The sequence below is a fragment of the Arachis ipaensis genome, chromosome B4 (assembly GCF_059453495.1).
Source record: "Arachis ipaensis isolate K30076 ecotype BB chromosome B4, ASM5945349v1, whole genome shotgun sequence".
Classification (NCBI taxonomy): domain Eukaryota; kingdom Viridiplantae; phylum Streptophyta; class Magnoliopsida; order Fabales; family Fabaceae; genus Arachis; species Arachis ipaensis.
In genome coordinates this window covers 101001255-101145433 of record NC_142439.1, presented here as the reverse complement: position 1 = coordinate 101145433, position 144179 = coordinate 101001255, and the positions used below count along the sequence as shown (strand labels likewise).

The window sequence follows — 144179 nt, the reverse complement described above, 5'->3', positions numbered from 1 at the left end:
ATTTTGACGCGGTCGAGTTCGTAGATCAGCAGAACGGTCCTTACGGTGTGCTCCCTATGGATGATGTATCGCTCCTTCACCATTTTGACTTTATAACTCGGAGTAGTGTTAAGATGGAGCACATGGGGGCTGCCTTGTACCGAACTGCCCAAAATCTTCCTCTTCATGCCACCAAAGCCTTCATGGAGGAGGCTAAACAGGAGTTTGATCGGATGAAAGGATTGAAGGAGGGGTTCGAAGCGAAAGTGTCTAAACTGGAGAAAGAGCTGGAGGGCGAGAAGGCTAGCTCCCTTGCCTTGGTGGCTTCTGTGAGGTTGGCCGAGGACACGGCATTGAGGCATAAAGACATCTATGTTACATCCTATCGGGAGGTAATGCGTCTGAGGGAGGAGTTGGAGTCTGCCCGAACTGATTACTCCGAGCTCCAAGGTCACCTTGTCGGCAGCGTGAATGCTGCTTATGAGAACCTGAAGGAGCATGTTCAAATTCTGGCTCCCGAGGTCGATCTGTCTCTCTTCAGCCTGGAAAATATTGTGAGGGATGGTAAGATTGTCCCTGATGACTCGGATGATGATGATGTTGAACGTCCCCTTGTGCCTGCCGCTAAAGTGTCAACTTCTTCAGTTCCTTCAGCGGAGGTCGGTCATCCCGTATCCGATCCGGACTGTCAAATCCTAAATCGAGATGATGGGACCGTGGATGCTGTGCCCATTCAGACTCGCCCTCCTTCTCCCCATGCTGATGCTACCGGGAAGGCTTCTGATGTTTGACTGGACTTTTTTATCTTGATTATGTAGATAGCCCAGCTTGTGGGCTTTTAAACTCTTTATTTTGTAAATTTTATTTTGCTGACCGTTGACACTTGTTTAGTTGCTTGTTTAACAACCTTAGGCTGAAAAACAAAAATAGCTTCCAAGTTCTTGGGGCTGATTTGGGTAGCCCTTTTGATTTTATTTTTATCACAACTTCGCACTTTTAGTATTATGTTGATCTTTTATCTCATCGAGTCGCTTTTTCTAGGCTTTTGGTAGTGTTGGAGCCTTGTTGTTCGATCTCTTTGAGTTGATTTTGTGCTTATGGCTTTGATTCCTTTGAGGCAACAAACAGAATCCTGTTTTATTTGGACCTCTTGTGAGGTCTCTGCTAAGTATTACTTTTTGTAGCCTTCGCACTTTATGTGGGTCGACTTTGTCATGTCGGACCCTCCCAAGTTACTTTTGTAATCCTCTTTCTTGGACTTTGTTCAGGTCTCTTTCTAGGATTACGTTTATAACTTTTATGTCTTGGGCCGACTTCGTCATGTTGGATTAAGTTATTTCATAATCCTCTTTTTTGGACTTTGGTCAAGTCTCTTTCAGGGATTACTTCTGTAACTTTATGTTTTGGGCTGACTTCGTCATGTCGGATCAAGTTATTTTTGTAATCCTCTTTCTTGGACCTTGTTCAGGTCTCTTTCAGGGATTACTTCTATAACTTTATGTTTTGGGCCGATCTCGTCATGTCGGGACCTTCTAAGTTATTTTTGTAATCGTCTTTCTTGGACCTTGTTCTGGTCTCTTTCAGGGATTACTTCTATAACTTTATGCTTTGGGCCGACTTTGTCATGTCGAGCCCTTCTAAGTTAAAGTAATCCTCTTTTATAGGGTTGGCCAGACCTCTTTCTAGGGTTTACTTATAACTTGGTTTGACTTGGTCCGACTTCTTAACGTCGGCCAGTCTTTTAAGTTATTATTTAGCAATCCATCAGGACCTCGTCAGGTCCTTTCTCCGGATCACTTTCGATAACTTCTTGCATTATTCCGGATCTTTGCTGATTTGTAGAAGGTGGATTAAATCCTCGTTTAGTCGACCTTTAGATGAATTTGGTTTTCATCTTTGTTGGTCTTTATCGTGATCGTGCAGTGAATTTGTTTTTCACTTTCTGCAAATCTGTCGCTTTATAATCGGACGATGAATGTTTCAGATTAATGCCTCTTGAAAACTTTGTAGAGGGTCTAATATATTTTATTTAAAAGAAAATGAAAATATGTACATATAGAGTTTTTATCCTTTTGAGTTGGATAATTTTTGGATCTCAACTTGATGCCTCATTAAAAAACCTTTTCAGGAAAAAGAGTGCCTCCTATGATGAGATCTTTTACCTTCTCTAGCTATAGTATCTTCTTAGGTTGCAGGCGTCTCACGACCTAGGAAGTTCTGGCCCGTCGAGTTCGGATAGTCTGTAGTAGCCCTTCCCAAGTACTTCTATGACTCGATAGGGTCCTTTCCAGTTTGCTGCCAGCTTTCCTTCTCTGGGTCGAGTTGTTCCAAAATCATTTCAGATTAGGATGAGATCATTCTCAGTGAAACCTCTTGGCACTACCTTTTGATTATATCTGGAAGCCATTATACGTTTTAGTGCTTCTTCCCTAATCCGAGCTCTTTCTTGGATTTCAGGAAGTAGGTCGAGCTCTTCCCTTTGAAGTTGGGAGTTGGCTTCTTCATTGTAATGGACCACTCTAGGCGATCCTTCCTCGATCTCTACTGGGATCATTGCCCCTGTTCCATATGCTAATCGGAAGGGTGATTCCTTTGTGGTGGAATGTGGCATTGTTCGATATGCCCATAGGACTTGTGGAAGTTCTTCAGCCCAAGCTCCCTTTGCATCTTGTAATCTCCATTTTAGCCAAGCCAATATGACTTTGTTAGCAGCTTCGGCCTATCCATTGGCTTGGGGATGTTCGACGGAGGTGAACTGGTGCTTTATGTTCAAGTCAGCTACTAATTTTTTGAGGCCTGCATCTGTGAATTAGGTGCCATTGTCTGTGGTGATAGAGTATGGAACTCCGAACCTTGTGACAATGTTCCTATATAGAAACTTTCGACTTCTTTGAGCAGTAGCGTTGGCTAGGGGTTCTGCCTCGATCCACTTTGTGAAGTAGTCTACCCCTACTATGAGAAATTTAACTTGTCCCGATCCCTGGGGAAAGGGTCCAAGAAGATCGAGTCCCCATTTCGCAAATGGCCAAGGTGAGGTTACGCTGATGAGATCTTCTGGCGGGGCGATGTAAAAGTTGGCATGTTTCTGGCATGGTGGACATGTCTTTATTAATTCTGTAGCTTCCTTTTGTAGAGTTGGCCAATAAAATCCCGCCCGGAGTGCTTTTTTGGTGAGAGCTTGTGCTCCGAGATGATTGCCATAAATGCCACTGTGTACTCCCTCTAAAACTTCCCTTGTGTTGGAGGTCGGCACACATTTTAATAACGGTATTGAAATATCTCTTTTGTATAGGGTGTTGTTTATAATAGTGTAGTATTGTGCCTCCCGTTTTAACCTCTTTGCCTCCTTTTCATCTGTAGGGAGTGTTTCTGTTTTGAGGTAGTTAATTATGGGGGTCATCCATCCTTGATCCTGACCTGTTATGGCTAGGACTTTTTCTCCTTCCGATATTGACGGGCTCTGTAGTATTTCTTGGATGAGACTTCTATTGTTGCCCCATGGTTTGGTGCTGGCTAATTTTGAGAGTGCATCAGCTCGGGCATTTTGTTCGTGGGGTATGTGGCGGATCTTATATTCCCTGAGTTGTCCGAGCTGTTCCCTGGTTTTATCCAAATATTTTTTCATGGTGGGATCTTTGGCTTGGTAGTTCCCTGTTATTTGTGAGGTGAATACTTGTGAGTCACTGAAGATGGTGAGTTTTTGGGCTCCCACTTCCTTAGCCAGCTTCAAACCAGCTAGTAGTGCTTCATACTCCGCCTGGTTGTTTGAGGCAGGGAACCCGAATTCGAGGGAAAGCTCGATTTGAGTTCCTTGGTTGCTTTCGATTATCACACCTGCGCCGCTTCCAGTTTTATTTGAGGAACCGTCCACGTAAATATTCCATTCTATGGGGGTCTCCGGGGCATCCGTAAATTCTGCAATGAAGTCGGCTAAGTATTGTGATTTAATAGCTGTTCGAGCTTTGTATTGAAGGTCGAATTTGGACAACTCGACTGCCCATTGTAGGATTCTGCCTGCTAGATCTGTTTTCTGCAATATCCCTTTTATGGGCTGGTTGGTCCGAACCTTAATGGTGTGAGTTTGGAAGTACGGGCGGAGACGTCGAGATGTTAGTATGAGCGCGTAGGCAAATTTTTCTATTTTTTGGTAGTTCAACTCGGATCCCTGTAGCGCTTTACTAATAAAGTATACAGGTTGTTGCCCTTTGTCGTCTTCTCAAACCAATGCTGAGGCTATTGCCCGACTTCCTACCGCGAGGTATAATACGAGTGGCTCTTCTCCTCGTGGTCGAGTTAGGATGAGTGGTTGTCCCAGGAAACTTTTGAAGTCCTGAAAGGCTTGCTCGCACTCTGTTATCCATTTGAACTTTTTTCCTTTTTTCAGAGTGGCATAGAAGGGGAGAGATCTTATTGCTGATCCCGCTAGGAATCTGGACAAGGCCGCCAACCTCCCGTTGAGTTGTTATACCTCTTTGACACAAGTTGGGCTCTTCATGTTGAGTATAGCCTGGCATTTATCTGGATTTGCCTCGATTCCTCTTTGTGTGAGCATAAAACCCAAGAACTTGCCAGCTTCTACTGCAAAGGTGCATTTTGCAGGATTGAGTCGCATGCCATGCTTCCTTATAGTGTCGAACACTTGGACCAAGTCGGACAATAATGTCTCTTCACTTTGTGTCTTTATCAACATGTCGTCCACATAGACTTCCATGATTTTTCTGATATGGTCTGAAAAGACTTTGTTCATTAGCCTTTGATAAGTTGCCCCGCGTTTTTAAGACCAAAAGGCATTACGATGTAGCAATAGTTTGCTTTTGGTGTTAGAAACGAGGATTTTTCCTGATCAGGTGGATACATTGGAATTTGATTGTATCCAGAATATGCATCCATAAACGAGAGGTATTTATATCCGGATGAGGCATCCACCAGTGCATCGATACTCGGGAGTGGATAAGGATCTTTTGGGCAGGCCTTGTTGAGATCGGTGTAGTCGGTGCACATTCGCCACTTCCCATTAGATTTTTTCACCAAGACGACGTTGGCTAGCCATAGTGGGTACTTGACTTCTCTTATGAATCCCGCCTCCAGTAGCGCTTGTACCTGTTCTTCCACAGCTTGAGATCGTTCTGGCCCAAGTTTTCTTCGTCTCTGCTGTATCGGCCGAGATCCTGGATAGACCGCCAACTTGTGGCACATTAGTTTGGGGTCTATGCCTGCCATGTCTCCAGCTTTCCATGCGAAGAGATCGACATTATCTTGTAAGAACTGTATTAGTGATTCTTTTACGTCTCTGTTTAGGATCCTTCCGATATTAGTTGTTTTGTCCGAGGTGTTTCCGATCTGAACTTTCTCTACTTCACCTTGGGGCTGTGGACGGAGTTCTTCTCGTCTCTGAACTCCGCCGAGCTCAATTGTGTGGAATTCTTCTCCTCTGCCTCTAAGGTTTAGACTTTCGTTATAACAGCGGCGTACCATCTTTTGATCTGCCATTATTGTAGCTATCCCTTCTGCAGTTGGAAATTTCATGCATAGATGTGGAGTTGAGACTGTTAGGCTGAGTTGATTTAAGGTTGTCCGTCCTATTAAGGCATTGTAGGCTGAACTCACATCGACCACGATGTAGTCTATTTTGAGTGTTCTAGATTGGTTTCCTTTTCTGAAGGTTGTATGTAGTGGCACGTATCCCAATGGTTGTACCGGGGTATCTCCCAGTCCGAACAGGCTGTTCGGGTATGCTTTAAGCTCTTTTTCTTCTAAGCTGAGCTTATCGAAGGTGGTTTTGAATAAGATGTCGGCAGAGCTCCCCTGGTCTATTAATATGCAGTGGAGATTGGCGTTTGCCAGTATGATGGTGATGACCATGGGATCGTCGTGTCCTGAGATGATACCGGATGCATCTTCCTTGGTGAACGTAATTGCAGGGATGTCGGGCGCTTCCTCCTTTCCTTCGACATGATATACTTCTTTAAGATATCTTTTGCGTGATGATTTGGAGATTTCTCCTCCTGCAAATCCTCCGTGTATCATATGAACATGTCTTTCTGTCGTACGAGGTGATCGTTCGGTTCGCCCGGCCTCTTCGTCCCTCCTTCTTTTTTTTTGCTCGTCGTCTCGGGTGGCCAAATACCGATCTAGTTTTCCTTCTCTTACTAACTTTTCTATGACGTTTTTTAAGTCAAAGCATTCGTTGATGGAGTGCCCACGGACTCGATGGTATTTACAATATTCATTCCAGTTTCCTCCTCCTTTTTTGCCTTTGAGTGCTGGGGCTGGGGTATTTTCTCTGTGTGGCAGACTTCTTTGTAGACATCCACCAGGGACACCCTAAGAGGAGTGTAGTTATGGTATTTTTTAATTTTTTTTCCCCTTGTCGATCTTCCTTCTTTTTGAACTCTTTGTCTTTGTCTCGGTAGGTGAATCCGGATTTTGAGGTTTCTCCTAGTCGAGAATTTTCTTCCATGTTGATGTATTTCTCTGCTCGTTCCTGCACTTTGTCCAGATATGTGGGGTACTTCTTTGATATGGATTGGCTAAAAGGTCCTTCTCGCAGACCATTGATGAGGCCCATGATGGCGGCCTCTGTTGGTAAGCTTTGTATGTCTAGGCATGTTTTGTTGAATCTTTCCATGTAGTTGCGAAGACTTTCCCGATCCCCTTGCTTGATTCCTAGTAGGCTGGGGGCGTACTTAGCCTTGTCTTTTTGGATGGAGAATCGGGCCAGGAACTTTTTGGCTAGGTCATTAAAGCTTGAGATGGACTTCGGAGGTAGGTTGTCGAACCATCTGATTGCTGTCTTTGTGAGAGTTGTTGGAAAAGCTTTGCAACGAACTGCATATGAGGCGTCTGTAAGATACATTCTACTTCTGAAATCGCTGAGGTGATGGTTGGGATCCGTAGTGCCATCGTACAAAGTCATATCCAGAAGTTTGAAGACCTTAGGAATTTTGGTCTTAATGATTTCCCTAGTGAATGGATCTTGATCTTTGCGTGAGTTGTCCTCAGGGGTGGTCTGAGTGGCTCTTGCTTTGAGATCGGCTTCGAGTTTCAGAAGTTTATCTTCTAATTCTCGAGGTCGTCTTACCTCTCTTTGTAGATCCTTCCCGACTTCTCGTTGATGATGGGTTTCCTTTTCGAGTTGCTTTAATCGATCTTGAAGTGCCTCTATCACTCCCGGATTTGATGAGTTTTTGTCCTGTTAGATTCTGGAGCGTCTTTTAGTGTAGTGTCCGCATTTTTGTGCGGTGTTTTATCCTCTAGATCTGAATCGTGGTCGTTGTCATGATCGTCTGCCATGGTGGTGGGATGACTTCCAGGTTCCCCGGCAACGGCGCCAATGTTCCGAGGGTTACCTGAAACTGTAGGTCGATCTCGGACGAGATCTTCTGTACTGGTCGGAGATGACGTGTCCGGTTGTAAGTGGAGGCCGGAGCTGTCGTGTCTAACTTGTTGAGCTTGGCTGCACTGCTGATCCTTCGTCACCGGAGGGTGGGGGGTACCTGCAAGAGACTCCGATGGTTAAGTTAGCATGGGTATTAAACACGTTTTTTAGTAGAATCAGAGTATGAGTTATACCTGGGTGCTCCAGTGTATTTATAATGGTGAGATGTGACCTTTTTAGATAAGATAAGTTAGTTATCTTATCTTAACTTATCTTTGAGTTGACGTCAGCTTATTTTTTAAGGGAACCGCCCTTATCTCTATAGGCTTGGACTGCCTTTGGATTTGGGTCGTGTTCCTCTATTTGGGCCCCTTACTGGGCTTTCCCGTCGATTCGACCGACCTCTTTAAGAAGAGATCGGATAGTCTGACCTGAAGAGATCGATTGCTTTATTATTGAACATCCCGGATCGGGTAGCTCGACCCAGGATATGAACAACCCCCATATGACCCTAACACTTATCAACCTAACCAACCACCATATGAACCACGTGAGCCATACATAGAGCCACCCCACTTCCAACCCAATTACTCCCAAAAACCACCACCTCCATATACCCCATGTCCATATCTACCAGTTCAAGAGCCTTATAATCCTACTTATGATATCCAAGCGGAACAAGAATCAAAGGATCGTCTCAAGGAAATAGTGGATCGGTTTCATGCAGCCCTTCAGCAATTGAACCAAATGGTAAGCCGAATAGCACCCGAAGCTCCCATGGCTAAAGAATCTCAACTTGAGAACAAGGAATTGAAGTGTATTGTGCAACAAATGGAAAAGATGGAGAGTGTTGAACCATCACCACCTTCCATGGAAGAGCACCCATATCCATCAAGCCAAGAACAACATGATCCCAATGATGCTACTGACCCGGAGCAGGAGAAAAAGAATCGTCTTAGGAACGAAATGGATCTCATACTTCACAAGAAGATAGAGGAGGCCCTAAAGGTGAAGGTAGTAGAGACCCTTGAAGTTGAAGGAGTGGTTGAAGAATTAGTGAAGGAAGACATCAAGGAGGAGTCTGATTTTGTCTTAGAGCAAGAGGAGGCCCAAAATGTGGAGGTAGGAGAGACCCTTGAAGATGAAGGAGTAGTTGAAGGGAGTTGTCATGGAAAGGAAATCATCAAGGAGGAGTACGATTTTATACTAAAACAACTAGACAAAGCAGCAATTCTTGAAGAGGAAGAAGTGGTTGCAGACTTAGGAGATGCTGAACCTCCATGGGAAAGTCCAGTCATAGAGCTTCGTTCCAAGGTGTTTGATGTTGATGTTGAGGAGGGTGTGCAACCTCCAAGGCATATCATGGCTGAAGACTTTGAAGAGGTTTATCAAGAGATGGAGATTAAAGAAGAAGGAGCACAACCTCCCATGCCCTTGGTAAGCAATGAAGAAGAAATTGAATTAGAAGAAAGCTACCAAGAGGAAGCGGTTGAAGTTGAAGAGGCTTGCAAAGAGGTGGAAGTTGTCAAGGAAGAACTTAAGGGAATGGAGCTGGAAATCACCTTGCCAAAGTTGTTGGAGACCTCTCCCCCAAAGCCATCACCATCCATTCCTTCATTCAAGTGGGTAAATCTTTTATCCCACTTAAATATGCTTTGCTTGAGACGGATGGACAACTTAGAACTCTTTGTGGCTATAAGAGCAAGCGGGAGATGGTTAGTAATAGGAATTGTCATGCAAGGTTCAATATGGTTGTATGCTCCAAATTGAAGTACAAAGGTTGGTATAATTCTCAATTGAATGGGTCTAGGAAGTTGTTTGGATGTCTCCGTGAGAATTCAAATTGCTTGCCACCCAATTGGAAAAATGATGATCAACAAGAAGACGGGTGCAAAAGCAAGGTTTGGGACCCTGGAATTCATTCTAGCAACCAACACTCTTGGGGCCTTGTCACCTGCTTTAACTTTCTTGAAGGCTTTATGCAACTAGTGTGGGATCCCGGAGGCTATTGAAAATACAAACATTGGTGGGGATTCTTGGATGAGTTCAAGCGCAAGCCTTTATGACAAGGAACTCACCAAATGTCCAAATTAAGGATAATAACTAAAAGTGCTAGGTGGGAGACAACCCACCATGGTATGATCTTTCATTTTTGTTCTTAGTTTTATTCTATTTTATTTTTATTAGTGTTCATTCATAATTTCTGTATATTCATTTGCATGCTGTATTTTGCATTCTGCATTTAAAAAAATAAAAAAAATAAAAAAGAGGGGGATCGACGCGCAAGTGTCCACGATGCGCGCGCGTCGTATGTGTATGCGCCAATGAACAGAGAGTTGCGCGAGAGACGCGCGGGAGGGGTGCGTAGCACACAAGCCATGCCACGCGTACGCATACGACACGGGTACGCATCCCCTGTAGAAAGTTCAACCCACGCATAAGCGTCAGTGACGGGTACGCGTGGGCATAAAAATCGGCATAAAAGCGTGCTGAACAGAGAGTTGTGATACTCTGGGGTTGGCACTGTGCTAGAGGCACAACATCACCCACACGTATGCGTCCCTGACACGTGCACGCCCTTTCGCTTTTAGACCACCCACGCGTACGCGTGGGCGACACGTACACGTCACATGGTTAATGCAGTTTTCACGCGCACGCTTGCCCTGCGCTTGTGCGTCGCGTCCCGTTTTTAATTTCCTTCTCTTTTCTTCTATCTTCTCTCCTTCTTTCTTTCTCCTTTCTCCCTTTCTTCTTCATTTTTTTAACCTTCTATCTTTACTACATTTGCATATTTTTCTTCATTGCATTTTACTTTTGTGCGTATTTTTATTTTCTTTTCTACGTTCATTATTTTTCCATTGGTGTTCAATGTCCTTTTTCAATTGTTGCATCTTTGCTGGTATTATTTCGATGCTTAGTGACTTGTTTTACACTATTGGGCGATATTCTTTATCTGTCACTGCCAATGCTAATCTTTTATGATACCTGTATTCCTTTTGCATTGACATGAACTTACACTATCTTTCATTACCCACACTCTCTCCCCCATTGCTGCAATTTTTGCACTATTGTTATGCCATTTACTTCTACTGTTTTCTCACTTGCATGTTGTAACTACCATGTAATTGAGACCCTCATTATTTGGAATTAACTCACCCATACTTTATTTGTTTTCTTATCTTTATTTCTGGGTTACTTTTCTTCCTTTTCATCTTCTTTCAGGATGGCCACCAAAGAAAGGAAAGGAAGAACTTCTATATGGGGCGACAGACAAGTCCATCTGCACATTCTTTGGAAAAGCATCAGTTATAACCGCCCGTCCACTTGCACATCTCAGCATGCACCGAGGATGGTGCAATCTTTAAGTGTGGGGAGGTCGATACCGATCTCCATGGGTTAGTTATTTTCTTCTCAACACCAATATTTTACTTTATTTGTTAGTTCATTGTTGCATTTGCATGTTTAATTGCATTTTTGATTGATTTTATGCATTTAGTTACTACTTGGTTGAAGTAATATTTTTTTAAGACCTTTTTTATGGTATTTCACTAATTTAAATTTAAAATTTGTGTTAAACTTGTTTGAAGATTGTAATTTGGAACATGAATTGTAGCTAAGAACACACAACCTGTGAGAATTGAGCTTAATTACATGGTTACATTATTTAACCATAATATTTTATTCTTGTGTGTTTTCTTCTCTATGATTGCAATCTTTGCTTTATTTCATTCTATATGTCCATTGTTTAGTGTATTTACATGCTTGCATATGATTGAGGCCATTATTTGCTATTACCTCACTTATCCCAAATAGCCTACCCTTTCAATCACCTTTGTTAGCCACATTGAGCCTTTTAATCCCCATTTATTCTATATTTTACCACATCACTAGCCTTAAGCGGAAAAACAATTAAAATTACCTTATTTAAATCTTTGGTTAGCTTAAGATAGAGATTGTGTATCAATTAAGTGTGGAGAACCGTGGAAACTTGGGTTGATAGGAAAGTGTTGAATTTTATTGAAAAACATATTGGAAATTTGGGTACCTACTCATGTGAGACCAGAAAATATTTAATTAAGAACTTATGTGCATTGATAAAGTTATGTTTGCTTTCATGTTTAAAATGCAAAAAAAAAAAAAAAAAACAAAAATATTCAAATAAATAAGTAAATAAATAAATAAGGGGACAAAATTACCCCAATGTTAAGTTAATAAAAAATCAATGCATATGTGATACAAACTAAAAGAAAAGTTGATACATGAGTATGATATGCAAAAATAGGAATTGTGGGTAGCTAGGCATGATTTTAGAAGTATATAGAGTGTGTGTGTATTTAGGTGAGAGCTTAGGTTAGTCAAAGATTCATATTATAGCTCACTTGGCCATACATATATCCTCACCCTTACCTTAGCCCCATTACAACCCTGAAAAGACCTCATGATGTTTGCATTGGTACATTAAATATTTGTTGATTGGTTAGATGAAGAACAAAGTTTTAGAAAGCATGCCTAGAGAAGAGTAGAGTGAATTAACCTTAGACACTTGAGAGATTTGAGTGCATATACACTACCAGTGAGGGTTCAATGCTTGATTCTATGTTCCCTGCTTTCATGAGCTATCTTCTTACAAGTCTACTTGTCTTTATTGTATGATTTGAATTAGTGGAATCTGATTTATGTTTGTCTTGGAAAATTTGTTTACTTTTAACCGAGTAGGAAAAAGCATTATGGATTTAGTTGCATTCATATAGATAGGTTGTATTTCATAAGTTTTACCATTCCTCTTCACTCTCTTATAGCTTCTCTTGAGCTTAGCATGAGGACATGCTAATGTTTAAGTGTGGGAAGATTGATAAACCACTATTTTATGGTTTATCTTGTGCTCAATTGAGTTTTTTTTATCAAGTCTTTGCACACTTATTCATACTAATTGCATGGTTTTACATTTTCCTTCCTAATTTTGTGCTATGGTTGAAAACATGCTTCTTTGGCCTTAGATTTGCTATGTTTAATCCTCTCTTATTACCATTCGATGCCTTGATATGTGTGTCAAGTGATTTTAGGGTTTACAGAGCAGGAATGGCTTGGAAGATGGAAAGGAAGCATGCAAAAGTGGAAGGAATACAAGAAATTGAAGGAATTACTAAGCTGTTAAGCCTGACCTCTTCGCACTTAACTGATCATAACTTGAGCTACAAAGGTCCAAATGAAGCGGTTCCAGTTGTGTTGGAAAGCTAACATCCGAGGATTTGAAATTATATATAATTTGTCATAGTTACCTTGAAGATAAGTGATGTGCACGCGTGCATCACGCGTACGCGTCGCACCTGCGAAAATCAGCGTTTTTGAATTCGTCCCCATAGATTTTTGGGTTGTTTCTGACCCAGTTTTTGGCCCAAAAAATACAGATTAGAGGCTATAAAGTGGGGGAATCCATTCATTCATGGAGACAACTTTCATATTGATAATTTTAGGTTTTAGATGTAGTTCTTAGAGAGAGAGGCTCTCCCCTCTCTCTAGGTTTTAGGATTTAGAATTTCTCTTAGTTTTAGGTTTGATTCTTCTCAATTCCAGGTTCAATATTCCTTTAATTTAGTTTCTCTTCTACTTTCATTTATTCTAGCATTCTAGTTTATATATTTCCCTTATTGATTACTTTATGTTTCTATTTGGTTTATGAATTCTCATGTTTAATTTGATTTTCTATTTAATGCAATTTGAGGTAGTTCAGATTTATGATTGCTTTCTTCAATTTATATTGATGCTTCCAATTTAATTTAGATTTCTCTCCTCTTGGCTTTGGTTGAGTAATTGGTGACACTTGAGTTATCAAACTCCTTGTTGATTGATAATTGGAATTTGCTGGTTGATTTGGATCCCTCTAAAGCTAGTCTTTCCTTAGGAGTTGACTGGGACTTGAGGAATCAAATTAATTAGGATAGGATTTCTAGTTCTCATACCTTGCTAAGAGCTTTATTAGTTGTTACTTTAATTTTTGCAATTTACTTTTCCTGTTCATTATTCAAAAACCCCAAAAAGATAATCTTTCATAACCAATAATAAATCACACCTCCCTGCAATTCCTTGAGAGACGACCCGAGGTTTGAATATTTCAGTTATCAATTTTATTAGGGGTTTGTTACTTGTGACAACCAAATTTTTGTACGAAAGGATTCTTTGTTGGTTTAGAAACTATACTTTCAACGAGAATTTATTTGTGAATTTTTTTACTGATAGAAAATCCGTTCATCAGACGCCAATGCATATGATTTAAACATTCAATACATGAGTATGTACCCAATTCCTAATATTTTTAATAAAAACTATAAAAACACACTTTTACCTCTACCAGTGTTCCCAAGCTTTCCTCCCGCTTAAATGACACATACCCTCACTCGCCTAAGCTAATCAAGGATCCAAATCAGAGGATATTGATGACAAGTCATCTTATGCTAGCTTTTCAAGCATTTTCACTTGTTTCATTAGGTTTTATGCACCTTCTTGCATTATAAGTAAATGATTTGGAGTGGAATTACATGGTTTTATTGAATCAATCAACTACCCTTTAATTGGCACAACATCATGAGGTTTAAGCTAAAATTAATTGAATTACGAATGAACCTTAAGTCTTGTAAATTTGGTGATACTTTGATTGGTTGTTTTGATTACTTGTAGGTGAAGAAAGAAAAATATAAGAAAAGCTTGCCCAAAGGAAACAAGAAGCGTAGCCAAAGGAGAAGAAAAAGCGTGGCATCATTGAGAAAGAAGGAAAGCTATGTTGGGAGAGTGAACCGAGCTTCACAAGGAATAAAAGGAGGAAGGAAGGCACAAAGCTCAGTTCACTTAGTTAACTGAACATCAAAGAAAGCAAGGCAAGGACATAAAGCTCAGTTCACTAAGTGAGCTTTATCGGGCTTCTTCAAAAATAAATTCAAGGCACAATTCCAAGGAATGAAGTCACCAAGTCTCGAACTCATGACCCAAGGGAATGAAGGAACACTCCTTGCAAAGAAAACAAGAAAAATTGGCCAAAAAGCCTTCCCCAAGGTTCGAACACGGAACCTCATGCTACCTAGCTTGCAAGGGAAATTAGCCAAAAAGCATTCACCAAGACTTGAACCTTGCACCTGAGGGATGACAAAAAGGCGCTACTCCAAGGAGGCAAGAGCGCTCAGTTGCTTTACTTAACTGAGCGCTACATTATATTGTTAGGCATAAGGAAAATTTGCTCTAGAAATTGCATTCACTGCGAATCGAAGTGGGAGCCTCTCACTTGCAAGAAAGGAGCGCTACTCCTTGAAATAAAAATGGGTACAACATTTCACTCAACAAGGCTCGAACCTGGAGCTTCCTTGTACAAGCACTCCTTACTCTCCACTCTTCCAAGGAAATCAGCATTAAATTGCTTCCACCAATGATCGAACTTGGAAGCATGAAGCCCAAAGCAAGGCACTACAAAGGGAAAGCTCAGTTTGTTTTCCCAACTGAGCGCTATCTTCTCCCACTCTCCACACTTTGGCGGAAAAAGAAGCGCACCAAGGGAGCTAAGACATGCACGCTTGATGCACCAAGGCAAGACATAGAACTCAGTTCAAATTTCCAACTGAGCTCTATTGAAAAGCAACTTGAACAAGGCTGGGCGCACACCAAATTGGGCAACACAAAGCAACATTGGGCGCTCAGTTTGGTTTTCCAACTGAGCCATCCCCTGGGAGGTACATCTTGGGCCAAAAATCCATTAAAAATCCAAATTAATTCATTTCTTCATCAAATTTTAGAGCCCACCCAAATTCATAGATCTAGATTAGGAAGTGTATAAATAAGTGTTAGTTTGATTTAGAAAGGACTTTTTGCTTCTTTGAGATTTTTCATTTTTTTATTTTGAGCTTTTTACTTTGAATTTGGATCTTGGGTGGAGAATTGAAGAAATTCTGTTTCAATCTCACCTTGAGATCTCTTGTTTAATCTTTCTGCATAATTTTAAGAAACTTTTATTTTCATTTCAAATTCTGTTTACTGCTTCTTCTCTTCTACTACTTCTGCAACTTACTCTTCTATTTCTTTTGCAACTGTTCTTGATTGGATCAAGGAAGGATTTGAGATCTAGACTTGTTTTCTAGTCTCTTCCACTCCTGAGATCTTCAATTTCTCTTTTAATTTCTGCAATTGAGCTGCATTTATTTTCTGTTTTTAATTCTTCAATCATTTTTTCACTTTGCTGTTTAAGATCCACTTTACTTCAATTCACCTTTTACTTTTCTGTTTATTACAATTTACTTCTGCTTGTTTAAATTCTACAATCCCAGTTCCCAATTCCTTTTATAATTCAAGCAATTTACATTTGTTGCACTTTAAGATTCAGTTATTTACATTTCTTACAATCTAAGTTTCTGCAATTTAAGTTACTTGTTCTTTAAGATTCAGCACTTTTACTTCCTGCTCTCTTTAATTTACTGTAATTCTTCCCTCTCCCTTTACATTTCAAGCAATTTAGCTTCTATCAATTACAAACAACTCAAACCAATACTTGTTTCACTTGACTAAATCAACCACTAAACTAAAATTGCTCAATCCTTCAATCCCTGTGGGATCGACTTCACTCATGTGAGTTATTATTACTTGATACGACCCGGTACACTTGCCGGTTAGTTTTGGATGTTGGAATTCGTTTCACAAAATATCCCATCAAGTTTTTGGTGCCGTTGCCGGGGATTGATTAGATTGACAATGATTAAGTAAGGTAGTGGTCTAGATTAAGCATTTTTTTTCTTTTTACTAAGCATACTAACTGTTTGAATTTTTGCTTAAGCTAACACTAACTTCACTCTAGCAATAGAGTGTTTAATTCTGGTTTCTGGTTCTGTGTTTATGTCAGGAGGAAGAAACAATGAATCCACACCTTTTGATCTTGAAACACTTTGGAGGTTGAAAGGAGAACCAAGAAATGGAGGAAAATCCAACAAATCCACCAGTGGGAATGGCCAACAACAATGGTCAGCCCCAGAGGAGAGTCTTGGCTTCTTACACATTTGCTAATCCTAGACATTGCGGGAGTAGCGTCCTTACCCCAAATGTCAATGCAAACAACTTCGAATTGAAACGTCAACTCATCACCTTGGTGCAGAACAACTGTTCTTATGGAGGAGGCCCCATGGAAGATCCAAACCAGCACCTTTCCACTTTCCTGAGGATATGTGACACCGTGAAGACCAATGATGTGCATCCCGACAGTTACAAATTGTTGTTGTTTCCATTTTCCCTTAGGGACAAAGCTACTCAATGGTTGGAGTCATTTCCAAGAGAAAGCATCAACAATTGGGAGGATCTAGTGAGCAAGTTCTTAGCCAAGTTTTATCCTCCTCAAAGGATCATCAGGCTCAAAACAGAGGTCCAAACATTTACTCAGATAGATGGAGAGTCATTGTATGAAGCATGGGAGAGATACAAAGCTTTACTCAGGAAGTGTCCACCAGAGATGTTCAATGAATGGGATAAACTCCAAAATTTCTATGAAGGAATGACAATGAAAGCTCAAGAGGCACTTGACTATTCAGCCGGAGGCTCAATGCAACTCATGAAGACAGCTGAAGAAGCTCAGAACCTCATAGACATGGTAGCAAATAATCAATATTTTTTTACTCATCAAAGGCAATGCTCACCAGCTCTCAAGAGAGGTGTATTGGAGCTGGAAGGTGTGGATACCATCTTCAAAGTGATGCATCAACAAATTCAGCAACAATTTGAGCAGATAGCTAAGAAAATTGATGGACTGCAAATCGCTGCAGTAAATACACAAAGCCAATCTCAAACCTCACATGGGTGGAATCAATCTGAAGAAAGTTTTGGGACATTCAATTATGAGCAACCAAGCCCTGAGCAGGTGCAACACATGAACAACACTTCAAGTTCATTCCAACACAACTTCCATGGTGATGCACACAAGACACCCTGGAGGACTCATTCTAATTTAAGGTGGGGTGAGCATCAGAATCAAGGACAAAGGGACTTCAACTCTGGCAGCCTCAGCAACACAAACAACCAAAGCCATTCATCCAATAATACTAACCAATTCAAAAACCCACAGAACACATACCACCAACCCCATAACAACTCACAAAACCACCAGAATAACTTTTCAACATCCACATTCTACCCACAAAATATCCCCGAAGATAATTCAAACAACCTTCAGCAACAACCATCTCAGTTTACACAACCACAACCAAATCCAGACTCCCAAAGAATCTCTAGTCTAGAGATAATGATGGAGAAACTCATGAATAATCAAGAGATGGCAAGGAAAGATCAAGCCATAACAAATAAAAACCAAGAAGCTTCAATCAGAAATCTTGAGAGGCATATGCAATAAATGGCTAAGCAAATCTCAGAAATGGGTGAGAAGAGAGAAATTACCTTCCCCAATGTCACTGAAAGAGACAAAGGAAAAGTTACTAAGTGGGAGGAGTGCAAAGCAATCATAGTGGGAAGTGAGAAGACTGGGGAGAAGGAAGCCATCAATCAGGAAGAACACAACAGAGAAGTTCCACAAGAAGAGACAGAAGGGAGAAGTGAAGAGGATCAAAAAACCAGCACAAATCTTAAAGGGAGACAAGAACATCCTTGAGCCACAGCTACAAGAGAATAAGGAAGGGGTGAAGCCATATGTCCCCAAACTTCCATACCCTCAGAGGTTCAAAAAGGAAAATGAGGATAAGCAATACTCAAAGTTCCTGGACATATTCAAGACACTCAGCATCAATGTTCCTTTCTTAGAAGCCCTTGAACAGATGCCATTGTATGCCAAATTTATGAAAGAAGTGCTAACAAAGAAGAAATCCCTGAAGGAAGGACAGATTGTTGAAATGACAAAGGAATGTAGTGCTATCCTCCAAAGAGAGTTGCCAGAGAAGAAAGATGATCCTGGGCGTTTTTACATACCTTGCACCATAGAAAACATAACAATTGAGAAGTCATTCTGTGACCTGGGTGCAAGCATAAACTTGATGCCTTTGTCTCTAATGAGGAAACTTCAAATTTCTGAGCTGAAGTCCACACAAATAGTTCTCCAAATGGCTGACAAATCCATTAAGCAAGCACTGGGAGTTGTGGAGAATGTGTTAGTAAAAGTGGGAAAATTCTTTTTCCCTGCTGACTTTGTTATCTCAGATATAGAAGAGGACCCTAACACTCCCATCATCCTGGGGAGGCCTTTCCTAGCTACGGGTAGAGCATTGATAGATGTTGAAAAAGGGAAATTGTTGCTGAGAGTGCATGATGAGCACCTAGCATTCCATGTTTTTAAAACTTTACATGAGCCCATTCAAGAAGAATATTTTATGAAGGATAAGGCCAGAGATCAAAATTTGAAGGAGGCAGTCAATGAGTTAACACCAAGACTTCTAAATCCATGCTTGAAGGTAGTAGAGATGGTGCAACAAACCAAAGAAATCAAGGAGGAACTAGATCCAAAACCCCCAGATGAGAACCTCAACACCCCAGATAAAGAACCACCAAAGCATGAATTATCTTCTGAAAAAGAAAAAAAGAAGAGGCCAAAAGGGTGGAGAAACAAGAAAATCCCCACTGAAGGCTTCTCACCAGGGGATAAAGTGATGATAAACACCCAACCAATGAAGGTGTGTCCATAATTATCAGAATACTATACTGTGAACCGGATCCTTTCACTTGAACACCTAGAGATCATCGAAGAGGAAACTGGAAGGAAGTTCACAGTAAGAGGAGAAAAGCTAAGGCACTATGATTTTTAGCCTCCATGATCAAAGAACAAGATGTCAAGCTAGTGACATTAAAAGAGCGCTTGTTGGGAGGCAACCCAACCAAAGATAGTTTTCTTTTCCCAACTATTTCAATAAACAAGGTTGAGTATGTTTACCTGTATTGCAAGGAGCTAAGTTTGGTGTTGCACACCAAAACAATCTAAGGGAGAATGAAAGATGCTAAGTTTGGTGTCCCACCAAAAATTTCATTGAAGAACACATTTTCACCTTCTGCATAAAAGGTTGCTAGCTCCAAGCAATCAGATAAACCATGGAACCATTGTATATATTTTTTTTAGATATAGTTTTTTGACCTTCAGCAAAGACAAAAGGGTTTCACATATGGTTAATTTGATGTATAAGAAACTTTGGCAAGGAACTAAGTTTGGTGTTCACACACCAAAGTAAGTTCAAAAGCCCACAAATAAATCATGTTAGCTAACTATTTGCTTAAGGGCTTGAGAAACAAGCAACTTGTGAGGATTATGCAGGAAAACATTCAATCTGTAGAGGGAGCCTGCATCATTGTCCAAAGGAAATGCAACAAGGAGAAATAATGATGACAGGAGGAAAAGCTGAGGGACATTCCCCACAGGTTGTATTGACACTTAATCCTTGTTGCTTTGAAGTATTTCAATTTTGAAATTTCTGTATGTCTTGCTGAAGTGTTTAATTAAATGCAAGTGGAGATGTTTGCTGAAAATGCTAGCCTGCATATTATTTTTGTCATCCGTCATTAGCTTGAATTTTGTTTTGTTCCTTTCTGCATAAATAGAAGAAAAATGTTTGATTTAGAAAAGTGATTGTCCAATGTTGTAGAAATTAGAATGACATTCGGTGGAGGTACTTGTTTGATTTAATGGTTAGCTCAAATAACAAAAGCTGCATAAATAATAACATGTTCTTTGAAGTATGAACTAGCTTGCTGCTATAAAGTCTACTATTAATGAAACTCCCTTGAAAATGAAGCAAAACAAAAAGAAAAAGAAAAAGAAAAGCCAAGAATTGGCAAAGAAACAAATAATAAGGCTAGACACCAATAGCTTGGACCCTAGGACATATGCCTGTGGTGTTTTTGTACTAGGATATGCTTGGACAAGTAGGTTCTGAGGAGTATTTTAAAACTTGGCCACTTAAGTCAACTGATTTGGGATTGCCAACCAAAAGTCCACTATCAAGAGCAACCTAGCTACAAAACATTTAGTGATCTAAAGAGATGTTGAGCATCAATGCTCCTAGGAAGAAATTGTGAGCCATGTGTCTGTGGTGAAGAAATGTTGAGCAAAATTAAGCCAAAAGGTTGCTGCAACATTTGCCACCATGCCTTCAATGAGTAATAAGCTCTCTAAGAAAAATAAGAAAGGAAAATCTAGCAAAGGATCAAGCAAAAGTAAAGTATTGTAGCAGTAACCTTAGTAAACCTTTGAAGAAACATTTCTTATATAGCAACAAGTAATAATGAGCTACCATTGATCTGCATAAAACCCCATGAACCAAGTTCAATTATCTGCTAAATAAGGACATGCATACTTCTCTGTTTCATTTCATTTTCTCTTATGTTTAGTGCTTGCTTGGGGACAAGCAAGGTTTAAGTTTGGTGTTGTGATGACAAGTCATCTTATGCTAGCTTTTCAAGTATTTTTCACTTGTTTCATTAGGTTTTATGCACCTTCTTGCATTATAAGTAAGTGATTTGGAGTGAAATTGCATGGTTTTGTTGAATCAATCAACCACCCTTTAATTGGCACAAAATCATGAGGTTTAAGCTAAAATTAATTGAATTATGAATGAACCTTAAGCCTTGTAAATTTGGTGATACTTTGATTGGTTGTTTTGATTACTTGTAGGTGAAGAAAGAAAAAAATAAGAAAAGCGTGCCCAAAGGAAACAAGAAGCGTAGCCAAAGGAGAAGAAAAAGCGTGGCATCATTGAGAAAGAAGGAAAGCTAAGTTGGGAGAGTGAACCGAGCTTCACAAGGAATAAAAGGAGGAAGCAAGGCACAAAGCTCAGTTCACTTAGTTAACTGAGCATCAAAGAAAGCAAGGCAAGGACATAAAGCTCAGTTCACTAAGTGAGTTTTATCGGGCTTCTTCAAAAATAAATTCAAGCCACAATTCCAAGGAATGAAGTCACCAAGTCTCGAACTCATGACCCACGGGAATGAAGGAACGCTCCTTGCAAAGAAAACAAGTCACCAAGTCTCGAACTCATGACCCACGGGAATGAAGGAACGCTCCTCGCAAAGAAAACAAGAAAAATTGGCCAAAAAGCCTTCCCCAAGGTTCGAACACGGAACCTCACACTACCTAGCTTGCAAGGAAAATTAGCCAAAAAGCATTCACTAGGACTTGAACTTGCACTTGAGGGATGACAAGAAGGCTTTACTCCAAGGAGGCAAGGGCGCTCAGTTGCTTTACTTAACTGAGCGCTGTATTATATTGTTAGGCATAAGGAAAATTTGCTCCACAAATTGCATTCACTGGGAATCGAAGTGGGAGCCTCTCACTTGCAAAGAAGGAGCGCTACTCCTTGAAATAAAAATGGGTACAACATTTCACTCAACAAGGCTCGAACCTGGAGCTTCCTTGTACAAGCACTCCTTACTCTCCACTCTTCCAAGGAAGTCAGCATTAAATTGCTTCTACCAAGGATCGAACTTGGAAGCATGAAGTCCAAAGCAAGGCACTACAAAGGGAAAGCTCAGTTTGTTTTCCCAACTGAGCGCTATCTTCTCCCACTCTCTACACTTTGGCGCAACAACAAGCGTACCAAGGAGATGTCATGCGCGCAATTGACACGGCCAGGGAGCTAAGACACGCACGCTTGATGCACCAAGGCAAGACATAGAGCTCAGTTCAAATTTCCAACTGAGCTCTATTGAAAAGCAACTTGAACAAGGCTGGGCGCACACCAAATTGGGCAACATAAAGCAACATTGGGCGCTCAGTTTGGTTTTCCAACTGAGCCATCCCCTGGGAGGTGCATCTTGGGCCAAAAATCCATTAAAAATCCAAATTAATTCATTTTTTCACCAAATTTCAGAGCCCACCCAAATTCTTAGATCTAGATTAGGAAGTGTATAAATAAGTGTTAGTTTGATTTAGAAAGGACTTTTTGCTTCTTTGAGACTTTTCATTTTTTTTATTTTGAGCTTTTTACTTTGAATTTGGATCTTGGGTGGAGAATTGAAGAAATTCTGTTTCAATCTCACCTTGAGATCTCTTGTTTAATCTTTCTGCATAATTCTAAGAAACTTTGACTTACATTTGAAATTCTGTTTACTGCTTCTTCTCTTCTACTACTTCTGCAACTTACTATTGTATTTCTTTTGCAACTGTTCTTGATTGGATCAAGGAAGGATTTGAGATCTATACTTGTTTTCTAGTCTCTTCCACTCCTGAGATCTTTAATTTCTCTTTTAATTTCTGCAATTGAGCTCCATTTATTTTCTGTTTTTAATTCTTCAATTATATTTTCACTTTGCTGTTTAAGATCCACTTTACTTCAATTCACCTTTTACTCTTCTGTTTGTTGCAATTTACTTCTGCTTGTTTAAATTATGCAATCCCAATTCCCAATTCCTTTTATAATTCAAGAAATTTACATTTCTTGCACTTTAAGATTCAGTTATTTACATTTCTTGCATTCTAAGTTTCTGCAATTTAAGTTACTTGTTCTTTAAGATTCAGCACTTTTACTTCCTGCTCTCTTTAATTTACTGCAATTCTTCCCTCTCCCTTTACATTTCAAGCAATTTAGCTTCTGTCAATTACAAATAACTCAAACCAGTACTTGATTCTCTTGACTAAATCAACCACTAAACTAAAATTGCTCAATCCTTCAATCCCTGTGGGATCGACCTCACTCATGTGAGTTATTATTACTTGATACGACCCGGTACACTTGCCGGTTAGTTTTGGATGTTGGAATTCGTTTCACAAAATATCCATCAAATATTTATTGTTTTTCACTTAGGGGTATTGATGTGCTAATTTAAAGAACAAAGAGGGTTTAACATAGGCTCAAAATTGGCAAACAATGGTAGATAAAAGTGTTAAGGATATTTGGGTAAGTGAGCTATTGAAATAACGGCCTCAATAGTACACAAAATAATGGACATATAGAATCAAATAAATCAAGTATTGCAACCATAGAAAGAGAACAATGCACACAATAATGGAAATAAGTGGTTTTATGATGTAACCACATAATTGGGCTCAAAACTCACATGCTTGTGTGTTCTTAGCTCAAAAACCTTTTCCAAAATTAATTCATTCAAGCAAGTTTAGCAAAAAAAATGTTTCAAATTGGTAGGGTGCCCTAAAAATAGTTTCTCGGAAAAGAAATCATCACCCTAACCAAGTAGTCCTAACAGGAAAAAGATATAATGCAAAAAATGTTCAAATGCAAAAACTAGCCATGCAATGCAAATGATCCTAATTGAAAAAAGAAAATTAAGATTTGGGTGTTGAAAAGAAGGGTTGTTACCTACAGAAGTCGGTAAACGACCTCTCCACACTTAGAAATTTGCACGGTCCTCCGTGCTAACAGTGATGAACAACGTGGGTCTGGGGTTGTTACTCATAATGGCCATAGGATGGTGAGACAAGGATGTCTCCTTGTTCACCTCTTGATTACTTCCTTGCCATGATCAAAGGTGGACTCCGGAATGTCGGTTTCCACTGTAGGTGGATTGGTGAACCTGCGGGAACTTCCTTTTTGGCCTCATCAATGTAGTTAGAGCTCTTCAACCGCTTAGCAAGTGGTTTGGCATTCAAGAAAGTTTGCGCCTTGACGGTTGTTCTTTGAGTTGCTCTCTTGTAGATGGTTTTTTGGAGGTCTTTTCCTTTCCTTTTTAGTGGTCATCCTAAAAAGGAAGGAAAAAGAAAAACATTAAGCTCAGAGAGACAACAACTAGAATTAATACAATGCAAGTGAAGGTTACTACCACAAAGGAGTAAAGTGTCCTAAAGATATGACAGCTGCAACATGTAAGCAAGACAACAATATAATCATGGATACATATCACTAGCATGTGATGCAAGAGTGAGAGAGGCATGCGAGTATGAAGCATGAGAAGAATAAACTCAAGCATCAATAACAACAATGATAAGCACATGCAAGAAAGGTGGGGGTCATGGGAAAACCTTTCACTCAACTAACTCCAAGACAAAAAAGTCTAGAAATGGAAGAATGTGGGGTTAGAGAGCATTGAACCACTCATTCTTACATGATGCAACAAGCATCACAAATGATAAACAATGAGCAATTGATGATGAAAAATCATAGAAATGACGCTCAATGCTCATGTAGTGCAAGTGTTGTGAAAAGGAGGCACCAAGTGGAATGAAAAAGGTCAACAGTGGATAAGAATGTCATTGGCTCTTTTTCACAAACACTTCGTGTGTGAAAATTGTAAATAACAAGCAACATTGATGAGTTCAAGGGAAATATACCCCAAAATAAAATGTCATCCACCATAGCACAAACAAACTAAGAGATATAAAATAATCCACCAATTCAAAAGTAAATGAGATTCAACACCCATACAAGAAAATAACAGGGAAGAAAAGAAACAAGAGTGAACAAACAAACAAATAGACAACAAAGTTAAAATGCAACAAAAATAAAGAGAGTAAAGTAATTAAATGCAATAGAAAAGAAAAATTTTAAAAAGAAACAAAAGAACAAGAAGAGAAATACAACCTTGAAAGGAGGATAAAGTGAGGTTGAGTATAAGTGAGAAAAGAGGAGAGAAAGAGAGAAGAGAAAAGAGATAAAAGTGGAGAGAGAAATGTGGAAACACCAGAGGCGGTGGTCACCAGTGGCTGAAGTCACCGGTGGTAGTGGGGTGAGAAGAGGTAATAAGGAGAAAGAAGAAGAATGGAAGAAAGAAAAGAAGAAAGAAGAAAAATGGAGAGAATAGGGCAGCGTGCCCTGCTAGCTGCGTCAGGCATGCGACGCGTGCGCCTCATCCACGCATATGCGTGGAAGAGCGAAAAGACAAGTGACGCGTAAGTGTCGTCCACGCTTACGCGTGGAAGAGGGAAAAGACGAGTGACGTGTAAGTGTCGTCCATGCCTACGCGTGGATAGCAGAAATGGAAAGGGACGCGTCCGCGTCAGCTGACGCACACGCATGGCGTGAGATTGTGCTCGTCGCACAAGGGCAGCACAAAACTTGCACAACTCTCCGGTTTTTGTACCAGGATTTGCAACATTAGCAAACGACGCGTACGCGTCGCCCACGCTCACGCGTGGGTGTGCAAAAATGACCATTGACGCGTACGCGTCGTCCACGCCTACGCGTGGGACCTTTTTTTTTTAAGCAACATGAGGGAGATAATTATAGTACAATCTTGGTATTCATTCAAGCTAGGCACTTCAAAAACACTTAGAATTTTAGGCAATACCCAAAATCAAACATTTTTCTTCAAAATTGCCAATTTAACCAATACCAAGATCAATGAAATCCTCATGAAGACTCTAACAAGGACAATAAAATCAAACAAAATCAAGCTCAATTAAACAACTCAACAAAATGAAACAATCACAAAATCAAACAAAGACTCTAAAACTACATGCAAGAAACTATATACAAGGAAGATCATACCATGGTGGGGTGTCTCGCACTTAGCACTTTTCTTTAACATCCTTAAGTTGGACGGTCATGAGCTTGAGACATCTTTTTGGAACATCCTCAAGGGCATCCATCTTGTCCTTCTTGTTTGCCTTGGTAAGAGTGTCCTTCAAGGGGAGATGCTTCCACTTGTCAATTGAACCATGCTTGGGTGCCTTGTTTCCTTGAGGATACGGAAGTCGTGGATCCTTCCCCTTTTCCTTGCTAACTCCTCTTATGCCCACATCTCTATTGAAGCTTATCTCATCATCACTCCCAAAGGGTTCTTCAATTACATCATCTTCAACAATGTCACAACCAAAAATTGGGTGGATCTCTAGAGGTTGCCTAATGGTTTCCTCCAATTTGAATTTCACCACCTTCCCTTTGGCTTCAAATGAGTAATCCCCAGAAAATGCATCTAATTTAAACTGGGATGTCTTTAAGAATGGCCTCCCAATTAAGATGGAGGATGGCCTATCCGAATCAATGGGAGGTGTCTCTAGGATATGGAAATCCACCAGAAAGATTAAGTCCTGAATTCTCACGAATACATTCTCAGCAATACCCACAACTGAAATTATACTCTTGTCCGCAAGCACAAACCAAGCTCCGGATCGCCTCAACAGTGCAAGGTTCAACTTCTCATAAATTGAGAGTGGCATAATGCTCACACACAACCCTAGGTCGCACATGAAATCCTTAAGTTGAATCTCACCAATCATACAAGATACCAAGCAAGGACCGGGATCAATATGCTTTTCAGGAAAATCATCCATCATAGAAGAAACAGAATTGCCTAATAGATTCATCCCTAGTCCACCAATCTTCTCTTTATGAGTACGCACATCCTTAACGAACTTAGCATATTTCGGAACTTGATGTATGGCATCAAAGAGTGGAATAGTTACCTCCACATTCTTGAAGATTTGCACTATGTTGGGATCAAGCTCCTCATACTTCTTGGCCTTCTTGGCTAACGTAGGAAAAGGTATAGGAATTTGTTCCTCTAAGTTTCTCTTCCGCTTTGGTTCCTTGGCCCTCAATTGCTCTTCTTCTTCCTTTTCAACTTCTTCCTCCTTTTCATCTTCATCTATCTCCATTGTTTCACCAACTTCTACATTAGGAACATCCTCCGCCAACTTGATGGGCTTGGGTTCAACTTCCTTAAGCGTTGTACCAATCCTCAAGGTGATTGCATTGATGCTACCTTTTGGGTTTGGGAGAGGTTGGGAAGGAAAGTTGGATGAGCTAGAGGCTTGGTTGGTGTTGGTATTGTTGGTAGGAGGTAGGGTCAACCTTGAGAGAATCTCGGCTATGGAAGACATTTGTGCACTCATAGTGCTAACTTGTGCATTGAGAGTCCTATTGTTCTCTTCATATTTCTCCATCATAGCCCTAAGTCTCTCTTGCTCTTGGTAGAGTGCACGGTTAGAGTCATCACCTTGGTTGGTGGGAGAAGAAGAGGATTGACTGGTTTGTTGTCTTTGGTTAGGCGTTTGGTATCTATGGTTGTTGTTGTGGTTTTGTTGTGAGTGTTGGTATGGTTGGTTATGGTAGTTTTAGTTGGCATTGTTGTGATATTGGGAAGAAGATTGGTTATTGTTGTGGTAATGAGAAGATGAGTTGCCTTGGTTCCATCTTTGGTTGTGGTTGTTCCCTTGAGCATTGTCCCTCCACCCTTGATTAGAGCTATTACCATTGGGGATAATTGCTTTGACCTTGAGATTGATAGGGTGGACGGTTGTTGTAGTTCACGTTGGCTACCGCAAGAGTGTAATCCTCTTGAACTTGATGTGCGGTACTAGAGCATAAACCACATACTCTAGGAGGTCCTTCAAGTTGGAGGATTTTAGGTGGGGCTTGGATGGCTTGGATTGATTGAAATACCTTTTGTTCTTTGCGAATCTCCATGAGGAGAGTGGTCATGTCTCCAAGCACTTTACTCAAAGCAGATTCGGAAAGAGGTGCTTCTACCACACTCTTGGGAGGATTGTTCCTCACTCTCACATGTTGGGTAGCCTCGGTGACATCATTGATGAAACTCCATGCTTCCACCGCCGTCTTGTTCTTAGAATAGGAACCACCACTAGAGGCGGTGAGCAATCTCTTATCTGCCGCACAAAGACCTCCAGTAAAATAGCTAATGAGCAAGTGAGTGTCTAACCCATGATGTGAACAAGATTCCAACAACCTCTTAAATCAAGTCCAATATTCAGAGAGTGTCTCTTGGTCTTTTTGCATTATACCATAAATTTCCTTCCAGATGTAGTCGGTCTTCTCCAGCGAAAAGAACTTATCTAAGAACTCTCTTCTCAATAGTTCCCATTCAGTCACCACTTCATCCGGTTGGGAGTAGAACCACTCTTTTGCCGACCCTTCAAGAGAGAAGGCGAAAGCAAAAACCATGATAGCAATCTCATCGGCACCATGCCTTCGAGCCACAGAACAAACTACTTGAAAGTCTCTCAAGTGCCTAATGGGTCTTGGCCTGGTAGCCTATGGTACTTAGGAAGCAAGTTAATCAGACTATTCTTCAACTCAAAATTCGGATCAAGATTCGGATATCTTGCTTGCAACGGTTGAAGAATGAGATCCGGTGCTCCTTGTTCGTGAAAGGTAATCCTACGTGGCTCCGCCATGTGGTTTTTACCTGTAGGATGCAAATATGTATCAGTAATGCCAACAGAGGAATAGGAAGTTATGGACTCTATGTAATAAAGAGAAAGTCATGGCAAGGATTATTACTTAGAGACATTCATGGCAAGGATTGAGAATCTAGGCTTTCTATCCTAGTCATTAATCATAATACAACACTTAATAAGAGTTTATCCTATTTGGTCAACCCCAACAATGGAAGAAGGTATAATGTTATCTTCACACGAGAGAAAGTCAAATAAGACTAGTTAATCTCAATCCAAAAATCCTAATCAACTTGCTAGTTGAATTAGCAAGAGATTAGAGTCAATGGAAATAATATTAACTAACAACTCTAGATCACCAACACAAGTTGGGTATTAATGACTCAAGATTGCCTAATTTCTCTTTCCAAGCCAAGAATACTCAAAAAGCTACTCTAACATCCAACCAGGCATTTTGTCAAACACTTGAAAGGCATAAAAGGAAAGTATCATAAATTGCAAGAAATAATAAAATCTACCACTACCCAATGCAAGAAAAGTAAGATTAACAACTCCATTAAACAATAAAAGAACATAAAACGTGAATTGCATTAAATGGGAATCCAAATCCAACAATAGTGCATGAACATAAAAATGACATAAAAGGAAAATTAACAAGAAAACTAAGAAGAACAAAGATGTAAGAGTAAGAAATTATAAAGAAACCAAGATGGAGACAAGAAATTAAACCTAGATCTAAGATGCAATTAACCTAAAACCCTAATTCTAGAGAGAAGAGGGAGCTTCTCTCTCTAGAAAACTAACCTACATAATCCTAAGCTAATATAATTCCTCCCCCTTTGATCCATCCTGAATTCTGCATGAAATAGCCACAGAAATGAGTTGGATTTGGGCCTGGAAAGCTCAAAAATTGCCCCCAGCGAATTCACTTTAAGTGAATCACATGCTGCTCGTCACGCATGCGCGTGGACGACGCATGCGCGTCGCTGGAAAATTTCCTCCTCACACGTATGCGTGGGTGATGATGGGTTGAAAATGAATTCCAACACCTAACTCACCGGCAAGTGTACCGGGTTGCATCAAGTAGTAATTACTCACAAGGGTGAGGTCGATCCCACAGGGATTGATGGATTGAGCAGTTTTAGTTAGATGGTTGATTTAGTTAAGCAAACAGTTGATGATTTGAATGAATTGTAGTGTGCCTTAAATTTCTTTGAGGAAGACCCACAAAAAGTTAACTTAGTTAACTGAGCGTTATTAATTTTGCTTACATCCGTGGGTGCTCAGTTAACTCTCTTCACGTAGCGCCGTAGGCCTTGCTCCCTTGGCCTTGGTGTTTTGGTGCATCCCTCTAGCGCTCAGTTAGGTGATTGAACTGAGCGCCCTTGCCTTCTTTGTGTGTGACGCTTTTGTGCCCTGGGTCACGCTTTCCAAAGCGTGGCCTAAGGTCTAAAACGTGCTTTAACTTTAAAAGCGTGCCGAAAATTCCTTTTTTTCGCCATTTCTTCACCTACAAATAATCAAAACAACCAATCAAAGCATCACTAAGTTCACAAGGTTTATATATCATTCAAAAACTAACTAATTCTAGCTTAAACCTCATGATTTAGTGTCAAATAAAGGATGGTTGATTGATTCAACAAAACCATGCAAATCCACTCCAAATTACTTACTTCTAATGCAAGAAAGTGCATAAAATCTAATGAAACAAGTGAAAAATGCTTGAAAAGCTAGCATAAGATGACTTGTCATCATAACACCAAACTTAAACCTTGCTTGTCCCCAAGCAAGCACTAAACATAAGAGAAAATGAAATGATACAGAGAAGTATGCATGTCCTTATTTAGCAGATAATTGAACTTCGTTCATGGGGTTTTATGCAGACAATGGTAGTTCATTTATTACTTGCTGATAGATAAGAAATGTTTCCTTAAAGGTTCATTAGAGTTGCTGCTATAATGCCTTGCTTTTGCTTGATCCCTTGCTAGCTTTTTCTTTCTTTCTTTTGCTTTAGCAAGCTTATTTCTTAATGGAGGCTTGATGGCAAATGTTGCAGCAGCCTTTTGGCTCAATTTTGCTCAATATTTCTTCACCACTGACACATGGCTCACAATTTCTTTCTAGGGACATTGATGTCCAGCATCTCTTTGGATTACTAAATGTTTTGTAATAGGTTGCTCTTAATAGTGGACTTTCAGTTGGCAATCCCAGATCAGTTGATCTAAGTGGCCAAGTTTCAAAATACTCCCTAGAACCTACTTGTCCAAGCATATCCTAGTTCAAAAACACCACAGGCATATATCCTAGGGTCCATGCTATTGGTGTCTAGCCTTATTGTTTGTTTCTTTGCCACTTCTTGGCTTTTATTTTTCTTTTTCTTTCTTATTTGGCTTCATTCTCAAGGGAATATTCATTGATACAAGGCTTTGTAGCAGCAACTTAATTCACACTTCAAAGAACATGTTATTATGCAGCTTTTATTATTTGAGCTAACCATTAAATCAAACAACTACCACCACTGAACTCTCATTCTAATTTTTACAACATTGGTCAATCACTTTCTTGTTTGAAATATTTCTCTTTTATTTTTGCAGAAGAGAAACAAAACAAAATTCAAGTTAATGAGAAATGACAAACATAATGCAATTCACTTGTAAGAAAACTACTCAGAACATAAAAGCGTGAAACATAAAGCATTTGGAGGCATCTTATGTTTCAGACATGCATCTTCCTTATTTAATTTTAAAAAGAAAACATGAAAGAAACTCCACCACCTTCTAATTGTTGTGTTCCGTGCTCTTACTTGATTCTCCCTTCTTCTTCCTCTTCTTGGTGTAATCTTGAGGCTCTTCAACAGGGCACCTTCTATCCCAAACAGGGTCTATTAGACCTGAGAGTCCAGCCTCCTCCAATCCTTGCTTCATGCGTGCTATATTCTTCTTCACTTTGGCTTTCTGACGGTCTACTAGCTCTGGCATTGCTCAAATGTCTTGATCTGTGGTTCCAATGCTGGCATGCTGTGGACCAAGTAATCCAACTTCGTTTGGGTGTCTATATCATACTCCATTCTATTATAGTGCCTGTTCTCTCCAATGGTATGATATATGTTCTTTCACTGATATAAATTGTGAGTGTACTCCCCACACTTGGCTTGACTCAGAGACAATCTATCATATGATTTTTGAAAGTTTGTTGATTGTTCTTTCTGCCCTTCTAGAACTCTAGCTTGAAATTTCCTTTGTTGTTCCAGCATCTGGAGTTGGAAATTGTCTTGCTTGTCCATCATTTGTTGCTGCCACTGTTGTTGTTGCTCTCGACCTTTCAGATACTACTCCTGTTGTTGCAAGTATAGCTCTTGTTGCCTTAAATACTGCTCTTGTGCTCTCATGTTTTGTTGAGATATTTCTTCAAGAGCTCTTTGTAATTGGCTCATGTCTATAGTACCAGGAGCTTGCTCTTCCACCACTTGTGGTCTTCTTCTTTGGGGTCTTCCTTCCTCTTGATCGTCATCTGCAGTCGTACCTTCCATTAGTCGCCTAGTGATCCCCCTGCTTCCTTTTACTTTCTCTGTATTTTCATCTTCAAATAACACTCCAGCCCTTTTACACAGCCTCAGAATAGTGCTTGGGTGACCAAGCCTACCCGATTTGCTTGTATCTTTAGCAATCTCCTGAATACTGTCTGCTATGAGTTGTGAGAGGTTGATTTCTCCTCCATGTAAGATGCAGTACGTTAAGAGGGCTCGCTTGATTATGACTTCTGAGGTGTTTGCAGTAGGGAGGATTGATCTCCTCACTATCTCATACCACCCTTTGGCTTCAGGTGTGAGATCTAATATTTTCAAGTGGCTTGGAGCTCCCTCTGAGTCCCTCTCTCAGTCTCTGCCTTCAAGACATAACCCCTGCAATAATTCATCAAGGTCATTCTCACCCTACAATCTTTCCTCATAGCTAAGCTCTTCAAAGGTTATGGTTCTCAACTGTAGGACTGATGATTGGACTTTTCTATGGTTTAGAATTTCACTAATGAATTCTCGTTGCAAGTATAGTTTCTAAACCAACATTAATCCTTTCATACAAAAGATTATTTGTCACAAGTAACAAACCCCCAAATTTATAAACTGAAGTATTGAACCTCGGGTCGTTCTCCCTAGGAATTGCAACAAAGTGTCTTGTTATTGGTTATGAGATATTTTGGGGTTTTTTTGGTAAGAGACATGAAATGTAAATGGCTATGAAAATAACTAACAACTAAAAAGGTCTTGGCAAGGTTTGGTGGTCAAGGATCTCTATCCTTATCACTAACCACAACATGAGAATTGGCAAGGATCAATCCTACTAAGTCAACCCCTAACTAATAGTAGAGGAAAGTCAAGTGAGCTATATCAATCCAAGTCCATAAGTTCTAGTTCTCCACCAAATAAATTAGTGAGATCTAGAGTTAATAGCTCCCAATCGTCAATCACTTGGACATTAGTAACTCAAGAGTTCCTAAGTTACCTTCCCAAGTCAAGAGCACTAAAATCTACTCTAAAATCTAAACAAGCATTTCATCAAATACTTGGAAGGCACAAAAGAAAAGCATGGTAAATTGCAAGAATTAAAGGAATCTACAACTACAAAAGTAAGAGATTAACAATAGAAAGGCAAAATAATAGAAAGGTAAACTCATAACTAAAAGAAGCATTTTAACAAACACATAGAAGGAAATAAAAGTAAACAACATGAATTGCAAGAATTGAAGAGATATCTAACTAGAATAGCAAGAGATCAACAATAGAAAAGGAAGACAATTATGAAACAACAAAGAACTTACAAATTGCATTGAAGAAGAAATGTAGATCTACAAAAGAAAGTTCATAAACTACAACTAACAATACAAAGGAATTACAAGAGAAGAAGAATTCTACAACTACAAGAGAACAATTAGGGAAGAAAAAGGAAAATTCGAAGAGGAGAAGAAGTAGATCTAGATCTAAGACTAATTCTAGAGAGAAGTGAGAGATTCTCTCTCTCTAGAAACTAACTCTAACTACTTCTAAAACTTAAACTATGACTAACGATCAAAAGTATGTTAATTCCCCTTCAATCCTTGGCTTAAATAGCATCAGAAATGAGTTGGATTGGGCCCACAAGGCTTTAGAATTCGGTGGCCATGAATTTGCATTTATTGAATCATATGCAAATCGGCACGTACGCGTACGATGCGCTTGCGCACCCCTATCCGCGATGAAACTATGGTAAATCTTATATCATTTTGAAGCTCCGGATGTTAGCTTTCCAACGCAACTAAAATCGTATCAATTGAACCTATGTAGCTAAAGTTATGTTCGATTGAGTGTGAAGAGGTCGGCTTGTCAGCTTTTGCCATTCCTTCACTTCTTCATGAATTCTCCATTTTTACATGCTTTTCCTTCATTTCCTTAATCCAATCTTTGCCTCCTAAATCTGAAATCACTTAACAAAGATATCAAGGCATCTAATGGAATCAAGGCAAATTAAATTTAGCTATTTTAAGACCTAGAAAGCATATTTTCACGCTTAAGCACAAGTTAGGAGACAATCATGAAAGCATGCTATTTCATTGGATAAATGTGGGTAAAAGGTCATATAATTCCCTAAAGTCAATACAAGATAAACCCTAAAAATGGGGTTTATTAACCTCCCCACACTTAAACCAAGCATGTCCTCATGCTTAAACCAAGAGAGAAACAAAGGGTATCAACATTTATTCAATGGAGTCTAACTAAATGCAATCTACCTATATGCAACTATCTACATGAATGCAATTGCTTGGTCAAAATAAATCAATTCCCAAGAAGCATATATGCACAAGGGCTAAGGACTATCAAGTCTAGTCTACAATTGAATTGAGTTATTAAATATTTTTACAAACTTGCATGAAAAGAGATTACCATAGGTGAAAACATGTAATTGAGCATCAAACCCTCACCGGATGTGTTTGCACTCTATTCGCTCAAGTGTTTAGGGTTGATTCTCTCAATTATCCTCTATTCATGCTTTCTAAGATTTGTTTTTCATCTAACAATCAACATATATTTCATCCATGCATACAAGTATCATGAGGTCTTTTCTTTAGGTTGTAATGGGGCTAGGGTCAAGGTAGGATGCATATTTGGTCAAGTGAGCTTGAAAATTGAATCTTTGATAAGCTTAGACTTCCCACCTAACCTATGACATCCTATACAACTTCAAAACTAACCTAACTACCCATTTTTCTCACTCTTTTTTTCAACATACTCATGCATTTCCTTTTCTTGATCACAACACATATGCATTGATTCTTATTGACTTTACTTTGGGGCATTTTTGTCCCCTTTTTTTATTCCTTTCTTTCCCTTTTTTTCTTTTTTTTTTCTATTTTTTTATTTTTCTATTTTCTTTTGTTTTTCTCTTTTTTTTTTCCTCTCAAACTATATACAAGAACATCACTGCACAAGGTCTATACATTTAATCAATACATGAGTATGCACCCAATTTCCAAATATAGAAATACAAAACAAAAACTACCCTTTTATTCACCAAATATCCCAAAATTTCCCACACTTGAATGATACTCACACTCACTAGCCTAAGCTAACCAAAGATCCAAATTAAGGACATTTATTATTTTTCTCTTTAAGGCTTGTAATGTGCTAAAATAAGAACAAGTGGGTTAATCGTAGGCTCAAATTGGCTAACAATGGAAGATAAAAGGTAAGGCTATTTGGGTAAGTGAGCTAGATGAAATGATGGCCTCAATCATATAAATGCATGAATACGCAAAATAATGGACATAAAGAATCAAACAAATCAAAGATCACAATCATAGAAAGAGAATCATGCACACAAGAAGGAAAAATAAGTGGTTATAAGATGTAACCACACCATTAGGATCAAGTCTCACTTGCTTGTGTTCTTAGCTCAAAAATCATGTTCCACAATATATATATGATTCAAGCAAGTTTTATGAAAAGTTTTCACTCAAATCAATTGAGGTGCCCTAAAACAGTTTCTTGGAAAAGAAATCATCACCTTAACCAAGTAGTCCTAACATAAAAAGGGAAGTGGTAAAATATGTAAAATTCTAACTAACATGCAACCTATCATGCAATGCAACAACTAGTTAACATTGGTTTTGAAAAAGAAATTGTTACCCACGGAGATCGGTCGGACGACCTCCCCACACTTGAAGATTGCACCGTCCTCGGTGCATGCAAAGAAGAGCAATGTGGATGGGTTGCTACAATTGATGATTTTTGTCAAAAGATTGTGCGAATGACTTGTTTGTTGCCCCATTTAAAGCTATTCATTTCTCCCTTCTTGGTGGCCAACCTAAAAGGGGAGGAAAAAAGAACGACAATTAGGCCTACAACATAGATATCAAAATAAGTAGAACGTAGGCCGGGGCTAATGCCAAATAAGAGTAAGGTTCTCACTATATGTTAGCTACGCATGTAAGTGAGAAAGCAATATAAGCTAATGGCATATTAAATAATACTTGATGCAAGAGTAAAATCGAAGAATGAAGAACATATGGAGCATCAAGTTCAAATAAGAAGAAGTGGGTCATGAAAGACAATAGGAGGTCATATCAATGCACAAAGACATAAGAGTCATACAAGATGAAGCATTGATTTAAAGGTTTCATCACCCAACAATATCAAACAAGTCAACAGGAACCGAAATAATGCAAGAGATTCTCAACAATTGAATAGGAAAATTCAACACCGTTATTAAAATAAGAAACTCGAAAAAAATAAAGTAAAAACTGGCTATAAAAACAAAATGAAAATATAAAGAATAAAAGTATACGAATAAAATGGACAAAAGAAAATGGAAGATGAGAGAAAAAAAAAACTTTTTTTTCGGCGCGGACGCGTCATGCACGCTTACGTGCCGATGTGCATTTTGGCCTAAGGGCGCGTACGCGTACAGTGTGCGTCCGCGCGAGGTGAGTTGGGCTAAAGGCTCAAAGCCAGCCCAGAACTAGCACAAGTCTCGGGTCCTTGGCCTGGAAATGGTTTTGGCGAACCGGCGCGCACGCGGCATGTGCGCGGGCGCGCACATATACGAAATAAGGGCATCGACGTGGAAGCGCGCAGTGCGCGCACGAGTACACGCAGTTGTTCGATTGGCCCAGCTTTTGTGCGAGATTGGCCCAACTCTCTGGAAGGAGTATGGGCCTGTATATACGTATGGACGCGCACGCGCACAGCGTGCGTACGCGTCCTTGATACTTTCTTTTTTTTTCAGAAATACTATAAACAGCTAAAAATTCTCCTAACACTACCTACAGCTCAAAACTAGCCAAAAATACAAAATGACAAAAATCTTTTTGGCTTTTTAGGAATCTTCAAATACAAGCAAAAGAGGCTTGCTCCACAAGCAACCTATAAGCAATTTATTGAAACAAGAATATGGAAAGAAAACTATCTATAATGATAACTCAAATCACTTATTAATAAAAAATGTAAGAGGGTGAAAAGAGTTTACCATGGTGGGGTGTCTCCCACCTAGCACTTTTGTTTATTGTCCTTAAGTTGGACTTATGGGGAGCTCCTCTCAAGGTGGCTTGTGCTTGAAGCTATCCTTGAACATCCACCAATGTTTGAGTCTCCAATAAGCTCCATTCTTCAATTTTAATATCTTCAAACCTTGATGGAGTTCTTCACAAACCATGAGCTCCCAATTTGATTTTCCTTGTGAGATCCGGGATCCCATACTTTGTTTTGACACCCGTCCTTGAGTTGGTCATCATTATTCCATCCGGGTGGCATGGCCTTGGAATTCTCAAAGAAGCTTCCAAACAACTTCCTAGACCCATGCAACTTGGTTCCACACCAACCATTGCTCTTAAATTTTGAGCTTGCAACCATTATGAACTTAAAGTGATATTTCCAACCACTACACGACTCTCTTCTACTTTTAACTCCGCAAAGAGCTCTTAGTTGACCATCATTTTCAATCAAACCATATTTAAGTGAGAAAGTAAAGCTTCGGGATAAGAATTTTACCCACTTGAATGTTGTGTAGGATGGTTACTCAGGAAGGGGTGGTCCCAATCATCTTGCAAGCTCCACTCCCTTGTGCTCTTCCTTGACTATCCCCACCTCTTCGCAAGCTTCTTCAATTTCAACCTTTTCCCTTTTATCACTTGGCTTGGTGTTGTCTTCAAGAACTTCAATTTCTTGCCCAATAGGAGGTGATTCAATTTTGGATAGGAATTCATTGATGAATGAATCCATCTCTTGATCAACCTCTTCATATTCTTCAATTTTGATATACACCAGGCCAACTTTTTCCTCTTGGTGGCTCTCTTCCGATTTACTCTCTTTCGTATTGCTCACCAAGGGTATGGGAGGTTGTGCACATTCTTCTGTAGTTTCAACTTCATGTCCAATGGGAGAGGATTCAATTGTAGATATGAATTCATCCATGATTGAATCCGTCTCTTGATAAACCTCTTTCAAGTCTCCAACTATAATATGCCTTGGAGGTTGCACACCCTCCTCAACATCAATATCCAGCTTCTTGGAAGAGTGCTTCATGACGCTACATTCCCATGGACTTTCAACATCTCCTAAATCTTCAACCACCTCTTCCTTTTCTTCGATAACCCTAGGTTTCTCCAATTGCTCCAACACAAAGTGGCATCCCTCATTTTCCACCAAAATTTTCAATCTCTCCTTCATGCTATGCTCTTCAATTGATTCTTCACATGTGGCTATGGAAGCACCTTGAGTGTTCAAGCATTGGTAGGCTAAATTATGCACTACCTTGGTCAAGTTAGTCATAAACTCTAAGGTGTTCCTTTGCATATCTGCTTGTCCTTGAAGTAGCAAAGTGAGAGAATCATCTATTGGGGCTTGAGGTGGATAAGAGGGTTCATCATTTTGGAGAGAGGGTTCATAGTAGGAAGATGGTTCTTCTTGGTAAGGATATGGAGATGGTGTGCATTGAGGTGGTTCTTGGTAATAGTCATGATGGAATTGTGGTGGTTCTAAAAGTTCTTGCTCATAATGGTCATAAGAATATGGTATGGGTGAGTGGTTATATGGTGAATATGGGTCATAGGGAGGTGCTTGGTATGGAAAGGCTTGTGAGTATGGTGGAGGTTCATGTTGAGGATAAGAGTCATAGGCATATGATGGTGGTAAGTGATTGTCATAAAAAAAGTCACCATAGCCATTGAATTGACATGTATTAGAAAGGTGATTATACCTATAAGTATCCAGAGGTTGTTGCCAATAGGAGTGATCAATTCCTTGAGGCTCCTCCCATCCTTGTTGGTTCCATCCTTGATGCATGTTATCCTTAAAGTCCACATTTCCTATAACACAATTAGAACCAAACTCATAGCCAAAGTGAGAATTCATGATAGCAAAGACAAAATGAAAACAAAATCAAATAAGAAGAAAGGAAATTAAATCCTAAAACTAGCAAGAACTAACAAAAAGGCAAAAGACAAACATATTTACAATATCCACATATATACAATAACCAATAACACAACGCCATCGCAAATTCCCCGGCAACGGCGCCATTTTGATGATTGAACTTTTGTGTGGTTTAGAATTTCACTAATGAATTCTCGTTGCAAGTATAGTTTCTAAACCAACATTAATCCTTTCATACAAAAGATTGTTTATCACAAGAAACAAACCCCTAAATTTATAAACCGAAGTATTGAACCTCGGGTCGTTCTCCCTAGGAATTACAACAAAGTGTCTTGGTATTGGTTATGATATATTTTGGGGTTTTTGTTGTAAGAGACATCAAATGTAAATGTCAATGAAAATAACTAACAACTAAAAAGGTCTTGGCAAGGTTTGGTGGTCAAGGATCTCTATCCTTATCACTAACCACAACATGAGAATTGGAAAGGATCAATCCCACTAAGTCAACCCCTAACTAATAGTAGAGGAAAGTCAAGTGAGCTATATCAATCCAAGTTCATAAGTACTAGTTCTCCACCAAATCAATTAGTGAGATCTAGAGTTAATGGCTCCCAATCGTCAATCACTTGAACATTAGTAACTCAAGAGTTCCTAAGTTACCTTCCCAAGCCAAGAGCACTAAAATCTACTCTAAAATCCAACCAAGCATTTCATCAAACACTTGGAAGGCACAAAAGAAAAGCATGGTAAATTGCAAGAATTAAAGGAATCTACAACTACAAAAGTAAAAGATTAACAATAGAAAGGCAAAATAATAGAAAGGTAAACTCATAACTAAAAGAAGCATTTTAACAAACACATAGAAGGCAATAAAAGTAAACAATATGAATTGCAAGAATTGAAGAGAGATCTAACTAGAATAGCAAGAGATCAACAATAGAAAAGGAAGACAATTATGAAACAACAAAGAACTTACCAATTGCATTGAAAAAGAAATGTAGATCTACAAAAGAAAGTTCATAAACTACAACTAAAAATACAAAGGAATTACAAGAGAAGAAAAATTCTACAACTACAAGAGAATAATTAGGGAAGAAAAAGGAAAATTCGAAGAGGAGAAGAAGTAGATCTAGATCTAAGACTAATTCTAGAGAGAAGTGAGAGCTTCTCTCTCTCTAGAAACTAACTTTAACTACTTCTAAAACTTAAACTATGACTAATGATCAAAAGTATGTTAATTCCCCTTCAATCCTTGGCTTAAATAGCATCAGAAATGAGTTGGATTTGGCCCACAAGGTTTTAAAATTCGCTGGCCACGAATTTGCATTTAATGAATCACATGCAAATTGGCGTGGTCGTGTACTGTGCACGTGCGCACCCTTATCCGTGATGCAACTATGACAAATCTTATATCATTTCGAAGCCCCGGATGTTAGCTTTCCAATGCAACTAAAACCGCATCAATTGGACCTCTGTAGCTCAAGTTATAGTCGATTGAGTGTGAATAGGTCGGCTTGATAGCTTTTGCGATTCCTTCACTTCTTCATGAGTTCTCCATTTTTACATGCTTTTCCTTCATTCCCTTGATCTTTGCCTCCTAAATCTGAAATCACTTAACAAATATATCAAGGCATCTAATGGAATTAAGGCAAATTAAATTTAGCTATTTTAAGACCTAGAAAGCATGTTTTCACTCTTAAGCACAAATTAGGAGACAATCATGAAAGCATGCTATTTCATTGGATAAATGTGGGTAAAAGGTCATAAAATTCCCTAAAGTCTTTACAAGATAAACCCTACAAATGGGGTTTATCAAGGACCCTGATAACTGATGATGGACTAAAATCGACCTCAACACCTCTGACATAACTCTTATAAGGTGGGCTGTCCTTGCTCTCTTTCACAGCATTTGCGTAAAATTCCCTTATCATGACTGTACTAATGTCAGTGAGAGAATAACATAGAATTTCCCACCTCCTTTCCTTAGTAATTTGCCTCATGATGGGGTACTCCACCTCCCTCAGTCCGAAGCCCATCTCAGAAATGACATGTTTTGATTTCATGAGCCTATGATACCTTGCTTCATGAAACTGAGATTTAAATTTCTTTGTATCATAGCTTGGGGGTTCGGTCACTAATGGTTCCTTACCTTTCCTTCTTCTAGAGCTTGAAGAGACCATGAATTGGGAGAGAGAAGAAAGGAAAGGTGGGCTGTGTCTAGGCTACGATTTAGCTTTGGAGGGAATGGGGGGTGGAAAAAAAAGCGTTACTGTTGAGTAAGGAAGGATTGAATTGTGCTTTTGGATAGGTGAAGGGTGAAACAAAGGCTTATGAGTGAGGAAATCTTGTATAAATGTGTAGGCTATGAATTGTCACAAACTATTTATAGACAAGGCATCAAGTCTTTGGCAAAACTACAAGTGAGGAGAGAGTTCGGCAAAACAAGGATAAAGGGTGTAGATTGAGTGAAGCATTGTAAGCAGATTATAGTATGGATGGCTTGCATGCATAGTTGAAGGTTGACAAGAATTGCTCTCCCATTGGATGCATGTGGTTCAGCCTCCAAGGGTTCAAAGCATGCAGATTTTTTTTCAAGGGAGCACGCTTTTCTAAGCACATGTGACCCTCTTTTCACCTTGTGACAACCGTGTGTGCTTCCTTTTGTCCTTTTCTCAATCTCACTTGTACCTATATAATCAAACCAAGACAATAGTAAGCTTAGGAATTGAATATGGTGGTGTAGTGATGAATAACAAATAAAGATAATTCCACATGTTCCTTGTTTAAATGACCAATCATGCTCCTTAGATTTTGAACAAAGATTTGGTGGACACCAAACTTGTTCTCTGCTAAGGGGTCCATGTAAAATGTAAATAATATCCATCATAATTGGTACATTCATTATAAGAAACATTTTATTTTCTACCTTAAATTCCTAAAATGAAATAATGTATGGTTCATCTATTCATAATTTTGATCCTCTAAGTAAAAATGGTTTCTATGAGATTAAATGCATATGCAGACACCAAACTTAATGTTTGGCTATAGATTTCATCAAAACGAATAAGCATATAGTCTAAGAAGGCTTGAAAAACTATTTTGGAGTGCCTTCAGGCACACCAAACTTAGAATTCTAGCATATGCTTCAATACAATGCATGCAATTATTATGTGTACTCATGAGAATTCAAATTCATGCTAGAAAGACCATTGATTATTGAAATTAAAATCAAAGCAATAATATTAAATCATGAGTTGTCTCCCATGGAGTGCTCTTTTATTGTCACTAGCTTGACATTGGACCCTCATTAGGGTGGTTGATGACTGTAGTGTCTCAGCTTGTCTCCCCTTATTGTGAGCTTCCTTCTAGTGCCTTGATGTTCAATCTCTGCATGCTCCAGTGAGAGTACTCTGTTGATAATGTAGTAGTCATCAGCTTGTTGATTTGTCCCTAACTGTTGGTAAATTAGCTGCACTTTATCTCCCTTTGAAAATCCTTCAGTTGGGATCTTTTTATTTTTCCACCCTCTTGGACCCTTTTTCTTGATTTTCTTCCCCTTTTTGGTGATTCTTTTCCTTTGACAGTGAGCTGTGTTTTAAAATCTGTCTTCTTAGTAGCTAACACTTCACCTCCTTCTTACTTTCTCTCATCATTTTTTAGAGTCTCATTCTCCTTTTGTTCTGCTTTGCTGCTTGTCTCTTACTCTGGAAGGGAACTAATGAGTGTCTTGTTGGTTTCTTCCTTCCACTGCAAGTCTTCTTTGTCAGCCTCCATGCATGTTTCCTTCTCCTCATTATGCTGTGCTTCTGGAAAGACATCCAGGGTAATGCTTTCATCATGTACCTTTAGAGTCAACTCTCTTTGTTCAACATCTATAATGGCTCTGGCTGTGGCTAGGAATGGTCTTCCCAAGATAATAGATTCACTCCCTTCTTCTCCTAGATCCAGGATCACAAAGTCTGCAGGGAATATGAACTTATCCACCTTGACCAAAAGGTTTTTAATTACTCCTTTGGGAAACACCAATGATTTGTCCACGAGCTCTAGTGACTTCTGTGTGGGCTTTACCTCCTTAATGCATAGCTTTCTCATCATAGAATAAGGGATTAGATTGATGCTGGACCCTAAGTCACACAGTGCCTTTTTTATGGTTATATTGCCAATAGTGCAAGGTAAGAAGAAGCTCCCAGGATCTTTGAGTTTTGGTGGGAGACCTCTTTGAATTACAGCACTGCACTCTTGTGTGAGCATAATGGTCTCCTTCTTATGCCAGCTTCTTTTTTTGTTAATGAGCTCCTTCAAGAATTTAGCATATAGAGGCATCTGCTCTAATCCTTCAGCCAAGGGGATATTGATCTCCAACTTTTTGAAGACTTCAAGGAATTTGGGGAAGTGTTGATCTTTGATCTCCTTGTTGAACCTTTGAGGGTATGGCAAAGGAGGTGTATAAGCTTTCACTCCTTGCCTTTGTTCTTGAGATGGTTCCTCCATTACTTGCTTCCCTTTTCTTGGATCTTGTGGCTGGTCATCCTTTTCTTTAAGCTTCTCTTGAGCTTGCTTGCTTAGTACAGCTTCTTCCTTATTGCTGGCTTCCTCTTTCTCAGCTGGCTTCTTGTTGGCTTCAGTGTTACTCACCAACGTTTTTCCACTCCTTAGTTGGATGGCTTTGCATTTCTCTTTAGGATTTGGAATGGTGTCACTTGGGAGTGAGCTTGTTAGCCTTTCAATCACAGCTTGCTTGGACAATTGCCCCATCTACCTCTCTAGATTTCTTATTGAGGCTTCTTGATTCTTGCTTGTCATCTCTTGGTGATTCAGCATCTTTTCTATCAATATCTCCAAGTTGAAGATCCGTTGAGTGTCTTGTGATGCTTGTGGCTGGTTGTGAGATGTTGAAGGTAGATGATAGGTGTTTTGGTTAGTGGTTTGGTTATTGGGTGGATCGTAGCTAGAATTTGGGTAGTTATTTTGCGGTTTTTTGTATGGATTGGGGTTAGTGTTTGCTGGTTGTGGTTCTGGTTGTTTCTTGAGATGTTTTGGTTTGAATTTCTTTGCCATGGTTGCTGATTTTGATTGTGGTTATCTCCCCATCTGAGATTAGGATGGTTCTTCCAGGATGGATTGTAGGTGTCACCATAAACTTCATTTTGGCCTGAGCCTTGGTTGTGCACATATTGAATTTGTTCCTGCTACTGATCTTCTTGATTTTCTTCATTTTGCCCCCATGTGGGTGATGGTTGGCTTGTATTAACTGCTGCAACTTGGAGGCTATCAATCTTTTTAGCCATCTGTTCAAATTATTGTTGGATTTGCTGCTGCATTATCTTGTTTTGAGCTAGGATGGTGTCTACTCCTTCCAATTTTAGCACTCCTTTCCTTTGTGATAGTTGGCATTGTCTTTGATGAGCAAAGAAATATTGATTGTTTGCCACCATATCAATGAGGTTTTGAACTTCCTCTGCTGTCTTTATAAGTTGCAAAGAACCTCCTGCTGAATGATCTAGTGCTTCTTGAGCCTTAAGAGTTAACCCTTCATAGAAGTTCTGAAGGATGTCCCATTCATTGAGCATTTCACAGGGACATTTCCTAATCAGGGCCTTGTATCTCTCCCATGCCTCATAGAGAGATTCTGCATCTATTTGTGTGAAGGTTTGGACCTCTGTCTTGAGCCTGATGATCCTTTGAGGTGGGTAGAACTTGGCCAAGAATTTATTAACTAGATCCTCCCAGCTAGTGATGCTTCCTTGTGGGAAGGCTTCAAGCCATTGAGCAGCCTTATCCCTCAATGAAAATGGAAACAGCAACAGTGTGTATATGTCTGGATGCACACCATTGGACTTCACTGTGTCACAAATCCTCAGAAAGGTGGATAAGTGTTGGTTTGGATCCTCCAAAGGGCTTCCTCCATATGAGCAATTGTTTTATACCAGTGTGATGAGTTGGGGCTTGAATTCAAAGTTATTTGCATTGACATTTGGGGTAAGGATGCTACTCCCATAATGGCTTGGATTAGCAAATGTATAGGAAGCCAATACTCTCCTCTGGGGCTGGCCATTGTTGTTGGCCACTTCCACTGTTGGATTTGTTGAATATTCCTCCATTTCTTAGAACTCTTCCTCTGAATCGTTTTCTCCAACAATGCCTTTCCCTCTTGCTTCTCTTCTTAGCCTTTGAAGAGTTCTTTCGTCAGTTTTACAGAAGGTAGGGATCTCTCACCTTGCCTCTGTCATACAAAACAACAAGAAATACACACAAAACCAGAAAACAATTCACTCTACTGATAGAGCAAAGTTAGTGTTGGCTTAAGCACACATTCAAACAGTTAATGTGCTTGTTGAAAACAAAGAAAGTAAACAAAAAATAAAGAAAAAGTGTTTAATCTAGACCACCACCTTACTTAATCATTGTCAATCTAGATCAATCCCCGGCAACGACGCCAAAAACATGATGGGTTAAAAACAGATTCCAACACCTAACTCACCGGCATGTGTACCGGGTCGCATCAAGTAGTAATTACTCACAAGAGTGAGGTCGATCCCATAGGGATTGATGGATTGAGCAATTTTAGTTAGATGGTTGATTTAGTTAAGCAAACCATTGATGATTTGAGTGAATTGTAACGAACAAAAGCTAAATTGCATGAAACTAAAAGGGAGAGGGAGAATTGACAATAAATTAAAAAGCAGAAGAAGTAAAATAGCTGAATCTTAAAGTGCAAGTAATGTAAATGACTGAAACTTAAATTACAAGAAATGTAAATAGCTGAAGCTTAGAGTGCAAGAAATGTAAATTGCTTGAATAATAAAGGGGTGTAGGATGCTGAGATTCAGAATTTAACAATAGAAATTAAAGAAGATGAAGTAAGTGCAGTAAATCTAAACAAAATTGGAAAATTGTAATGAAGAACAAAACAGAAAGTAAATTCAGCTCAATTGTAAAAGCTAGGAAAGAAATTCAAGATCTTAGGGATCAATGAGACTAGAAAACAAGTCTAGATTTCAATTCCTTCCTTGATCCAATAGAGAGCAGTTTGCAGAAGAAAAGAAGATGAAAACAGTAAAGAAAACTCAGATTTAATTCTTGGAACAATTGAGAAGAGAGGTAAAAGATGATTCTCAAACTTAGAATCAATGAAGCTCTTCAATCTCAATTCAAATTCCAAAACAAAAAGCAAAAGTAGCAGAAGAAATGAAAATGAAAACAGAAAGCTAAATCCAATTCCCAAATCTTAAAATTATGCAGAAGAAAACAAAGATGAATTGTAGATCAATGATTGAAACAGAATTCCTTCAATCTCAACCCAAAATTCCAAAACTGAAAGCAAGAAATGTAGAATTAAGAACTAAGAAGAAGAGAACTCAGCTCTCAATCCCAATTCAAAGCTAAAATGTAAAAGTGAGCTCAAAATAAAACTAAAAATAAAAGAAAATTCAAAAGTGAAAAGTCCGGGTTCTCTCTAACTCAAACTAAGTCCTATTTATACACTTTCTATTTTTGATCTTCAGAATTTGGAGTGGGCTTTTCATTTGGTGAAAAATTGGATCCAAATTGGGTTTTAATTGAAATTTAGTCTAGGGCCACCTCCCAGGGGAAGCGTTCAGTTGTGTTACTTAACTGAGCACCCAAACCTTGTTTCCTTGGCCTTCCAATTTGTTGCGTGCCAAGCTCCCTTGGACAGCCCTCATAGCGCTCAGTTCAAACACTTCACGTAGCGCTCTATTGTGTGCAATGTGGCTCCACTTTCGAGCCCTTGGTGAAGCAATTCGGCGCCAACAATTCATGAGGAGTGGCGCTCAGTTAAGTGAAGGAACTGAGCGCCCTTGGTGTGCTTGGAAGAGCTCCCTCTTCGAGCCTTGAGGGATGCAATTCGGCCAATTTTGTTGCACAAGGTAGCGCTCAGTGAAGTAAATTAACTGAGCGCCCCTTTTGCTTGTAAGGTGAGGTTCCAAGTTCGAACCTTGGCTTGCTTCCTTGTGGTCAATTCATTGCCAATTGCCTTGCATTCTAGCGCTCCTCTTATGCCTCATGTGTAAGGTTCGATCCTTGGCTCCACCTTCCCTTGCTTGTAGCGCTTTTTTTATTCCCTCAAGTGCTTGGTTCGAAACTTGGTGGCTTCCTTTGGTGTAGCGTGCCTTGAATTTCATTGAGGAAGACCCACGAAAAAGTTTACTTAGTTAACGGAGCGCTATTGATTTTGCTTGCTTCCTTGGGCGCTCAGTTAACTCTCTTCACGTATCGCCATAGGCCTTACTCCCTTGGCCTTGGTGTTTTGGTGCATCCCTCTAGCGCTCAGTTAGATGATTGAACTGAGCGCCCTTGCCTTCTTTGTGTGTGACGCTTTTGTGCCCTGGGTCACGCTTTCCAAAGCGTAGCCTAAGGTCCAAAACGTGCTTTAACTTTAAAAGCGTGCCAAAAATTCCTTTTTTCGCCATTTCTTCACCTACAAGTAATCAAAACAACCAATCAAAGCATCACCAAGTTCACAAGGTTTATATATCATTCAAAAACCAACTAATTCTAGCTTAAACCTCATGATTTAGTGTCAAATAAAGGATGGTTGATTGATTCAACAAAACCATGCAAATCCACTCCAAATTACTTACTTCTAATGCAAGAAAGTCCATAAAACCTAATGAAACAAGTGAAAAATGCTTGAAAAGCTAGCATAAGATGATTTGTCATCAGGTGACGCGTACGAGTGGTGATTTAGAATTTATAACCACAAACTAACCGGCAAGTGCACCGGGTCGTGCCAAGTAATACCTCAGGTGAGTGAGGGTTGATCCCACGAGGATTGATGGACTAAGCAATGATGGTTTATTAATTCACTTAGTTAGACAAGCAGAAAATAGTGTTTGAGAGTTCAAAAGCATTAAATAGTAAGTTCAGAATATCAGAAGACAGGCAAGTAAATAAGTTGGGAAAACAATATTGAGAAGGCAGTTAAGGCTTCAGAGTTATCTATTTTCCGGATTGACTTTTCTTATTAATTTATTTTAATCATGCAAGATTTAATTCATGGAAATCTATATGTGACTAGACCCTAATTTCTTAGACCTTTCTAGTATCCTCTAACTCTCATCAACCGCCAATTCCTTGGTCAATTAATTCCAATTAGGGGGTGAAGTTTAATTCTAGTTATTATGCCACAAAAATTCTAATTATCCAAATATAAGAGGATTATATGTCACGTATCCCGTTAAGTCCAAATAATTAGAATTTAGGAGAAATTGTTTTCAAGTTGTTGTTCAAGTAAAGAGCTTTTCCAAGTTATATATGAACTCAATTAGAAAGAGGGTCATACTTCCATTCCACCCAAATTCATAAGATAAAGAACGAAAACAATTCTTAAATTATAAATCAGTACATGAATTAAAATAGAAAAACCATAGAATCAATCCATACAAATAGACAGAGCTCCTAACCTTAATAGTGGATGTTTAGTTGCTCATGGAAAAGAGTGCAAACTAGGATTCTCGTAAACTGTAAATTGGGCTGAGGTGGAATAATCCCCCGAAGAGAAGTTTCTTTTCTTTTTTATATCTAATCCTAATAAATTTAAAATCTATTTTCTAAAACTAGTATAATATCTTTTTCTATTTATAAAAATTAAAGTTTAAATCAAAATTAATTATAGCAATCAGCATTTTCTGCGTTTTCTGCACGTGGCGCATGTCACGCGTACGCGTCAGTCACGCGTACGCGTCGATGGTCATCTTCGCATTTGTTTCATTCGACTTTGAATTAGAGACATTAAAAAAAAAGATAAATAAACGTCGACTATAACCCCTAGCCTTCCAAGCTAATGATGCGGGTTCGATTCCCGCTACGAAAAAGACTTGCATATTTTTTTTCTAATTTATTAGAAAAATTTTCTCTTAAGTGCGATGATTTACTTCACGGGCGAGGTCTCTGGTTCAAGTCCAGGATGGCCCAGCTGCTCCACTCTTTGTTGTTACTATGGGGTCTTGGAGCACAAGGAGATTTTACCTGTTAGTGTCAATTACGTGGTCTGTGGACTTTTGTTGCTCTCCACGGCGCTTGTTCTATTAGAGCATAAGATTCTAACAAATCCTTATTTTATTTATTTTTGGTGGTATTGGATTGGCTCAATTTTGAAATAAAGAAACAAAGATTTCACGGGCGAATGAGTCGAAGCAATAACAAGAATATTTCTAGTGGAACATCTTTCACAATCCCTGGAGAGATAGTTCACTAATTCTTTACTAATCTTATTTTTCAGTTATTTAACCCCCTTATCTTACCAAGTTCCATATTATCCAGATTAGTTTGATTCACACGGGATTCCACGTGCCCCATGCTACTCGGGTCAGAGCTGATGAGCGGATAATTTATACGCTTTTTGGCATTGTATTTAGTATGTTTTTAGTAGGATCTAGTTACTTTTAGGGATGTTTTTATTAGTTTTTATGTTAAATTCACATTTCTGGACTTTACTATGAGTTTGTGTATTTTTCAGTGATTTCAGGTATTTTCTGGCTAAAATTGAGGGACTTGAGCAAAAATCAGATTCAGAGGTTGAAGAAGGACTGCTGATGCTGTTGGATTTTGACCTCCCTGCACTCAAAGTGGATTTTCTAGAGCTACAGAACTCCAAATTGCACGCTCTCAACGGCATTGGAAAGTAGACATCCAGGGCTTTCCAGCAATATATAATAGTCCATACTTTACCCCAGTTTAAACGACGCAAAAGGGCATTGAACGCCAGTTCTACGCTGCAGTCTGGAGTTAAACGCCAGAAACACGTCACGAACCAGAGTTGAACGCCAAAAACACGTTACAACTTGGCGTTCAACTCCAAAAGAAGCCTCTGCACGTGTAAACTTCAAGCTCAGCCCAAGCACACACCAAGTGGGCCCCAGAAGTGGATTTATGCATCAATTACTTACTTCTGTAAATCCTAGTAGCTAGTCTAGTATATATAGAACTTTTTATCATTGTATTCAGAGTCTTGGTTACTCCGGTTCCCCTCTGGAGCCGAGACCAATGAACTCCATTATCACTTATGTATTTTCAACGGTAGAGTTTCTGCACTCCATAGATTAAGGTGTGGAGCTCTGCTGTTCCTCATGATTTAATGCAAAGTACTACTGTTTTATATTCAATTCAACTTATTCCGCTTCTAAGATATCCATTCGCACCCAAGAACATGATGAATGTGATGATTATGTGACGCTCATCATCATTCTCACTTATGAACGCGTGCCTGACAAACACTTCCGTTCTACATGCAAAAAGCTAGAATGAGTATCTCTTAGATATCTAATACAGAGGACCGAGTCCGAGATATTAGAATCTTCGTGGTATAAGTTAGAACCCATGGATGGCCATTCCTGAGATCCGGAAAGTCTAAACCTTGTCTGTGGTATTCGGAGTAGGATCTGGGAAGGGATGGCTGTGACGAACTTCAAACTCGCAAGTGCTGGGCGTAGTGACAGACGCAAAAGGAGGGTGAACCCTATTCCAGTATGATCGAGAACCTCCAGATGATTAGCCGTGCCGTGACAGAGCATTTGGACCTTTTTCACAGAGAGGATGGGATGTAGCCATTGACAACGGTGATGCCCTATATAAAGCTTGCCATGGAAAGGAGTAGGAAGGATTGGATGAAGACAGCAGGAAAGCAGAGGTTCAGAGGAACGAAAGCATCTCTATACACTTATCTGAAATTCTCACCAATGAATTACATAAGTATCTCTATCTTTATTTTCTGTTTATTTATTATTATTATTCGAAAACTCCATAACCATTTGATATCCGCCTGACTGAGATTTATAAGGTGACCATAGCTTGCTTCAAGCTGACAATCTCCATGGGATCGACCCTTACTCACGTAAGGTTTTATTACTTGGACGACCCAGTGCACTTGCTGGTTAGTTGTATCAAAGTTGTGACAAATTATGAATTAAGATTAGAGCACCAAGCTTTTGGAGCCATTACCAGGAATCACAATTTCGTGCACCAAGTTTTTGGCGCCGTTGCCGGGGATTGTTCGAGTTTGGACAACTAACGGTCCATCTTGTTGCTCAGATTATGTAATTTTCTTTTTGTTTTATTTTCAAAAATATTTCTTCAAAAATCTTTCAAAAAAAATTTTTCCTTTTGTTTTCGAAAATTATTCAAATTTTTTAAGAATGAATTCTAGAGTTTCATGGTAACATGTTGAAGCCTGACTGGCTGTAAAGCCATATCCAAATTCTTTTGGGATTGAGGCTTCCACTTGTCAACATAAAAGGCATTTATATGAAGTTTCAGCTGTTATATGCCTGATTTGTATCTTCTAAAGCTTGGCTGGCTAGTGAGCCATGTCTAACCCTTGGATTGGAGCTTTAGGCTAACATTGAAAGATTCCTGGAATTCTTATTAAAAATTTTGAATTTCTTATTTTCTTTTTCCTATATGTTTTTTGAAAAAAATTTAAAAGAAAATACAAAAAAAAATCATAAAATCATAAAATCAAAAATATTTTATGTTGTTTGTTTGAATCTTGAGTCAATTTTCATATTTGGTGTCAATTGCATTTTTTCTAAATATTCTTTATGCATTTTTTCGAAAATTCATACAGTCATAGTGTTCTTCATGATCTTCAAGTTGTTCTTGGCCAGTCTTCTTGTTTGATCTTTATATTTTCTTGTTTTGTGTCTTTTCTTGTTTCTCATATGCATTCTTGCATTCATAGTGTCTATACATGAAAAATTTCTAAGTTTGGTGTCTTGCATATTTTCTTTTCTTGAAAATTTTTCAAAAATAAGTTCTTGGTGTTCATCTTGACATTCAAAGTGTTCTTAGTGTTCATCTTGACATTCAAAGTGTTCTTGCATGCATCACATGTTTTGATCCAAAATTTTCATGCATTGCATCATTTTTCATGTTTTTCTCTCTCATCATTAAAAATTCAAAAATAAAAAATATCTTCCCCTTTTTCTTCTCATAAATTCGAAAATTTGAGTTGACTTTTTCAAAACTTTTTAAAATTTAGTTGTTTCTTATGAGTCAAATCAAATTTTCAATTTAAAAATCTTATCTTTTTCAAAATCTTTTTCAAAAATCATATCTTTTTCATTTTTCTTATTTATTTTCGAAAATTTTAAAAATATTTTTCTAAACTCTTTTTCTTAATTTTATATCATATTTTCGAAAATATCATCAACAATTAATGTTTTGATTCAAAAAATTCAAGTTTGTTACTTACTTGTTAAGAAAGATTCAAACTTTAAGTTCTAGAATCATATCTTGTGATTTCTTGTGAATCAAGTCATTAATTGTGATTTTAAAAATTAAATCTTTTTCAACACTAATTTCAATCATATCTTTTCAAAAATATCTTTTTATCCTATCTTTTTCAAATATCTTTTCTAACTTCTTATCTTCTTATCTTTTCAAAATTGAATTTCAAATCTTTTTCAACTAACTAATTGACTTTTTGTTTGTTTCTTATCTTTTTCAAAACTACCTAACTAACTATCCCTCTCTAATTTTCAAAAAAACCTCCCTCTTTTTCAAAAATTCTTTTAATTAATTAATTGTTTCAACTTTTAATTTTAATTTTAATTTTATCTTAATTTTCGAAAATCATCAACTCCTTTTAAAAAAATTATTTTCGAAATTCTCTTCTCCCTCACCCTCTTCTATTTATTTAATTACTTACTAACACTTCTCTTCATCTCATATCTCTGCTCTCTTCACCCTTGTGTTTGGATTCTCCTCCCTTCTCTTTCCTTACATTACATTCTTTTCTTCTTCTACTCACACAAAGGAATCTCTATACTGTGACATAGAGGATTCCATATTTTCTTTGTTATTCCCTTCTTTTTCATATGAGCAGGAGCAAGGACAAGAACATTCTTGTTGAAGCAGACCCTGAACCTGAAAGGACTCTGAAGAGGAAACTAAGAGAAGCTAAAATACAACAATCCAGAGACAAACTTACAGGAATTTTTGAACAGGAAGAGGAGATGGCAGCCGAAAATAATAATAATGCAAGGAGGATGCTTGGTGACTTTACTGCACCAAATTCCAACTTACATGGAAGAAACATCTCCATCCCTACCATTGGAGCAAACAATTTTGAGCTTAATCCTCAATTAGTTTCTCTGATGCAACAAAACTGCAAGTTTCATGGACTTCCATCTGAAGATCTTTTTTAGCTCTTAACTGAATTCTTGCAGATATGTGATACTGTTAAGACTAATGGAGTAGATCCTGAAGTCTACAGGCTCATGCTTTTCCCGTTTGCTGTAAGAGACAGAGCTAGAATATGGTTGGACTCTCAACCTAAGGATAGCCTGAACTCTTGGGATAAGCTGAGTAAGCTTAGAGTGGATGTTCAAACCTTCAGATAGAAAGAAGGTGAATCCCTCTATGAAGCTTGGGAGAGATACAAGCAACTGACCAAAAAGTGTCCTTCTGACATGCTTTCAGAATAGACCATCCTGGATATATTCTATGATGGTCTGTCTGAATTAGCTAAGATGTCATTGGATACTTCTGCAGGTGGATCCATTCACCTAAAGAAAACACCTGCAGAAGCTCAAGAACTCATTGACATGGTTGCTAACAACCAGTTTATGTACACTTCTGAGAGGAATCCTGTGAATAATGGGACGCCTAAGAAGAAGGGAGTTCTTGAAATTGATACTCTGAATGCCATATTGGCTCAGAATAAAATATTGGCTCAGAATAAAATATTGACTCAGCAAGTCAATATGATTTCTCAGAGTCTGAATGGAATGCAAGCTGCATCCAACAGTACTCAAGAGGCATCTTTTGCAGAAGAGGCTTATGATCCTGAGAACCCTGCAATAGCAGAGGTAAATTACATGGGTGAACCCTATGGGAACACTTATAATCCCTCATGGAGAAATCACCCAAATCTCTCATGGAAGGATCAACAAAAGCCTCAACAAGGCTTTAATAATGGTGGAAGAAACAAGTTTAACAATAGTAAACCTTTTCCATCATCCACTCAGCAACAGACAGAGAATTTTGAACAAAATACATCTAATTTAGCAAACTTAGTCTCTGATCTATCTAAGGCCACTTTGAGTTTCATGAATGAAACAAGGTCCTCCATTAGAAATTTGGAGGCACAAGTGGGCCAGCTGAGTAAGAAGATCACTGATACCCCTCCAAGTGCTCTCCCAAGCAATACAAAAAAAAATCCAAAAGGAGAGTGCAAGGCCATTGAATTGACCATCATGGCCGAACCCACAAGAGAGGAGGAGGACATGAATCCCAATGAGGAAGACCTCCTGGGACATCCAATGATCAATAAGGAGTTTTCCTCTGACGAACCAAAGGAATCTGAGACTCATCTAGAGACCATAGAGATTCCATTGAACCTCCTTATGCCATTCAAGAGCTCTGATGAGTATTCCTCTTCTGAAGAGAATGAGGATGTCACTGAAGAGCAAGTTGCCAAGTTCCTTGGTGCAATCATGAAGCTGAATGCCAATTTATTTGGTAAAGAGACTTGGGGAGATGAACCTCCCCTGTTCACCAATGAACTAAATGTATTGGATCAACTGACATTGCCTCAGAAGAAACAGGATCCTGGAAAGTTCCTAATACCTTGTACCATAGGCACCATAACCTTTGAGAAGGCTCTATGTGACCTTAGGTCACGAATAAACCTCATGCCACTCTTTGTAATGGAGAAACTGGGAATCTTTGAGGTGCTAGCTGCCAGAATCTCATTAGAGATGGCAGACAACCCAAGAAAAGAGGCTTATGGACAAGTAGAGGACATGTTAGTAAAGGTTGAAGGCCTTTACATCCCTGCTGATTTCATAATCCTGGATACTGGGAAGGATGAGGATGAATCCATCATTCTTGGAAGACCCTTCCTAGCCACAGCAAGAGCTGTGATTGATGTAGACAGAGGTGAACTAGTCCTTCAATTGAATGAGGACTCCCTTGTGTTTAAAACTCAAGATCATCCTTCTGTAAACATGGAAAAGAGGCACAGTAAGCTTCTCTCAGTACAGAGTCAACTAAAGCCCCCACAGTCAAACTCTAAGTTTGGTGTTGGGAGGCCTCAGCCAAACTCTAAGTTTGGTGTTGAACTCCCATATCCAAACTCTAAGTTTGGTGTTGGAAGTCTATAAAATTGACCTGATCACCTGTGTGGCTCCATGAGAGACCACTATCAAGCTATTGACATTAAAGAAGTGCTTGTTGGGAGGCAACCCAATTTTTTTTATCTAATTTTATTTTTATTTTTATTATTCTTTCATGTTTTATTAGGTTCATGATCATGTGGAGTCACAAAATAAATAGAAAAATAAAAAACAGAATCAAAAATAGCAGAAGAAAAATCACACCCTGGAGGAAGGGCATACTGGCATTTAAACGCCAGTAAGGAGCATCTGGCTGGCGTTCAACGCCAGAACAGAGCATGGATCTGGCGTTGAACGCCCAAAACAAGCAGCATCCTGGCGTTCAGATGCCAGGAATGCACACTAAGGAAAGCTGGCACTGAACGCCAGAAACAAGCGTAGAACTGGCGTTCAACGCCAGAAACATGCTGCATCTGGGTGATGAACACCCAGAACAAGCACCAATTCGGCGTTTAAACGCCAGAATTGCATGCAAAGGCATTTTACATGCCTAATTGGTGCAAGGATGCAATTCCTTGACACCTCAGGATCTGTGGACCCCACAGGATCCCCACCTACCTCCACTCATACTCTCCCCTCTTCTCATTCATCGTCTCTTCCCAATAAACACCCTTCCCCAAAACTCTTCACCAATCACCTCAATCTCTCTCTTCCCTATTACCCATTCACCACTCACATCCACCCACTCTTCCCCATAAACCTACCTTATAAACCCCACCTACCTTCAAAATTCAAAATCACTTTCCCACCCAAACCCACCCTAAATGGCCGAACCTAACCCCTCTCCCTACACTATATAAACCCCTCCATTCTTCTTCATTTTCACACAACACAACCCTCTCTTCCTCTTCTTGGCAGAAACACAAACCTCTCTCCCTCTCCTCCATTTCTTCTTCTCCTTCATCTCTTCTTTCTTCTCTTACTCGAGGGCAAGCAATATTCTAAGTTTGGTATGGTAAAAGCATAGCTTTTTTGTTTTTCCATTACCATTGATGGCACCTAAGACTAGAGAATCCTCTAGAAAAGGGAAAGGGAAGACAAAAGCTTCCACCTCCGAGTCATGGGAGATGGAAAGATTCATCTCCAAAGCCCATCAAGACCACTTCTATGATGTTGTAGCCAAGAAGAAGGTGATCCCCGAGGTGCCTTTCAAACTCAAGAAAAATGAGTATCCGGAGATCTGACATGAGATCCATAGAAGAGGTTGGGAAGTTCTAACAAACCCCATCCAACAAGTCAGAATTCTAATGGTTCAAGAGTTCTATGCTAATGCATGGATCACTAGGAACCATGATCAAAGTAAGAACCCAAACCCAAAGAATTATCTCACCATGGTTCGGGGGAAATACTTAGATTTTAGTCTAGAAAATGTGATGTTGGCGTTCAACTTGCCAATGATGGAAGAGAACGCACGCCCCTACACAAAAAGAGTCAACTTTGATCAAAGGTTGGACCAAGTGCTCATAGACATATGTGTGGAAGGAGCTCAATGGAAGATTGACTCAAAAGGCAAACCGGTTCAACTGAGAAGACTGGACCTTAAGCCTGTAGCTAGAGGATGGTTGGAGTTCATTCAACGCTCAATCATTCCCACTAGCAACCGGTCTGAAGTTACTATAGACCGGGCCATCATGATCCATAGCATCATGATTGGAGAAGAGGTGGAGGTTCATGAGATTATACCCCAAGAACTCTACAAGGTGGCTGACAAGTCCTCCACTATGGCAAGGTTAGCTTTTCCTCACCTCATTTGCCATCTATGCAATTCAGCTGGGATTGACATAGAGGGAGATATCCTCATTGATAAGGACAAGCCCATCACTAAGAAAAGAATGGAGCAAATAAGAGAGCCTATTCATGGATCTCAAGAGACGCATGAAGAAGCTCATCACCAAGAAATCCCTGAGATGCCTCAAAGGATGCACTTTCCTCCACAGAACTTTTGGGAGCAAATCAATACCTCCCTAGGAGAACTGAGTTCCAACATGGGACAACTAAGGGTGGAACATCAAGAGCACTCAATCATCCTCCATGAAATTAGAGAAGATCAAAGAGCTATGAGGGAGGAGCAACAAAGATAAGGAAGAGACATAGAAGAGCTCAAGGACATCATTGGTTCCTCAAGAAGGAAACGCCACCATCACTAAGGTGGACTCATTCCTTGTTCTTAAATTTTCTGTTTTTCATTTTCTTATGTTAAATATTTATCTATGTTTGTGTCTTTATTACATGATCATTAGTGTCTAAGTGTCTATGCCTTAAAGTAGTGAATATGAATCCATCACCTCTCTTAAATGAAAAATGTTTTAAAAACAAAAGAACAAGAAGTACATGGTTTCGAATTCATCCTTGAACTTAGTTTAATTATATTGATGTGGAGACAATACTTTTTGTTTTCTGAATGAATGCTTGAACAGAGCATATGTCTTTTGAAGTTGGTGTTTTAGAATGTTAAATATGTTGGCTCTTGAAAGAATGATGAACAGGAGACATGTTATTTGATAATCTGAAAAATCATAAAAATGATTCTTGAAGTAAGAAAAAGCAGTGAATACAAAGCTTGCAGAGAAAAAAAATTGGCAAAAAAAAAATAGAAAAAGAAAAAGCAAGCAGAAAAAGCCAAAAGCTCTAAAAACCAAAAGGCAAGAGCAAAAAGCCAATAACCCTTAAAACCAAAAGGCAAGGGTAAATAAGAAGGATCCCAAGGCTTTGAGCATCAGTGGATAGGAGGGCCTAAAGGAATAAAATCCTGGCCTAAGCGGCTAAACCAAGCTGTCCCTAACCATGTGCTTGTGGCGTGAAGGTGTCAAGTGAAAACTTGAGACTGAGCGGTTAAAGTCAAGGTCCAAAGCGAAAAGAGAGTGTGCCTAAGAACCCTGGACACCTCTAATTGGGGACTTTAGCAAAGCTGAGTCACAATCTGAAAAGGTTCACCCAGTTATGTGTCTGTGGCATTTATGTATCCGGTGGTAATACTGGAAAACAAAGTGCTTAGGGCCACGACCAAGACTCATAAAGTAGCTGTGTTCAAGAATCAACATACTGAACTAGGAGAATCAATAACACTATCTGAACTCTGAGTTCCTATAGATGCCAATCATTCTGAACCTCAATGGATAAAGTGAGATGCCAAAACTTTTCAAGAGGCAAAAAGCTACAAGTCCCGCTCATCTGATTGGAGCTATGTTTCATTGATAGTTTGGAATTTATAGTATATTCTCTTCTTTTTATCCTATTTGATTTTCAGTTGCTTGGGGACAAGCAACAATTTAAGTTTGGTGTTGTGATGAGCGGATAATTTATACGCTTTTTGGCATTGTTTTTAGTATGTTTTTAGTAGGATCTAGTTACTTTTAGGGATGTTTTTATTAGTTTTTATCTTAAATTCCCATTTCTGGACTTTACTATAAGTTTTTGTATTTTTCTGTGATTTCAGGTATTTTCTGGCTGAAATTGAGGGACTTGAGCAAAAATCAGATTCAGAGGTTGAAGAAGGACTGCTGATGTTGTTGGATTCTGACCTCCCTGCACTCAAAGTGGATTGTCTGTAGCTACAAAACTCCAAATGGCGCGCTCTTAACGGCATTGGAAAGTAGACATCCAGGGCTTTCCAGCAATATATAATAGTCCATACTTTGCCCGAGTTTAGATGACGCAAAAGGGCGTTGAACGCCAGTTCTACGCTGTAGTCTGGAGTTAAAACGCCAGAAACACGTCACGAACCAGAGTTGAATGCCAAAAATACGTTACAACTTGGCGTTCAACTCCAAAAGAAGCCTCTGCACGTGTAAACTTTAAGCTCAGCCCAAGCACACACCAAGTGGGCCCCAGAAGTGGATTTATGCATCAATTATTTACTTCTGTAAACCCTAGTAGCTAGTCTAGTATATATAGAACTTTTTATCATTGTATTCAGAGTCTTGGTTACTCCGGTTCCCCTCTGGAGCCGAGACCAATGAACTCCATTATCACTTATGTATTTTCAATGGTAGAGTTTCTGCACTCCATAGATTAAGGTGTGGAGCTCTGCTGTTCCTCATGATTTAATGCAAAGTACTACTGTTTTATATTCAATTCAACTTATTCCGCTTCTAAGATATCCATTCGCACCCAAGAACATGATGAATGTGATGATTATGTGATGCTCATCATCATTCTCACTTATGAACGCGTGCTTGACGAACACTTTCGTTCTACATGCAACAAGCTAGAATGAGTATCTCTTAGATATCTAATACAGAGGACCGAGTCCGAGATATTAGAATCTTCGTGGTATAAGTTAGAACCCATGGATGGCCATTCCTGAGATCCAGAAAGTCTAAACCTTGTCTGTGGTATTTCGAGTAGAATCTGGGAAGGGATGGCTGTGACGAACTTCAAACTCGCAAGTGCTGGGCGTAGTGATAGAGGCAAAAGGAGGGTGAACCCTATTCCAGTATGATCGAGAACCTCCAGATGATTAGCTGTGCCGTGACAGAGCATTTGGACCTTTTTCACAGAGAGGATGGGATGTAGCCATTGACAACGGTGATGCCCTATATAAAGCTTGCCATGGAAAGGAGTAGGAAGGATTGGATGAAGACAGCAGGAAAGCAGAGGTTCAGAGGAACGAAAGCATCTCTATACACTTATCTGAAATTCTCACCAATGAATTACATAAGTATCTCTATCTTTATTTTCTATTTATTTATTATTATTATTCGAAAACTCCATAACCATTTGATATCCGCCTGACTGAGATTTACAAGGTGACCATAGCTTGCTTCAAGCTGACAATCTCCGTGGTATCGACCCTTACTCACGTAAGGTTTTATTACTTGGACGACCCAGTGCACTTGCTGGTTAGTTGTATCGAAGTTGTGACAAATTATGAATTAAGATTAGAGCACCAAGCTTTTGGAGCCATTACCAGGAATCACAATTTTATGCACCAAGAGCGTAAGCTAGTGATGCTTTCGGCTACTGGACTTTCGCCATCTAGGGTGCAGCACTCCACCGCTTCGCCTAGCAGCACGATGCTTGTAGACGAGGTAGAATTATAATAATTTGTTGGGTAAAGTATATTTTTTGACCCTAAAGTTTGTCAAAAGTTTTAAAAATACCTCTAAGTTTTATTTTGCTTCAATTTTGTCCCAAAAGTTTTCGATTTGCATCAAATATACCCTCAACAGCTAAATTTTCAAAAAATTTAAGACCAATTTAACAATAATGCATGAAAATTATGCTTCATTTGTTTGTATTGAAAGGTTGATTTTATGAAATTATTGTTGAATTGGTTTTAAATTTTTTAAAAATTAGCCGTCAGGGGTATATTTGATACAAATCGAAAACTTCTTGGACAAAATTGAAACAAAATAAAACTTAGGGGTATTTTTAAAACTTTTGTCAAACTTTAAGGACAAAAAGTATACTTTACCCTAATTTGTTTAAATCCAAGACATAAACAAAGACAAGGATGCGTCGCTGTGCAAATCTGCAAATCAGGCGCACGCGTCAGATACGCGCACGCGTCGCTCCTCGCTAGTCATCTCCTTTAATTCTTTTGCTCCTTCCATTTGTGCAAGCTTCCTCTCCATCCTCTAAGCCATTCCTACCCTATATAGCCTTCTTCTTTTTTTCTGCGGAAACTCCATCAAATCCATCCGAATGATGCCTAAAATAAACAGAATTGCACAAGACTCAAAGTAGCATCCAAAGTGGCTAAAAGATAATTAATTCTTGATTAAACTCAACAAATTAAATGCAAATTCACTAGGAAAAGATAGGAAAGATGCTCACGCATCACAACACCAAACTTGAATTGTTGCTTGTCCTCAAGAAACCAAAATAAGTGCAAGATTAAGATGTGAATTTTCATGAGAAGTGAGAGTTTAGTTATGCTTGTGTCTCTTCTTAAAGTGGAATTTATCTATTGCAATTCTGAACAGTTTTGGCATCTCACACTCCTTTGAATCAGAGGAATGTCAATGTCATGCGGAATTAGAATCTGGATCATTTTATGAGTTCTCTGATCTTTATACCTCAGTTAAATCCTTGAACACAACAGATGTCCTTTAATTCTCAATTAACTGGTGCTTTGCACCTTGAGCCTAGCCGTGACTTTAAATGTTCTGTCTCAAGGGTTAATTGACACAAGAACACCACAAGCACTTAACTGGGAAACTCTTTTGAAGTTCTTATTTTTTTCTTTCAGCTATTCCCAGACAGTGGTGCTCAAAGCCTTTGGCATACTCTACTAGTTGCAGTTGATCTCGACTATAAATGTTCTGTCTCAAGGATTACTTGACACAAGAACACCACAAGCATATGACTATGGAAACAACTCTTTGAGATTTTAATCATGTCTGACCTCCCTAGTCATTTATGCTCAGAGACTTGGACATTGCTTTTATATCCTCTCTTTTTTTTTTGCTGTTTCTTTTGCTTCAAGGATTAACTGTCACAAATTTTCAGAAGATTCATAATACTTCTCTAAATTTCTTTTCCTTATACGTCAACATTCATTGATTCAAATTCAAACATGCACGGTTTATGTCATGCATTCAGAATTACAGAGAACACCACTACATTTAATTAAATGAGACTAGTCTAAAAAAAATAAACTCAATTTCTCATGCATTACATCCCCTTTTCTTCTTTCTTTTTGATTTTAAGCTCAGTGGGTAATACATGAGACACCTTTCGCAATTAAAGTAACTAACAGAAATTTTGAAAATAACAGAACTAAACTAGAACCTAGGAATTTATCTAATAAAGGATCATGCAATAAACGAGACAAAATAGCAAAAGACCGGAACATAACATAGTGAGAGCGAGAAAGAATATAGAATGAAAGGAATTCAACCACCTCAGTTATCCTAGTGGCCGTTTTATTCTTCAGGGTGTGCTCCTCTGTGAAGATGATTCGCCTCCCTTTGGTACCACAAAATTAAACAGGAAAACCAACAGCGAAGCGACAACACCAAACTTAAAGGTTTGCTTGTCCTCAAGCAAAGAAGAACTGAAAACAAAAACAAATAGTATGATGAAAGAAGAATAAAAGGATAAAAGAACAAGAGAGAATTAGGATTTGGGAGGGAGAGAGAATGAAAATCAGAACTGGGCGGCGCACTAGTGGAGTTGTGCGGCGCATGCGATGCGTACGCGTACAGCACGCGTACGCGTGGGTCGCCCGATTTTGAAAGTGACGTGTAAGCGTCTGGCACGCGTATGCGTGCCCTTGGTTGTGTGAATCGCGCGAAGGCGGCTGCGGGCACGCACAACTCTCTGTTCGCGTGGCCTGGGAACCAAAATTCTCATATGATGCGTACGCGTCATTAACGCGCATGCGTGGATGGCCATTTATGCAAAGTACGCGCACGCTTGATCAAGTTTGTGCCTCTAGCACAGTTCCAGGCCCAAGCCAACACAACTTTCTACCCAAACACTCGTTGACGCCGATTTTCAAGGTCACGCGTACGCGTTAGGTACGCGCACGCGTGGTTGGCTAAAAGCGCAAATGACGCGCACGCGTGAATGACGTGTACGTGTGGGCTCGCATGTGCGCAAGGCACGCCACTAGCACCACTCCTGCCCAACTCTCTGTTTAATTTTTATTTTTCTCACACTCACATATGACGCGTGCGCGTCGTGTGCTCTTTTTTTTTTTAGGCAAAAAGTTTTTCGAAGTGTTCGGTTCCTGTTCTAAAATAGCTGCAAGATCATAACACACGTAAAACGAAAGAAAAAATGTAAAAACTCAATAAAAATCAAATAAATTAGAAAATCACCACTACAAAAAATAACTAAGGATACAAATTTATCGGGTTGCCTCCCGACAAGCACTTCTTTAACGTCACTATCTTGACGGTCAGTTCTGCTAATTCAGCAGATGAGCGGACCTCTGTCAATTGATCTCGCCTCCAAAATAGTGCTTCAACCTCTGGCCATTCACTGTAAATTTCCTGTCAGAATTCTCTTCTTGTATTTCCACATGACCATATGGTGAAGCTCTGGTAACCACAAACGGTCCTGACCACCGGGATTCAGCTTCCCGGGAAAGAGTTTGAGCCTTGAATTATACAGAAGCACTCTCTGTCCAGGCTCAAAGACTCTGATGGTAATCTTCTTATCGTGCAATAACTTGGTTCTCCCCTTATAGAGCTTGGCATTCTCATAGGCTGAATATCTAAATTCATCAAGCTCATTCAACTGAAGCATTCGCTTAATTCCTGCAACTTCTGAATCAAGATTCAGATACCTGATTGCCCAGTAAGCTTTATGCTCTAGCTCAACTGGCAAGTGACAGGCTTTGCCATAGACCAATTGATAAGGGGACATACCAATAGGAGTCTTGTAAGCTGTACGGTATCCCCATAGAGCATCATCAAGCTTCCTAGACCAGTCCTTTCTTGAAACACTGACGGTCTTCTCTAGAATCCTCTTGAGTTCCCTGTTGGAAACATCAACCTGTCCACTTGTCTGAGGGTGATAGGTGGTTGCCATTTTATAACGGACTCCATATCTTTGTAGAAGAGAGTCCAGCTATCTGTTACAGAAGTGACTTCCTCCATCACTAATGAGTGTCCTTGGAACACCAAACCGGCTAAAGATATATCTCTGAAGAAAACTCATTACCACCTTGGCATCATTAGTGTGTAGAGCCACAGCTTCCACCCACTTGGACACATAATCAACTGCCACTAAGATATAGTTGTTTGAATGTGAGGGTGGGAAAGGTCCCATGAAATCAATACCCCATACATCAAACAATTCAACCTCAAGAATCCCCTACTGTGGCAGTTCATGGTTGGCAGGGAGATTTGTGGCTTTTTCACATCTGTCACAGTGCTTCACAAATTCTCTTGAATCTCTGAAGAGAGTCGGCCAATAAAACCCGCTCTGAAGGACCTTTGTAGCTGTCCTTTCACCACCAAAGTGTCCTCCATAATCAGAACCATGACAGTGCCAGAGAATCTGCTGTTTTTCCTCATTCGGGACACATCTCCGGATTAAACCATCTGAAAACCTTTTAAAAAGGTACGGTTCCTCCTAAATGTAGTACTTTGCATCAGTCAATAGCTTCTTTACTTATTGCCTACTGTACTCCTTTGGAATAAAATTCATGGTTTTGTAATTCACAATGTCTGCAAACCATGGAGCCTGCTGAATAAGGAATAATTGCTCATCCAGAAATGTCTCAGTCATAGCTGTGGGTGGTTGTACTCCTGCTTCAGGCTCAATTCGGGAGAGATGGTCAGCTACTTGATTTTCTGACCCTTTCCTATCTTTTATCTCAATATCAAACTCCTGAAGGAGTAACACCCATCTGATTAATCTTGGTTTAGAATCCTGTTTTGTTAGAAGGCACTTCAAAGCAGCATGATCAGTATAAACAATAACCTTAGAACCAATTAAATAAGACCTAAACTTATCAACAGCATACACAATAGCTAATAATTATTTTTCTGTAGTTGTGTAATTCTTTTGGGAATCATTTAACACACGGCTAGCATAGTAAATGACATCTATAAGCTTGCCATGCCTTTGTCCTAAAACAGCTCCTATAGCAAAATCACTAGCATCACACATCAACTCAAATGGTAAATCCCAGTCAGGGAGAGCTATGATGGGAGCAGAGGTAAGGTTTGCTTTTAGAGTTTCAAAAGCATGCAGGCAATCAAAATCAAAGACACAAAGAACATCAACAACCAATAGGTTGCTTAATGGTTTAGCAATTTTAGAAAAATCCTTTATAAATCTTCTATAAAATCCCGCATGACCCAAGAAACTCCTAACTGCCTTAACATTAGCTGGTGGTGGTAATTTTTTAATTACCTCCACCTTTGTTCTATCAACCTCAATTCCCTTACTTGAAATCCGGTGTCCAAGAACAATACCTTCTGTAACCATAAAATGACATTTTTCCCAATTTAAAACAAGGTTTCTTGTCTTGACACCGTTTCAAGACAAGAGATAAATGCTTAAGGCAGGATTCAAAAGAATTACCAAAAACAAAAAAATGATCCATAAATACCTCAATGAACTTTTCAACCATATCAGAAAAAATTGAAAGCATACACCTTTGAAAAGTTGCTGGAGCATTATAAACTCCAAAAGGCATTCTCCTGTAGGCAAATACTCCAAAGGGGCATGTGAATGCTGTCTTCTCTTGATCTTGAGGGTCCACTGCAATTTCATTATATCCAGAGTATCCATCTAGAAAATAATAAAAAGCATGACCGGCTAACCTCTCAAGCATCTGATCAATGAAAGACAGGGGGAAGTGATCCTTCCTTATTGCCGTGTTTAGCCTCCTGTAGTCTGTACACATTCTCCAACCTATGACTGTTCGTGTAGGAATAAGCTCATTCTTTTCATTCTTGATCACTGTCATCCCTCCTTTCTTGAGAACTACCTGCACAGGACTTACCCAAGGACTGTCAGAAATAGGGTAAATAATACCTGCTTCCTATAATTTCATTACCTCTTTTTGAATCACCTCTTTCATGGTTGAATTGAGTCTCCTTTGTGGTTGCACAACTGGTTTAGCATCATCTTCATGGAGGCTCTTGTGCATACACTTGGTTGGACTAATCTTTTCAAGTCACTAATGGTCCACCCAAGAGCTGTTTTATGGCTCCTGAGCACTGAAATAAGTGCCTCTTCCTCTTCAGGCTTCAGGGAAGAGCTAATAATCACTGGATAGGAATCATTTTCACCCAAGAACACATATTTCAGAGAAGGAGGTAAAGGTTTGAGCTCAAGCTTGGGGGCTTCCTCCTCTGCTTTAGGCGTGTTAACCATAACCCTCTGGGGTGGTGACTCATCAACTTCAACTAATTCATACTCAGAAATAGGATCCAGAATGTCATCAAGCACCTCAGCTTTCAGTGCCTCTTGAATAAGTGGTTCAATAATATCTATTTTCATACACCCTTCAAAATCATTAGGATGCTTGAGAGCTTCAAAAACATTAAGGACCACCTGTTCTTCATTGACTCTCAGGGTTAATTCACCCTTTTGCACATCAATCAGAGCTCTAATATAACAAAATCAACAGGAAAAATAAATGGTCCTACTTTCACAAGTAAATCCTCAACAACACCCATAGGTAATTTAATAGAAAGATCAGCAAGTTGAAGAGAAATACAAGAGGGTTTTTCATCACTAAAAGTGGCATGAGATTGATGCTAGCTCCAAGATCACATAAAACCCTCTGAATGGTGACATCTCCAATAGTGCAAGGAACTACAAAGCTCCCTGGATCTGGCATCTTCTCAGGAAGGTTGTGTTGGATAATAGCACTACATTCCTTGGTTAACACCACTGTTTCTTGTTCCTTCCAATTCTTCTTGTAGGTCAACAATTCTTTCATAAATTTTGTATAGAGAGGCATTGACGAGCGGATAATTTATACGCTTTTTGGCATTATTTTTAGTATATTTTTAGTAGAATCTGGTTACTTTTAGGGATGTTTTTATTAGTTTTTATGTTAAATTCACATTTCTGGACTTTACTATGAGTTTGTGTGTTTTTCTGTGATTTCAGGTATTTTCTGGCTGAAATTGAGAGACTTGAGCAAAAATCAGATTCAGAGGTTGAAGAAGGACTGTTGATGTTGTTGGATTCTGACCTCCCTGCACTCAAAGTGGATTTTCTGGAGCTACAGAACTCGAAATGGCACGCTTCTAATTGAGTTGGAAAGTAGATATCCAGGGCTTTCCAGAAATGTATAATAGTCCATACTTTGTACGAGTTTAGACGACGTAAAAGGGCGTTGAACGCCAGTACGACGCTGCTGTCTGGAGTTAAACGCCAGAAACAAGTCACAAACCAGAGTTGAACGCCAGAAATACGTTACAACCTGGCGTTCAACTCCAAGAATGACCTCTGCACGTGTAACATTCAAGCTCAGCCCAAGCACACACCAAGTGGGCCCCGGAAGTGGATTTATGCATCAATTACTTACTTTTGTAAACCCTAGTAACTAGTTTATTATAAATAGGACTTTTTACTATTGTATTAGACATCCTGGATTGTATTTTGATCCTGTGATCACGTTTTGGGGGCTGGCCATTCGGCCATGCCTGCACCTTTCACTTATGTATTTTCAACGGTAGAGTTTCTACACTCCATAGATTAAGGTGTGGAGCTCTGCTGTTCCTCAAAGATTAATGCAAAGTACTACTGTTTTTCTATTCAACTCAACTTATTCCGCTTCTAAGATATTCATTCGCACTTCAACCTGAATGTGATGAATGTGACAATCATCATCATTCCCTACGAACGCGTGCCTGACAACCACTTCCGTTCTACCTTAGATTGAATGGGTATCTCTTGGATCTCTTAATTAGAATCTTCGTGGTATAAGCTAGATTGATGGCGGCATTCATGAGAGTCCGGAAAGTCTAAACCTTGTCTGTGGTATTCCGAGTAGGACTCTGGGATTGAATGACTGTGATGAGCTTCAAACTCGCGAGTGCTGGGCGTAGTGACAGACGCAAAAGGAGGGTGAATCCTATTCCAGTATGATCGAGAACCTCAGATGATTAGCCGTGCTGTGACAAAGCATTTGGACCATTTTCACAAGAGGATGGGATGCAGCCATTGACAAGGGTGATGCCTCCAGACGATTAGCCATGCAGTGACAGTGCATCGGACCATTTTCCAGAGAGGATTAAAAGTAGCCATTGACAACGGTGATGTCCTTACATAAAGCCAGCCATAGAAAGGAGTAAGACTGATTGGATGAAGACAGCAGGAAAGCAGAGGTTTAGAGGAACGAAAGCATCTTCATGCATTTATCTGAAATTCTCACCAAGGATTTACATAAGTATTTCTATCCTTATTTTATTATTTACTTTCGAAAACTCCATAACCATTTTATATCCGCCTGACTGAGATTTACAAGATGACCATAGCTTGCTTCATACCAACAATCTCCGTGGGATCGACCCTTACTCGCGTAAGGTTTATTACTTGGACGACCCAGTGCACTTGCTGGTTAGTTGTGCGAAGTTGTGATAAAAAGTTGAGATTACAATTGAGCGCACCATGTTGATGGCGCCATTGATGATCACAATTTCGTGCACCACGTTTTTGGCGCCGTTGCTGGAGATTGTTCGAGTTTGGACAACTGACGGTTCATCTTGTTGCTCAGATTAGGTAATTTTCTTTTTGTTTTATTTTCAAAAATTTTTCAAAAACCTTTCAAAAATTTCTCATCTGTTTTTCGAAAAAAAAAATATTTCAAAAATTTTCTCCTTTGTTTTTGAAAAAATTTTAAAATAAAAATGTTTTCAAAAAAAATAAAAATATATTTTTCTCCAGAATTTTTAAGAATGAATTCTAGTGTTTCATGAAGCATGTTGAAGCCTGGCTGGCTGTAAAGCCATGTCTAATTCTTTTGGATAGGGTATGTTAGGCGTGTCATGTCTGAGTTACATACTAAAGCTTGGCTGGCTATTAAGCCATGCCTAACCCTTTGATTGAAGCTTTAGACTAAAGAGCATAAGATTCCTGGAATTCATATTAAAAATTTTGGAATCCTTATTTTTCTTTTTCAAAATGATTTTCGAAAATATTAAAAAGAAAATACAAAAAAAATCATAAAATAAAAAAAAAATCAAAAATATTTTGTGCTTCTTGTTTGGGTCTTGAGTCAAGTTGAAAGTTTGGTGTCAATTGCATATTCATCTTGCATTTTTCGAAAAATTCATGCATTCATAGTCTTCTTCATGATCTTCAAGTTGTTCTTGGTAAGTCTTCTTGTTTGATCTTGATGTTTTCATGTTTTGTGTCTTTTCTTGTTTTTCATATGCATTCTTGCATTCATAGTGTCTATACATGAAAAATTTTTAAGTTTGGTGTCTTGCATGTTTTCTTTGCATATAAAAATTTTCAAAAATAAGTCTTGATGTTCATCATGACATTCAAAGTGTTCTTGGTGTTCATCTTGACATTCATAGTGTTCTTGCATTCATCACATGTTTTGATCTAAAAACTCTCATGCATTGAGTCTTTTTCATGTTTTTCTCTCTCATCATTAAAAATTCAAAAATCAAAAAAATATCTTCTCCTTTTTCTTCTCATAAATTCGAAAATTTGAGTTGACTTTTTCAAAAATTTTTAAAATTCAATTGTTTCCTATGAGTCAAATCAAATTTTCAATTTAAAAATCTTATCTTTTTCAAAATCTTTTTCAAAAATCAAATCTTTTTCATTTTTATTAGTTATTTTCGAAAATTTTAAAAATATTTTTCAAAAACCTTTTTCTTAATTTTATATCATAATTTTCGAAAATAACATCATCAATTAATATTTTGATTCAAATATTTCAAGTTTGTTACTTACTTGTTAAGAAAGATTCAAACTTTAAGTTCTGGAATCATATCTTGTGATTTCTTGTGAATCAAGTCATTAATTGTGATTTTAAAAATCAAATATTTTTCAAAACTAATTTCAATCATATCTTTTCAAAAATATCTTCTTATCTTATCTTTTTCAAAAATTTGATTTTAAAATATCTTTTCTAACTTCCTATCTTCTTATCTTTTCAAAATTGATTTTTAAATTTGTTTCAACTAACTAACTAACTTTTTGTTTGTTTCTTATCTTTTTCAAAACTACCTAACTAACTCTCTCTCTCTAATTTTCGAAAATATCTTCCCTCTTTTTCAAAATTTCTTTTTAATTAACTAATTATTTTGATTTCTGATTTTTGAAAATTACTAACCTTTTTCAAAAACTATTTTCGAAAATCACTAACCCTTTTTCAAAAATAATTTTCGAAAATCCATCTCCCTCATCTCCTCCTAATTATTTATTCATCTACTAACACTTCTCTTCATCTCACATCACTGCTCCTATCCTTACCCTTGTGTTTGGATTCTTCATTCTTCTTCACCCATATTCCTTTTCTTCTTCTACTAACAATAAGGAACCTTTTTACTGTGACAAAGAGGATTCCTCTTCTTTTCTTGTTCTCTTCTCTTTCTTATGAGCAGGAACAAGGAAAAAGGCATTCTTGTTGAAGTTGATCCAGAACCTAAAAGGACTCTGAAGAGAAAACTAAGAGAAGCTAAATTACAACAATCCAGAGACAACCTTATTGAAAATTTCGAACAAGTAAAGGAGATGGCAGCCGAACCCAACAACAATAATGCAAGGAGGATGCTTGGTGACTTTACTGCACCAAATTCCAATTTACATGGAAGAAGCATCTCCATTCCTACCATTCGAGCAAACAACTTTGAGCTGAAATCTCAGCTAGTTTCTCTGATACAGCAGAACTGCAAGTTTCATGGACTTCCATCTGAAGATCCTTTTTAGTTCTTAACTGAATTCTTGCAGATATGTGATACTGCTAAGACTAATGGAGTAGATCCTGAAGTCTACAGGCTCATGCTTTTCCCTTTTGCTGTAAGAGACAGAGCTAGAATATGGTTGGGCTCTCAACCTAAGGATAGCCTGAACTCTTGGGATAAGCTGGTCAAGGCTTTCTTAGCCAAGTTCTTTCCTCCTCAAAAGCTGAGCAAGCTTAGAGTTGATGTTCAAACCTTCAAACAGAAAGAAGGTGAATCCCTCTATGAAGCTTGAGAGAGATACAAGGAACTGACCAAAAAGTGTCCTTCTGACATACTTTCAGAATGGACCATCTTGGATATATTCTATGATGGTCTGTCTGAATTAGCTAATATGTCATTGGATACTTCTGCAGGTGGATCCATTCACCTAAAGAAAACGCCTGCAGAAGCTCAAGAACTCATTGACATGGTTGCTAATAACCAGTTCATGTACACTTCTGAAAGGAATCCTGTGAATAATGGGACGCCTATGAAGAAGGGAGTTCTTGAAATTGATACTCTGAATGCTATATTAGCTCAGAATAAAATATTGACTCAGCAAGTCAATATGATTTCTCAGAGTCTAAATGGAATGCAAGCTGCATCCAACAGTACTCAAGAGGCATCTTCTGAAGAAGAAGCTTATGATCCTGAAAACCCTGCAATAGCAGAGGTAAATTATATGGGTGAACCTTATGGAAACACATATAATTCATCATGGAGAAATCATCCAAATTTCTCATGGAAGGATCAAAAGCCTCAACAAGGCTTTAATAATGGTGGAAGAAATAGGTTTAACAATAGTAAACCTTTTCCATCATCCACTCAGCAACAGACAGAGATCTCTGAACAAAATACCTCTAATTTAGCAAACTTAGTCTCTGATCTGTCCAAGGCCACTGTAAGTTTCATGAATGAAACAAGGTCATCCATTAGAAATTTGGAGGCACAAGTGGGCCAGCTGAGTAAAAGGATCACTGAAATCCCTCCTAGTACTCTCCCAAGCAATACAGAAGAGAATCCAAAAGGAGAGTGCAAGGCCATTGAATTAATTACCATGGCCGAACCTGTAAGAGAGGACGTGAATCCTAAGGACGAAGACCTCCTGGGACGTCCAGTGATCAATAAGGAGTTTCCCTCTGAGGAACCAAAGGAATCTGAGACTCATCTAGAGACCATAGAGATTCCATTAAACCTCCTTATGCCCTTCATGAGCTCTGATGAGTATTCCTCTTCTGAAGAGAATGAGGATATTACTGAAGAGCAAGTTACCAAGTACCTTGGTGCAATCATGAAGCTGAATGCCAAATTATTTGGTATTGAGACTTGGGAAGATGAACCTCCCTTGTTCACTAATGAACTGAGTGATCTAGATCAACTGACATTGCCTCAGAAGAAACAGGATCCTGGAAAGTTCTTAATAGCTTGTACCATAGGCACCATGCCCTTTGAGAAGGCTCTATGTGACCTTGGTTCAGGGATAAACCTCATGCCCTTCTCTGTAATAGAGAAACTAGGAATCTATGGGGTGCAAGCTGCCAAAATCTCATTAGAGATGGCAGACAATTCAAGAAAACAGGCCTATGGACAAGTAGAGGACGTGCTAGTAAAGGTTGAAGGTCTTTACATCCCTGCTGATTTCATAGTCCTGGATACTGGGAAGGATGAGGATGGATTCATCATCCTTGGAAGACCCTTCCTAGCCACAGCAAGAGCTGTGATTGATGTGGACAGAGGAGAATTGATCCTTCAATTAAATGAAGACAACCTTGTGTTTAAATTTCAAGGATCTCTCTCTGTACCCATGGAGAGGTGATGCCAGGGCATCTTGGCCAGTTTCACTGACCTTTTCTTTACTATTTTTAGGTTAGTTTCATGCATTTCTTTAGGAAATATGCTAGTTTTGGGTAAATATTCACTTATGCCTTGACTCAAGCATACATTGTGTATTTTACATGATTTCATGAGGATTTTGCATAAGTTTAGTGACAAATATTATGTTGCATTACTCATGACTTGGACTAGAGCTTTGATGCACTTTGTGGCTTGATTTCAGGACCAAAAAGAAGCAAGAAAAGGGGAGGTAACTTGCAAGATTAATGAGAAAAGTGATTGCCAATAACACTCTCAAAAAAAGCCATCAATACCCACGTTAGAGAGTCACGTTAACCAAGTTAACGTAAACTCTAACGTGGAGAAGAGAAGTTGAGCCAACGTTAGTGACACTCAACATTGTCACTAACGTTGGCAATTACTCATAAGTGGCCACGTTAGAAGCCACGTTAACCTAGTTAACGTGGCCTCTAACGTTAAAGGGGGGAAGAGAAGCCAACGTTAGTGACACTCAACATTGTCACTAACGTTGGCCTATGGTGCAAAGTACCACGTTAACTCCCACGTTAACTTGGTTAACGTGGGAACTAACGTAGAAGATGAAGAGTTATCGACAACGTTAGTGACACTCAACATTGTCACTAACGTTGAAGCAACCACACAACCCCCAAGAGTCACGTTAACTTCCACGTTAACTTGGTTAACGTGGAAGCTAACGATGAGAAATGAAGGATGAGCCAACATTAGTGACACTCAACATTGTCACTAACGTTGGGATGGCTAAAAGATGGCCACGTTAGAAGCCACGTTAAACTAGTTAACGTGGACTCCAACGTGAGACCTAGGGGCACATTGGAACGTTAGTGACAATGTTGAATGTCACTAACGTTCTCGAAGGATGGCAAAGGCCACGTTAGAAGCCACGCTAACCTAGTTAACGTGAGCTTTAACATGAAGCAAGAAGGGGCACACTGGAACGTTAGTGACAATGTTGAGTGTCACTAACGTTCTCGAAGGTTGACAAGGCAACGTTAAAAGCCACGTTAACCTAGTTAACGTGGGTTTTAACGTGAGGCAAAAGGGGTGCATTGGAACGTTAGTGACAATGTTAAGTGTCACTAACGTCCCCGAACTTGGACTTTCACTAAATGATTAACACTCCTACGCCCTGAGCTTAAATCTCTGCCCACTCTGCACTTTCTCTCTGCAAGTAAAGCCAAGCCCAAATAAAGAAAGGAACTGCTTCAAACTCAAGATCCAAAGGCCCAAGACTTGAAGAGTGAACTAGAAGCTGAGAAGAGTAGTATATATAGGAGTAGCTTTGAATTGTAAGGGAGTTCTGGAGGCTGAAGAACCACTCTCTGTATTTTACTTTCTTTGCAATTTCTAGTTTTATGATGTATTCTCCATCTTTGTTTTCATTTTCAAGAGCTATGAACAACTAAACCCCTTTCATTGGGTTAGGGAGCTCTGTTGTAATTTGATGGATCAATACTAATTTTCATTGTTCTTCTTCTATTTTTCCTCTTGATTTTACTTGAAAGCTTTCGATCTTCATCCAATTGAGTAGTTATCTTGGAAGAGAAGCTATTCAAACTTGGATCTCTTTTGAACCTTGGAAGAGGAATGAAGAGATCAAGCTATAAATGCTTTCTCATGCTGGACCAAATTGGGTTTGGATGGGTATGTGACTGTAACCCTCTCAATACTTGGTTTGGGAAATGCATGTGGTATAATCAGTGACCATACTTCATCTCTTCTCATGAGCAATTGACCAAGGAATTGGTTATTGATCAAGATTTGAGAGATTGAATTGCAAGGAATTACAATTCAATCACTTAAGATTGCCAAGGAGATCAATGAGTGCATTAATTGAGGAAGAGATGAAAATGAACTTGATCCGGAGAATTGCAACATCTCCTAAGCCCAATGAACTCCCCATCTCTAATCTTACCCATTCTCTTTAATTTCTGCGATTTACTTTTATGAGCAAATCCCCCATTCCCATTTATAATTCTGCAATTTATTTTCAATCATTTACTTCCAATCCTTTAATTCTAGCATTTACTTTTCTGTTATTTACATTCCCGCCATTTTATTTTCTGCAACTCTCAACCCAATTTCTGGATTCGCTCAACTAGAACATTCTTCTAATTAAAGTTGCTTGATCAATCAATCCCTGTGGGATTCGACCTCACTCTATTGTGAGTTTTTACTTGACGACAACTTCGGTACACTTGCCGAAGGAAGATTTGTTGAGAGACAAGTTTTCCACGCAACAAGAGGAAGCACAGTAAGCTTCTCTCATTGCAGAGTCAACCAGAGCCCCCACAGTCAAACTCTAAGTTTGGTGTTGGGAGGCCACAACCAAACTCTAAGTTTGGTGTTAGGGAGTCTCAATAATGCTCTGAACATCTGTGAGGCTCCATAAGAGCCCACTGTCAAGCTATTGACATTAAAGAAGCGCTTGTTGGGAGGCAACCCAATTTTTATCTAATTATATTTTTACTGGTTATATGTCTTTATAGGTTCATGATCATGTGGAGTCACAAAATAAATACAAAAATTGAAAACGAAATCAAAAACAGCAGAAGAAAAATCACACCCTGGAGGAGGATCTCACTGGCATTTAAACGCCAGTAAAAAGCATCTGGCTGGCATTCAACGCCAGAACAGAGCATGGTTCTGGCGCTAAACGCCCAAAATGGGAAGCATCTGGGCGTTTGAACGCCAAAATTGCACCCTGGAGAAGAGCTGGCACTGAACGCCTAGAACAAGCATGGTTCTGGCGTTCAACGCCAGAAATGGGCAACAAATGGGCGTTCAACGCCCAGAACAAGCACCAATCTGGCGCTGAACGCCCAGAGTTGTGTGCAAGGGCATTTTGCATGCCCAATTTGGTGCAAGGTTGTAAATCCTTGAACACCTCAGGATCTGTGGACCCCACAAGATCCCCACCTACCTCCACTCACTTCTTCTCACCCCTCTTTCACACAATCCCATAAACACTCTTCCCCAAAAACTCTTCACCAATCACCTCAATCTCTCTTCCCTATCACCACTTCACCACTCACATCCATCCACTCTTCCGCATAAACCTACCTCATAAACTTCACTTACCTTCAAAATTCAAAACCACTTTCCCACCCTAAATGGCCGAACCTTACCCCCCTCCCTTCCCTATATAAAGCCCTCCATTCTTCTTCAAATTCACACAACACAACCCTCTTTTTCCCTTCTTGGCCGAAACACAACCCCTTCTCCCTCTCCTCCATTTCTTCTTCTTCTTCATCTATTCTTTCTTCTCTTGCTCGAGGGCGAGCAACATTCTAAGTTTGGTGTGGTAAAAGCATAAGCTTTTTGTTTTTCCATTACCATTGATGGCACCCAAGACCAGAGAATCCTCTAGAAAAGGGAAAGGGAAGACAAAAGCTTCCACCTCCGAGTCATGGGAGATGGAAAGATTCATCTCCAAAGCTCATCAAGACCACTTCTATGATGTTGTGGCCAAGAAGAAGGTGATCCCCGAGGTCCCTTTCAAGCTTAAGAAGAATGAGTATCCGGAGATCCGACATGAAATCCAAAGAAGAGGTTGGGAAGTTCTAACAAACCCGATCCAACAAGTCGGCATCCTAATGGTTCAAGAGTTCTATGCCAATGCATGGATCACTAGGAACCATGATCAAAGTAAGAATCCGGACCCAAAGAATTATCTCACCATGGTTCGGGGGAAATACTTAGATTTTAATCCGAAAAATGTGAGGTTGGTGTTCAACTTGCCTATGATGCAAGGAGATGCACGCCCCTACACTAGAAGGGTCAACTTTAATCAAAGGTTGGACCAAGTCCTCATGGACATATGTGTGGAAGGAGCTCAATGGAAGATGGACTCCAAAGGCAAGCTGGTTCAACTAAGAAGACTGGACCTCAAGCTTGTAGCTAGAGGATGGTTACAGTTCATACAACGCTCCATCATCCCCACTAGCAACCGATCCGAAGTTACTGTGGATCGGGCCATCATGATTCATAGCATCATGATTGCAGAGGAAGTAGAAGTTCATGAAGTCATCTCCCTTAAACTCTACAAAATAGCCGAAAAGTCCTCCCCCATGGCAAGGCTAGCTTTTCCTCATCTTATTTGCCATCTATGTTACTCAGTTGGAGCTTTCATAGAAGGAGACATTCCCATTGAGGAAGAGAAGCCCATCACTAAGAAAAGGATGGAGCAAGCAAGAGAGCCCATTCATGGAGCTCAAGAGGTGCATGAAGCTCATCACCATGAGATCCCGGAGATGCCTCAAATGCATTTCCCTCCACAAAACTATTGGGAGCAAATCAACACCTCCCTAGGAGAATCAAGTTCCAACATGGGACAATTAAGGGTGGAACATCAAGAGCACTCCATCATCCTTCATGAAATTAGAGAAGATCAAAAAGCAATGAGGGAGGAGAAACAAAGACAAGGAAGAGACATAGAAGAGCTCAAGGACATCATTGGTTCCTCAAGAAGGAAACGTCACCATCACTAAGGTGGACTCATTCCTTGTTATTACTTTCTCTGTTTTTCGTTTCTATGATAAGTGCTTATCTATGTTTGTGTCTTCATTACATGATCATTAGTATTTAGTAACTTTGTCTTAAAGTTATGAATGTCCTATGAATTCATCACCTCTCTTAAATGAAAAATGTTTTAATTCAAAAAGAACAAGAAGTACATGAGTTTCGAATTTATCCATGAACTTAGTTTAATTATATTGATGTGGTAACAATGCTTCTTGTTTTCTGAATGAATGCTTGAACAGTGCATATGTCTTTTGAAGTTGCTGTTTAATAATGTTAAATATGTTGGCTCTTGAAAGAATGATGACTAGAGACATGTTATTTGATAATCTGAAAAATCATCAAAATGATTCTTGAAGCAAGAAAAAGCAGCAAAGAACAAAGCTTGCAGAAAAAAAAATAGCAAAAAAAAAAGAAAGAAAAAGAAAAAGCAAGCAGAAAAAGCCAAAAGCTCTTAAAACCAAGAGGCAAGAGCAAAAAGCCAATAACCCTTAAAACCAAAAGGCAAGGGTAAATAAGAAGGATCCCAAGGCTTTGAGCATCAGTGGATAGGAGGGCCTAAAGGAATAAAATCCTGGCCTAAGTGGCTAAACCAAGCTGTCCCTAACCATGTGCTTGTGGCGTGAAGGTGTGAAGTGAAAACTTGAGACTGAGCGGTTAAAGTCAAGGTCCAAAGCAAAAAAGAGTGTGCTTAAGAACCCTGGACACCTCTAATTGGAGACTTTAGCAAAGCTGAGTCACAATCTGAAAAGGTTCACCCAGTTATGTGTCTGTGGCATTTATGTATCCGGTGGTAATACTGGAAAACAAAGTGCTTAGGGCCACGGCCAAGACTCATAAAACAGCTGTGTTCAAGAATCATCATACTGAACTAGGAGAATCAATAACACTATTTGAACTCTGAGTTCCTATAGATGCCAATCAATATTTCCCTCCAAAAAAGGATGACACAGCTAAGGCTGAACATCCAAGGCTTTAAACAAGAGGATGATGAATCCCTTTATAATGACTGGGAGAGATACAGAGGGATGCTAAGGAAATGCCCCTCTGAAATATTTTCAGAGTGGGTGCAATTAGACATCTTCTACTATGGGCTTATAGAAGGAGCTCAGATGTCCCTAGACCACTGATAAACCACTATTTTATGGTTTATATTGTGTTTAATTGTGTGGTTTTATCATGATCCTTACCCACTTATTCATTAAATTAGCATGAAATTATAATTCCTTCCTGAATTTATAACATGTTTGAAAACTGCTTCCTAGAGACTTTAATTATGTAATTTTAATTCTCCTTTATTCTATTCGATGCCGTGATCTGTGTGTTGAGTGTTTCAGACTTTATAGGGAATGAACGAGTTGGAGATTGGAAAGGAAGCTAGCAAAAATGGAAGGAACACAAGAATTTGAGGAGATAACCAGCGAGAAGTGACGCGATCGCATGGCTCACGCGACCGCGCGAAGGAGAGCAAATCGCAGTGACGTGGTCGCATGGCTCACGCGGCCGCGCAGATTAGAAAAGCTAAAGCGACGCGGTAGCGTGGACGATGCGAACGCGTGGCAAGGAAAAATGCGAATGACGCGTCCGCATGGATGACGCGATCGCGTGACATGTGCGATCTGCATAATCTGCAGAATTCACTGGGGGCGATTTTGGACCTTATTTTGACCCAGTTTTTGGCCTGAAACAGCAGACTAGAGCCAGAGAATATGCAGAAACAAAAGACAACATTCATTCTACACAGTTTTCAGTTTTAGATCTAGTTTTACTCCTTTAGGTTTCTTTCTCTAGGTTTAAGAATTTTAATTTTCATTTGGTCTTAGCATTGGAACATTGAGAAGAGTTATTTCCTCATCAAGACTTCGTCATTCTAGTTCGTTCTCTTAACTTGGTTTTATTCTTCCATGTTCTTTGCTTTGTTCAATTTTGTCATTTGAATACTTTCATGATTATTTAGTACAAGGATTATTTCTTCCATTTTAACTTATTTTTCATTCCAATAATCATGTCTTCTTTTAATTCCCTTTCATGTGTTATGGATTTATTATTTACAATGAGTGAGTAGTTTCCTCACTTGATAGGGAGTTGATTGAAAGGAACTCTTGAGTTGGAAGGATTGAAAGAAAATTTGTAATTGGGTTAACTGTTGGATTGTTATCTAATCACTAACACCAATCCCTTTGAACTAAGTGGGTTGCAACTCGTGAACAGATCTAGCATTCCAACTTGTTTGACTTTCCTTTACCTAGTAAAGGATAACTAAACAGAACAACCATTAATTATAAATTAATCTTGAAATCATCCCATCAATGATAGAGATTCCAACTAATCAACTCCCAGTCAAGGGCTTTATTCTTATTATTTGAATTTTCTCAATTTAATTTTCCACCTACTTAACTCAACTTCTTGGAACATCTGATTAATAAAATAGCACACTTTTTTGCAACTCGTTGGGAGACGACCTGGGACTTAAACTCACAGTAATTTTTAATTTAAACTCTCTGTGACATATTTCTAAATTGATATGCAGATTTTTGGTGAGTTAAGAACTACACTTGCAACGTAACTGTTTTAATAATTTTTAATTCACCAACTTTTGTGTCTCATCAATTTTTGGTGCCGTTGCCGGGGAGTTGCAATAGAGTGCTAAAGTTATTAATTAGAATTTATTTATTTGAATTTTATTTTATTTTACTACTATGAGCTGCATGTTTCTTTCGTCAAATCATGCGTTCACTTCCTGATCCGCGCTTGCTAATATTCGATCCTGAAATTGAAAGGACTATTTCACGAATAAGGCAAGAACAGCGTCGGTTAGTCCACTCTGAGGGCGGATCTGAAAGTGAACTTGAGGAAGAAACCAGCCCCCGTTCTACTGATTCGGTTGTTTTACGTGCAGAAGACATGGCAGCTAGGAGAGTTACCATCCAGGAGGAAGGAGCCCCTGATTTTACAATGCAACCATTTCAAGTGCATCATCCAGTGGTAGCTACAGATTTTGAAATAAAGACCGCACTGCTAAATTTGATGCCCAAGTTTCATGGCCTACCTGCTCAAGAGCCTATCAAGCACTTGAGAGATTTCCAGGCAGCCTGTTCTACTGTCAGGCGTGATGGTACTGATGAAACTTCAATTTTGCTGAAAGCTTTCCCATTTTCTTTTGAGGGAAAAGCAAGAGAGTGGTACTACACTCAACATCTAGCAAATATATCCAACTGGGATACACTCAGAAAGGAGTTTTTGGAGAAATTCTTTCCATCTGAAGTTACTGATAAACTGAGGAAGGATATTTCCACAATTGTTCAGGATGACAATGAGACTCTCTTTGAAAACTGGGAGCGCTTCAATAATCTTCTGGAAGCATGCCCCCACCACATGATTGACAAGATAGTGTTACTTAGCTATATCACACAGGGCATGAGGCCCCAAGATAAGACCACATTGGAATGTGCTAGCAATGGGTCTATGAAGAAGTACAAGACCACTGATGAGGCTTGCAAATTGATCAGTGATTTAGCTGAATCTACTAGGAACCACAGACAAAAGCAAGGCCGTTCAAAAGCCGTTGCAGAAGTATCCTCTAGCAGAGAGACTGCGGCTCTAGCTCAGAGTATATGTGAGATGACCAACTTGCTGAAGCAGATGCAATTGAATCAACAACAAGCTCAGCAAGCTCAACCTCCTCCACCACAGCAAAACCAACAACTGGTCCCGCAAAGAATTTGCGGAATCTGTGCTGATTATAGCCATTACACTGATGAATGCCCGCAACTCTAACAAGAAGACAACATGGTGGCATCCACTCATAACTTCTATGACCGCCCCAACCAAGGGTACAATCAAAGTGGAAATAATAACCATAGATGGCAGGACAATTCTAACCAGAATTGGAGGGACAACAATAACAGAGGAGGCAGAGATAATCAGGGAAATCAGAGATGGAATAATAACAACAACAGGCAGCAGAATCAACCTTACAGAGCACCTCACCTGAGGCAAAACCAAGGACCACAAAATAATCAACAGCAGACCTCTCAATTTACTCATTCTTCTTTATCTCCTATTGAAGAGCTACTACAATCTTTTGAGCGAAGACAACAGACCATGGAAAATAACATCATGAATAGTATTAATGCCAGTCTAAATGGTCTCACCTCTACTTTGCAAGCTCTTATGTCACAGATTGGATCAACACAAAATTCCAGTAACCAACCTTCAAGCTCCACTAGAATCCCCTCTCAACCATTACCCAATCCAAAGGGAGGCATTAATGCCATCACCCTAAGGTCTGGAACCACACTGCAGGAGAGGAATCAGGAGGAACCAAGCCCACCAGAACACACCTCAGCTGAAGAGGTAGTAGAAATAGAAGATGTTGAAGAGGAAGAGGACATACAGGACATAGCTGAAGAAGAAATAGCTCAACCACAGGAGGAAGCACCAAAAGGCACAAACACCACAGAAAACGCTACTCCTATTCCATTTCCACAACTTGCAAAGAAGCCCAGGAAGCAGCTGGAACCCGACCCCAAAATGGTAGAAATATTCAAAAAGGTTGAGGTAACTGTTCCTCTTTTTGATGTTATTCAGCAGGTACCTAAATATGCAAAGTTTCTAAAAGACTTATGTATCCATAAAGAAAAAATTAATGAATTAGAAACTATTCCTTTAGGTAGTTCTATATCTGCTTTAATGGGAGGATTACCTGAAAAATGTAGTGATCTAGGTCCTTGTATAGTTAACTATACTATTGGTGGTGTAGTAATTTATGTTTGCATGTGTGATTTAGGAGCATGTGTCAGTATAATGCCTTTGTCTATATATGATATTTTGAGGCTCCCTCCCTTAAAAAGGTCGGCAGCTCATTTTGTGTTAGCATATAAAAGCATTATTACAGTGGCTGGAGTTGCTGAAGATGTTTTGGTGAACATTAAAGGGCTTACATTCCCCACTGATTTTTATATCTTGGAGATGCCCCATAATGATTCAGATAAGCCATCATCAATCCTACTTGGAAGACCATTCCTGAAGACATCAAAATTCAAATTGGATGCCTTTTCAGGAACATACTTCTTTGAAATAGATGGCCGCATAGTAATCTTCAATCTGAATGGAGTCATTGACAACCCTCCAGAAGATCGTTCTATCTTTCAGTGTGATGTTATAGATGAAAGTGTAGCTGAAGTTCACAAGGAAGAGTTAGAAGAGAGGCACACTGGACAAGGTCCAAGTATGGGGACCCTCTTAACTGACAATGAGGGCACTTCGTCATTTTCACAAGCTCCAGATAATCCAGAGCCTGCCCATGATCAAAAGTTAGAATTGAAACCCCTCCCTCCACATCTCAAATATGCTTATCTTGAAGATGAGCAGAGGTTTCCAGTTATCATTCCAAGGGAACTTACTTCTCAACAAGAAGAGCAGTTACTTGATGTGCTGAGGAAGCATAAGAAGGCAATTGGGTGGAGCTTGGCAGACATAGTAGGCATCAACCCTCAAGTATGTGAGCACAGAATATTTTTAGAAGAGGGAGCAAGACCTGTCCGTCAACCCCAAAGAAGATTGAATCCCACCATCTTGGAAGTTGTCAAAAAGGAAGTGATGAGCGGATAATTTATACGCTTTTTGACATTGTTTTTAGTATGTTTTTAGTAGGATCTAGTTACTTTTAGGGATGTTTTTAATAGATTTTGTGTTAAATTCACATTTCTGGACTTTACTATGAGTTTGTGTGTTTTTCTGTGATTTCAGGTATTTTCTGGCTGAAATTGAGGGACTTGAGCAGAAATCAGATTCAGAGGTTGAAAAAGGACTGCTGATGCTGTTGGATTCTGACCTCCCTGCACTCAAAGTGAATTTTCTGGAGCTACAGAACTAAAAATGGCGCGCTTCCAATTGCGTTGGAAAGTAGACATCCAGGGCTTTCCAACAATATATAATAGTCCATACTTTGGCCAAGAATTGACGACGTAAACTGGCGTTCAACGCCAGCTTTCTACCCAAATCTGGCGTCCAGCGCCAGAAAAGGATCCAAAACCAGAGTTGAACGCCCAAACTGGCACAAAAACTGGCGTTCAACTCCACAAATGGCCTCTGCACGTGCAACACTTAAGCTCAGCCCAAACACACACCAAGTGGGCCCCGGAAGTGGATTTATACATCAAATACTTACTCATGTAAACCCTAGTAGCTAGTTTATTATAAATAGGACCTCTTACTATTGTATTAGGCATCTTTGGATTACCTTATGATCCTTTGATCACGTTTTAGGGGGCTGGCCATCTCGGCCATGCCTGGACCTTCACTTATGTATTTTTAACAGTAGAGTTTCTACACTCCATAGATTAAGGTGTGGAGCTCTGCTGTTCCTCAAAGATTAATGCAAGTACTACTGTTTTCTATTCAATTCATCTTATTTCGCTTCTAAGATATCCATTCGCACCCAAGAACGTGATGAAGGTGATGATTATGTGTGATGCTCATCACCATCTCCCCTATGAACACGTGCCTGACAAACACTTCCGTTCTACATGAAATAAGCTAGAATGAATATCTCTTAGATCTCTTAACCGGAATCTTCGTGGTGTAAGCTAGAATGATGGCGGCATTGAAGAGAATCCAGAAGGTCTAAACCTTGTCTGTGGTATTCCGAGTAGGATTCAATGATTGGATGACTGTGACGAGCTCCTAACTCGCGATTGTAGGGCGTTAGTGACGGACGCAAAAGGATAGTAAATCCTATTCCAGCTGAACGCCCAGAATGGGAGCATCCTGGCGCTGAACGCCCAGAACAAGCATGGTTCTGGCGTTCAACGCCAGAAATGGCAGCAAAGGGGCGTTGAACGCCCAAAATGGGCACCAACCTTGCGCTGAACGCCCAGAGTTGTGTGCAAGGGCATTTTACATGCCTAAATTGGTGCAGGGATGTAAATGCCTTGACACCTCAAGATCTGTGGACCCCACAGGATCATCTCAGGATCTGTGGACCCCACAGGATCCCCACCTACCTCATCATCTCTCTTTCCATTCATGATCATCCCTTTTTTTTTTTCCATTTACCACTCACATCCATACACCCACTACCTTCAAAAATTCAACATCTCTCTCCCACCCAATCCCACCCATATGGCCGAATACACACTCCCATCCATCTCCTCCATATCTTCTTCTTCTTCTTCTATTCTTTCTTCTTTTGCTCGAGGGCGAGCAACATTCTAAGTTTGGTGTGGTAAAAGCATAGCTTTTTTGTTTTTTCCATAACCATTGATGGCACCTAAGGCCAGAGAAACCTCTAGAAAGAGGAAAGGGAAGACAAAAGCTTCCATCAAGGGTCTATAGCTCAGTGGTAGAACATTTGACTGCAAATCATGAGATCCCTGAGATACCTCAAGGGATACATTTTCTTCCACACAATTATTGGAAGCAACTAAGGGTGGAACATCAAGAGCACTCCATCATCCTTCATGAAATCAGAGAAGATCTAAAAGCACTGAAGGAGGAGCAACAAAGGCAAGGAAGAGACATAGAAGAGCTCAAGGACATCATTGATTCCTCAAGAAGGAAATGCCACCATCACTAAGGTGGATTCATTCCTTGTTCTTAATTCTTCTGCTTTTCGTTTTCTATGTTATGTGCTTATCTATGTTTGTGTCTTCATTACATGATCATTAGTAGTTAGTAACTTTGTCTTAAAGTTATAAATGTCCTATGAATCCATCACCTCTCTTAAATGAAAAATGTTTTAATTCAAAAGAACAAGAAGTACATGAGTTTCGAATTTATCCTTGAACTTAGTTTAATTATATTGATGTGGTGACAATGCTTCTTGTTTTCTAAATGTATGCTTGAACAGTGCATATGTCTTTTGAAGTTGTTGTTTAAGAATGTTAAATATGTTGGCTCTTGAAAGAATAATGACTAGGAGACATGTTATTTGATAATCTGAAAAATCATAAAAATGATTCTTGAAGCAAGAAAAAGCAGCAAAGAACAAAGCTTGCAGAAAAAAAAATAGGCGAAAAAAAAAAGAAGAAAAAAAAATATAGAAAGAAAAAGAAAAAGCAAGCAGAAAAAGCCAATAACCCTTAAAACCAAAAGGCAAGGGCAAATAAAAAAGGATCCCAAGGCTTTGAGCATCAGTGGATAGGAGGGCCTAAAGGAATAAAATCCTGGTCTAAGCGGCTAAACTAAGCTGTCCCTAACCATGTGCTTGTGGCGTGTAGGTGTCAAGTGAAAACTTGAGACTGAGCGGTTAAAGTCAAGGTCCAAAGCAAAAAAAAGAGTGTGCTTAAGAACCCTGGACACCTCTAATTGGGGACTTTAGCAAAGCTGAGTCACAATCTGAAAAGGTTCACCCAATTATGTGTCTGTGGCATTTATGTATCCGGTGGTAATACTGGAAAACAAAGTGCTTAGGGCCACGGCCAAGACTCATAAAGAAGCTGTGTTCAAGAATCATCATACTGAACTAGGAGAGTCAATAACACTATTCGAAATCTGAAGTTCCTATAGATGCCAATCATTCTGAACCTCAATGGATAAAGTGAGATGCCAAAACTATTCAAGAGGCAAAAAGCTATAAGTCCCGCTCATATGATTGAAGCTCTGTTTCATTGATAGTTTGGAATTTATAGTATATTCTATTCTTTTTATCCTATTTTGATTTTCAGTTGCTTGGGGACAGGCAACAATTTAAGTTTGGTGTTGTGATGAGCGGATAATTTATACGCTTTTTGACATTGTTTTTAGTATATTTTTAGTAGGATCTAGTTACTTTTAGGGATGTTTTTAATAGATTTTGTGTTAAATTCACATTTCTGGACTTTACTATGAGTTTGTGTGTTTATCTGTGATTTCAGGTATTTTCTGGCTGAAATTGAGGGACTTGAGCAGAAATCAGATTCAGAGGTTGAAAAAGGACTGCTGATGTTGTTGGATTCTGACCTCCCTGCACTCAAAGTGGATTTTCTGGAGCTACAGAACTCGAAATGGCGCGCTTCCAATTGAGTTGGAAAGTAGACATCCAGGGATTTCCAGCAATATATAATAGTCCATAGTTTGGCCAAGAATTGACAACGTAAACTGGCGTTCAACGCCAGCTTTCTACCCAAATCTGGCGTTCAGCGCCAGAAAAGGATCCAAAACCAGAGTTGAACGCCCAAACTGGCACAAAAACTGGCGTTCAACTCCACAAATGGCCTCTGCACGTGCAACACTTAAGCTCAGCCCAAACACACACCAAGTGGGCCCCGGAAGTGGATTTATACATCAAATACTTACTCATGTAAACCTTAGTAGCTAGTTTATTATAAATAGGACCTCTTACTATTGTATTAGGCATCTTTGGATTACCTTATGATCCTTTGATCACGTTTTAGGGGGCTGGCCATCTCGGCCATGCCTGGACCTTCACTTATGTATTTTTAACGGTTGAGTTTCTACACTCCATAGATTAAGGTGTGGAGCTCTGCTGTTCCTCAAAGATTAATGCAAGTACTACTGTTTTCTATTCAATTCATCTTATTTCGCTTCTAAGATATCCATTCGCACCCAAGAACGTGATGAAGGTGATGATTATGTGTGATGCTCATCACCATCTCCCCTATGAACACGTGCCTGACAAACACTTCCGTTCTACATGAAATAAGCTAGAATGAATATCTCTTAGATCTCTTAACCGGAATCTTCGTGGCGTAAGCTAGAATGATGGCGGCATTCAAGAGAATCCGGAAGGTCTAAACCTTGTCTATGGTATTCCGAGTAGGATTCAATGATTGGATGACTGTGACGAGCTCCTAACTCGCGATTGCAGGGCGTTAGTGACGGACGCAAAAGGATAGTAAATCCTATTCCAGCATGATCGAGAACCGACAGATGGATAGCCGTGCCGTGACAGGGTGGGTGAGCATATTATTCACTGAGAGGATAAGATGAAGCCATTGGCAAGGGTGATGCCTCCAGACGATTAGCCGTGCCGTGACAGGGCATTGGATCATTTTCCCGAGAGATGACCGAAAGTAGCCATTGACAGTGGTGATGTATCACATAAAGCCAGCCATGGAAAGGAGTGAGACTGATTGGATGAAGATAGCAGGAAAGCAGAGGTTCAGAGGAACGAAAAGCATCTCCATTCGCTTATCTGAAATTCCTACCAATGATTTACATAAGTATCTCTATCCCTATTTTATTATATAATATTCGAAAACACCATTATCACTTTATATCTGCCTGACTGAGATTTACAAGGTGACCATAGCTTGCTTCATACCAACAATCTCCGTGGGATTCGACCCTTACTCACGTAAGGTATTACTTGGACGACCCAGTGCACTTGCTGGTTAGTTGTATCGAAGTTGTGACAGACAATAAAACTAGATCAGAGCACCAGGCCTTTGAAGCCATGGATATGTATCACAATTTCGTGCACCAAGTTTTTGGCGCCGTTGCCGGGGATTGTTTGAGTTTGGACAACTAACGATTCATCTTGTTGCTCAGATTAGGTAATTTTCTTTTTATTTTATTTTCAAAAATTTTTCAAAAATATTTCTAAAATTTTCTCATCTGTTTTCGAAAAAAATAAAAAATGTTTTCAAAAAAAAAAAATTTTATTCAGAATTTTTAAGAATGAATTCCAGTGTTTCATGAAGCATGTGAAGCATGGCTGGCTGTAAAGCCATGTCTAATTCTTTTGGATAGAGCATGTTAGGCTTGTCATGTCTGAATTACACTCATATTTTGATTAAAGCCTGGCTGGCTATTAAGCCATGCCTGACCCTTTGATTGGAGCTTTAAGACTAACATGGCAAGATTCTTGGAATTCATATTAAAAATTTTGGAATCTTTATTTTCTTTTTCAAAAGAATTTTTCGAAAAATATAAAATAAAAATCCAAAAAAATTAATTAGAAAATCATAAAAATCAAAAATATTTTTGTGTTTCTTGTTTGAGTCTTAAGTCATATCATAAGTTTGGTGTCACTTGCATATGCATCTTGCATTTTTCGAAAATTCTCATGCATTCATGGTGTTCTTCATGATCTTCAAGTTGTTCTTGGTAAGTCTTCTTGTTTGATCTTGATGATTTTTTGTTTTGTGTCTTTTCATGTTTTTCATATGCATTCTTGAATTCTTAGTGTCTAAGCATTAAAGAATTCTAAGTTTGGTGTCTTGCATGTTTTCTTTGCATTAAAAATTTTTCAAAATTATGTTCTTGATGTTCATCTTGACATTCAAAGTGTTCTTGGTGTTCATCTTGACACTCATATCATTCATGCATGCATTCATTGTTTTGATCTAAAAATTTCATGCATTGCATCATTTTTAGTGTTTTTCTCTCTCATCATAAAAATTCAAAAATCAAAAAAATATCTTTCCATTTTTCTCTCATCAAATTCGAAAATTTGAGTTGACTTTTTCAAAAATTTTTAAAATCAAGTTGTTTCTTATGAGTCAAATCAAATTTTCAATTTGAAAATCTTATCTTTTTCAAAATCTTTTTCAAAAATCAAATCTTTTTCAAAATTCTTAGTTATTTTCGAAAATTCCAAAAATATTTTTCAAAAATCTTTTTCTTATTATTATACCAAATTTTCGAAAATAACATAATCAATTAATGTTTTGATTCAAAAATTTGAAGTTTGTTACTTGCTTGTTAAGAAAGATTCAAACTTTAAGTTCTAGAATCATATCTTGTGATTTCTTGTGAATCAAGTCATTAATTGAGATTTTAAAAATCAAATCTTTTTCAAAATTAGTTTCTAAAATATCTTCTTATCTTATCTTTTTCAAAATTTGATTTCAAAATATCTTTTCTAACTTCCTAACTTCTTATCTTTTCAAAATTGGTTTTCAAAATTTGTTTCAACTAACTAACTAACTTTTTGTTTGTTTCTTAACTTTTTCAAAACTACCTAACTAACTCTCTCTCTCTAATTTTCGAAAATATCTTCCCTCTTTTTCAAAAATTTCTTTTTTATTAACTAATTATTTTTATTTTTTAATTAAAAAAAAATTTTCGAAAAAAATACTAACCTTTTTCAAAAACTATTTTCAAAAATCACTAACTCTTTTTCAAAAATTGTTTTCGAAAATTCACTTCCCCCTCTCATCTTCTTCTATTTGTTTATTGATATACTAACATCTTTCCTTCAACTCTCCAAAAATCCGAACCCCCTCTCTCTCTGAGTTCAGATTTTTCTCCCTTCTTTTCTTCTACTAACACAAGGATCCCTATACTGTGGTATAAAGGATCCATATTATTATTACTATTTTTTCTGTGCCATCTTCTTTGTCATATGAGCAGGAGCAAGGACAAGAACATTCTTGTTAAAGCAGATCCAGAACCTGAAAGGACTCTGAAGAAAAAATTAAGAGAAGCTAAAATACAACAATCCAGAGATAACCTTTCAGAAATTTTCGAACAGGAAAAGGAGATGGCAGCCGAAAATAATAATAATATAAGGAAGATGCTTGGTGACTTCACTGCACCTAATTCCAATTTACATGGAAGAAGCATCTCCATTCCTGCCATTGGAGCAAACAACTTTGAGCTGAAACCTCAATTAGTTTCTCTGATGCAGCAGAACTGCAAGTTTCATGGACTTCCATCTGAAGATCCCTTTAAGTTCTTAACTGAATTCTTGCAGATATGTGATACTGTTAAGACTAATGGAGTAGATCCTGAAGTCTACAGGCTCATGCTTTTCCCTTTTGCTGTAAGAGACAGAGCTAGATTATGGTTGGATTCTCAACCCAAAGACAGCCTGAACTCTTGGGATAAGCTGGTCACGGCTTTCTTAGCCAAGTACTTTCCTCCTCAAAAGCTGAGCAAGCTTAGAGCTGATGTTCAAACCTTCAGACAGAAAGAAGGTGAATCCCTCTATGAAGCTTGGGAAAGATACAAACAGTTGATCGAAAAGTGTCCTTCTGACATGCTTTCAGAATGGACCATCCTGGATATATTCTATGATGGTTTATCTGAGCTATCAAAGATGTCACTGGACACTTCTGCAGGTGGATCCATTCACCTAAAGAAAACGCCTGCAGATGCTCAAGAACTCATTGACATGGTTGCTAATAACCAGTTCATGTACACGTCTGAAAGGAATCATGTGAGTAATGGGACGCCTATGAAGAAGGGAGTTCTTGAAGTTGATACTCTGAATTCCATATTGGCTCAGAATAAAATATTGACTCAGCAAGTCAATATGATTTCTCAGAGTCTGAATGGAATGCAAGCTGCATCTAACAGTACTCAAGAGGCTTCTCCTGAAGAAGAAGCTTATGATCCTGAGAACCCTTCAATAGCAGAGGTAAACTACTTAGGTGAACCTTATGGAAACACCTATAACTCATCATGGAGAAATCATCCAAATTTCTCATGGAAGGATCAAAAGCCTCAACAAGGCTTTAACAATGGTGGAAGAAACAGGTTTAACAACAGCAAGCCTTTTCCATCATCAACTCAGCAACAGACAGAGAAATCTAAACAAAATGCTTCTAATTTAGCAAATCTAGTCTCTGATCTATCTAAAGCCACTGTAAGTTTCATGAATGAAACAAGGTCTTCCATTAGAAATCTGGAAGCACAAGTGGGCCAGCTGAGTAAAAGGATCATTGAAATCCCTCCTAGTACTCTCCCAAGCAATACAGAAGAGAATCCAAAAGGAGAGTGCAAGGCCATTGACATAAGCGCCATGGCCGAACCTGTGAGGAGAGGAGAGGACGTGAATCCCAAGGAGGAAGACCTCCTGGGACGTCCAGTGGTCAATAAGGAGCTTCCCTCTGAGGAACCAAAGGACTCTGGGGCCCATCTAGAGACCATAGAGATCCCATTGAACCTCCTTATGCCCTTCATGAGCTCTGATGAGTATTCCTCTTCTGAAGAGAATGAGGATGTTACTGAAGAGCAAACTGCCAAGTTTCTTGGTGCAATCATGAAGCTAAATGCCAAATTATTTGGTATTGATACTTGGGAAGTTGAACCTCCCTTGTTCATCAATGAACTAAGTGATCTGGATCAACTGACATTGCCTCAGAAGAGACAGGATCCTGGAAAGTTCATAATACCCTGTACCATAGGCACCATGATCTTTAAGGCTCTGTGTGACCTTGGTTCAGGAATAAACCTCATGCCCCTCTCTGTAATAGAGAAACTGGGAATCTATGGGGTGCGAGCTGCTAAAATCTCATTAGAGATGGCAGACAGCTCAAGAAAACAGGCTTATGCACAAGTAGAGGACGTGTTAGTAAAGGTTGAAGGCCTTTACATCCCTGCTGATTTCATAGTCCTGGATACTGGAAAGGAAGAGGATGAATCCATCATCCTAGGAAGACCTTTCCTGGCCACAGCAAGAGCTGTGATTGATGTTGACAGAGGTGAAATATTCCTTCAATGGAATGAGAACTCCCTTGTGTTTAAAACTCAAGGATCTCCCTCTGCAACCATGGAGAGGAAGCAGAAAAAGCTTTTCTCCAAGCAGAGTCAACCAGAGCCCCCACAGTCAAACTCTAAGTTTGGTGTTGGGAGGCCACAACCAAACTCTAAGTTTGGTGTTGAACTCCCATATCCAAACTCTAAGTTTGGTGTTGGAGAGTCTCAACAAAGCTCTGCACATCTGTGAGGCTCCATGAGAGCCCACTGTCAAGCTATTGACATTAAAGAAGCGCTTGTTGGGAGGCAACCCAATGTTTATTTATCTAACTATATTTTTCTTAGTTATGTGTCTTTATAGGTTCATGATCATGAGGAGTCACAAAATAAATATAAAAATTGAAAACGGAATCAAAAACAGCAGAAGAAAAATCACACCCTGGGGGAGCATCTGTCTGGCGTTCAAACGCCAGAACAGAGCATAGTTCTGGCGCTGAACGCCCAGAATGGGAGCATCCTGGCGCTGAACGCCCAGAACAAGCATGGTTCTGGAGTTCAACGCCAGAAATGGCAGCAAAGGGGCGTTGAACGCCCAAAATGGGCACCAACCTGGCGCTGAACGCCCAGAGTTGTGTGCAAGGGCATTTTACATGCCTAAATTGGTGCAGGGATGTAAATGCCTTGACACCTCAGGATCTGTGGACCCCACAAGATCATCTCAGGATCTGTGGACCCCACAGGATCCCCACCTACCTCATCATCTCTCTTTCCATTCATGATCATCCCTTTTTTTTTCCATTTACCACTCACATCCATACACCCACTACCTTCAAAAATTCAACATCTCTCTCCCACCCAATCCCACCCATATGGCCGAATACACACTCCCATCCATCTCCTCCATATCTTCTTCTTCTTCTTCTATTCTTTCTTCTTTTGCTCGAGGGCGAGCAACATTCTAAGTTTGGTGTGGTAAAAGCATAGCTTTTTTGTTTTTTCCATAACCATTGATGGCACCTAAGGCCAGAGAAACCTCTAGAATGAGGAAAGGGAAGACAAAAGCTTCCATCAAGGGTCTATAGCTCAGTGGTAGAACATTTGACTGCAAATCATGAGATCCCTGAGATACCTCAAGGGATACATTTTCTTCCACACAATTATTGGAAGCAACTAAGGGTGGAACATCAAGAGCACTCCATCATCCTTCATGAAATCAGAGAAGATCTGAAAGAACTGAAGGAGGAGCAACAAAGGCAAGGAAGAGACATAGAAGAGCTCAAGGACATCATTGATTCCTCAAGAAGGAAATGCCACCATCACTAAGGTGGATTCATTCCTTGTTCTTAATTCTTCTGCTTTTCGTTTTCTATGTTATGTGCTTATCTATGTTTGTGTCTTCATTACATGATCATTAGTAGTTAGTAACTTTGTCTTAAAGTTATAAATGTCCTATGAATCCATCACCTCTCTTAAATGAAAAATGTTTTAATTCAAAAGAACAAGAAGTACATGAGTTTCGAATTTATCCTTGAACTTAGTTTAATTATATTGATGTGGTGACAATGCTTCTTGTTTTCTGAATGTATGCTTGAACAGTGCATATGTCTTTTGAAGTTGTTGTTTAAGAATGTTAAATATGTTGGCTCTTGAAAGAATAATGACTAGGAGACATGTTATTTGATAATCTGAAAAATCATAAAAATGATTCTTGAAGCAAGAAAAAGCAGCAAAGAACAAAGCTTGCAGAAAAAAAAAAGGCGAAAAAAAAAAGAAGAAAAAAAAAATATAGAAAGAAAAAGAAAAAGCAAGCAGAAAAAGCCAATAACCCTTAAAACCAAAAGTCAAGGGCAAATAAAAAAGGATCCCAAGGCTTTGAGCATCAGTGGATAGGAGGGCCTAAAGGAATAAAATCCTGGTCTAAGCGGCTAAACCAAGCTGTCCCTAACCATGTGCTTGTGGCGTGTGGGTGTCAAGTGAAAACTTGAGACTGAGCGGTTAAAGTCAAGGTCCAAAGCAAAAAAAAGAGTGTGCTTAAGAACCCTGGACACCTCTAATTGGGGACTTTAGCAAAGCTGAGTCACAATGTGAAAAGGTTCACCCAATTATGTATCTGTGGCATTTATGTATCCGGTGGTAATACTGGAAAACAAAGTGCTTAGGGCCACGGCCAAGACTCATAAAGAAGCTGTGTTCAAGAATCATCATACTGAACTAGGAGAGTCAATAACACTATTCGAAATCTGAAGTTCCTATAGATGCCAATCATTCTGAACCTCAATGGATAAAGTGAGATGCCAAAACTATTCAAGAGGCAAAAAGCTATAAGTCCCGCTCATATGATTGAAGCTCTGTTTCATTGATAGTTTGGAATTTATAGTATATTCTATTCTTTTTATCCTATTTTGATTTTCAGTTGCTTGGGGACAAGCAACAATTTAAGTTTGGTGCTGTGATGAGCGGATAATTTATACGCTTTTTGACATTGTTTTTAGTATGTTTTTAGTAGGATCTAGTTACTTTTAGGGATGTTTTTAATAGATTTTGTGTTAAATTCACATTTCTGGACTTTACTATGAGTTTGTGTGTTTTTCTGTGATTTCAGGTATTTTCTGGCTGAAATTGAGGGACTTGAGCAGAAATCAGATTCAGAGGTTGAAAAAGGACTGCTGATATTGTTGGATTCTGACCTCCCTGCACTCAAAGTGGATTTTCTGGAGCTACAGAACTCGAAATGGCGTGCTTCCAATTGCGTTGGAAAGTAGACATCCAGGGATTTCCAGCAATATATAATAGTCTATACTTTGGCCAAGAATTGACGACGTAAACTGGCGTTCAACGCCAGCTTTCTACCCAAATCTGGCGTCCAGCGCCAGAAAAGGATCCAAAACCAGAGTTGAACGCCCAAACTGGCACAAAAACTGGCATTCAACTCCACAAATGGCCTCTGCACGTGCAACACTTAAGCTCAGCCCAAACACACACCAAGTGGGCCCCGGAAGTGGATTTATACATCAAATACTTACTCATGTAAACCCTAGTAGCTAGTTTATTATAAATAGGACCTCTTACTATTGTATTAGGCATCTTTGGATTACCTTATGATCCTTTGATCACGTTTTAGGGGGCTGGCCATCTCGGCCATGCCTGGACCTTCACTTATGTATTTTTAACGGTAGAGTTTCTAGACTCCATAGATTAAGGTGTGGAGCTCTGCTGTTCCTCAAAGATTAATGCAAGTACTACTGTTTTCTATTCAATTCATCTTATTTCGCTTCTAAGATATCCATTCGCACCCAAGAACGTGATGAAGGTGATGATTATGTGTGACGCTCATCACCATCTCCCCTATGAACACGTGCCTGACAAACACTTCCGTTCTACATGAAATAAGCTAGAATGAATATCTCTTAGATCTCTTAACCGGAATCTTCGTGGCGTAAGCTAGAATGATGGCGGCATTCAAGAGAATCTGGAAGGTCTAAACCTTGTCTGTGGTATTCCGAGTAGGATTCAATGATTGGATGACTGTGACGAGCTCCTAACTCGCGATTGCAGGGCGTTAGTGACGGACGCAAAAGGATAGTAAATCCTATTCCAGCATGATCGAGAACCGACAGATGGATAGCCGTGCCGTGACAGGGTGCGTGAGCATATTATTCACTGAGAGGATAAGATGAAGCCATTGGCAAGGGTGATGCCTCCAGACGATTAGCCGTGCCGTGACAGGGCATTGGATCATTTTCCCGAGAGATGACCGAAAGTAGCCATTGACAGTGGTGATGTATCACATAAAGCCAGCCATGGAAAGGAGTGAGACTGATTGGATGAAGATAGCAGGAAAGCAGAGGTTCAGAGGAACAAAAAGCATCTCCATTTGCTTATCTGAAATTCCTACCAATGATTTACATAAGTATCTCTATCCCTATTTTATTATATAATATTCGAAAACACCATTATCACTTTATATCTGCCTGACTGAGATTTACAAGGTGACCATAGCTTGCTTCATACCAACAATCTCCGTGGGATTCGACCCTTACTCACGTAAGGTATTACTTGGACGACCCAGTGCACTTGCTGGTTAGTTGTATCGAAGTTGTGACAGACAATAAAACTAGATCAGAGCACCAGGCCTTTGAAGCCATGGATATGTATCACAATTTCGTGCACCAGGAAGTGACCAGACTATTGGAAGCCGGTATCATATATCCCATTTCAGACAGTGAATGGGTAAGCCCAGTACAAGTGGTGCCCAAGAAGTCTGGAGTCACTACAGTGAAGAATGAGCATGGAGAGCTCATAGCAACTAGAGTTCAGAATGCTTGGAGAGTCTGCATTGATTACAGGCGTCTCAACCAAGCTACCCGTAAGGATCACTACCCACTTCCATTCATTGATCAAATACTGGATCACCTGTCAGGTAAATCACATTATTGCTTTTTAGATGGTTACACAGGTTATTTCCAAATTCATATAGCTCCTGAGGATCAGGAAAAAACTACTTTTACATGTCCTTTTGGGACATATGTTTACAAGAGAATGCCCTTTGGCTTGTGCAATGCACCAGCTACTTTCCAAAGGTGCATGATGAGTCTTTTCTCTGATCTTATTGAGGACTGTATGGAAGTTTTTATGGATAATTTTAGCGTTTATGGTGATTCTTTTAGCCATTGCTTAGATGGATTATCTAGAGTATTAGATAGATGTGTTAATACAAACCTTGTATTAAATTTTGAAAAATGTCACTTTATGGTAAAACAAGGAATTGTATTAGGACATGTGGTATCTAATAATGGCATTTCTGTAGACCCAGCAAAGGTGAATGTTATTTCTAGTTTACCTTACCCCTCTTCTGTGAGGGAAGTCCGTTCGTTCCTTGGCCATGCAGGTTTTTACAGGAGATTTATTAAGGACTTTAGTAAGGTCGCACTTCCCTTATCCAGATTACTGCAGAAGGATATTGAGTTCGAGTTCAGTGAGGATTGCAAACAAGCGTTTGATAAGCTGAAGACTGCTCTGACTCAAGCTCCAATTGTGAGAGGACCAGACTGGAGCCAGCCGTTTGAAATCATGTGCGATGCTTCCAACCATGCAGTAGGAGCAGCGCTGGCTCAGCGTGAAGGTAAGGATCCTTTCGTTATTGCTTATGCGTCTAAGACTTTAGACACTGCCCAGTCCAACTATACCACTACTGAGAAAGAGCTTCTTGCTATTGTTTTTGCTCTGGATAAATTCCGAGCTTATTTACTTGGTACTAGAGTAGTAGTGTATTCGGACCATGCAGCTTTAAAGTATCTATTAGCTAAAAAGGAATCCAAACCAAGACTCATACTTTGGATACTGCTGTTACAAGAATTTGATTTAGAAATAAAGGATAGGAGTGGTAATCAGAATTTAGTGGCAGACCACTTGAGTCGCCTTGAGCATATTAAGGATGATTCTACTCCTATAGATGATAATTTTCCTTTTGATAACCTGCAAGCAGTATCTGAGGTAGTCCCTTGGTATGCAACTGTTGCTAACTATTTAGTTAGCCGCACATTTCCTCCAAATTTTTCTAAGCATCAAAGAGACAAGCTGAAAAGCGAGTCTAAATATTATATATGGGATGACTCATATTTATGGAGATGTGGCGCTGATCAAGTAATTAGACGTTGTGTGCCTCAATTAGAATTCCAGTTCATTCTAGAGGCATGTCACTCATCTGAGAGTGGAGGACATTTTGGTCCTCAAAGAACAGCCAAAAAGATCTTAGACTGTGGATTCTGGTGGCCTACTCTTTTTAGAGACGCTACTGAGTTCTGTAAATCTTGTCTCCCATGCCAGAAATTTGGTAATATATCCAGGAGGGATGAGATGCCTCAACAAATTATGCTTTTCTGTGAAATTTTTTATGTTTAGGGCATTGACTTCATGGGTCCATTTCCAAATTCTAATGGATATTTTTATATATTGTTAGCTGTGGATTATATTTCCAAATGGGTGGAAGCAATTCTTACTTGCACTGATGATGCTAACACTGTTGTTTCCTTTGTGAAAAACCATATTATATGTCGCTTCGGATCACCACGAGCAATCGTGAGCGATCAAGGCACCCATTTTTGTAACAGGAGACTAACAAGATTAATGAAGAAGCATGGGATAATTCATAAAGTTGCAACAGCTTACCATCCCCAAACTAATGGGCAAGCCGAGGTGTCAAATAGAGAAATTAAGCGTATCTTGCAAAAGATAGTAAAGCCTCATAGAAAAGACTGGAGCACCAGGCTACAAGATGCACTCTGGGCATATAGAACAGCATACAAGACACCCATTGGGATGAGCCCTTTCCGCTTGGTTTATGAAAAAGCTTGTCATCTCCCAGTTGAAGTAGAACACAGAGCTTTTTGGGCAGTTAAGGAGTGCAACATGGGAATTGAGAAAGCCGGAGCTGAAAGGAAGTTGCAACTGCAGGAACTGGAGAGCCTTCGCCTAGAACCTTATGAAAACTCCAGAATATACAAGGAAAAGATGAAGGCTGTACATGATCAAAACATCAAGAAGAGAGAGTTCCAACCTAGGGATTTAGTCCTCCTTTACAAATCTCGACTAAGGCTCATGCCAGGTAAGTTGAGATCAAGATGGGAAGATCCATACAGAGTAGAGAAGGCCGAACCATACGGAGTTTATCACTTAAGCCATCTTTCAAGCTCTGAACTTATTAAGGTTAATGGACAACGCCTGAAGCTATACCATGGCGAGAAGATGCAGAGAAACAAGGAGCTTGAGATCTTCCTCTTGGAAGATCCCCACATAGCAGAAGATTGAGCTAGTGGAGCGTCCAACTTATGGACGTTAAAGCAAAGTGCTAGGTGGGAGACAACCCACCATGGTATGATCATTCTTTTCTTTATTTTTAGTTTTTCCTATTCAATAACTCTTCTCTTTATTAGTACTTTCGTGCATCTGCATTTAAATGTTTTTATTTTCAAAAAAAAAATTTTTTTTGCTACGTGACGCGATCGCATCAGCGACGCGTCCGCGTCACAGGGAGAATAAAGAAAAATAAAAATGAACAGAAAGTCACGCTAGAGTGTGGCTGAAGGCGTGCCAATGGCACAAATCAACCCACGCGGCCGCGTGCCCTGAGTTTTCGACGTAAAAGGGTGCACAATGACATATTGTGCGAGAGTGATACTGGATTGGTGCTGGAAGCACAATCCTTATCACGCGACCGCGTCATCCATTTTCTGGCGCACACTCACGCGATCCCGTGACCCACGCGATCGCGCCGTCCCAATTTTGGCAAACAAATTAATTTGAACAGAGAGTTGTGCTGGTGCGAGGCTGCACTCGCGCCAGACGCATAACATGGGTCACGCGACCGTGTGACCGACGCGATCGCGTCACCATACTTGAAGCGCATCCACGCGAACGCGTGCCCCACGCGGCCGCGTCGCATGCGCCGCACAGCTCAACCTAAAATTACCACATATCTTATCTTTCTCTCCTCCAAATCCTAATTTTCCTTTTCCCTCCTTATTTCTTCCTTCTCCCTTCCCCCTTCTATCTCACCTTTCACTCTCTATCTCTCTCACCTCCATTAACAAGGTTTTACTTTCATCCTCCCTCTTTCTTTTTCTATCATTCTTATTATTTTATATGTATTTTCTTTTCTTTTCTTTTTCTTTTCATTATTCATATTTTCTTTCTTTTTCTTTTCCTTTTTACATGGTGTTAGAAATTTAATTGTTTTTCTTTTTTTAGTCATTATCCCTCATTATATGCTTGTGGATTGTTGCAAATTATTTGACAATAATTTTTATTCTATTTAAGGGATTGCTTGCATGTTCACCTTCATATTTTTTATACCTTATTCAACATGCATGCTATGTGTTTGTGAAAAAGCTCAAATGGCATTATGCACTTCTCTATGTTGTTATACTATTCAATGCTTGCTTTTCACAACTTTCCTTTACTATTGTATTAATTGAATTTAATTGTCAATACAAACGTGATGGTTTGCTACAAAGTATTGCTTGGTCTATGCTACTCATGCCCTTTGCCGGCATGCCAATAAACACCTTGCAGTCACTTGCCTTTATATGCACTAGCTATTTTCCATTGTTGGCTTTTCACATGTACTCGCGAGCATGTAATAATGTCAGTATATCTTAATGTGCATCCATCACCCTCTTTTCCGTTTCCTTCCTTGCTGTATATCTCTTTGAATTTAATTTACTTTCTCTTCCCTTCTTTCAGGATGGCCACCAAGAAAGGAAAAGAGAAAGCTACTTCCAAACCACTAGCAAGAAGAGGAACTAAAAGAGCATTAGTGGCAGAGCCTTCTTCAACCGCAGTCAAGCCCTCAACAAAAAGAGTTAAGAGGATAATAAAGATTGATGAGAAGGAGAAATCCTTTCCAGCAAAGGACACTGCGCGATTTCCCAATCGCTACTGTGAACAGATGTTCCCTATCCTGGCAGAAAGAAACTATAACAATGAATACCTTCTTATCATCCCGTCCAATATTACTTCCTTTGTTGAGCCGCAAATTGAACGAAGACAATGGGGTTTCCTATGGAGACAGCCAAGGCAGGTCAATCTTTCTTGGGTAGTTGAGTTCTACTCTAACTTCTACATGCCAACCCTGCAGTCTGTTTATGTCCGGCAGAAGCAAGTCCCCATCACAGAAGAGACCATTCAGCAAGCTCTGAGTCTTCCCTCTATTCCGGAAGGAATGGACGCCTTCCAAGAAGCCGCACTTAAGTGCCAGAGGTACCAATTTGACTGGGACTCCGTTCTCGGAGTTGTCGCATTACCTGGCAGTCGTTGGATCTACGGATACTACCGTACCCGCCCTAAGGGAATCTTGGCTTCAGCACTTACCTTGGAGGCTCGCGTCTGGGCACAGATCATGTCCCATTACGTCTTTCCGAGTACTCATGAGTCCTCCTTCTCTGCGGACATGGCTGTTCTACTTTGGTGCATCCTTACAGACCAACCTCTGCATCTCTCAAGACATATCCGGAATGCTATGGGACACGTACAAATTGCGGGCAACTTACCTTTCCCTGCCTTGGTCTCAGATCTTGTCTTAGCAGCCGGAGTCTCCTACAGAGTTGGGGACACCAAAGCCGTGCTTCCACGGGATGATCAGTATGTCCCTAACAGGAAATACCTCAAACTCCCAGCAGCCACTACAAGCCTTCCTATTACTCCAGTTGAAGATAATCCTTCTTCAACACCACAAGCACCTACAACTGATGAATTGCTCCAGCAGATAATCGAAAGGTTGGATCGGCAAGAACAGAAAGCAAAGATGAGAGAGCGCCATAACGAGCCATATTTTAGGATATTTCTCTTCTCTAGCACCAATAATTAGGATATTTTAGTTAGATTTTCTTTCTTTTATAGAATAGAATAAATTGCATAGGTTAGGATAGTTGCATGCATGTTCTACTTGACTGAAAAGACAATAAGTTTCTTTTAAGACTCTATCTTTGGAACAAAATTTCACTAATTTTTCAAAATTTTTATGATAAATTTGCTTGAGTTGTATTTGGAACATAACATTTGAGCTAAAGAACACACAACCTGTGAAAGATTTGAGCCTTTATGTATGGTTACATTATTTAACCATAATTATTTCATTCTTGTGTGTTTACTTCTCTATGATTGTAATCTATATTTTGTTTTATCTTATATGTCCAATATTTATTATATTTACATGCTTGCACATGATTGAGGCCATTATTTGTTTAAACTTACTTATCCAAATTAAGCCTACCCTTTTCAATTACCTTTGTTAACCACTTTGAGCCTTTAAATCCCATTTGTTCTATATTTTACCACATTACTAACCTTAAGCTGAAAAACAATTGTATATCCCAAATTGAATCTTTGGTTAGCTTAAGATAGAATTGTGTGTGCTAGTTAAGTATGGGAAATTGTGGGAACAAAAGTTGTTAAGGGAATGTGTCATGAGAATTTAATGGGAATTTGGATACCTACTCATGTGAAACTATAAGAATTAAAAATCTATGTGCATTGATAAGCTATATTTATTTTAATGTCAAAAAAAATAAAAAATAAAAAAAAATTTTATATAAATAAATACGGGGACAAAAAATTATCCCAATGTTAAATTCAGAATTCAAAGATCAATGCACATATGATAGAACCAAATATAAAGTTGATACATGAGTATGGATAGAAAAAGGGAATTCTGGGTAGCTAGGTATGAACTTTAAGATTACATTAAAAATATATAGGTTGGGTTGAAGCTTATCAACGCACATAGATTTTTAATTCTTATAGTTTCACATGAATAGGTATCCAAATTCCCTTTAAATTTTCATGACACATCCCCTTAACAACTTTTGTTCCCACAATTTTCCATACTTAACTAGCACACACAATTCTATCTTAAGCTAACCAAAGATTCAATTTGGGATATGCAATTGTTTTTCAGCTTAAGGTTAGTAATGTGGTAAAATATAGAACAAATGGGGTTTTAAAGGCTCAAAGTGGTTAACAAAGGTAATTGAAAAGGGTAGGCTTGATTTGGATAAGTGAGTTTAAACAAATAATGGCCTTAATCATGTGCAAGCATGTAAATATAATAAATATTGGACATATAAGATAAAACAAAATATAGATTACAATCATAGAGAAGTAAACACACAAGAATAAAATAATTATGGTTAAATAATGTAACCATACATAAAGGCTCAAATCTTTCACAGGTTGTGTGTTCTTTAGCTCAAACATCATGTTCCAAATAGAACTCAAGCAGATTTATCATAAAAATTTTGAAAAATTAGTGAAATTTTATTCCAAAGATAGATTTTTAAAAGAAACTTATTGTCTTTTCGATCAAGTAGAACATGCATGCAACTATTCTAACCTATGCAATTTATTCTATTCTATAAAGGAAAGAAAATCTAACTAAAATATCCTAATTATTGGTGTACAGAGAAGAGAAATTGCCTCCGGAAGTCAGGTACTGACCGACCTCCCCACACTTAAAGCTTTGCACCGTCCTCGGTGCCATCTGTCAGGAATAGGGGTGGACTGGTAGCAGTATCTCCATAGTCGGGACTATCATGGCTCCTGATGCTGGTAAAAAAAGTGGAGTCCGGAGTGTCTGAGTCCCTGAATTTGCCCATGATCAGCTCCTTGAGGTATGTGAATCGGCACTTGTTACGACGCTCTCTCATCTTAGCTTTCTGTTCATGCCGATCTAACTTTTCAAGTATCTGCTGGAGCAATTTCTCAGTTGTAGATGCTTGTGGCGTTGAAGAAGGAATATCTTCAACTGGCTCAGTAGGATGGCTTGTAGTGGCTGCTGAAAGTCTGAGATATTTCCCGTTAGGGACATATTGATCATCCCGTGGAAGCATGGCTTTGGTGTCCCCCGCTCTGTAGGAGACTCCGGCTGCTGAGACAAGATCTGAGACTAGGGCAGGAAAAGGTAGGCTGCCCGCGATTTGTACATGCTCCATAGCATTCCGGATGTGTCTTGAGAGATTCAGAGGTTGGTTTGTAAGGATACACCATAGTAGAACAGTCATGTCTGCAGTGAAGGAGGACTCATGAGTGCTCGGAAAGACATAATGGGACATGATCTGTGCCCATACGCGAGCCTCCAAGGTAAGTGCGGAAGCCAAGATTCCCTTAGGGTGGGTACGGTGGTATCCGTAGATCCAACGGCTGCCAGGTAATGCGATGACTCCGAGAACGGGGTCCCAGTCAAATTGGTATCTCTGGCGTTGAAGGGTGGCTTCTTGAAAAGCGTCCATTCCTGCTGGAAAAGGGGGAAGACTCAGAGCTTGCTGGATGGCCTCTTCTGTAATGGGTACTTGCTTCTGCCGGATATAAACAGACTGCAGGGTCGGTATGTAGAAGTTGGAGTAGAACTCAACTACCCAGGAGAGATTGACCTGCCTCGGCTGTCTCCGTAGGAAACCCCATTGTCTTCGTTCAATTTGTGGCTCAACAAAGGAGGCAATATTGGATGGGAGGATAAGAAGGTATTCATTGTTATAGTTCCTTTCTGCTAGGATAGGGAACATCTGCTCACAGTAGCGATTCGGAAATCGCGTAGCGTCCCTTGCTGGAAAGGCTTTCTCCTTTTCGTCAACCTTTATTATCCTCTTAACTCTTTTTGTTGAGGGCTTGACTGTGGTTGAAGAAGGCTCTGCCACTAATGCTCTTTTAGTTCCTCTTCTTGCTGGTGGTTTGGAAGTAGCTTTCTCTTTTCCTTTCTTGGTGGCCATCCTGAAAGAAGGGAAGAGGAAGTAAATTAAATTCAAAGAGATATACAGCAAGGAAGGAAACGGAAAAGAGGGTGATGGATGTACATTAAGATATGCTGACATTAACACATGCTCGCGAGTACGTGTGAAAAGCCAACGATGGAAGATAGCTAGTGCATATAAAGACAAATGAATGCAAGGTGTTTATTGGCATGCTGGAAAAGGGCATGAGTAGCATAGACCAAGCAATACTTTGTAACAAACCATCACGTTTGTATGGACAATTAAATTCAATTAATAAATTAAGAAGGAGAATTTGTGAAAAGCAAGCATTGAATAGTAGAGTAAAGTAATGTAGAAAAGTGCATAGTGCTATATGGGCTTTTTCACAAACACATGGCATGCATGTTAAACAAGATATAAAAAGTATGAAATTGAACATGCAAGCAATCCCTTAAAAATAATAATAATTGTCAAATAAATTATAACAAGTCACAAGCATATAATGAGGGATAATGACTCAAAAAATTTCTAACACCATGTAAAAAGGAAAAGAAAAAGAAAATAAAAATATATATAATATAAGAAGAATGATGGAAGAGAGAAGAAGGAAGAAGAAGGTAAAACCTTGTTAATGATGGTGAGAGAGATAGAGAGTGAAAGGTGAGATAGAAAGGGGAAGGGAGAAAGAAGAAAGAAGGAGGGAAAAGAAAAATTAGGATTTGGAGGAAAGAAAGATAAGATAATTTGGCAATTTAGGTTGAGCTGTGCGGCGCATGCGACGCGGCCGCGTGGGGCACGCGTTCGCGTGGGTGCGCTTCAGGTAAGGTGATGCGATCGCGTCGGTTACGCGGTCGCGTGACCTATGTTGCGTTGCTGGCTCGAGTTCAGCCTCGCTCCAGCACAACTCTCTGTTCGAATCATTTTAATTGCCAAAATTGGGTGACGCGATCGCGTGGGTCACGCGATCGCATGAGTGTGCGTTATAAAATGGGTGACGCGGCCGCATCAGCGATGCGGTCGCGTGACAGGGATTGTGCTTCCAGCACCAATCCAGCATCACTCTCGCACAGAATGCGACTGTGCACCCTTTTACGTTGAAAACTCAGGGCACGCGACCACGTGGGGCACGCGGTCGCGTGGGAGGCTAGGATTCCATGCGACGCGGTCGCGTCAGTGATGCGGTCGCATGGGGTAATTTTTGCCATTGGCACGACTCCAGCACTGCTCCTGCGTAACTTTCTGTTCATTTTTATTTTTCTTTACTCCCCCTACCACGCGGACGCGTCGCTGGTGCGATCGCGTCGCGCGGCGAAAAAACTTTTTTTTTTAAGGAAAGATAAAGACATGTAATTGAAAGAGCACGAAAGCACTAGTAAAGAGAAGAGTTATTAAAGAAGAAAAAACTAAAAGCGAAGAAAAGAACGATCATACCACGGTGGGTTGTCTCCCACCAAGCACTTTGCTTTTACGTCCGTAAGTTGGACGCTCCAATAGCTCAATCTGCTGCGATGTGGGGATCTTCCAAGCAGAAGATCTCAAGCTCCTTATTTTTCTGCACCTTCTCACCATGGTATAGCTTCAGGCGTTGTCCATTAACCTTAATAAGTTCAGAGCTTGAAGGATGGCTTAGGTGATAAACTCCGTACGGTTCAGCCTTCTCTATTCTGTATGGACCTTCCCATTTCGATCTCAACTTACCGGGCATGAGCCTCAGTCGAGATTTGTAAAGGAGAACAAAATCTCCAGGTTGGAACTCTCTCTTCTTGATGTTTTGATCATGCACATCTTTCATCTTTTCCTTGTATATTCTGGAGTTCTCATAAGCTTCCAGGCGAAGGTTCTCCAGTTCCTGCAGTTGCAACTTTCTTTCAGCTCCAGCATTCTCAATTTCCATGTTGCACTCCTTAACTGCCCAGAAGGCTCTGTGTTCTATTTCAACTGGGAGATGACAGGCTTTTCCATAAACCAAGCGGAAGGGACTCATCCCAATAGGTGTCTTGTATGCTGTTCTGTAAGCCCACAGTGCATCTTGTAGTCTGGTGCTCCAGTCTTTTCTATGAGGCTTTACTATCTTTTGCAAGATACGCTTAATTTCTCTGTGTGACACCTCGGCTTGCCCATTAGTTTAGGGATGGTAAGTGATGCCAGGGCATTTTGGCCAGTTTCACTGACCTTTTTTTTACTGTTTTTAAGGTAGTTTCACGCATTTTCTTAGGAAATAAGCTAGTTTTAGGTAGATATTCACTTACATCTTGATTCAAGCAAACATTGTGAATTTTGAATGATTTCATGAGAATTTTGCATGAATTATATGATAAATTGGATGATGCATGATCCCATGATTAAGAGCAAGACTTTGATGCACTTTGTTTGATTGATTTCAGGCCAAAAGAAGAAGAGAAGAAGCCACGTTAGTGGCTACGTTAGTTACACTAACGTGGGCACTAACGTAGAAGGAAGGAAAGCCCCAACGTTAGCGAGAAAAGTTAGTGGCATTAACTTTGAAGAAAGGAAATAGAGCCAACATTAATGACACTTAACATTATCACTAACGTTGGACCAAGCTCATAAGTGGCCACGTTAGTTGCCACGTTAACTTAGTTAACGTGGCCTCTAACGTTAAGAAGAAAGGGGGGAAGCCAACGTTAGTGACATTCAACATTATCACTAACGTTGGCCAAGTCACATTAAGCCACGTTAACTTCCACGTTAACCTAGTTAACGTGGAAGCTAACGTGAGGAAACAAAGTGGTCGACAACGTTAGTGACACCAAACATTGTCACTAACGTTGGGATGAACACACACTATCCCCAAGAAGCCACGTTAACTCCCACGTTAACCTAGTTAACGTGGAAGTTAACGTGAAGAAGAAGAAGTTGTCGACAACGTTGGTGACACCAAACATTGTCACTAACGTTGCCAACACAAGTCACAAAGAGCCACGTTAACTCCCACGTTAACTTAGTTAACGTGGTAGTTAACGTGGGCAAAAGTCCCACCTGGCAGCCTGACCATGCCTTCTTCAAAAACGCATAACTTGAGCCACAACGCTCCAAATGAGGTGATTCTAGTGGCATTGGAAAGTAGGATTCCAGAGCTTTCCAAGCATATATGGCACTACATGGTTGACACTAAATTTGAGGGAGAAAACCTGCCCCGAAAGTGCAATGATGAACATGGTATCAACCTGTATTAAGGCCAACTGACCTCTTCACCTTCCAAGAAGTGTAACTCGAGTTCTAGAGCTCCAAATGATGCGATTCCAAAGGCATTAGAAAGTAGACATCCAGGGCTTTCCAACAATATATAATAATATGGGGTGGACACTAAGTTTGAGCTTCAGAAACTGGCAATAATGAAGCCCTGATCGCTAGCGTTATTGGCAATCAACATTTCCAGTAACGTTGGCATATATGCCAGCGACCATGTCTACCTCAAATGGGTATAACTTGAGCTACAGAGGTCCAATTGAGGTGATTCCAGTTGCGTTAGAAAGCTGACATTCAGAGATTTCCAAAGATATATAATACTCTATAGTGGGCATGAAATTTGAGCACAAATAAGAGGCATATTTTAAGCCCCAAAAACACCAACTGGGCAGCAAGTGCAACGTTAGCCACAATAACTTTAGCACTAACGCCACACTTGTAGCGTTAGTGTGGCTAACTTTAGAACTAACTTTAGCACCTGGACCTCAACTTAACTCACTTCTCTCTCAAGTCCACTTCCAAGCTCAAGCAAGCAGGCCCACAATTGTCAACCAATCAAGGCCACAAGAAGCATCTAGAATAAGAATTTTCATTTAATTGTAATTTGCTTTTAATTTCATTTTGTAATTTAGGAGAGTCTATATAAAGGCTTTAGTTTTTACATTGAAGGTATTCTGATACAGAGGGGGGGGGAATTCTGGAATAGGGGATTGAAGAGGGGTCTTCGGACTCCCTCCCCTCACACACTTTTCTTTCTCTTTCTTTTAGTTGTAATTTTCATTTATGAATTTTGAAGTTTTATTTTTAGTTTCACTCTTCATTTTTACTTTTCTGCACTTTCTTTCTTTTCTATTTTTGTAGAGCAATGATCAACTAACTCTTTTCATTGGGTTAGAGAGCTCTATTGTGATTCAATGGATTAAGTGTAGTTCTTATTCTTCTTCTTCTTTCTTTCTTCTTGATTTTACTTGAAAGCTTTCGATCTTCATCCAATTGGGTAGTTATCTTGGAAAAGAAACTATCCATACTTGGATCTCTTCTGAACCTTGAAAGAGGAATGAAGAGATCAAGCTAGAAATGCTTTCTCATGCTGGACCAAATTGGGTTTGGATGGATATGTGACTATAATCCTCTCAATACCTAATTTGGGAAATGCATGTGGTATAATCAGTGACCATACTTCATCTCTTCTCATGAGCAATTGACCAAGGAATTGGCTATTGATCAAGATTTGAGAGATTGAATTCCAAGAAATTGGAATTCGATCAATTAAGATTGCCAAGGAGATCAATGAATGCATTGATTGAGGAAGAGATGAGAATGAAATTGATCCGAAGGATTGCAATATCTCTTGATCCCAATGTTCATTTTATTTTTAGTTCTTACATTTACTTTCCTTGCCATTTTAATTCTCTGCACTTTACTGCTTTTCCTTTACATTCATGCAATTTACATTTCTTTGTTGCTTATCACTCCAAATCTGAACCGTCTAACTAGGATAATCAATTAACCATTGATTGCTTAATCCGTTAATCTCTGTGGGATTTGACCTCACTCTATTGTGAGTTTTACTTGACGACAATTCGGTATACTTGCCGAAGGGAGATTTGTTGAGAGACAAGTTTTCCGTGCATCAAGTTTATGGCACCGTTGCCGGGGATTAATCGTGATTAACAAAATACCGGTTGATTGATTTACTAGATTAGACACTTTTCTTTTGTCTTTGTTTTCTTTTGTTTCTTTATTTTCTTTTGCTAACTAACTGTTTGTGATATTGCCTCATTGGGAATTCCCTCATCTATGACAATGGAGATTCCAATTTCTTTTGGTGATAATTGTTTGAGACAGAGCTTTTTGCAGGAAGGAAAGGAGCATCCATCGTATTTTAGTCAATCAAATTTCATGGGAAACTCTCCACCCCCACAAAATGATTCATTTTACTATGCTCATGGTGGGTGGGAGTATCAAGAACATGAAATGGGGTACTTTCCAGAGCCACAAAATGGTCCATATTTTGGTGAAATTGATCACTACTCAAGTTGTGGCTGGGAAGATCATAATCAAAGAGATTTCACTCATTCATACCCCAGTCATCAAGAGCCATGACCTCTCAATTATACAATCTCACCTCCAAGTTTTACATACCTAAATTCTTCACCACTTGGATATGCCTCAACATAAAATTCCTTCCCATATCCATATACTTCATCTCACCACTCACACAATTCATTCCATTACACACAAAATTCTTCTCACAGTCCACAAAACCCATATCATTACCCACAAGAGTCATACCACTCTCAGAACATACAACCACAAAACAACCAAATCCATTTACAAAATAGCCACCCTCAACCTCCAAATTTCGACCCAGTTATACACCCTCCCCTCAAGGATAAGCTATCAAGGATAGAGAACCTACTGGCAATGCTCTTGGAAGAATCTAAGGACACGAAGACTTTTCAAGAGGAAGTAAAATCCATCATGCATAACTGGGGGGTTGCCATTAATAAGCTTGAGGCACAAGTTGGATATCTATCAAAGCAAATCACTATCCACAATTCTCTCATTGGTACCATGGCAGACCCAAGGGAGGAATCAGAAGAACAAGAAAAAGAGGCACCCATACCAAGTGAGATTTCTATGAAGAAGGAGGAGGTTATGAGAGTATACAAGCCTAAGGGTCCATACCCACAGATGTTACTAGTGGTGACAAAGGAACATGCAAACTCACTCCCAAAAGACTCAATGCAACATCATGTAGAAGAAAGGGAGGAAGTCAATCAAGGGGTCTACACTACTCCAATAAAACAGAGAGTTGCATAAAGGGTGAGTTCATTGAACCACCAATGCAAGAAGCTCTTGATGAAGAGGATGCTCCAACCATCATACAACACCCAAGTACTGAAATTAAGGTGGTGAAGGCAATCAACATGAGCACTAAAAAGAGGATGGTGACCAAGAAAAGAAGGACAATATCTATGAAAAAGAAAAGGTCAACCAAAGGCCATCCCACCCCTACCCCAACAAGCAAGTTTACACAAGCTAACAACAAAAGAATGCTTGCTGGGGAGAGGCACTCAAAACAAGGGGCATTAACTGGCTCCTCTTTCCTCTTGAGGTCATTCCTCTTAACAAACTGGAAGAAGAGGAAGAAATTCATGAACAACATGTCAAGCTAATGACATTAAAAGAGCGCTTGTTGGGAGACAACCCAACCGTAGGTAACATTTCCTTGCTTTGCGTAGTTTACTTTCAATAATTTGGCATATGATTGCATTCTAAGTTTGGTGTTGCTATGCAACAATTTGATTTTCAATCTTCACTGGGTACTTGCAATATTCTAAATTGATAGTGACACACTAAGTTTGGTGTTGCCACTTAACTTTCATGCAAGTACCATGCCAACACCACTTATTAATGCAATCACATTGTCTCTGTTTTACTTCTTGTGCTTTTGTTGTGATCCATAATCTTACTTGCTGAAACACATGCATACTCACACTTTATTTTAAGACATTCATGATCTATCATAAACCCCGTCACCACTGTTTTAATTGTTGCTTGAGTATAAGCAATCATTCTATGTCTGGTGTGGGAAGGGGAAGAATAGGAGGAAAAAGGCAACAACAATGAAGATAAAATACAAGGTAGTAAAGTTCCTTTCTCCTCTTACTTATTTCCAGCACTTTAATTTGCATGATTGTCTTCTATGTTCTTTGTATGTATGTGAGCTTTCTCCTTGTGAATAAGCATGTCAATTCTGTCTTTTAAACTTTTTATTGATTAAGGCTGTGTTTTCTAGTCTAAATGTCATTACTGCATCCTTACTTTGCTTACTAGTATGCTTGTCCCTTTTGAATCAAATGAAAGGAGAATGAGTATTTTTAAAAGACCAGAGTAGAGTTCATACTATGGAATGAGTTCATGAGTTTGTGGTGTGGTAATAAGTTAGCTAAGTTGATTCAACCACAAGGGTGGGAAGACAACTATCTGTCATGAATACTATGCTTGAGACACACCCCATGAGACTAGCTAAATAAGAAGATCCTAATAAGAAAGAGGGAAAGAACAATGAAAGTGGAAGAATAAAAGAAAAAAAAAGTAAGCAATAAGGCTAGGCACCAATGGTTTTAATTTTGAAGCATGTGTCTGTGGTGCTCCTGTGTGAGGGATCTACTTGGATGAATAAGCTCTTTGGGGTGCTTTATCACTTGGTAACTTGGGTTAACTAACTCGGAATTATCAGCTGAAAGTCCACTATCAAGAGTAACCCTCAATACAGAGCATTTAGTAACCCAAAGAGGTGCTGGACACCAAGGTCTCAAGAAAAGAAAACAAATAAACTATGTGCCTGTGGTGTGTATGTATGGGGGAGAGACTTGAGCAAGTAAGTCCTTAGGGGTGCTTCAACACCTAGCACCTTGAACCAACTGGTTCGGGAGTATTGGCTGAAAGCTTATTTTAAAGAGTTACCCCCTTACAGAGTACTTAGCCTAAGAACACAAATAAGCCCTGAATTGACAAGAAATAAAAGGGATCAATGAATAAAAGTCTCATGGGATGCAAGCAAAGTGAGTATTCTAGGACATGATAAAGGTCTGAAAGCCAGTGAAGGAATGAACCTAAGTTGCTATGCATGAAACCACCATAAAACCAGGGACATGACTTCCACAAGAATGACTCATTTTCTCTTGACATTCCATTCATCATTCTCTTGTTCCAGTACTTGCTTAGGGACAAGCAAGCTTTAAGTTTGGTGTTGTGATGCCAGGGCATTTTGGCCAGTTTTACTGACCTTTTCTTTACTGTTTTTAAGGTAGTTTCATGCATTTTCTTAGGAAATAAGCTAGTTTTAGGTAGATATTCACTTACATCTTGATTCAAGCAAACATTGTGAATTTTGAATGATTTCATGAGAATTTTGCATGAATTATATGATAAATTGGATGATGCATGATCCCATGATTAAGAGCAAGACTTTGATGCACTTTGTTTGATTGATTTCAGGCCAAAAGAAGAAGAGAAGAAGCCACGTTAGTGGCTACGTTAGTTACACTAACGTGGGCACTAACGTAGAAGGAAGGAAAGCCCCAACGTTAGTGAGAAAAGTTAGTGGCATTAACTTTGAAGAAAGGAAATGGAGCCAACATTAATGACACTTAACATTATCACTAACGTTGGACCAAGCTCATAAGTGGCCACGTTAGTTGCCACGTTAACTTAGTTAACGTGGCCTCTAACGTTAAGAAGAAAGGGAGGAAGCCAACGTTAGTGACATTCAACATTATCACTAACGTTGGCCAAGTCACATTAAGCCACGTTAACTTCCACGTTAACCTAGTTAACGTGGAAGCTAACGTGAGGAAACAAAGTGGTCGACAACGTTAGTGACACCAAACATTGTCACTAACGTTGGGATGAACACACACTATCCCCAAGAAGCCACGTTAACTCCCACGTTAACCTAGTTCATGTGGAAGTTAACGTGAAGAAGAAGAAGTTGTCGACAATGTTAGTGACACCAAACATTGTCACTAACATTGCCAACACAAGCCACAAAGAGCCACGTTAACTCCCACGTTAACTTAGTTAACGTGGGAGTTAACGTGGGCAAAAGTCCCACCTGGCAGCCTGACCATGCCTTCTTCAAACACGCATAACTTGAGCCACAAAGCTCAGAATGAGGTGATTCCATTTCCACAACTTGCAAAGAAGCCCAGGAAGCAGCTAGAACCCGACCCCAAAATGGTAGAAATATTCAAAAAGGTTGAGGTAACTGTTCCTCTTTTTGATGTTATTCAGCAGGTACCTAAATATGCAAAGTTTCTAAAAGACTTATGTATCCATAAAGACAACATTAATGAATTAGAAACTATTCCTTTAGGTAGTTCTATATCTGCTTTAATGGGAGGATTACCTGAAAAATGTAGTGATCCAAGTCCTTGTATAGTTAGCTATACTATTGGTGGTGTAGTAATTTATGATTGCATGTGTGATTTAGGAGCATGTGTTAGTATAATTCCTTTGTCTATATATGATATTTTGAGGCTCCCTCCCTTAAAAAGGTCGGCAACTCATTTTGTGTTAGCAGATAAAAGCATTATTACAGTGGCTGGAGTTGCTGAAGATATTTTGGTGAACATTAAAGGGCTTACATTCCCCACTGATTTTTATATCTTAGAGATTCCCCATTATGATTCAGATAAGCCATCATCAATCCTACTTGGAAGACCATTCCTGAAGACATCAAAATTCAAATTGGATGCCTTTTCAGGAACATACTCCTTTGAAATAGATGGCCGCATAGTAATCTTCAATCTGAATGGAGTCATTGACAACCCTCCAGAAGATCGTTCTATCTTTCAGTGTGATGTCATAGACGAAAGTGTAGCTGAAGTTCACAAGGAAGAGTTAGAAGAGAGGCACACTGATAAACCCATATTTCATGAGTTCTTTTGTGCTTAATTAGAGTGATTTATTCAACTCTTCACCTACTTATTCACATTAATTGCATGGTTTTACTTTCCCTTCCTTATTATGTCATATTGTGAAAAACATGTTTCCTAAGCTTTAAAATTAATTATTTTAATTACTTTTATTTCCATTCAATGCCGTGATTAGTGTGTTGAGTAGTTTCAGATTTTCTAAAGGCAGAATGACTTAAAGGATGAAAAAGGAAAACATACTAAAATGGAAGGAGAAAACAAAACGGAGCTTTAAGGAAACTGGTACCCACGCGATCGCATGGATGACGCGATCGCGTGCCAAGCACGAATCAGTAGCGACGCGGCCGCATGACTGACGCGACCGCATGGAAAGGAAAAGCTCCGAATGACGCGACCGCGTGACCCACGCGGACGCGTGACAGAGTCCACGCACCAAAAATTACAGAATACGCCCCAGCGAATTCTGAAGCCCTTTTTGGCCCAGATCCAAGTACATACAGCATAGACCAGAGGTTATAAAGTGTGGGAATGCTTCTATTCAAAGGGAGCTCGCATATTTTACCTTTCAATGATTTAGATTTAGTTGAGAGGGAGATCTTCTCTCTCTCTTTTTAGGATTTAGGATTTCTTCTTGTTTTAAGAGTGACTCTGGATCCCAGGTTTAATGTTCTTTTAGTTTTTACTTCCATTTATTTGTTCCAACATTTGAATTGATTATTATAATTTGATTTATGAATTATTTCATGTTACAGACTGTTATTTGAATTAATGATAATTGAGGTATTCCAGTTTATTATTGTTCTCTTTGACTTAAGTTATCATTGCGTCCCATCTAAGGACATTTTTATTATTATTCCAGCAATTTTACTTTTTCCCCTTTTGGTTCTGGTTAAGAATTTAGTAACTCAACAATTATTAAACTCAACACAATTGATAATCGTGATCTTGCTAATTGAGCTGAACTTGAGTAATCCCAACCTTTTCTTAGGAGATAAAAAGGATTCAAAGGTCAATTTAATTAGTCCCTTGACTTTCCCTTACCCTGGTAAAGGTTGACCAAGTGGAGTTTAGATTCAACTTTCATTATTGTTGAGAGAGATAACTAAGTTGGACCTCTAATTTCTCTACGTTGCCAAAAGTTGCTTTACAGTTATTATTTATTTTTAATTGCCATTTAATTCACTCGTCATTTAAATTACTTGCTTTTCACCTTCTAAACCCCGATTACAACCTTTATAACCAATAATAAGAACATACTTCCTCGCAGTTCCTTGAGAAGACGACCCGAGGTTTGAATACTCGTTTAACAATTTTTAAGGGGTTTGTTACTTGTGACACCCAAAACGTTTGTACGAAGGGATTTTTGTCGGTTTAGAGACTATATCTACAACGCGACTGTTTTTATGACATTCTTTACTGGCAAAAATCCTAACGTCAAAATGGCGCCGTTGCCGGGGAACTGCTAACGTGTGCCTTATTATTGGTTATTGTAAATATTTTTCTTTTGCTTGTTTATCTATTTTTGTTTTTCCTTTTTATCTTTATTTGCTACTATGAACTCTCACCCCTCTCGCTTTGAGTTTGGTTCTAATATTGTTAAAGGAAATAGACGTTACAGCAGGAATGTGCATCAAGGTCAGACCAATCAAGGATGGATGGAACCAAGAGGATCTAATCAACCCTTTTGGCAGCAACACCCTCCGAGATATCATGGACAAAGACCATTCCACCGTGCATACCCAGCTGAAAGACATGGTGGACAACCTTGTAACTACCAACAAGCCCCACCCCGTGCATATGAACCATCCTTTCAACATAACCTCGAACCACCACACTCACAAGCTTCTCTTCACCATTCACCATCATATGATCCTTCCTTACCCTAATGCCAATCCAATCGTTCCCAATCATCACTACTTTCCTTTGTATCATGTCCAAGTCTGGCAAACCGCAAAGCAAAGGATCGCCTAAAAGAAACAGTAATTAAATTTTAAACAACCATTCAACAACTGGAGCAAGCACTAATTCAATGGGCCACTAGGTGCTCAAATATACAAGGATCAACCACAGCTCCATGTGGACAGCCCGATGAAGAGCGTAGCATGAAAGAAATACTAGAAACTCCAGTGGACAAGACAGAGAACGAATTCGTACTAGAACAAGTGGAAGAAGCTATCATTGTTCAAGAAGAAGAGTTGGTTGAAGATCTAGGCGATGCGAAACTTCCTTGGGAATCCAGAATTGAGGAAAACTCCGTCCAAGATGCCACAGTTGATGCTAAGGAGGATACCGTACAATCTCCAAGGCAAGTCGTTTACGAAGAATCAGACGGAATAATCCAAGAAGCAAATTTCCTTGATGATGATAGTAACAAGTCTAGTTCTCCTAGTGATGAACTTGCGTTCGCAAGTGAATTCTCTGAGATTGAAGAATCTTCCCCAAGTGAATATGAAGATGATACGGAGGTAGATTTCTCTCAACCTCCAATCTATAACTCGAGTGATGAGGAAGACATAGAAGACTTTGACCATGATACAATTGAAGATCTTTGCAAGGAAGTGGAAGAATTCACAGAAGAGCACAAGGAAACGGAACTTGCAGAACCACCAAAAACACCTATCCCAAGGCCATTACCACCCAATACAGGCTTCAAGTGGGTACAATCCTTAACTTATAGTTTTACTTATTCACTTGAATATGGTTTGCTTGAAACAGATGGCCAACTTAAAGCTCTCTGCGGCTTTAAGAGTAAGAGGGAATTGGCTCGTACTCAGAACTGGTACACCAGGTTCAATAAGGTTCAACGCTTCACCTCGAAGTACACGGATTGGTATCATGCTCCATTGCATGGATCACGGAGAACGTTTGGTCACCACAGTGAGATTCTACTTTTTAACTCGCCCGAATGGAAACTTGCAAATCAAAACGGAGGCAGATCTAAAAACACAGCTTGGGATCATGAATTATGTTCTGACATTCATCATTCCGGGAGGCTGAATATCGGTTTGAAGCTGCTCAGAAGCTTCACATGCTTAGTTTGGGACCCCGGAGGCTATTGGCATTCCAAGCACTGGTGGAAATTTTTGGACGAATTTAAAATAAGCCACCATAACAGGATACTCTTCCGATGTCCAACTTAAGGACTTTAACTAAAAGTGCTAGGTGGGAGACAATCCACCATGGTATGGTCGCTTCTTTCTCAATCTATTTCTTGTTTATTGTTTTCAATTTATTTTTTTTAATTATTTTGACATTAACCTGGAATCATGCATGGCATTCATGTTCATCACTTCATCCTGCATTTTTCGGTAAAAAAAAAAAGAGGGGTTGCACGACGCGACCGCATGCCCCATGCGATCGCGTCAAATCGCGAAAAACACCACCCATGCGACCGCGTGAACCACGCGGCCGCGTGATATATATATCGGCGTAAGGATCCAACGAACAGAAAGTTGGGCTGGAATCGTGCGGCACCTGTGCGTTTCTCACAGATTGGTCCACGCGATCGCATGCCCCATGCGATCGCGTTACTTACCCAATACCAATCCCACGCGACCGCGTGAGTGACGCGATCGCGTCGCATGGATTACACATCAACCCAAAAGGAGACAGAGAGTTGCGCTAAAACGGCGCTGGAGTCGTGCGTTTAGCACAAATTCCAGCGACGCGGTCGCGCGACTCACGCGATCGCGCCACCCTTCTTCCCCCCCTTCTCATGCGATCGCGCACCCCTCGCGATCGCGTCACTCCCATTTTCGTCCCAATCACGCGACCGCGTGCCCCACGCGGCCGCGTGGATTCGAAAATATAACCCCTCAGCCCGCGAACCCTATCAGTCGTGAGCCCCCCACCCCCAACCCTCTTCTCCCTCTCTGCCCCCTCTCCCTCCAAGCACCACCCAGCCGCCACCGCCGGTCACCCAGACGCCGCCGCCACCCCGTACGCCGCCGCCCCAACCCCCTCCCTTCCCTTCTTCTCCCTTCCTCCTCTCCTCTCCCCTCTCTGCCACTGCCTCTGCGACCACCGCCCCCCACCCCCGCCACAGAGACCCTAGCTACCATCCCTACCAGTGATAACACTCCTTCACACCCGGCTTGATTGAGCATCGGGGACAATGCTTCATTTTAAGTGTGGGGAGGTCGCCATCTCTGGCGTTTATTCTGGTGAACTACTATATACTTTTTCTTTTATTTTTTTGGATATTTTTCTGTATTTTTCTCTTTTTCTTTTACTGTTATTTTCTGAGTACTTATACATTGCTACTTGTGTATTTTACTCTATTTTCTGCATTTTGCATCTTTAGTTCTTACTTTAGCCATTTAGTTTATTTTAGTTATCTAGTTTAGTTTGCAATTCTGATTTATTAATGGATTAATTAGTATAGTTTACCCTTTTTAGCATAAGATAGTATAGTTTAAATAAAAAATACAAAAAGGAAGTAAACTAGAAACTTTAACAGAATCAAAACAACCCACACCTTGTATATATAGCATTACATGTTAGTTGACAACATTTCATCAAGGAGGAACATTAAAACTTTAAAAGCTACCCTAAATAATTTTTTTCAAGAGAATAATGGGAATTTTTAACTAAACCTGCATAAAATATATAAATGATATACGATGCTTGAGTTAGAGAACACACAGCCTGTGAGTCTTGAGCTTAAATTGTATGGTTGCATTCAAACCATAATTTCATTTCTGTGTGTTACATTTCTTTTTATTCTGATGTTCTTTCCTTTGCTTTAATCTATATGTCCAATTATAGAATATAGAATAGATACGTACCAAGAGAATGATTGAGGCCATCATTTGATTTTAGCTCACTCACCCCAAATTAGCCCGCCTTTTACATCACCCTTGTTAGCCCCCTTGAGCCTTTTAAAACCCCTTTATTCTATTTAGCCAAATTACTAGCCTTAAGCAGAAAAACAAAGGAAAATCCCAAGTGAATCCTTAGTTAGCTTAAGATAGAAAATTATGAATAGAGTTAAATGTGGGAAACCTTTTGGGAACATGGGTAATAGAAACAAAAGGATTAAAAAAAATTATTTTTCAGCATCTAAATAAAAGGGGATACAAAAAGAAATTCCCCAATGAAAACAATGCACATGGAATAAAAATAAAAAGTGAAACATGAGCATGTAACAATAAGTTGGAAATTATGGGAAATTAGGTAAAAAAAATTTATTTTACTAGATGTGTATGTTAGGTGAGATCTTAGTCTAATTAGGGATTCGCTTATTAGCTCACTTAACCCTATACATAAATCCTTACCTTTACCTTGGCCCCATTACAACCTTAATTAAGACCTCATGACTTTTTGGTATGACTATATTCTATAATTGTTGATTGGTTAGATGAAAAACAAAGCTGTAGAAATTAAGAATAAAAAGAAAAATAGAGTGAATAAACCCAATAAACACTGAGTGACTAGAGAGTAAACACAAAATCCAGTGAGGGTTCAATAACTCATCAACATATATCTGTGCTTAAAATTTACTAATTGTTTTGCACGTTTGTACAATGTTTTCTTTCCCATCTCATTTGCTAAAATGCTTTATTATTTAAGGGTTAGCTATATATATATATATATACATAACTCCTTGAGAATGTGAATTAACTTAGCTACATGTAAGCTTTATATATAAGTAGATGAATTAGAATTGCATGACCCATTAGGTAGATGCATTTAGCATAGGTTGCATTTCATAACATTCCATCACTTTAACCTTAATTATTTACCTTGGATTTAGCATGAGAACATGCTAGTGTTTAAGTGTGGGGAGGTTGATAAACCCATATTTCATGAGTTCTTTTGTGCTTAATTAGAGTGATTTATTCAACTCTTCAACTACTTATTCACATTAATTGCATGGTTTTACTTTCCCTTCCTTATTATGTCATATTGTGAAAAACATGTTTCCTAAGCTTTAAAATTAATTATTTTAATTACTTTTATTTCCATTCGATGTCGTGATTAGTGTGTTGAGTAGTTTCATATTTTCTAAAGGCAGAATGACTTAAAGGATGAAAAAGGAAAACATACTAAAATGGAAGGAGAAAACAAAACGGAGCTTTAAGGAAACTGGTACCCACGCGATCGCATGGATGACGCGATCGCGTGCCAAGCACGAATCAGCAGCGACGCGGCCGCATGACTGACGCGACCGCGCGCCTTAAGCAGAACGCACATGACGCGGTCGCATGACTGATGCGACCGCGTGACCCACGCGGACGCGTGACAGAGGCCACGTACCAGAAATTACAGAATACGCCCCCAGCGAATTCTGAAGTCCTTTTTGGCCCAGATCCAAGTACAGACAACATAGACCAGAGGTTATAAGATGTGGGAATGCTTCTATTCAAAGGGAGCTCGCATATTTTACCTTTCAATGATTTAGATTTAGTTGAGAGGGAGATCTTCTCTATCTCTTTTAGGATTTAGGATTTCTTCTTGTTTTAAGAGTGACTCTGGATCCCAGGTTTAATGTTCTTTTAGTTTTTACTTCCATTTATTTATTCCAACATTTGAATTGATTATTATAATTTGATTTATGAATTATTTCATGTTACAGACTGTTATTTGAATTAATGATAATTGAGGTATTCCAGTTTATGATTGTTCTCTTTGACTTAAGTTATCATTGCGTCCCATCTAAGGACATTTTTATTATTATTCCAGCAATTTTACTTTTTCCCTTTTTGGTTCTGGTTAAGAATTTAGTAACTCAACAGTTATTAAACTCAAGACAATTGATAATCGTGATCTTGCTAATTGAGCTGAACTTGAGTAATCCCAACCTTTTCTTAGGAGATAAAAAGGATTCAAAGGTCAATTTAATTAGTCCCTTGACTTACCCTTACCCTGGTAAAGGTTGACCAAGTGGAGTTTAGATTCAACTTTCATTATTGTTGAGAGAGATAACTAAGTTGGACCTCTAATTTCTCTACGTTGCCAAAAGTTGCTTTACAGTTATTATTTATTTTTAATTGCCATTTAATTCACTCGTCATTTAAATTACTTGCTTTTCACCTTCTAAACCCCGATTACAACCTTTATAACCAATAATAAGAACATACTTCCTCGCAGTTCCTTGAGAAGACGACCCGAGGTTTGAATACTCGGTTAACAATTTTTAAGGGGTTTGTTACTTGTGACACCCAAAACGTTTGTACGAAGGGATTTTTGTCGGTTTAGAGACTATATCTACAACGCGACTGTTTTTATGACATTCTTTACTGGCAAAAATCCTAACGTCACACACTGGACAAGGTCCAAGTATGGGGACCCTCTTAACTGACAATGAGGGCACTTCGTCATTTTCACATGCTCCAGATAATCCAGAGCCTGCCCATGATCAAAAGTTAGAATTGAAACCCCTCCCTCCACATCTCAAATATGCTTATCTTGAAGATGAGCAGAGGTTTCCAATTATCATTGCAAGGGAACTTACTTCTCAACAAGAAGAGCAGTTACTTGATGTGCTGAGGAAGCATAAGAAGGCAATTGGGTGGAGCTTGGCAGACATAGTAGGCATCAACCCTCAAGTGTGTGAGCACAGAATATTTTTAGAAGAGGGAGCAAGATCTGTCCGTCAACCCCAAAGAAGATTGAATCCCACCATCTTGGAAGTTGTCAAAAAGGAAGTGACCAGACTATTGGAAGCCGGTATCATATATCCCATTTCAGACAGTGAATGGGTAAGCCCAGTACAAGTGGTGCCCAAGAAGTCTGGAGTCACTACAGTGAAGAATGAGCATGGAGAGCTCATAGCAACTAGAGTTCAGAATGCTTGGAGAGTCTGCATTGATTACAGGCGTCTCAACCAAGCTACCGTAAGGATCACTACCCACTTCCATTCATTGTTCAAATGCTGGATCGCCTGTCAGGTAAATCACATTATTGCTTTTTAGATGGTTACACAGGTTATTTCCAGATTCATATAGCTCCTAAGGATCAGGAAAAGAATACTTTTACATGTCCTTTTGGGACTTATGCTTACAAGAGAATGCCCTTTGGCTTGTGCAATGCACCAGCTACTTTCCAAAGGTGCTTGATGAGTCTTTTCTCTGATCTTATTGAGGACTGTATGGAAGTTTTTATGGACGATTTTAGTGTTTATGGTGATTCTTTTAGCCTTTGCTTAGATGGATTATCTAGAGTATTAGATAGATGTGTTAATACAAACCTTGTATTAAATTTCGAAAAATGTCACTTTATGGTAAAACAAGGAATTGTATTAGGACATGTGGTATCTAATAATGGCATTTCTGTAGACCCAGCAAAGGTGAATGTTATTTCTAGTTTACCTTGCCCCTCTTCTGTGAGGAAAGTCCATTCGTTCCTTGGCCATGCAGGATTTTACAGGAGATTTATTAAGGACTTTAGTAAGGTTGCACTTCCCTTATCCAGATTATTGCAGAAGGATATTGAGTTCGAGTTCAGTGAGGATTGCACACAAGCGTTTGATAAGCTGAAGACTGCTCTGACTCAGGCTCCAATTGTGAGAGGACCAGACTGGAGCCAGCCGTTTGAAATCATGTGCGATGCTTCCAACCATGCAGTAGGAGCAGCGCTGGCTCAGCGTGAAGGTAAGGATCCTTTCGTTATTGCTTATGCGTCTAAGACTTTAGACACTGCCCAGTCCAACTATACCACTACTGAGAAAGAGCTTCTTGCTATTGTTTTTGCTCTGGATAAATTCTGAGCTTATTTACTTGGTACTAGAGTAGTAGTGTATTCAGACCATGCAGCTTTAAAGTATCTATTAGCTAAAAAGGAATCCATACCAAGACTCATACGTTGGATACTGCTGTTACAAGAATTTGATTTAGAAATAAAGGATAGGAGTGGTAATCATAATTTAGTGGTAGACCACTTGAGTCACCTTGAGCATATTAAGGATGATTCTACTCCTATAGATGATAATTTTCCTTTTGATAACCTGCAAGCAGTATCTGAGGTAGTCCCTTGGTATGCACCTGTTGCTAATTATTTAGTTACCCGCACATTTCCTCCAAATTTTTCTAAGCATCAAAGAGACAAACTGAAAAGCGAGTCTAAATATTATATATGGGATGACCCATATTTTTGGAGATGTGGCACTGATCAAGTAATTAGACGTTGTGTGCCTCAATCAGAATTCCAGTCCATTTTAGAGGCCTGTCACTCATCTGAGAGTGGAGGACATTTTGGTCCTCAAAGAACAGCCAGAAAGATCTTAGACTGTGGATTCTGGTGGCCTACTCTTTTTAGAGACGCTGTTGAGTTCTGTAAATCTTGTCTCCCAGGCCAGAAATTTGGTAATATATCCAGGAGGGATAAGATGCCTCAACAAATTATGCTTTTCTATGAAATTTTTTATGTTTGGGGCATTGACTTCATGGGTCCATTTCCAAATTCTAATGGATATTTTTATATATTGTTAGCTGTGGATTATGTTTCCAAATGGGTGGAAGCAATTCCTACCCGCATTGATCATGCTAACACTATTGTTTCCTTTGTGAGAAACCATATTATATGTCGCTTCGGATCACCACGAGCAATCGTGAGCGATCAAGGCACCCATTTTTGTAACAGGAGACTAACAGGATTAATGAAGAAGCATGGGATAATTCATAAAGTTGTAACAACTTACCATCCCCAAACTAATGGGCAAGCCGAGGTGTCAAACAGAGAAATTAAGCGTATCTTGCAAAAGATAGTAAAGCCTCATAGAAAAGACTGGAGCACCAGGCTACAAGATGCACTCTGGGCATATAGAACAGCATACAAGACACCCATTGGGATGAGCCCTTTCTGCTTGGTTTATGGAAAAGCTTGTCATCTCCCAGTTGAAGTAGAACACAGAGCTTTTTGGGCAGTTAAGGAGTGCAACATGAGAATTGAGAAAGCGGGAGCTGAAAGGAAGTTGCAACTGCAGGAACTGGAGAGCCTTCGCCTAGAACCTTATGAAAACTCCAGAATATACAAGGAAAAGATGAAGGCTGTACATGATCAAAACATCAAGAAGAGATAGTTCCAACCTGGGGATTTAGTCCTCCTTTACAAATCTCGACTAAGGCTCATGCCAGGTAAGTTGAGATCAAGATGGGAAGGTCCATACAGAGTAGAGAAGGCCGAACCATACGGAGTTTATCACCTAAGCCATCCTTCAAGCTCTGAACTTATTAAGGTTAATGGACAACGCCTGAAGCTATACCATGGTGAGAAGATGCAGAGAAACAAGGTGCTTGAGATCTTCCTCTTGGAAGATCCCCACATAGCAGAAGATTGAGCTAGTGGAGCGTCCAACTTACGGACGTTAAAGCAAAGTGCTAGGTGGGAGACAACCCACCATGGTATGATCGTTCTTATCCTTATTTTTAGTTTTTCCTATTCAATAACTCTTCTCTTTCTTAGTACTTTCGTGCATCTGCATTTACATGTTTTTATTTTCAAAAAAAATAATTTTTTTTGCTACGTGACGCGATCGCATCAGCGACGCGTCCGCGTCACAGGGAGAATAAAGAAAAATAAAAATGAACAGAAAGTCACGCTGGAGTGTGGCTGGAGGCGTTCCAATGGCACAAATCAACCCACGCGACCGCGTCGCTGACGCGTTTGCGTCGCATGGGAATCATGGCCTCCCACGCGACCACGTGCCCCACGCGGCCGTGTGCCCTGAGTTTTCGACGTAAAAGGGTGCACAATGACATATTGTGCGAGAGTGATGCTGGATTGGTGCTGGAAGCACAATCCTTATCACGCGACTGCATCACCGACGCGATCGCGTCATCCATTTTCTGGCGCACACTCACGCGATCGCGTGACCCACGCGATCGCGCCGTCCCAATTTTGGCAAACAAATTAATTTGAACAGAGAGTTGTGCTGGTGCGAGGCTGCACTCGCGCCAGACGCATAACATGGGTCACGCGACCGAGTGATCGACGCGATCGCGTCACCATACTTGAAGCGCATCCACGCGAACACGTGCCCCACGCGGCCGCGTCGCATGCGCCGCACAGCTCAACCTAAAATTACCACATATCTTATCTTTCTCTCCTCCAAATCCTAATTTTCCTTTTCCCTCCTTATTTCTTCCTTCTCCATTAACAAGGTTTTACTTTCTTCCTCCCTCTTTCTTTTTCTATCATTCTTATTATTTTATATGTATTTTCTTTTCTTTTCTTTTTCTTTTCATTATTCATATTTTCTTTCTTTTTCTTTTCCTTTTTACATGGTGTTAGAAATTTAATTGTTTTTCTTTTTTGAGTCATTATCCCTCATTATATGCTTGTGGATTGTTGCAAATTGTTTGACAATTATTTTTATTCTATTTAAGGGATTGCTTGCATGTTCACCTTCATATTTTCTATACCTTATTCAACATGCATGCTATGTGTTTGTGAAAAAGCTCAAATGGCATTATGCACTTCTCTATGTTGTTATACTATTCAATGCTTGCTTTTCACAACTTTCCTTTACTATTGTATTAATTGAATTTAATTGTCAATACAAACGTGATGGTTTGTTACAAAGTATTGCTTGGTCTATGCTACTCATGCCCTTTCCCGGCATGCCAATAAACACCTTGCAGTCACTTGCCTTTATATGCACTAGCTATTTTCCATTGTTGGCTTTTCACATGTACTCGCGAACATGTGATAATGTCAGTATATCTTAATGTGCATCCATCACCCTCTTTTCTGTTTCCTTCCTTGCTGTATATCTCTTTGAATTTAATTTACTTTCTCTTCCCTTCTTTCAGGATGGCCACCAAGAAAGGAAAAGAGAAAGCTACTTCCAAACCACTAGCAAGAAGAGGAACTAAAAGAGCATTAGTGGCAGAGCCTTCTTCAACCGCAGTCAAGCCCTCAACAAAAAGAGTTAAGAGGATAATAAAGGTTGATGAGAAGGAGAAAGCCTTTCCAGCAAAGGACACTGCGCGATTTCCCAATCGCTACTGTGAACAGATGATCCTTATCCTGGCAGAAAGAAACTATAACAATGAATACCTTCTTATCATCCCGTCCAATATTGCTTCCTTTGTTGAGCCGCAAATTGAACGAAGACAATGGGGTTTCCTACGGAGACAGCCAAGGCAGGTCAATCTTTCTTGGGTAGTTGAGTTCTACTCTAACTTCTACATGCCAACCCTGTAGTCTGTTTATGTCCGGCAGAAGCATGTCCCCATCACAGAAGAGACCATTCAGCAAGCTCTGAGTCTTCCCCCTATTCCAGAAGGAATAGACGCCTTCCAAGAAGCCACACTTAAGCGCCAGAGGTACCAATTTGACTGGGACTCCGTTCTCGGAGTTGTCGCATTATCTGGCAGCCGTTGGATCTACGGATACTACTGTACCCGCCCTAAGGGAATCTTGGCTTCAGCACTTACCTTGGAGGCTCGCGTCTGGGCACAGATCATGTCCCATTACGTCTTTCCCTAGCACTCATGAGTCCTCCTTCATTGCGGACATGGCTGTTCTACTATGGTGCATCCTTACAGACCAACCTCTGCATCTCTCAAGACATATCCGGAATGCTATGGGACACGTACAAATTACGGGCAACTTACCTTTTCCCGCCTTGGTCTCAGATCTTGTCTCAGCAGTCGGAGTCTCCTACAGAGCTGGGGACACCAAAGTCGTGCTTCCACGGGATGATCAGTATGTCCCTAACGGGAAATACCTCAAACTCCCAGCAGCCACTACAAGCCTTCCTACTACTCCAGTTGAAGATAATCCTTCTTCAACACCACAAGCACCTACAACTGATGAATTGCTCCAGCAGATAATCGAAAGGTTGGATCGGCAAGAACAGAAAGCAAAGATGAGAGAGCGCCGTAACAAGCGCCTATTCAAACACCTCAAGGAGCTACTCAAGGGATACTTCATGGACTCGGATACCCCGGACTCCACTTCTTTTACCAGCACAGGGAGCCATAATGGTTCCGACTGTGGAGATACTGCCACCAACCCACCCCTGTTCCTGACAGACGGCACCGAGGACGGTGCAAAGCCTTAAGTGTGGGGGGGTCGGTCAGTACATGACTTCCAGAGGTAATTTCTCTTCTCTAGCACCAATAATTAGGATATTTTAGTTAGATTTTCTTTCTTTTATAGAATAGAATAAATTGCATAGGTTAGGATAGTTGCATGCATATTCAACTTGATTGAAAAGACAATAAGTTTCTTTTAAGACTCTATCTTTGGAACAAAATTTCACTAATTTTTCAAAATTTTTATGATAAATTTGCTTGAGTTGTATTTGGAACATGACATTTGAGCTAAAGAACACACAACCTGTGAAAGATTTGAGCCTTTATGTATGGTTACATTATTTAACCATAATTATTTCATTCTTGTGTGTTTACTTCTCTATGATTGTAATCTATATTTTATTTTATCTTATATGTCCAATATTTATTATATTTGCATGCTTGCACATGATTGAGGCCATTATTTGTTTAAACTCACTTATCCAAATTAAGCCTACCCTTTTCAATTACCTTTGTTAACCACTTTGAGCCTTTAAATCCCATTTGTTCTATATTTTACCACATTACTAACCTTAAGCTGAAAAACAATTGTATATCCCAAATTGAATCTTTGTTAGCTTAAGATAGAATTGTGTGTGCTAGTTAAGTATGGGAAATTGTGAGAACAAAAGTTGTTAAGGGAATGTGTCATGAGAATTTAATGGGAATTTGGATACCTACTCATGTGAAACTATAAGAATTAAAAATCTATGTGCATTGATAAGCTATATTTATTTTAATGTCAAAAAAATAAAAAAAATAAAAATAAAATTTATATAAATAAATAAGGGGACAAAAAATTACCCCAATGTTAAATTCAGAATTCAAAGATCAATGCACATATGATAGAACTAAATATAAAGTTGATACATGAGTATGGATAGAAAAAGGGAATTCTGGGTAGCTAGGTATGAACTTTAAGATTACATTAAAAATATATAGGTTGGGTTTAAGCTTGGGTTAATTAAAGATTCAATTTATTAGCTCACTTGACCAAATGTATACCCCTACCTGTACCTTAGCCCCATTACAACCTTGAAAAGACCTCATGATGTTTGCATTGGTATATTAACTGTTGTTGATTGGTTAGGAGAAGAACAAAAGTTAGAAAGCATGATTAGAGAAGGATAGAGTGATTACCCTATATATTACCACTATTTTATGGTTTATATTGTGTTTAATTGTGTGGTTTTATCATGATCCTTACCCACTTATTCATTAAATTAGCATGAAATTATAATTCCTTCCTGAATTTATAACATGTTTGAAAACTGCTTCCTAGAGACTTTAATTATGTAATTTTAATTCTCCTTTATTCCATTCGATGCCGTGATCTGTGTGTTGAGTGTTTCAGACTTTATAGGGCATGAACGAGTTGGAGATTGGAAAGTAAGCTAGCAAAAATGGAAGAAACACAAGAATTTGAGGAGAAAACCAACGAGAAGTGACGCGATCGTATGGCTCACGCGACTGCGCGAAGGAGAGCAAATTGCAGTGACGCGGCCTCATGGCTCACGCGGCCACGCGGATTGGAAAAGCTAAAGCAACGCGGTAGCGTGGACGACGTGAACGCGTGGCAAGGAAAAATGCGAATGACGCGTCCGCATGGATGACGCGATCGCGTGACATGTGCGATCTGCATAATCTGCAGAATTCGCTGGGGGCGATTTTGGACCTTATTTGGACCCAGTTTTCGGCCCGAAACAGCAGACTAGAGCCAGAGAATATGCAGAAACAAAAGACAACATTCATTCTACATAGTTTTCAGTTTTAGATCTAGTTTTACTCCTTTAGGTTTCTTTCTCTAGGTTTAAGAATTTTAATTTTCAATTGGTCTTAGCATTGGAACATTGAGAAGATTTATTTCCTCATCAAGACTTCGTCATTCTAGTTCGTTCTCTTAACTTGGTTTTATTCTTCCATGTTCTTTGCTTTGTTCAATTTTGTCATTTGAATACTTTCATGATTATTTAGTACAAGGATTATTTCTTCCATTTTAATTTATTTTTCATTCCAATAATCATGTCTTCTTTTAATTCCCTTTCATGTGTTATGGATTTATTATTTACAATGAGTGAGTAGTTTCCTCACATGATAGGGATTTGATTGAAAGGAACTCTTGAGTTGGAAGGATTGAAAGAAAATTTGTAATTGGATTAACTGTTGGATTGTTATCTAATCACTAACACCAATCCCTTTGAACTAAGTGGGTTGCAACTCGTGAACAGATCTAGCATTCCAACTTGTTTGACTTTCCTTTACCTAGTAAAGGATAACTAAACAGAACAATCATTAATTATAAATTAATCTTGAAATCATCCCATCAATGATAGAGATTCCAACTAATCAACTCCCAGTCAAGGGCTTTATTCATATTATTTGAATTTTCTCAATTTAATTTTCCACCTACTTAATTCAACTTCTTGGAACATCTGATTAATAAAATAGCACACTTTTCTGCAACTCGTTGGGAGACGACCTAGGACTTAAATTCCAGTAATTTTTAATTTAAACTCTTTGTGACATATTTCTAAATTGATATGCAGATTTTCGGTGAGTTAAGAACTATACTTGCAACGTAACTGTTTTAATAATTTTTAATTTACCAACTTCTGTGTCTCATCAACCACTCAGCTGGTGGATCTATACACATGAGAAAAACTATTGAAGAGGCTCAAGAGCTTATTGATATAGTTGCTAGAAACCAGCATCTGTACATAAGTAATGGGTCCTCCATAAAAGAAAAAGCCAAAGCAGTGTCTACTGAACTGGGTCCTCCAGAACAAGTTGCTGAACTCAATCAACAATTGTGCTTTCTAACAAAATAGCTAGCAGAATTCAAGGAGATGCTACAAGACACTAAAATGCTAATAAAAATATGGAGGCACAATTGAATCAGACAAAACAACAGTTATCAAAGCAGATAACAAAAGAGTGCCAGGCAGTTCAATTAAGAAGTGGGAAAACATTAAATACCTCACTTCAGAGCAGCAAAAAGCCAAGGAAAGAACAACTGACAGAGGATGAGCAAAATATTATCTAAAATCCCTCTAAGGACAGTAAGAGCCCAGAGAGGAATAATTTTGGTGTTCAAACGCCAGAAACAGGCAAGGAGCTGGTGTCAAACGCCCAATGGAAGCTCAGTTCTGGCGTTCAAACGCCAGAAACAGGTAAGAAGCTGGCGTCCAACGCCAATCAAGCTTCTAACCCTGGCATCCAAACGCCAGTGAGGGATCAGACACACCCAGGTGCTGATAGCAACCCCTCTAAAAGGGCTTCTCCAACCACCTCTGTAGGAAATAAACCTGCAGCAACTAAGGTTGAGGAATACAGAGCCAAAATGCCTTATCCTCAAAAACTCCGCCAAGAGGAGCAGAATAAGCAATTTGCCCGCTTTGCAGACTATCTCAGGACTCTTGAAATAAAGATTCTGTTTGTAGAGGCACTTGAGCAAATACCCTCTTATGCCAAGTTCATGAAAGAGATCTTGAGTCATAAGAAGGATTGGAGAGAAATTGAAAGAGTTCTCCTCACTGAAGAATGTAGTGCAGTCATTCTGAAAAGCTTCCCAGAAAAGCTTAAAGATCCTGGGAGCTTTATGATACCATGCATATTAGAGGATAATTGCACCAAGACAGCTTTATGTGATCTTGGGGCAAGCATCAACCTAATACCTGCATCCACTATCAGAAAGCTTGGTTTAACTGAAGAAGTCAAACTGAACCGGATATGTCTCCAACTTGCTGATGGCTCCATTAAATACCCATCAGGCGTGATTGAAGACATGATTGTCAGGGTTGGGCCATTCGCCTTCCCCACTAACTTTGTAGTGCTGGAAATAGAGGAGCACAAGAGTGCTACTCTCATTCTAGGAACACCTTTTCTAGCAACTGGACGAACTCTCATTGATGTCCAAAAGGGGGAAGTAACCCTGAGAGTCAATGAGGATGAGTTTAAGTTGAATGCTGTCAAAGCCATGCAGCATCCAGACACACCAAAAGACTACATGAAAGTTGATCTTATTGACTCTTTAGTGGAGGAGATCAACATGGCTGAGAGTCTCGAATCAGAGCTAGAAGACATCTTTAAAGATGTTTAGCCTGATCTGGAGGATTCAGAGGAATTGAAAGAGTCCCTGAAACTTCCTCAGGAAGAGGAAAAACCTCCTAAACCCGAGCTCAAACCATTACCACCATCCCTGAAATATGCATTTCTGGGAGAAGGTGACACTTTTCCGGTGATCATAAGCTCTGCTTTAAATCCCTCGGAAGAGGAAGCGCTACTTCAAGTGCTAAGGACACACAAGACAGCTCTTGGGTGGTCCATAAGTGATCTTAAGGGCATCAGCCCAGCAAGATGCATGCACAAGATCCTATTGGAGGACGATGCTAAGCCAGTGGTTCAACCACAGAGGCGGCTAAATCCGGCCATGAAGGAAGTGGTGCAGAAAGAGGTCACCAAGTTACTGGAGGTTGGGATTATTTATCCTATTTCTGATAGCCCCTGGGTGAACCCTGTCCAAGTTGTCCCCAAAAAGGGAGGCATGGTAGTGGTTCATAATGAAAAAAATAACTGGTTCCTACAAGAACAGTTACAGGGTGGCGCATGTGTATTGACTACAGAAGGCTCAATACAGCCACCAGAAAGGATCATTTTCCTTTACCATTCATAGACCAGATGCTAGAAAGACTAGCAGGTCATGATTATTACTACTTTTGGATGGCTATTCAGGCTACAATCAAATTGCAGTAGATCCCCAGAATCAAGAGAAAACAACATTTACATGCCCATCTGGAGTATTTGCCTACAGAAGGATGCCATTTGGGCTGTGTAATGCACGTGCAACCTTTCATAGATGCATGCTCTCTATTTTTTCTGATATGGTAGAAAAATTTCTGGAAGTCTTCATGGATGACTTATCAGTATATGGAGACTCATTTAGCTCCTGTCTTGATCACCTGACACTGATTCTAAAAAGATGCCAAGAGACTAACCTGGTTTTAAACTGGGAAAAATGTCACTTTATGGTGACTGAGGGAATTGTCCTTGGGCACAAGATTTCGAACAAGGGAATAGAGGTGGATCAAGCTAAGGTCGAGGTAATTGAAAAATTACCACCACCTGCCAATGTTAAGGCAATCAGAAGCTTTCTAGGGCATGCAGGATTCTATAGGAGGTTTATAAAGGATTTTTCAAAAATTACAAAACCTCTATGTAACCTGCTAGCTGCTGACATGCCATTTGTGTTTGACACAGAGTGTCTGCAGGCGTTTGAAACTCTGAAAGCTAAGCTGGTCACAGCACCAGTTATTTCTATACCAGACTGGACATTATCATTCGAACTAATGTGTGATGCCAGTGACCATGCCATTGGTACAGTATTGGGGCAGAGGCATGACAAACTTCTGCATGTCATTTATTATGCTAGTCGTGTTTTAAATGATGCCCAGAAAAATTACACAACCACAGAAAAAGAATTGCTTGCAGTGGTTTATGCCATTGACAAGTTTAGATCATACTTAGTAGGATCAAAAGTGATTGTGTACACTGACCATGCTGCTCTTAAATATCTACTTACAAAGCAGGATTCAAAACCCAGGCTAATAAGATGGGTGTTGCTTTTGCAAGAGTTTGATATAGAAATAAGAGACAGAAAAGGGACAGAAAACTAAGTGGCTGATCATCTGTCCCGGATAGAACCAGTAGAAAGGGCGTCCTTTCCCTCTATTGAGATCTCTGAAATCTTTTCGGATGAGCATTTGTTCGCCATTCAGGAAACACCATGGTTTGCAGATATTGCAAACTATAAAGCTGCAAGGTTCATACCCAAGGAGTACAGCAGGCAACAAAAGAAAAAATTAATTACTGATGCAAAGTACTACTTGTGGGATGAACCATATCTCTTTAAGAGATGTGCAAACGGAATAATCCATAGGTGTGTGCCTAGAGAAGAAGCACAGAAGATCTTATGGCATTGCCATGGATCACAATATGGAGGCCACTTCGGAGGTGAGCGAACAGCCACCAAGGTCCTCCAATGTGGCTTCTACTGGCCTACCCTCTATAGAGATTCCCAAGAGTTTGTACGTAACTGTGATAGTTGCCAGAGAGCTGGTAATCTGCCTCATGGTTACGCCATGCCTCAACAAGGAATCTTGGAGATTGAGTTGTTTGATGTATGGGGTATTGACTTCATGGGGCCTTTCCCACCATCATACTCAAACACCTATATTCTGGTGGCAATCGACTATGTATACAAATGGGTAGAGGCCATTGCCACACCCACTAATGATACTAGGACAGTGCTAAAGTTCCTCCAGAAACATATCTTCAGCAGGTTTGGTGTCCCTAGAGCACTAATCAGTGATAGGGGCACTCACTTCTGCAATAAATAGCTTTACTCTGCTATGGTTTGGTACGGAATTAGCCACAAGGTGGCAATTCCATATCATCCACAGACAAACAGGCAAGCTGAAGTCTCTAATAGAGAAATAAAAAGAATCCTGGAACGGACTGTAAGTACCCGTAGACAGGATTGGGCGAGAAGCTTGGATGATGCTCTGTGGGCTTACAGAACAGCATTCAAGACTCCTATAGGGACCTCTCCATACCAGCTTGTGTATGGTAAGGCCTGTCGTCTGCCCGTGGAACTGGAACATAAGGCCTACTGGGCAACCAGATTCCTAAACTTTGATGCCAGATTAGCTGGAGAAAAAAGGTTGCTCCAGCTGAATGAGCTAGAGGAATTCAGACTCACTGCTTTCGAAAATACCAAGCTTTACAAAGAAAAGGCAAAAAGGTGGCATGACAGAAAGCTGTCATCTAGACTCTTTGAACCAAGACAGAAGGTTCTGCTATTTAACTCTAGGCTCAGGCTATTCCCCGGGAAACTAAAATTCCGGTGGAGGGGGCCATATGTGATTACAAGTGTGTCACCATATGGCTATGTGGAGCTACAAGACATTGATTCTAATAAGAAGTTCATTGTTAATGGACAGAGAATCAAGCATTATCTTGAAGGCAATGTTGAGCAACAGTGCTCAAGGCTGAGGCTAGATTAAAAGCTCAGCAAGGTCCAGCTAACGATAGTAAAGAAGCGCTTGCTGGGAGCCAACCCAGCCATTAGCAAAGCTTTTTATTTATTTATTTATTTATTTATTTTTATGTATACAAGTTTAATATGAATAATCTTCAAAGTAAAGAATCAATTACATAAGTTCACAAGGTTACAGAAGGATTCAGAATGCAGAACAGGGAGAAGGAGCTCACTGGCAAGAAAACGCCAGTAATGATACCTTTTTGGGCGTTAAACGCCAGAATGGGCACTATTCTGGGCGTTTAATGCCATACTTGCAGCATCCTGGGCGTTCAGAAAAACGCCCACTGATGAAAGATTTCTGGCATTTAACGCCAGCCAGAAGCAACAGCTGGGCGTTAAACACCCAAAAGAGGCTACAGATGGGCGTTAAACACCCAAAACAAGCAGCAGTTGGGCGTTTAACGCCAGGATTATGGAGGGGAGGAAGTTTTTGTTCCCAACTTGATTTTTTTTCAAAATTTCATATTTCCATCCATTTTTCTTGCATAAACATGTTCCCATACTTTCATTTTTCAATCTTTTTCCAAAATTTTTTTTAAATATTTTAATCCTAAAATTAAATCTTTCTCAATTCTTCTTCAACCTCTTCTCAAATCTTTTTTAGAACAAATCTATCTTTTTCAAATATCTTTCATATCTTTTCAATTTTAAACTACATCTTTTCCTATCTTACTTATCTTTTCCAAATCACATTTTCTATCATATCTTTTTAAAAGATTTTTGAAAACCCACCCCCCTTTCCCTTTAAATCCTCGTTTGGCCTCCCCCTGTCTTCCACAATTCGAACTTGGCTCTCCCTCTATCCCTCTCCTTTCTTTTATTTTGCTTGAGGACAAGCAAACCTCTAAGTTTGGTGTGTTTATCCATGATCACTAAGCCAGTACCCACCAAGATCATGGCTCCTAAGGGAAAACAAACCAACTCAAGAGGCAAGAAAGAGGATATTCCAAAACCACTTTGGAATCAAGGGAAGTTCTTAACCAAAGAACATTCAGACCATTACTACAAAATAATGGGTCTAAGGTCAGTGATCCCGAAAGTTAAATTCGATCTGAAAGAAGACGAATATCCAGAGATCCAAGAGCAAATTTGAAACAGGAGCTGGGAAGTCCTAGCTAATCCTGAAACAAAGGTGAGAAGAAACATGGTTCAGGAATTCTGCTCTAATCTGTGGCAAATAGACAGGCAGAGAATAGCTGGAATCGCATTCTATGATTATCAAACTCTAGTCAGAGGGAAGATTGTTCACACCCATCCTGATAAAATAAGGGAGATCTTCAAGCTGCCTCAACTGTAAGATGACCCAGGCTCCTTTAATAGGAGAATGATGAGACCAAATCAAAGCTTGGACAAAATCCTAGAGGACATATGCCTCCCTGGAGCCAAATGGACAACCAACACAAAGGGTGTCCCAAACCAACTCAAAAGAGGAGATCTCAAACTAGTCGCCAGAGGCTGGCTGGACTTTATTGGGCGCTCTATACTGCCCACTAGCAACCGTTCTGAAGTCACCATCAAAAGAGCAGTGATGATCCATTGCATTATGCTGGAAAAAGAAGTTGAAGTTCATCAGCTGATTTCTTGTGAGCTTTACAAAATTGCAAACAAGAACTCCAAAGATGCCAAATTGGCTTATCCAAGCTTGATCTCCCTGTTATGTAAAGATGCTGGAGTAAAGATGGGAGTAGATGAGTATATTTCAGTTAAGCAACCAATCACCAAAAAGTCAATGGAAGGACAAGTACAGGACGATCCCATCAAAAGGAGAGCACAAGAGTTCCTCCCGGAAATTCCTCAATTTGAATACTGGGGGCGCCTAGAAGCATCTATCACCAAGTTGCAAGAAGCTATGTTTCAACTGAAGGAAGAACAGCAAAATCAAAACAGCATGCTCTGCAAGCTGCTTAGGGAACAAGAAGAGCAAGGGCGTGAACTGAAAGAACTGAAGCGCCAGAAGCTATCTCTTGAAGGGCCAAGCACTCCACAGACTAAAGAGGCATCTACCTCCCAAAGCAAAGGTTGTTGAGTCCTAACTCTGTGATAACCTTTTATCTATTTTAAGAGTCTATTAGTATTAAAATTAGAATCATTTGTCTTTATGTCTTTAGTTTCTTTTCTTTTATTGCTAAGTGTCTGCTTTTATGCCTAATTTATATTATTTCCAATAAATAATAAATAAATAGTAGAGTCTATGCCTTAAAGTTCTGAACATCCTATGAATCCATCACCTTTCTTAAATAAAAAATGTTTTAATTACAAAATAACAAGAAGTACATGGTTTCGAATTCATCCTTGAAACTAGTTTAATTATTTTGATGTGGTGACAATACTTTTTGTTTTCTGAATGAATGCTTGAACATTACATATGTCTTTTGAATTTGTTGTTTATGAATGTTAAATATGTTGGCTCTTGAAAGAATGATGAAAAAAGAGAAATGTTATTGATAATCTGAAAAATCATAAAATTGATTCTTGAAGCAAGAAAAAGCAGTGAATACAAAAGCTTGCAGAAAAAAAAAGAAGAAGAAGAAGAAAAAAAGAAAAAGAAAAAGCAAGCAGAAAAAGCCAAAAGCTCTTTAAACCAAAAGGCAAGAGCAAAAAGCCAATAGCCCTTAAAACCAAAAGGCAAGGGTAATAAAAAGGATCCAAGGCTTTGAGCATCAGTGGATAGGAGGGCCTAAAGGAATAAAATCCTGGCCTGAGCGGCTAAAACAAGCTGTCCCTAACCATGTGCTTGTGGCGTGAAGGTGTCAAGTGAAAACTTGAGACTGAGCGGTTAAAGTCAAGGTCCAAAGCAAAAAAAGAGTGTGCTTAAGAACCCTGGACACCTCTAATTAGGGACTTTAGTAAAGCTGAGTCATAATCTGAAAAAGGTTCACCCAGTTATGTGTCTGTGGCATTTATGTATCCGGTGGTAATATTGGAAAACAAAGTGCTTAGGGCCACGGCCAAGACTCATAAAGTAGCTGTGTTCAAGAATCAACATACTGGACTAGGAGAATCAATAACACTATCTAAAATCTAAGTTCCTATAGATGCCAATCATTCTAAACTTCAATGGATAAAGTGAGATGCCAAAACTATTCAAGAAGCAAAAAGCTACTAGTCCTGCTCATCTGATTGGAGCTAAGTTTCATTGATATTTTGGAATTTATAGTATATTCTCTTCTTTTTATCCTACTTGATTTTCAGTTGCTTGGGGACAAGCAACAATTTAAGTTTGGTGTTGTGATGAGCGGATAATTTATACGCTTTTTGGCATTATTTTTACATAGTTTTTAGTAGGATTTAATTAGTTTTTAGTATATTTTTATTAGTTTTTAAATAAAAATCACATTTCTGGACTTTACTATGAGTTTGTGTGTTTTTCTGTGATTTCAGATATTTTCTGGCTGAAGTTGAGGGACCTGGGCAAAAATCTGATTTAGAGGCTGAAAAAGGACTGCAGATGCTGTTGGATTCTGACCTCCCTGCACTCAAAGTGGATTTTCTGGAGCTACAGGAGTCCAAATGGTGCTCTCTTAATTGCGTTGAAAAGTAGACATCCAGGGCTTTCCATCAATATATAAAAGTCCATACTTTGCCCGGGTTTAGATGACGCAAACTGGCATTCAACGCCAGTTCTCTGCCCTATTCTGGCGTCAAACGCCATAAACAGGTTACAAGTTGGAGTTAAACGCCCAAAACATGTTACAACCTGGCGTTTAACTTCAGAAACAGCCTAGGCACGTGTAAAGCTCAAGTCTTAGCCCCAGCACACACCAAGTGGGCCCCGGAAGTGGATTTCTGCACTATCTATCATAATTTACTCATTTTCTGTAAACCTAGGTTACTAGTTTAGTATTTAAACAACTTTTAGAGATTTATTTTGTACCTCATGACATTTTTAGATCTGAACTTTGTACTCTTTGATGGAATGAGTTTCTAAACTCCATTGTTGGGGGTGAGGAGCTCTGCTGTGTCTCAATGAATTAATGCAATTATTTCTGTTTTCTATTCAAACACGCTTGTTTCTATCTAAGATGTTCATTCGCACTTCAATATGACGGATGTGATGATTCGTGACATTCATCACCATTCTCAACCTATGAACGCGTGCCTGACAACCACCTTCGTTCTACCTTCGATTGAATGAGTATCTCTTGGATTCCTTAATCAGAATCTTTGTGGTATAAGCTAGAATCCATTGGCAGCATTCTTGAGAATCCGGAAAGTCTAAACCTTGTCTGTGGTATTCCGAGTAGGATTCAGAGACTGAATGACTGTGACGAGCTTCAAACTTACAAGGGTTGGGCATAGTGACAGACGCAAAAGGATCAATGGATCCTATTCCAGCATGAGTGAGAACCGATAGATGATTAGCCGTGCGGTGACAGTGCACCTGGACCATTTTCACTGAGAGGACGGATGGTAGCCATTGACAACGATGATCCACCAACACACAGCTTGCAATAGGAGGAACCTTGCGTGCGTGAAGAAGAAGACAGGGGGAAAACAAAGATTCAGAAGACAAAGCATCTCCAAAACTCCAACATATTCTCTATTACTGCATAATAAGTATTATTTAATCCATGATCTCTTGTTCATTTGCAAGTCAACTGATAATTATAATTGATATCCTGACTAAGAGTTACAAGATAACCATAGCTTGCTTCAAGCCAACAATCTCTGTGGGATCGACCCTTACTCACGTAAGGTATTACTTGGACGACCCAGTGCACTTGCTGGTTAGTGGTACGAATTGTGAAAAGTGTGATTTACAATTTCGTGTACCATGAATGCAGTGATATGAAGATGGTTTAAGGCTTGGAGATGCTTTGTTCTTCAAGATTACTCCGGTTTTACTGTCTACTCCAACTGTGAATGATTTCTTCTATGGCAGGATATATGTGATCAACGCCTTTCTTAAGAGATTGCCAATGCTCCTCCAGATCTAAACACTAAGGTTAGTGCGGATCTAGTCTGATTGAGGGTGAAGCTCCTGCAGTTCATTCTCCTTAGTGATCCTACTTAAAATTCCACAGACAAGGTTGAATCTTTCAAATCAGAGAATGTTGCAACTTTGGTTCTAGCCTTTACCACAAAGATCTAATCTCCCAATACCTCGACTAAACTGGTGTCTCGAGAAGTCCCCAACGAAGTCGTGGATTAGCCGTCTAAGAGATGTATAATTAAGCTAGTGGTTTATCATTGTCCGATGAAAGACTCACTCTGAACCCATGTGGAATAAGATAAGCTTGTGCCGGTTGAATGCATTTATGATGATGAAGAACGAAGATACATCTTAGAATTGAGAATCAAACACGGATTGAAAATAGAATAGTAATACTTTATTAATCCATAAAACTCAACAGAGCTCCTCTCCTCAACCTAGGAGGTTTAGAGACTCATACTGATAGAAAATACAATGTAAAACATGTAAAATGGTGGAAGATCTTATGAAAACAGTAAATAAATACTAGACTAACGACTAAGGATTACATAAGGAGGGTAAAACAGTCTTTTAGTGCAAAAATCCACTTCTGGGGCCCACTTGGTGAGTAAACAATAGCATGTCCTCATGCTAAACACATACAAAGGAGAAGAATAAAAGGAAAACAACTTATCGAATGCACTATCTACATGCATGCAACTACGCTATATACTATCTATATATATCTATCTATAATATCCTATTGATTTGGTGAAGACAAACAATCAAATTCCCAAGCAAGTATATAGACATATAGGGCTAAGCAATTCAATGCAATCAAAATCTAAAGAATTGATTTAACTCATCCAAAAAGAAGTAACTTGCAAGAATGCATGATTAGAAATGCAGAAACATAGAATTGAGTGATCGAACCCTCACTTGGTGTGTATGACTCTAGTCACTTGATGTTTAGGGTCAATTCACTCAAGTCTCCTTCTAATCATGCTTTCAAGGATTTGCTTTTCATCTAACAATCAACAAGTATTTGATGCATGTATGCAAGTATCATGAGGTCTTTAGAAGGTTGTAATGAGGTTGGGGTAAGGGTAAGATGAATATATGGCTAAGTGGACTAAGAGATTGAATCTTTGATTAGCTCAAGTATCCAACTCAACATATATCAATTTAATCACAAAAAATGCATTCCATCCATTACTTCTTTCACACACATTCATGACTTAGTTCCTATTCAAAATACATATGCATTTCTTATTCATCATTTTTTCTCTTTTTCTTTGGGATAACTTTTGTCCCATCTTATTACTATATTTTTCTTTAATTTTTTTCTTTTCTATTTCTTTTTTTTTTCTATGGCCAATGCATATGGTTAAAGCAAATTGATACATGAATGTGCACCCATTTTTTTTCCAAATTTTCAATGAATACGCACGACAACATTTTTCTCTACCAATGCTTTCTCAAAAATTTTTTTCACACTTAAATGACACACATTCCTCAACCTAAGCTAATCAAAGATGCAATTCAAGGTAATTCATGGTTTTCCGCTTAAGGTTGTAATGTGCTAATAATTAGAACAAAGGGGATTAAAAAGCTCAAAGGGGTTAACAAAGGTAGATGCAAGGGTAAGTCATATGGGTGAGTGAGTTTAATTCAAAAATGGCCTCAATCATGCTAAATGCATTCAAACATCAAACATTGGAAATAAAGAATCAAGCAAAACCAATATTACAATCATAGAAAAGATATATCACAATATGAACAAAATTATTGGTTAGAATGTGTAACCACTCATTAAAGCTAAAAAACTCACAAGTCATTTTGTTCTATCTCTCTTCTATGTTCCACAAAAATTCATTCAAGCAAGTTTAAAAATAATTTTCCAAATCAATTCAATATAATGCCCTTAAAACAAAAATCTTGGAAATCTCTGTTGTTTTTCACCAAAATTATTTCCTATATGTATGTATGATGTGATGGAAGAAGGCAGTAGGAAAGCAGAGGTTCAGAAGCAACAAAGCATCTCCAGACGCTTATCTGTAATTCCGACCAATGAATTACATAAGTAACTTTATTTTATTTTATGTTTTATTTATATTTTAATTATCAAAACCTCATAACCATTTGAATCCGCCCGACTGAGATTTACAAGATGACCATAGCTTACTTCAAGCCGACAATCTCCATGGGATCGACCCTTACTCACGTAATGTTTATTACTTGGATGACCCAGTGCACTTGCTGGATAGTTGTGCGGAGATGTGAAAAGTGTGAATCACGATTTCCCACACCAAGTTTTTGGCACCGTTGCTGGGGATTGTTCGAGTTTGGACAACTGACGGTTCATCTTGTTGCTTAGATTGGGTAATTTTATTTTATGTTTAAGCTTTTATTTTTAATTTTCGAAAAATTCAAAAATAATAATAAAATGTTCTTCAGAATTTTTAAGAATGAATTCTAGAGCTTCATGAGATATGGTAAAACCTGGCTGGCTGTTAAGCCATGTCTAATCTTTTGGACTGAGGTTTCCACCTTCCATTGTAAAAAGGACATGCTTGTATGTGTTATGTTAAAGCTTGGCTGGCCACTTAGCCATGTCTAATTCTTTTGGACCAGAGCTTTAGAATCACATTGCATGAGCCTCTGGTGTCTAAACGTTAAAAATTTCTAAGTTTGATGTCTTGCATGTCTTTCTTCTCTCAAAAAAAAATTCAAAAATATGTTCTTGATATTCATCATGATCTTCAAAGTGTTCTTAGTGTTCATCTTGACATTCAAAGTGTTCTTGCATGTATTTATTGTTTTGATCTTAAATTTTTATGTTTTGTTTCATTTTTGCTGTTTAATGGAAAAAAAAAAGAGAAAAACAACAAAATGATATCCTTTTTTTTTCTCTCTCCTCATTAAAAATTCAAAAATAAAAAAAAATATCTTTCCCTTATTCTTCTAAGAAATTTTGAAATTTTGGGTTGATTTAGTCAAAAAATTTTAAAATTTAGTTGTATCTTATTAGTCAAGTCAAAATTTCAATTTCAAAATCCTATCTTTTTAAATCTTTTTTTTTTAAATCAAATATTTTTCAATTTTCTTTCATGTCTTTCGAAAATTTTAAAATTGATTTTCAAAATCTTTTTTTTTCTTATTTCTACTTCATATTTTCGAATTTATTGCTAACAATTAATGTTTTGATTTAGAAATTTTCAAGTTGTTACTTGCCTATTAAGAAAGGATCAATCTTTAAATTCTAGAATCATATCTTTTAGTTTCTTGTTAGTCAAGTAATCAACTTTAAATTCAAAAATCAAATCTTTTTAATTTCCTTTTCAAGTCTTTTTCAAAATGATTTTCAATCATATCTTTTCAAAATTGATTTTCAAATCTTTTTCAATTAACTACTTGACTTTTTGTTTGATTTTAAAAGTTTACTATTTCTTATCTTTTTCAAAATCACCTAACTACTTTTCTCTCCCTCTAATTTTCAAAAATCACTAACCATTTTTTCAAAATTCTTTTTAATTAACAATTGTTTTAAATTCTAATTTTATTTTATTTTCCTTCTTAAATTCGAATTCTAACTAATAATTAAAATAAAAATAAAAATATTTTTCTTTTCTTTTGAATTAATTTTTGAATACACTTTCTCTCTCTCATCTCTTTCTATTTATTTATTTATTTACTAACATTTCTCTTCTTCTTATAATTCGAACCTCTTCCCCTCTCTGTGTTCGAATTCTTCTTCTCCCGTCTTCATTCTATTTCTTCTATTCTTCTACTCACATAAAGGAATCTCTATACTGTGACATAGAGGATTCCTATTTTGATCTTTTCTGTTCTCTTCTTTTTCATATGAGCAGGAACAAGGACAAGAACATTCTTGTTGAAGCTGATCCTGAACCTGAAAGGACTCTGAAGAGAAAGCTAAGAGAAGCTAAAACACAACACTCTGGAGAGGACCTAACAGAAATTTTTGAAAAAGAAGTAGTTATGGTAGCCGAAAATAACAACAATGGTGGAGATGCAAGGAAGATGCTTGGTGACTTTACTGCACCCACTTCTGACTTCTATGGAAGAAGCATCTCAATAACTGCAATTGGAGCAAACAACTTTGATCTTAAGCCTCAATTAGTTTCTCTAACGCAGCAGAATTGCAAGTTTCATGGACTTCCATTGGAAGATCCTCATCAGTCTTCAGCTGAATTCTTGCAAATATGTGACACTGTTAAGACCAATGCGGTTAATCCTGAGGTCTACAGACTTATGCTTTTCCCCTTTTGCTGTAAGAGACAGAGCTAGGATATGGTTGGACTCACAACCTAAAGAAAGCCTGAACTCTTGAGAAAAGTTGGTCAATGCTTTCTTGGCCAAATTCTTTCCACCTCAAAAGTTGAGCAAGCTTAGAGTGGAAGTCCAAACCTTTAGACAGAAGGAAGGTGAATCCCTCTATGAAGCTTCTGACATGCTTTCAGAATGGAGCATCTTATGTATATTCTATAATGGTTTATCTGAATTGTCCAAGATGTCATTGAACCACTCTGCTGGTGGATCTCTTCATCTGAAGAAGACGCCTGCAGAAGCCCAGGAACTTATTGAAATGGTTGCAAATAACTAATTCATGTACACTTTTGAAAGAAATCCTGTGAATAGTGGGACAACTCAGAAGAAAGGAGTTCTTGAGATTGATACTCTGAATGCAATATTGGCTCAGAAAAAAATATTGACTCAGCAAGTCAATATGATTTCTCAGAGTCTGACTGGGAAGCAAGCAGCATCCGGCAGTACTAAAGAAGCTTCCTCTGAAGAAGAAGCTTATGACCCTGAGAATCCTGCAATGGAAGAGGTGAATTACATAGGAGAATCCTATGGAAACACCTATAATCCTTCATGGAGGAATCATCCTAATTTCTCATGGAAGGATAAGCAGAAGCCTAATCAAAGCTTCAATAACAATAATGGTGGAAGAAATAGGTTTGGCAATAGCAAGCCTTTTCCATCATCTTCTGAGCAACAGACAGAGAATTCTAAGCAGAGCCTCTCTGACTTAGCACCATAATCTCTGATCTAAGTAAGACCACTCACAGTTTCATGACTGAAAACAAGATCTTCCATTAGAAATTTGGAGGCACAAGTGGGTCAGCTGAGTACAAGAGTTACTGAAATCCCTCCTAGTACTCTCCCAAGCAATACAGAAGAGAATCCAAAAAGAGAGTGCAAGGCCATCAACACGTCCAACATGGCCGAACCTGTAGAGGAGGGAGAGGCAGTGATTCCCAGTGAGGAAGACCTCAATGGATGTCCATTTGCCTCTAAGGAGTTCCCTATTGAGGAACCAAAAGAATCTGAGGCTCATACAGAGACCATAGAGATTCCACTGAACTTACTGTTGCCATTCATGAGCTCTGATGAGTATTCTTCCTCTGAAGAGGATGAAGATATTACTGAAGAGCAAGTTGCTCAGTATATAGGATCAATCACGAAGCTGAATGCCAAGTTATTTGGTAATGTGACTTGTGAGGATGAACCTCCATTGATCATCAATGAACTGAATACCTTGGTTCAACAGAAATTACTTCTGAAGAAACGAGATCCTGGAAAGTTCTTAATACCTTGCATCATAGGCACCATGACCTTTAAGAAGGCTCTGTGTGACCTTGGTTCAAGTATAAACCTCATGCTACTCTCTATAATGGAGAAACTAGGGAGCTTTGAGGTACAAGCTGCAAGAATCTCACTAGAGATGGCAGACAATTCAAGGAAACAAGCTTATGGATTTGTAGAGGATGTCTTAGTGAAGGTGGACGGCTTTTACATCCCTGCTGATTTCATAATCCTAGACACTGGGAAGGAAGAGGATGAATCCATCATCCTTGGAAGACCCTTCCTAGCCACAGCAAGAGCTGTGATTGATGTGGACAGAGGAGAGTTAGTCCTTCAATTGAATGAGGACTACCTTGTGTTTAAGGCTCAAAGATCTTCTTCTGTAACCATGGAGAGGAAGCATGAGAAGCTTCTCTCAATACAGAGTCAAACAGAGCCCCTACACTCAACTTCTAAGTTTGGTGTTGGGAGGCCACCATCAAGCTCTGAGTCTCTGTGAAGCTCTCTAAGAGCTTACTGTCAAGCTATTGACATTAAAGAAGCGCTTGTTGGGAGGCAACCCAATGTTATTTAACTATATTTATTTATATTCCATTGTCATTTTATGTTTT

At 39.2% G+C, this 144179-nt stretch overlaps 1 protein-coding gene and 4 non-coding genes across 5 annotated transcripts; all 5 read right to left on the bottom strand.

Moving 5' to 3' along the window:
• Window positions 1-42492: 42492 nt before the first annotated feature.
• Window positions 42493-43284, bottom strand: LOC107636578 (uncharacterized). The gene has a single exon (XM_016340078.1). It carries the CDS (start codon window positions 43282-43284, stop codon window positions 42493-42495), a length of 792 nt encoding a protein of 263 aa, XP_016195564.1.
• Window positions 43285-53123: 9839 nt separating this feature from the next.
• On the bottom strand, window positions 53124-53231 carry LOC148568581 (small nucleolar RNA R71). Its single transcript, XR_015882489.1, has one exon. It is a non-coding gene; the product is annotated as a small nucleolar RNA R71 (small nucleolar RNA).
• A 17217-nt stretch (window positions 53232-70448) lies between these two features.
• Window positions 70449-70552, bottom strand: LOC148568580 (small nucleolar RNA R71). Its single transcript, XR_015882430.1, has one exon. It is a non-coding gene; the product is annotated as a small nucleolar RNA R71 (small nucleolar RNA).
• Window positions 70553-79924: 9372 nt separating this feature from the next.
• LOC148568579 (small nucleolar RNA R71) lies at window positions 79925-80032 on the bottom strand. Its single transcript, XR_015882648.1, has one exon. It is a non-coding gene; the product is annotated as a small nucleolar RNA R71 (small nucleolar RNA).
• A 9445-nt stretch (window positions 80033-89477) lies between these two features.
• Window positions 89478-89585, bottom strand: LOC148568578 (small nucleolar RNA R71). The gene has a single exon (XR_015882401.1). It is a non-coding gene; the product is annotated as a small nucleolar RNA R71 (small nucleolar RNA).
• Window positions 89586-144179: the final 54594 nt, after the last annotated feature.

Bases quoted from the DNA above. Each gene is read 5' to 3' on its own strand.
- LOC107636578 (XM_016340078.1), bottom strand. From the start codon at position 43,284: ATGGAGGAACCATCTCAAGAACAAAGGCAAGGAGTGAAAGCTTATACA.